Here is a 144,179-nt window from a genome sequence, read left to right as displayed (position 1 = left end):
GTCCAAATCAAGGTATCAGCATCTTGTGAGAGCCTTCTTGTTATGTCATTACATGGTGGAAAGAAAGAAGGCTAGAGAGAACAAGAGGGGGCCAAACTCATTCTTTTATACTGGCACCAACCACACCCATGAGCATGAAGCCCTCATGGCCTAATAACCTCATTAAGGTCCCGCTTCTTAATACTGCTCCAATGGCAATTAAATTTCATTGAGTTCTGGAAGTCCCAAATATTCAAACCTTAGCGCAGTGCAAATAAAACAAAGATTCGGCATAAACACACATTCAAGACACGCAGGATTTTTATTCTTGCTGCTAGGGTTATTGTTGTTTAGCCTTTTTAATAACAATTTCTGATTACAAAAGTCATTATCAGCCAGGCGTGATGGCTCAAGTCTGTAATCCCAGCACTTTGGGAGGCCGAAGCGGGTGGATCACAAGGTCAGGAGTTCAAGACCATGTCTTGAACCATGGTGAAACCTCGAACCTACTAAAAATACAAAACTTATCCAGGCACAGTGTCAGGTGCCTGTAATTCCAGCTACTTGGGAGGCTGAGGCAGGAGAATCACTTGAACCCAGGAGACAGAGTTTGCAGTGAGTAGAGATCGTGCCACTGCACTGTAACCTGGGCGACAGAGCAAAACTCTGTCTCAAAAGAAAAAAAAAATGTGATTATCTGCTGAATGTTAATAATATAGAAAACACAGTAGCACAAGAAAACAAAATTGTTCATATTCTGAAACTCCTTCTGCCATATACTCACTATTTGCATTTTGGTATACTTTTTTCCATACTTTTCATGTATATCTATGTATATATTTTCTCTTTAGAAAAAGTATTATAATAAATATATTGTTTTGTACCAATGTTTATTTCAGGTGTTAAGAATATTTAATTGCATCAATGTTTTTTAAATGCTTAGATCTATCCACAATGTTTCAGGATGCAGAGGTTCTAGGTTCTAGATCTTGCCTCACAATGTATTAGCTGTGTAACTTTGAATGATTCTCTGAAATGTTCTGAAATTCAGTCATTTTGTTTGCAAAATGAAGATAATTATAGCTAGTGTTTATTAAACAGGCACTGTTCAAAGTGTTTTCCACATGTTATTTTATATAATCTGGTTAGAATTATATTCTAGGTTGATGTTACATTTCATAAATCTTTCAGATAAAGAAACTAAGACGCAAAGAGCTTAAGTGTTTAAAAGTTACCTCCTGCAGGCAGTTAAAGAGCTATGTTTCCTGAAGTAGCTAGACAGGAATGGAGTCAATATTCAAACACAGTCTGACTACCCTGCTTTCCCGATAGTCCCTGAATGACGTTTTCCCTTTCTGAAGGCAGTAGACTGGACACATAATTTGCGAACTGTCTTCCTATTCTAGGATCTATGATAAATGGCGTCTGAAATGAATATTTCCCTTATATGATCTTCTTAATTGGAAAAATTCAAAACCACATTTTCTTTAAGAAACTTCTTTCTCTGTTTGCATTTATGTTGGGTAAAATATGAATTCCTGATACCTGCATATGTCACTCCATGATCCTTTGCCTAAGAGCAACTGGCTTCTTTTACATTTTCCAGGCCCTTTTACATGCATTATCACATTGACTATAACAATTTTTTATAGATGCTGAACTGGCATAGACAGTTTATGGCATTCACTATTTGGCAGGCTGCAGTCCAGTGTTCACAGCTAGCAAGTTCTTCTGTCATTCTGTTATGCTTTATATCTGAATCCAGATACAAAACGATTTCTTAGGCTGGGCATGGTGACTCATGCCTGTAATCCCAGCACTTTGGGAGGCTGAAGTGGGTGGATCACTTGAGGTCAGGAGTTCGAGGCCAGCCTGGCCAACATGGCAAAACCTCGTCTCTACAAAAAATACAAAAATTAGCTGGGTGTGGTGGTACAAGCCTATAATCCCAGTTACTTGGGAAAGGCTGAGGCATGAGAATCACTTTAACTCAGGAGGCAGAGGTTGCATGAGCCAAGATTGTGCCACTGCACTCCAGCCTGCGCAACAGAGTGAGACTCTGTCTTAAAAAAAAAAAAAAAAAAAAGGGTTTCTTGTCCATACAGGTCTCTGAAACTAAAAAGTACATACTATTAGGAAGTGCTATGTACTGTTTTATATAAGAAGGTTTAAAAAGACCCCTCTGAGTAAGTAGGAGATATCTGAATTGAACCTTAAATCTTAGGTAGAAGCCAAGAATGTGAATGTCAGAGGAAAAACTTCCTGGTAACAGAACAGCAACTACAAAGTCCTTCAAGCAGACACAACTTTATATGCATGAGAAAAAGAGGAAAAAAATAGTGGAATTATAGCAGAATAAATCAGAGAAAGAATAAAAGAATTTGGGTTGAGAGAACAACTGGGGTTTGGTAACAGACGAACTGGATGGCCATAACAATAAGTTTGGATATTATTCTGATTTCAATGGAAAGTGTCTAAGCAGAGAAGTAGTATTACTTGATTTACACAAAAAGACCACTATGGAAGATTAGTCTACAGGTAGGCAAAAGGGGAAGCAGGAAGGCCACTTGGCCAGGTAGCTCCTAAGATATGCCAATTAAAGATGATGGAGGCATGGTCTAAGGTAGTAGTGGTGAAAATGGCAGAAACTGGTGTTTATCTTACACAGATATGTCCTACTGTGGCTTTTTTCCAGAAAAATCTGTGACATTCTTCCCAACCTGCTCCTACATTGATCCAATTTTCCCACTCTAATTCCATTTATCCCCTTTTGGGTTTGATGTTAGCATTGCCTCCCTCTGATTCTTGACCACCTTCCTCTCCTGACTCTCAAAGAAATGTATGAATGGGATTTAGCTTCTCCTCCCAACTATATCAGGTAATACATGGATTCCAGATGACCTCTCTGATTCTAAGTCCCAACTCTGCCTACCAGCCCAAGCCCTGTTTACCCTATTTATGGACTAGAATAGACAGATCTATAAAGGTGAAGATTCAACCACATGCATGCCTCACATATTTTACAATCACATATAAACATTGCATTAGAGTTTAGACATCTTCCCTTTATCAATGATCTCTTGTCATCACTGCATCTATACTTATTCTGCATTTTTCTTCACAAGAGCTATATCTAAATATAAAAATATAAGCTATATCTAAATATAAAAATGCTCTCTTGAGGATTTCCAATGTCTTCAGTATTCTACATTGCCTTGAATTTAGAAGGTCAAAATAGAATGGCAACATTCTATTTTGACTCTAGTAAGCATTTACTTTGATGACTTGTATATTTTACCATTTCCTCCTTTTGCTTTTCCATGAAATACAGGAGATATTTTGTATGTCAACAGCTTGCTGTTTACTGAAAGGACCCTGACAGCTATGATTAATGAGGTAAAGTCTCCATGATCCAGGGTTGGCAGTAATGGCTTGCATTTTCCAGTTGTGAAAAGTTTCCTCCTGCAGGCAGTTAAAGAAATGTGTTTCCTGAATGTCTTCTCTCACTTTGATCTTTTCCCAACTCTCATCCCAAGACCAAGCAAACGGGTATGCTCCACTCAACTTTCAAAATGTAAGCTTTGCTGGCAGTTCTACGAGTTGACCACTAACAATTTCCACCAGATGCTACTATAGATTAAATTATAAAGAGTGGAAAACCTAGTTAGTGAGTTTGCATTGCTCTGAGTTATATTTTTGCCTACCCTTCAAACATCCATTTTCTCCTGCCCCAGTTCCCTTCTCTCCTGTTCTCTCCTTCTTTTTTCTGTATCCCTCTTTGCCTCCAGACAGTATAGATTTCACTTTTAGAAGCTTAAGAAGTAAAGGTAGAAACTGATTCACATTGTGCCTTTGCAACATATTAGCTGGGGAATTTGGGCAAATTGTCCAACCTTTTAGAACCTCGGTTTCCTCCACATACAGTGGGGAATATGACACATGCATTGCAGGGTTCTTGTAAGGATTTGATAAGCCAATGTATGGAAGGGGCTAAACATAAGACTGAGAAATAATGTCACTATTTTCACACAATCTGGCAACCTATAGTTCACTGAGGATCCTCTTTTAAGAAAGGATGCCTTATATGTTCTTTGGTTGAACAGGTTGTGTTTCAAATAAGCCTTTGGGATTCTATGTATTTTCTGTGAGCCAGTCTTGACCTCCTCTTCCTGGCAGGCTCCTCAGAAGCCAAATATGTGTTTGTTCCCATTCATATATGAGAGGTTCCTATACATACGTTTACACCACAAACACCCCCTCCCTATTTGGGCCAAGAAAATGAATGCTGCAGCAGGAGATAACAGAAAATTTTCTTACCCTTTATTACCAAATGTTAACAGGACCTCTACTTTATGCCTTGCGCATGGGGGTGATGCACACAAAAGTAACTTGGAAATTTCAGGATATAGACAGCAACAGTGAGAGAACTCTTAAAACTTGGCAATAGGCCACATAGTTAGAGAAAATAAGAATATTAATTTCTAGTATTTACTGAGCAATTAACTCTATATTAAAAACTGGGTAGCCTGGAAAATTCTAGTTTTTAGGCCTACAAGACTGAAGGCTACATCCCAAGTGATCTCAGCATGGAAAACCTTAGGGTGACAGCACACACTTCCTTCTATAACCCCAGACTCTAACTGTATGATTTGGTGTCCCTAACTGCCAGGTCAGGAGCTTAGCAGAGCTGGTAGACTGGACTGATTCAAGCCCTGTTGCAGGTCTGGTGTACATGAGTTTCACTGAGAGTACCTGCGTACATTTGCATATAACTTTGATGACTTGCTGAAGTGAGACGGCAATTTGGCAATTCTCCAGCTTGCCTGCTTCCCCCCATGCAACCTCTAACCAGGCTGCAAGAGAAGAGGCCTTGGCTCCATTGAACAAGGACTCAAGATAGGATATGGTGGCCCCTCTCACAGATGCCTAGAAGAAGCTTGAATTTGCACCCTTTTCAATACAAGAGGAGACAATTGACCCAGTGAATATTAATACATGCACATATTTGGCTATAAATATAAAGAATAAATATGCATATTTCTTTTCTAAATTAAAAGCATTTGGGTTACTTGAAGAAAAAACAGAAAAAGAACAATCTTTCACTGGCTCAAACAAAAACTCATTCAGGCTTAGAAACTGGCAAAGGCAATAATGATGAATACTCATCCCATAATCATATTTTTATAGGCCCTCTTATTTCTAAGAGTTTTACCATAAAAACGATAACAGTGAAATATCTGGACTGACAGTTCACAATAATGGTATGATATCAACAGGATGTCAGGTTTTACAGGGCTTTCCCATTTCCTCTGTAAAAGTCTTACCATTACCAAAAGATGCAACTACCACTTTTGCCTCTAAATTATTATTTTTTTTAAAAAAAACTACTTTCCAAAAGGGCTATTTGTTCATTCCTCTGTTCATTCACCACCTATTTATTGAGCAGCTACTAAATATAGTTGTTGCACATAGAGGACAAAACTAGTAATAGCAACAAAACAGATGGTATTACCTACTATATCTATTATTATGTAACACCATTCTGAGCATGCAACATATATTTAACACAGGAAATCCTTGCAACAGCCCTTTACAAGGGTTGCTTATAAACTGTTCTACTATCTATAGAATGTCATCTGATGCCTGTACCAACCATCCTCTGTCAGTCTCCTTCTCCAGCCCTGCCACAAGTCCCTTCTCTGGCTGACAGTCTGTCTTGATCTGGCTCACCCTTCTTTATAGTTGAACCATAATTCTAGAAGGACCAGGGCATCTTCAGACTGGGAGTTGGGAATATGTAAAACGAGTTCTTCCTCAGTTATCCCAGATGCTAAATAAAACAAACTTTGGATGAAACTGAGAAAGAAATAAGAGTTAATTAGTAAGAGAAGACCTTGACTTCAGGCTCAAGTTTGCTGGGATTGAGCCAGCAAACCATAGAACAAAACTCAAATTTCAACATTATGCTAACCTCTGTCAGACTAAAATAGTAAAAAACCATACTTGTAATTATATCCGTAGATATAGTTTTAACCTTGAGAACTACATAGTCTAAGAACATTAGAGTGAGAAATAACCTTAACAAATGGAGAAGCCTAAACAGGTGAAGAAACTGATTCCAGGTCCTATAGACTCGTGGTATTAAGGTCAGGAAGTCACAGAATCACAAAGCCAGCTCATCTTATTTACCTCGTCACCAGCTGCCTGAATCCTCCCTATAATAGAACAGCCTTGACAAGTGATTATACAGGCTGTGCTTGAATTCTTCAAATTATGGGTACTCCTTTCTCTCTGGCTAGGGCCAGGCTGGGGGTGGGGAGGTGAGTACATTTATTTGTGGGGGAGTTCGAACTCATTCAAATTTTTTTACATTTTGAACTAAAACCCTTTTACATTTTAAACTAAAATCTTTCTCCATGTATCTTCTACCATTCAAAAACCCACAGCCCCCAATTATTTATCCCCTTTCCACATCAAATTAATCAAATATCTGGTGGCACCTTTTTCCAGCCTCAATATCCCCAGTTCCTCCTACCCTTCCTTATGTAACATAAACAACAACCCAGATCTCCCAGCTGTGGTTTATTGCTAGGAAGAAAAGGTGTATAGTAGTTAAAAGCATGGGCTTTGCAGAAAGACAAATCCCTAGGCTGAATTTCATTTCTACATTCATATTAATATCCAAGGACAATTTACTTAATTTATATAATAGATCTTGATATATATATAAAGGTATAATATATCTTTATAAATATATCTATATAAAGATGTAATATATCTTGGTGTAAGGAACATGGCTGTGCTTTGGTCAGGAATAGGCCGAAGTAGGATGTTTACATCCTGCATGACTCAGCGAGTTCAGAGTGCAGACATTTAAGTCCACTTGTTATCACAGCCATGTAGCCATAACATGGGAAGGCCATCCCTTGGCCCTAAGTCACTGTTGTCTGTAAAACATATAATTGCCCTGTTGACACTGTGCAGGCGCACTGGTGCCCAGAGAAAGAGAGTCAGAGCTGTCCATCTTTGCAGATGGACAGGAGGGAGCCAGGGCCCTACTAGGCTTGCTCATGCCCAAATACAGAAAGGGTTAAGCTGCTGACCCTGAAGCCAAGGGAGAGCCAACCATGCAGCTGCAGGCGCGGGGGCTGCAGGAGCCACAGAGCCGGAGCAGACAGCTTAATAGTGTAAGAAAGCTGTTGATGAGAGCTGCTGCTGAATAAAATCATCTTTCACCTGCCTGCGGCCCCCTGAGTGTTCTTTCTGCTCATCCACCCACTCCCTTTGGACTTCAACATGACATTTGGTGTAGTTGTGAACCTGATACTTGAATTTCTTTAATTTAAATCAGTAATGATGATACCCACTTTGAAGGGTTCTTGGGGTGAGTAAATGAAATAACATATGTAAAATGCCTAGCACCTTACCTAGCATTTTGTAGAAATTCAATGCGTATATTTGAATGGATAAATAAATGAACCCCTAGTTGGATGCTTTGTTTAAACTTGGCACTCATAAGTGAGTTTTGTAGAATGAAAAGCAAACCTGGAGAAGACCTTGTGTAGGGGAAAGGAGCAGAGGGAGAATGAAGGGGAAATAGCCTTAATGAGAACCCAAAGCTGCTATGGCTGACAAACTTTCTATGTAAGGAAACCTCAGCCCTCTCTGTAACAAGTTCGCCAACCATCTGACAGCAGCGTGCTTCACACTCACCTGTGCTCGGGACGGGGAGAGGAAGGAAGACTCTTAAATTCAAGTCCTTTTCAACTAACTCTGAGCTTTCTCATAAAGGTCTGACCGCTTGTGAATTTTTGAGAGCCCAAACACTAAGTTATTTGGGGAATGGGATAAGTGGTACTTTATATCTTTTTTTCTTCTTCTTCTTCTTAAAAAATAGCTGAACAGACTTTCCTAACTCTTTCCCAAAACTTCATGTTCAGGCTGAGCTCAGCCCTGGAAGGTCTCACACTCAAGAGGAAGGCCTGAGAAAGTCATTAAAGGCAAGTGAAAGCTCTGGAATGGAAATACACAGGGAAGATGGAAATTCAATTGGCTTTTCCTCTCAGGTGATCCATCTTTCAATTACAGGAAGATGAAACCAAAGCAAACTGTCTCAAGGATAACATCTTCTAAATCATTATAAACTTAAAACATAGCTTAAAGCAGGGCCTTTGGGGCACAGCTTGTCATACCTTGAATCATGGCTCCCCTCATTATATGGGCTGTTTATGACAAACAACTGAAACTCGCTGGGCCTCAGTTTCCTCCTCTGTAAAATGGAGATAATGTCCCTTATTTCATAGGACTTTAAGGAGGAACAAATGAGAGAGTCTAGCTTGTATATGGTCTGGTATGTATGTTAAGCTATTTCACTAGATGTAAAGTAATGTATATATAGCAAACAATCTTTGTCCTATTAACATGAAGGGATCAAATAATTAAAATGAGTCCACACTTTTTCCTCTCTCCATTGCCTGTTTGGCCTCTCCTCTTCCTATCTCCCTCCTGGCTCTTGGTAGAAGGGAAAGAAACTGGACAAACACATTATCCACTTCTCTTCCCAACAAAAAGTTTATCCATGAAGAAGAACCACATGCACTAGGGAAAGAGAATGACATGGAAACAAAAGGGTAGAGGGCTGGGATGCTGCTAAGCATCCTGCAGTGCATATAACAACCCTCCATGACAAAGAGTTATCCAGTCCAAAATGTCAACAGTGTCAAGGTGGAGAAACACTGGGCTATAATATATAAAACATAAGGGAGCAGTGGGACAAATGGAGGTGGCAGGAGTATCTTGGATATCAGGCTAAGATTTCTTTCCCAAAGTAATGGGTATATTACAGGATTCAAGGGATGAAGAAAATATAATTTTAGAATAATTTGTTTTGCAAAGTTGTGTCTAATTTATTGGAACTTAGAGACACCAGGGAGTTCCAGGTAGCCTGATAAAAATTCACGTTTTATATTGAATTGTGGTTATGGTGCCCCAACATCTAGTTGAAAAGTGAAAGCATCGACCATCCTGGCCAACACGGTAAAACCCCATATCTACTAAAAATACAAAAATTAGCTGGGCATGGTGGCACACACCTGTAGTCCCAGGTACTTGGGAGGCTGAGGCAGGAGAATCACTTGAACCTGGGAGGCAGAAGTTGCAGTGAACCAAGATCGAGCCACTGCACTCCAGCCTGGTGACAAAGCAAGACTCTATCAAAAAAAAGAAAAAGAGAAAGAAAGAAAAGAAAAGAAAGAAAAGAAAGGAAGGAAGGAAGGAAGACAGAGAAAGAAAGAAAGAAAGAAAGAAAGAAAGAAAGAAAGAAAGAAAGAAAGAAAGAAAGAAAGAAAGAGAGAGAGAGAGAGAGAGAGAGAGGGAGGGAGGGAGGGAGGGAGGGAGGGAGGGAGGGAGGGAAAGCAAGCAGGCAACCAGACACAGACAGATAAACAGATAAATTAACAGATAGATGGATTCGTTTTTCATTCCTCTCATTCCTAAACCTGGTCTCTGTACTGCCTTTTGATTCTGTGAGGCCCTGAAATCCTGCCATTAAGTCTGTTTGCTTAAAGTAGTCAGAGGCGTTTTCATTGCTTGCTACCAAGAAGTTTTCTTGTCTCCTCAAGTAGATTGAAAGCAGTGAAAATGACTTTTCATCATCTCCCCCAGAGCAGTGTCTCATACACGGGTGCTCAATAAAGTATGCATAATTGAACAATTCTGTGTTGTATATTTAGCAACTATAGCAGAGTTGAATTTAATTCAAATGAACTGAGCAGAACTTGCTCCAGCCCATAGCAACTATAATACTAGAATATTTCACCACCATTCAGAAAATTGGGCTCACAAGATTAGATTTTGGAATCTCAACAGTCAAGATTTCAGCAACTCCTTATTTAAACAATTCTTAGGCAAATTATGTATCACACTCTGTTACTAGAAGCTCTGGCAAGTATCTACAAGTGAAATAGTCAAAAGCAACTGCCTATGTTTGTAGGTGGTGTGTCATCAAGAAGTGGCTATAACATGCTGCAGTGTTAGCTCAAGCCTCTGGTTTAACCACAGACCCTGAATCAATAGCATCATTGGTTTGCAGATTCAGATGGAGGAATGCACGCAGAATACGAATTGCAGATAATAGTATGAATTGGGTTTTTTCCTTCTGAAGCTACTTGGTTTCTATAATACCTCCTCTATCCAGCATTAGATCAATTCTATTTGGCAGTTGAGCAGAAGTCTGTTGAATAAAAAAATGAAAGATTGCAGTTGTCTTTTGGGGAAACTCTTCCCCTGTTCAATAAGATGCATTTTCGAAGGGATAAGAATAAACTTTGATTTTTTAAAAATGGTCAGTATTTATGACTCAAAAGTTTAGCAAAACAAGACTATATGCTAACTTTGTCAAGTAAGATTTATACTCGTTCCTAAGAATAAAGCTATCCCTGGGAAGAAACATCACTGGAAACCACTAGTTACTGCTAGCCACAGCAAATCTGGGTTTCATCAATGAGGCCACAGAACTCACTGAACACCACCTCACCCTTCTACTGGGTACACATATACCACCCAGACAATAGCATCTCAGCAGCCTTCTTACTCTTGACCTAGTATGTCCTTCCCCAACCTTGCAGAAGAGCCTCAAGGTAAAGAAAATACATATGATTAATACACATGCAATGAAATATTCAGTTTCAACAGATGTCTGGAAAATACAAATTACAACATGATACTATTTTAGACTTATTTAATTGGCCACAATGGTATGACAATGTTTAACAACACCAAGTGTTGGCGAGAAGGTAGATGAAGGGGATTGAGAGGTAAAGACAAACTTTTCAAGACCAATCCACTGTGGACTGATCTCTGAAAGAAGGATGTGGCCTCCTACAAAGCTCCATGGAAAACAGCTTTGTTAAAAGACTTAAGACATAGTCTGTGACTATGCGAGATAACTGTGACCTACTCTGTAATAGAGTGAACAGAGGAGATTTTCAAGCAATATTCTACTTCTTTTTTTGGATGGTGGGTCTTCAAATGTTTCCGTATTGTTGAAAATAAATAACTGTAAACATATAGACAACAAAAAAAGACTATTCATGAGCCAATGATAAGAGTGTGTAATGACTAGAGTCAATGATTAATCCAATCCTCTACTCCTGAGTCAAAACCAAAAGCAAAATGTCAAAAAATAATTGGGATTTAAGATAAGGTATAGGAAGCACCTAAATTAACGTAAATCCCAATAGTAATTTGTGATGTAGTGTACTGTTTATATACATTTTTAAATTTTCTGTATATTATAATGTTTTGACATCTTAAAAATTTTTTTTTACTGGGGAGAGTTTGCCTCTCCTGGGCTAACCAATTCTTAGATAGCAAAGGGCTCAGCCAGGAGCATGCCTTTTATGTGCAAGCTAATCAATCCAGAGCCTCTAGCCGGCCCATCCTCTATCTGGCCCACACACCCCAGGAGGCAATATTTCCCGCTTTCTTTATCCCAGAGCCAGGGACCAGGCAACTAGGGACCACCCCTACAGTTTAAAGTCTGCTGAACTTATTCAAATTAGCCCATCTTAAACTATATACCCTGCCCTGCCTAGCGTTTCCCATGGAAACCCCAATCAAGGCCATTGCCTTCGCCTCTACACTGCCCCTGCCCTTCCTGCCTCCTGGCCCACGTTGCTCTCTGTGGCATTCCATACCTCCTGTTTTAAGGACCTGTGAGTATTAGAAATTTTGTTTTCCTGTGGCTTCCTTCAGGACACACTAGACTGGCCATCATATAAAAGAACACAGAACATGTAGCTATTATCGTATCTATATTTCACGTAAATCAGCAGGCTTAGAGAAGCTAAGAGAATCACTCAGCACTAAGTATCTAAGAAGAATTAAACATCTTATTTGGACCTAAATCTGTCTGATTATGTACTACCATTAAGCTGAGTTACAGTAACAAATAAGCCCCAAACATTCTGTGGCTTAACAAAATAGATATGTATTTCTTATTCATCTGAAGGTCCAAAGAGCATTATTTGAGTCAGCAGAGTGGCTCTCTTTTATGTGATCATATAAGGACCCAAACTCCTATTTTATGGCTCTGCAGCTGTTCAGATTCTCATCATTGTCTGTAGGAAACAGTATGAAAGAGTACAGTGTGGTGACTTCTACAGGCTAGGTTTGGAATGATACTCATTATTGCTATTCTCTTTTTTTTTTTTTTTTTTTTGAGATAGGTTCTCACTCTGTCACCCAGACTAGAGTGCAGGGGCACAATCACAGCTCACTGAAGCCTTGACCTCTTGGGTCCCCCTACCTTAGCCCCCCCAATTAGCTGGGACCACAGGCATGTGCCACTATGCTCAGCTAATTTTTTCATTTTCATGTAGAGATTGTGGGTCTCATTATATTGCCCAGGCTGGTCCCAAACTCCTGGGCTCCAGTGATCCTCCTGCCTCAGCCTCCCCAAGTGCTGGAATTACAGGCAAGAGCTGCTGCACCTGGCTGCTTTCATGTTATTAAAGTGAACTTAGTCACATACACCAGTGCACTTACCTGGGAGGGTGGCTCACAGAAATGTAGGAAGAGTGAATTTGAATGGACAGCTGATACTTCCACCAGAGGCTCCAAATATTAAGTTCTTTCCAATGTCACAGTATCCTTCTCATGAAGATAAATGGCAAAGGTAAAAAATGACATGGAAATATCACATGATATTGGCAAGCCATGGGTAACAAGTTCTGTGTTGCTGGGGTACATGTGCTCTCTGGACTAATGTGCTGATTTTGCTAGCATATAAAAAAACATACCTCAAGCAAAGTTGTGTGAGGTACTTCCTCATTATGCTGAAATCCATGGATGCCCACTAAACAACTGCCTTATAAAAAGAACTGGTCATCCTACAATTAGTAACTATGAAGGAGAGAAGGGAATGTATTGATTTAGTGAGTATATGTATGCTTTGGAATGAATACAGTGAAATAATGAAATATAAAAAAATCATAACATAGAAAATCAGTGTATTTTGGTTGCTGTTCAATATCACCTTTCCTGGGTCACATTTGATTTTGGCCAGATAGTCACTGTAGTCCAAAATATTGAGGAATAATCAATATGATAGCCACATTCTTCAAAACTAGGATGTATAAAAACACAGGGTTATTCAAACAAAATCAAAAGTTTCTGCATACAGTATGATTAAGTTTTTAAGGGACTGGCAAATATTCCTTACCCAAGCATGTGTCATGTTGACCTAATCAGTTATCTCTTTCAATTTTTAAAAATAATAATAGTAACCCTTTGTAAGTACTTACTGTGTGCTAAGACCTTTATATACATTATATCATTTAACCACAATGATGTTATGAGGAAATTATGATTCTCAGCTTTAGGATAAAGATATTGAACTTAGAGAGCTTAAACTGCCTAAGGTCACTGAGCTAGAAAGTAGCAGAATCAGGATTACAGTCCAGATATCTCCAACTCCAGCACCCTCATTCTTCCCCATCATGATAAGCAGCAAGAACTCTAGCTCAGAGTCAATAATGTTAATTACAATGTGTCAAAAAAGAATGATGTTTCTTTTTTTTGGTTAGAGCATTTCTGCTAGGAAGACTACAGCTGGTACTATAAATGGATGAATATAAGTGACGTTCTTGCATCTCAGGATGGTTCCAATTTCCCACTCAGTTCTGACCCACCAGGGCACACAGTGCCAGATAGCTAGACTAATATTGGAAGAGATTAAGATGTTTTCTTAATTTAGTCTTTGTAGAAACATTGCTTATCCCTACACTCCCATCTGTTTTGGAATTTTAAGAGTGTGCATTTTTAAACCAGGATGGGACCTTTCCAGAGCACTCAAATTACATCATGCAGAGATAAGAATTTCTCTAGTGGCATGGCTTCTTTTGACTGGAAAACCTAGACTTCTCTACACTAAGTAATATGAAACTGAACTAAGACTTTTCCCATCTCCTTAGAATTGACTGTTGCGACCCAATGCTGATGACAAAGAGGTATTAAATACCTCCACATTTTAAAAACAGCAGAAAATAAAGATGGGCCAGAGTCTCCCCAAAGCTTATTTCAAAGCAGTGGAACTGGCTCTTCCAACTCTGATCATGTCTCAGCTACTTAAATCATCTTCCTCTCTCTCCCTCTACAACCTCCAGTCTAAATAAAGAGAAAGTTAGAGAGACAAAGGTGTGTGGGAGGAGGGAATCATTGGTCTAGAGTTAAGTGCTGTACCTCCTTCTCGACCCTTGCTTCCTGTGGAAGAGAGAAAGATGTCACCTATTTTCATCCCAAACCAAGTGAGAATGGCACCCAGAGAACCACTTGAAGAGGCTGAGGGTGCCTGCACCCGTGTGGAATTGTCATCTTACTCACTGGATAGACCTGTGTTTAGGTAGCATGAATGCAAATCTGACTTTTATGTCTTTTAGAAGGGGGCAAAGGATTTGAAAGAGATGGCAATGTGGAAGTGGGAGCACCATAGGTGACGCTTAGCAAAGATGTGCAAAATGTTCAAAGTTAAGTGGCCACTGCAATAGATACTTAAACAGGCAACATCTTTCTGATAACACATCCAAAAGGGCAGGGCACCCAGTGTGATATCAAGAGCATAAAGAGTCCATGGGGTGGACTTCCAGGAGCACAAGATGAAGGGGTTCAAGAAAGTTGAGCCAAGAAGAATCTCATAGTAGAAAACTGGGCAGTAAGAAAACCTTGAAGGACCCCCTTTCCTCTCACAGTGGAGCCAGTATGTAGATGTTTGCCATACAAGGGCATCAGCAGTCAGTCTTAGACATAGACTCAGAGACTGCCAAAGACATGTACAACTGCCATGATCTGCTGAATTAGAGGTGCTTGTCCTATTCTATCTTTTTCAATTCTAGAAAGACCAAGTAAATGAAAAGAAAGAACAGATCTTTGCAGGGGCCCCAGCGCTGGGGCCACGCGAAGTTAGATGCAGAAGGCTGAGACATGAGCAGTAAGTTGAATATGACATCAAAGCTTTCCATTCAACTACACTGGATTGGACTTCTTTGTACCTGAAATTTACTGGAAACCTGTGAGATTGAAGGTGTTTTAGATTACTAGATGTTGGTATTTAGATGTCATTAGATTATTTGGAAACAGTCGTTCCTTTCCCCTTGACCTCCTCCAAAAAGAGGAATTTACTTCCCTGCCCATTTATGTTGGGCTTGGTCATATGTCTTGTTTTGACCTATAGGATATTGACAGATCCCATATAAGCAAGGACTTAAAAAGCACTGTGTGGATTGGCTGGCCCTCTAGCACTCCTGCCTTTTGCCATGAGAAGAACATGCTTCAGGTCATAACTGGTTCAAGGATAATGGGAGGCATGTGGTGCAGACATAAATCCAACTCACACACTGCAGCCAAGCCCACTTAAGAAGAGCTGGAGCCCAGGCAACCCGTGTACTTATGAGAAATATATAAATAGATATGTTAGCTTAGCAGTTTCACCATATTGATAGGCATGAGGTTGTTTACCTTTTCAAGTTTTTTAATTCACAGAGTGCTGTAATAAACATCATTTTGCATATATGATTATACATATCAAAAATTATTTCTATAAACCAGAAAACTAGAAGAGCGACTTCTGGGCCAAAATCCTCACAGATGGTTAATTTTATGTGTCAGCTTACCTAAGCTAAGGGATGTTCAGATGGCTGGTAAAATATTTCTAGGTGTGTCTCCAAGGGTGTTTCTAGAAGAAATTAGCATTTTTGAACCATTAGATGGAATAAAGAAGATCCACCTTCAGGATTGAGGGTGGACATCATCTAGTTTGTTGTGGGTTCAAATAGAACAAAAAAGGCATAAGAAAGGCAGATTCTCTCTTTCTCTCCCCCTCTGTCCCTCTCTCCCTACTTGAGTTGGGGCATCCTTCTTCTGCTGTTCTTGGACATCAGAGTTCCTGGTTCTTGGGCCTTCAGACTCAGACTTACACCAACACCACCCCTCACTCCCTGCCACCCCAGTTCTCAGATCTGCAGCCTCAGACTGGGAGGATATCATTGACTTCACTGGTTCTTAGACCTTCAAAGTTGGACTGAATTACACCACTAGTTTTCCTGCTTCTCCAGATGGCAGATTGCATATTATAGACGTCTCAACTTCCATGATTGTGTGAGCCAATTTCCATAATAAATCTCTCTCTCTCTCTCTCTCCATATATATCTGTATATCTTATTGGCTCTGTTTCTTTGAAGAACCCTGACTAATAAACTGTCTAAGTTCCTTGGAAAAAATATTATAACTTTTTATGTCAACACTATTTACATCCCCATCTACTGGATATAAGAGCACCTGTTTCGCCATGCCCTTCTAAGTCAGGCCTTAACAGTGTTTTAAAATTTTACCAAACTGACAAGTGAAAAATAGAATCTCATTGTTTTAATATCAGCAGTTTAAAATGATGAGGTATTCCTATGTGCATACATGAAAAGGTTTCCACAATAAAAGCAAAATAACAAGCATAAAACTGTATGTATCATGATCTCATTTCTTATTACACACACAAATTTATATGTGCCTTATGTACAAATGTGTGTATGTATGTGTATGTAGGCATACTTTTATGTAAGTCTATATACACATTAAAAATCTGAAAAGACAGTCACCCAATTGTTACTGTAATTATCTCTGATAAGTTAGTTTGGGGACAAAGGATTAAGGACAAAACTTTAACTGTGTACTTTATATACTTCTGTATTGTTTAAAATTTTATAATCATGTAATACTTTGTAACAAAAGGAAGTGACAGAAATAGAAATACTTCTTTAAGTATAAAACAAAGATCTTCATTATCTGGAATTATGTAGCCATCATCTCCATTTAATAATTTCTCTTATTTCCAACCTTATTGAGATAAATAAATAAATTGCTATATTCACATGAGGTATCACAATTCATGTGTACCTGGCATATTTATCAGTAGTGTTATTTAACTTAGTAATATCAAATGTGGCAAGTTATAAATTGAAAAAATTATCAATATTATTTACTGATAAGGCAGCTAATAAGAATTATCTTACGAATTAAAGAGAAATGAAATAAAAAGAAAACGTCATGCTGCATGTATCTGTGACTGAGCTCATGGAAGTAACCAAGCAATGTTAATGTACTATAAAACAAATGAGTTCCAGATTTCCATTTGTATTTCAGAAGGCGTTAAGTCTCAGAGATCTGTGTGCATTGTTTTTTAAAGCCATTAATGGGCCAGCCTTTTAAGTAATTTATTAGGAGAGCAAAACAACTTTTCCACTGAGATGTTTTCATATATTCAGCTTATCTATCTAAAAGCATCTCAAAATTTAAAAATCACTTCCACATTTGCAAATCAAGTACACATGTCTGGATGAAGCATTTTTTAGTGGCTTTTGATATTCAACATGACATATTTTCAAGTAGGAAAAGATAAATAGTATTTTAAGGAATTGAGATTTGGCTAGCCAAATAATGAACCCACAAATTATTGTTTTAAAAATGCTTTATATAGAGTGTGCTAACTTTCTTCTCCCACTGTTCCAATCACACAGTGAGTAGAGTCAGGAGTTGCCGTCTCTGTGCCAACAATGCAATCAGAGCCTGGGCAGCCAATTGAAAAATGATCATGAGAGAAAAAAAAAAAAAAGAACATTATAGAAGCCTTTACAACTAAGAACAAGCTGGAAACCATCATTCTGAGCAAACTATCGCAAGGACAAGAAACCAAACACCGCATGTTCTCTCATAGGTGGGAATTGAACGATGAGAACACTTGGACACAGGGTGGGGAACATCACACACTGGAGCCTGTCATGCAGTGGGGGAAGGGGGGAGGGGTAACATTAGGAGATATACCTAATGTAAATGATGAGTTAATGGGTGCAGCACACCAAAATGGCACATGTATACATATGTAACAAACCTGCACGTTATGCACATGTACCCTAGAACTTAAAGTATAATAAAAAGTATTGTAAATACATCTGGATATGGAAGAAATATGAGACTTAGAATACAGCTTCAAGTAAGCAAAAGACATTAATATACTCTCCCAAACATATACAAGTTTGCCCACAGAATTGCATGCATTGGACCGTGTTGTTGAAGAGATTTCACTGTAGCGTATATTTTCTTCCAGTCACATTCTGAATTCATCTTCTACAGCATATTGTCAAATATTAAATCCATTTGCCCAGTCGTATGTTGAAGTCTTTGATTGAGGTATTCAACAAATGCCCCACAAGTAGAAAAAAGCCTGGAGAGCACTTCACTTGCTGAACAACAAATCAGCCAACAGAATTATCTGTTACTTTATGGAAGTAACTTGATTGCTTACATGCAGAAAAGATTCATATTGGAGATAGAAAAAGATAGCAAGGAAAGTGCCCTTGGGTCTCACTAGGTTTCATAGAACTGCCTCAAAGAATGAGAGACAATGTTTCACCTTCTGGATCACTCGTACCTTCGCTTTGAGACTCAGACAACACTAATTAATTTCAAGGTGAATCTGTAAGATTCAGACCAATGTTACAGTGTTGATTTGGGCACCATTTGATAATCATAAGAAGGCATCAGTTTATGTTATAAATGTTACCTATGTCCTCAAATTCATAGGTAACATTTATTCTGTCCCATTTCCAAAATTTTGAGTTAACCTCAGCCACCATCAGTTTGTTACACATCTTTTTCTTTTTCTTTTTTCTTTCCTTTTTTTTTTTTTTTTTTTTTTTGACAGAGTCTTGCTCTGTCACCCAGGCTGGAGTGGTGCAGTGGCAAGATGCACTGCAACCTCCACCTCCTGGGTTCCAGCAATTCTCCTGCCTCAGCCTCCTGAGTAACTGGGATTACAGGTGTGCACCACCATGCCTGGTTAAATTTTTTTTTTTTTTTTTTTTTTTGTATTTTTAGTAGATACAAGGTTTCGCCATGTTGTCCAGGCTGCTCTCGAATTCCTGACCTCAAGTGATCTGCCCACGTCAGCCTCCCAAAGTGCTGGGATTACAGGCATGAGCCACCGTGCCTGGCCTGTTACACATCTTTCTGAACATAGATATTCTAAACACTAACTTTTGGAGGTCTTAGAATAGGCTGAACTCTACTTTACATCATTATTCATTAATAAAGCTATTTGTTGCAATACATGCTTGACATAACTTTAGTCAACACTACAGAAATTCTCCTGCTTTGTGTTCAACAAGTGCTTGAAGGCATGCATATCTAAAACCAAATCGGCATTGTACATCACTGGGTGTTCTGCAGAGTAGAGTGAAAGTTAAAAATAACTGAGGACAGGGATAGCTCTTGGAAAGAAGTATAAAGAAAAAAACTTTCTGTCTTCTTTTTTGTTTGTTTCTTGGTTTTTTGTTTGTTTGTTTGTTTTGTTTTTGTTTTTTTAAGAGACAGGATCTCATTCTGTTGCCCAGGCTGGTCTTGAACTGCTGGCCTCAAGCTATCCTCTTGCCTCAGCTTCCCAAAATGTTAGGATTACAAGTACATGCCACTGCAAGTCGCTGTCTTTTGAGACTCCTCAACTTTCCCTCCTATACATTTTAATCGAATCCAAGATAGATGTTGCTCCCCTTTTCATGTGCTACTATCCTCTGCATGATTTGATACCTGCCTGTCTCTCCAACTTCATCTCCTCCCATTTGCACCTTCATCACTATGTGCATTCACAGTGGCCTGCCTGTTCCTCAGATGCACCAAGCTGATCCTCGACCCGAACATTTTTCCATTGCCCTTTTCCCTGCATGGAATGTTTTTATTCTCTCTCTAGCCCTGTTGTTCTCTCTACCTGGAATGTTTTTACCTTCTTTCAAAGGCTGACTTCCACATCATTCATGTCTCAGCTTGAGCATTTTCTTCATTTGAAAAAAAAGCTTTATCTGATCAACATAACTAATTTATTTTTATCAAATTTCTGTCCATCCTATTATATCACTAAAATTAACTTATCAATTAATTTCTGTATTCCTTAACAGAATAAAAGCTCCTTAAGAAACATCTTGAGAAATTTATAGTGAACTAGACATGCTCATTGAATAAGTGAGTAAATGAATATTATCAACAATTTAGTCTCTTCACTTTTACGTAATGATGAAGAGATCAGGTTTTAAAGTCAAAGTTCATTTGAATCCCAGCCTCTTTCATTATTAGCTTAGTAAACTTGGGCAAGTTACCTAACTTCTCTAAGCTTTAGTTTCATCATCTGTAAAGTAGAAATGATAGTATCATTGGGTTTTGTGAATATTAAATAAAGTACAGCATAAAACATTGACTGACATGTCTGCCCTGCAATAAATATTCAGTAAACATTGGGACAAAAGAATCCTTCCTTCACTCAAAGGATATTTGTATCTGAAAAGATTTCAAGAAGAGGCTAAATTTTACACAGATTATTCTGTGCCTGGCTACCATAAATGTACTTTGTTTAGGGAGAGAAGAAAGCTCATTAAGAAGAGAACTAGCACTCCTCACATTAAACTTTGAGGATAACATTACTGATGGAGAAGCAAGCAGGAACTATCTGTTCCAAGGTGAGAGATGGTCAGATTTTGCGAAGAGAAGGTCACTTGGCTAGTGAGTAGAAGGTCTTAACCAGTAGCATTTCCTGGATGAATTTACCACAATCAAATATTGGCCATGCAGGTCAAGAAAATATCAGTCTCCCAGAGCTGATAACACTTATTGAGACTGCCTCATAATGTCATATGAACAAAAGGCCATTTGTTGAGTTATAGTAAAAACCCGAACTTTCCAATGTCAAATACTTATACTAGCCTGAGCAGTCCATTCTTTTCTTCTAAGAAAAAAAAAAAAAAAAAAACACTTGAAAATCAGATTTTGTTGTAAAAATGGTTTTGGCAAGGGAAACGATTTGTAGGTCTCAGATGTTACTGGATACGTGCTGTAGAGACTAATACTTCCATCTGTACTGCCAAATCCTTGAGCTAGCACTGGAGCGATGCTATCAGCTTTCTTCCCCTAACTCTTGTTTGTCAATGTTTCTTCACTTTTCAACTAATACATTCCCTAGACATCTTAATATCATTTATCTTCCAATGGCTTGGGTCTTACTGGCTCAGCCAGGTGATAGGATATTCTCTAGGATGGAAGAAACTTTTCAGCCATGCAGTTACATGATAATTTTCTAGATAACTTTCTACATTTTCCACAATTGCGTTTTCAAAACGTCTTATTTTTTTCTTTTTCCTTTTATTTATTTATTTATTTTTTTTTTTTTTTGAGACAGGGTCTCACTCTGTTGCCCAGGCTGGAGTGAAGTGGTGCAATCTTGTCTCACTGCAACCTCCGCCTCCCAGATTCAAGCGCTTCTCCTGCCTCAGCCTCCTGAGTAGTTGGGATTACAGGTGCCCACCACCACGCCTAGCTAATTTTTTGTATTTTTAGTAGAGATGGGGTTTCACCATGTTGGCCAGGCTGGTCTCGAATTCCTGACCTCATGATTCGCCCACCTCGTTTTTAAAGTCTTATTATGCCTTAGTGTATTCCATGTTTACTATCTAAGTTTATGTGTTAACACATTGAAAATTGTGAACAACTGTAAGAATAATAAAGATTTGCAACTATTTTGACTGTTCAAAAATATTCCAGTTTTCTTCCTCCCAAGAGCACAGAAGGATTGCAGTCCCTATCTCCTTGAAGGGATGCATGGCCATTGACTTGCTAGACTAATGAAATGAGTGGAAATGATATGTGGCACTTGCAGGTGGCAGTCTTTAAATTCCAGGCATGATTGGCTGTGCTTGCTTTCTCTCTGCCACAGCATTAGGTGATGGTCCAGGCAGTAGAAGTGACATCGGTTGGATGTTTGTTCCCTCCAAATCTCACGTTAAAATGTGATCCCCAAATGTTGTAGGTGAGCCCTAGCGGGAAGTGCTTGGGTCATGGGAGCAGACCCCAGGGTGTTGGTACCATCCCTGCAGCAATGAGTGAGTTCTCGACCTATTAGTTCACATGAGAGCTGGTTATTTTAAAAAGCCTGGCATTTCCCTTTCTTCCTCTAGCACCATGTGACAAACCCACTCCCCCATCACCTTCTGCCATGAGTAAAAGCTTGCTGAGGCCTTCACCAAAAGTAGGTGCTGGTACTGTGCTTCTTGTAGAGTCTGTAGAACAATGAGTCACAATAGACCTCTTCTTTTTCATAAATTACCCAGCCTTGGGTATTCCTCTATAGCAACACCAAATGGACTAATACAAGAGGCTTCATCAATTTTAATCCCCAAGCTCATGGAGTAGATCCCCCAGGTGACTCATGATGAGCACGTCATGTATGTGAGAAATAACTCTCCTTTGTCTTAAGCCACTAAGATTTTGCAGTTATTTATTTACATACCATGACTTAACTCATTACAACTAATATAAAGATGCAAACTTCTAGGCTGTCCTCTGATTATATCCATTTTTGTTTTAGTTTAGAATTATCTCATGTTCATCACCTATAAAATAAGATTAGTGTGTAAGAAAGTGTGAAAGGGCTTCCAAGTTGCAAATTACTATATACTTCTAAATTTACCAATTATTTCCCTAGGCTCTGACTTTAAGTTGATGTCCATATTGACAAATCTATGTTTTCATTCAACAGCCTGTTCTGATGCATTTTCAATACATTTGTGATCTGATCACAGGACTCTCTTTTTGGGAGATCTTTTTGAGAAAGGACTCCTTTTTGTTGGTATAAAGGAAAACTGTAGACAAAACCTTTGCTAATTTTCCTAGGGATTTGAGCTTATAGAAACAGGAGTCAGCAAAAGTGACTTTTTGTTAGTAATTAGTAGGGTTAAAAAAAAAAAAAGCTATTTGTAGCACTATGAAGCAAAAAATTAAAAAAAAAAAAAAAAAAGAAAGTCTAGCTGCTGAGAAAATATTAAGGAGGGAGAAAATGGCTCATTTAAGGCATGTAACAACACTGAAATACTTTAGGAGAAAGAAAAAGTCCTCGCCAGAGTTAAAACATCTGTTATTATAAATTACTGAGAAAAGAGCAACGCTTATACTGTGTATAAATTACCAACCAATGGAATATATTCACGGGTGACAACTGTTTCAAATATAAATTATCACTCATCATTAAGCTTTATTCAATTACCCAAGCAAATGAGAGAGAAAATGCCACTGAATCTTGTACATGTCTTTATTTCTCATGTGTTCATCTTGAAAACTCAAGACATTCTTCACTGAGGGCAACATATGGAATGACTAAATCTCAAGTATTAATTCAAAGCCATTTTTCTCTCCACTATCCCAGGATACAAAATGCAGCTGAGAACAAAGTCAGAGTATAAAACACAGACTCTCTTCCCCTAGGCTCAGATAACAGACACGCAGCCAAATGGAATTTTACCAAACTTTCTAAAATGAGTAACACTGTGTGAGCACTGTTCCCTTGGGAACTTTATGAAAATGAGATATCTATCAGAAAGGTTTCTCCAAGAAAAAAAATTCCTTCAAAAATGGGCATTTGTCATGACCTAGAAAGAACTGTAGAAAATTGCAAACACCTAAGAATAGTTTAAACTAAAAAAAAAACTTGAATTTTCCCTAAATATGATAATAAAAAAAGAAATTAAAATTTATTGAATGTCTAGTACTCATTCTTTCAACAACATTTATTGGTTGTATATAAGATGCCAAGAACCATGCTAGATGCTTTCACATGAACTGTCTCATTTAGTCAAGAACTCTGTAAAATACATATTAATTTATAGATGAATGGCTTGCCTAAAGTCACACAACTAACAGACTCTTTTATGTGAGAAGTATTTAAGGGACTCTACTACATGCTGGCAATTTTTTTTTTATTATTTGAGATGGAGTTTCACCCTTGTTGCCCAGGCTGAGGTGCAATGGCACCATCTTGGCTCACTGCAACCTCCACTTCCCGGGTTCAAGCAATTCTCCTGCCTCAGCTCCCGAATAGCTGCGATTACAGGCGTGCACCACCACACCTGGATACTTTTGTATTTTTAGTAGAAACAGGGTTTCTCCATGTTGGTCAGGCTGGTCTTGAACTCTCAACCTCAGGTGATCCGCCCACCTCGGCCTCCCAAAGTGCTGGGATTACAGGCATGAGCCACCATCCCTGGCCCCATGCTGGTACTTTCCTGTGCACTAGAGCCCATCACTAACATTTGGGGGACCCAGGATGAGCATACAAATTGAGGTCCCTATATCAGATGTCTACATTTTTAAAATTATAAACGCTGGTGTGCGGGAGCCAGGTACAGGCCATAGGCCTCTCTTCCCAAATTCAAATTTATTAATGTTGTACTGGTAGCTTGAAATCAGCCATGGTGGGAATATTTAGACCATGGTAAAGGGCAGACACTACAAATTGTCTTTTTGTTTGTTGGTTTGTCTTTAGAGAGCCTCTTTTTAAGCATTTACAAGCACAGCACTTCTTACAACAACCTAACCTTTGAATAAAATATGTTATACTCCTTAATTTTTAAAAAGATACCTTCATAGTTACATGGAAGGCCAAGTTTGAATTTAGTCCCAGATTCCTACTTGTTCCACACCAGAATTTGGCAGAGGAGAGTGAGCCATTCCCCAGAACTATGCCCCCTCACCTGCAGGATGAGGCCCTAGCCCTCTCCACTTCTCATCACATCCCAAGTTTCATCACGCACTGGGAAGGAGTTCATGTGAACCCCTGTGGACGCTCCAGCACACACATCAAAGCTTTGTCTATCTGTACACCACACACACATAGAACGAGCTGCCCTAGATCACCTCTCTGGGCCTAGGGGCATATACACCAGGGGTACAGAACAACCTCAGTCGACTGGATGAAGGGAGAGAATACTCACAGATTCTGCAAGCAGACACAAGTCTTTAAAGGTCTGAAATTTCAGCATTATCTAGAAAAGAAGGACGGTGTAGGCTCTGGGTAAGTCCCTTTTTCTTACCAATAAATTACCCCTTAGAGAGTGGTGCAGATGGAAGAGGGCTCAGACAGAGCCTTCTAAAACACAGGGCTCAGGATACAGGCCTCTATTGCCTGATCTAAGAATGCTACTAAATACAGAAGTTTCAAAGCCCTCATGGAACTCCTGTTCCACTAAGGTAAGTTATAAAATCATCAAAGTATTTTAAAGATCTAATTGTTTATACTAACACCCCTTTTTAGCTCAAGTAAAATATTAGTAATTACTATTTATTGGCAGCATACTATTTACTCAGAGCTTACCAAGTTCTTGGAGACTGAATGACTAAAAATTCAGGGCCTAGGTGTTAATTTTAGTAAGCAAAACAATTAGTGATATTTATTTATCACAAAATAATTGTCATTGGAAGGACTCAGAGCAGCTTCTCATTCCATGAAAAAAGTGCTCCTTCTACCTGCCCAGCTGAATCGTTTTGCAAATTGTGGATTAGTTTTGCTCCCCGATCATGGCACATGTCACCATGGGTAATAAGAGCACTTTCATTATTTACCTAAGAATTTAGAAATATACCTTCATAATAACCTGGAAGGCAAAGTGTCAGCAACACTGGCTGTGATACCAATGCTGCCTCTTACATGTTTTGCAACCATCTGTAGTTCATGAAACACTATGGTCTCATTTTCTCCATCTGAAATCTAGAATATTAACATTGTTCACTACTTCTAGGATAGTACATTTAGAGGCTGTATGTGAAGGCAAGCTGAAGCCTGTAAAAAGTTAACATAGAGAAAAGAGAGTCCTCAGAGAAATGCTTTCTTTTTTCTTTTTCTTTTTTTTTTTCAGTCTTAAAGAGGCTTTCACAGCCAGGTGAACCAGCTGCCACCAAGGGACCAAGATGACTGGTGCACTCCCAACAGATCTTCGGAGGGAAGGCACCAAGAGTGGACGGAGGGAAGACACAGAAGCTGGATTGAAGTGGGAGGAAGCTGGGAACCGTGCATGGGGCTATCATGCACCAGGACTCATTCCTGGCCCCCAGAAACCTCGAGGGAATGGGTAAGTTGAACCAGTGAGGAGAAACCCACTCTTGCCATAGGCCTCTGGAATCACAGTGGGCGGAGACCCCTCAAACACCACAGACACTTGAGTTGGCAGGCAGAGCTGCTTAGAGAAGTGATAGGAGCAGCATATCAGTGGAAGCAGGGCCTACAGGGTTTGGCATGGGAGCGTCTGTAGCAGAACACAGCCAGGGAACCCCATCTTCCTAGGCGCAATTTGCTCCCATAGGAGACTTTAGCTCTAGGGGAATTGTCTCGGACCTGAACTCTGCAGCAATGTCTTGCCCATAAGACTGTGTCAGTAAGACCTAAGCACCTATTGGACTGATGGCCTCTCCCAGGGCCAAACCTAGCCATACCTGCTTGCAGGGCAGCTAGAGGTTGCTCTGGGGGCTGCATCATAGCTCCTGCACGGGCTGATGGCGCCGGGCCCTCACTGCCGTGCACCAACCTGCCTGCTCCCTCCCCATGCTGCAGCTTACCCTGGGCCCACAGCAACTCCGATATGACTTTGCTGGCACATATGTACCTGGGCAGGTTTTGCCTTCCTTGTCCCACACGTTTACGTATGCACCCTGCCTGTCACTGATGGGGTGCGAGTGCACTCTGCTTACCCTCCTGGACCATCATTGTAGTAGAGCCTTGGCAGGCACAAAGCCAGCCAGCCCCATCCCCACCATTGCCTAGCCCTGGTGCCAACACTACCAAGGGAGTGAAACTATGCACAGAGAACAGCAGACCCTCCCCAACCCCGAGTGACTACTCCTGCCTGTGGCACACAGAAAACACACAGTCTTGCACCTACAAGCACCCCACCTACATGCTAACCCCATCACCAGTGCCACCACAGGCACAGTTGCCAGGAGCACCACCCACCACCACCACCACCATGAGCCATGCTGCCTTCACGACTGTGGTGAATGCCTGCATGGAGGGAGGCCTGGGCACAACTAAGGAGTATGTACCCACTGTGCTGCTGCCACTGCAAATGAGAATGGATCCTGCTGCTACTGCAGGATGGCTGCTGCCACTTTGGCTGACACCACCCTTTTTGCAGACAAACTCCCCTTTTTGCAGACAAAATAATACTATATCTAGAAAACTTCACAGTCTCAGCCCAAAAGCTCCTTAAGCTGATAAACAACTTCAGCAAAATCTCAGGATAAAAATAATTGGTGTACCAAAATCACTAGCATCAACAATAGTTAAGCTGAGAGTCAAATCAGAAACTCGATTCTATTCACAATTGCCACAAAAAGAAAAAAATACCTATGAATACAGCTAAAAGATACCTGCAAGGAGAACTACAAAACATTGCTCAAAGAAATCAGAGATGAAACAAATGAAAAAAAAAGTTCCATGCTCATGAATAAAAACAATAAATGTCATTAAGATGGCCATAATGTCCAAAGCAATTTATATATTCAATGCTGTGCCTATCAAACTACTAATGACATTCTTCACAGAAGTACAAAAAATATTTTAAAATTCATATGAACCAAAAAAGAGCCCTAATAGCCACGAATATCCTAAGCAAGAAGAATTGAGGAGAAGGAACTCCCTCTTCTCCAAAGCTGGAGGCATCATGCTACCCCCAACTTTAAACTATACTGTGGGGCAGCAGTAACCAAAACAGCATGGTACCAGTACAAAAACAGACTAATAGACTGGTGGAACAGAATAAAAACCCAGAATAAAGTGGCACACCTACAACTAGCTGATCTTCAACAAAGCTGACAAAAATAAGCAATAGGAAAAGGACTCCTTATTCAATAAATGGTGCTGGGATAACTAGCTAGTCATAAGCAGAAGATTGAAAATGGATGCCTTCTTTATACCATATACAAAAATTAACTCACAATTAAAGACAAAAATGTAAAACTCAAGACTATAAAATCCCTGGAAGATAACCTAGGCAATACCATTCCGAACACAGGAATGGGCAAAGATTTCATGATGAAGATGCCAAAAGCAGTTACAGCAAAAGCGAAAATTACAAATGAGATCTAATTAAACTAAAAAGCTTCTGGACAGCAATAGAAACTATTGACAGAGTAAACAGACAACCTATAAAAATGAAAGAAAATATTTGCAAATTATGCATCTGGCAAAGGTCTAATATCCAGCTTTCATACGGAAACTTAAGCAAATTTATAAGAAAAAACAAACTACATTAAAAAGTAGGCAGAGGACATGAACACTTTTCATAAGAAGACATACATGCAGCCAACAAGCATATGAAAAAAAGCTCAACATCACTGATCATTAGAGAAATGCAAATCAAAATCACAAAGAGATACCATTTCAGATCCAGTCAGAATGGCTACAGTTAAAAAGTTTAAAAAAAAAAAAAAAAAAGACGCTGGTGAGGTTACAGAGAAAATGCTTATATACTGTTGATGGGAGTGTAAATTAGTTCAACCATAGTGCAAAACAGTTTGGTGATTCCTTAAAGACCTAAAAGCAGAACTGCCATTCAACCCAGCAATATCACTACTGAGTATATACCCAAAGGAATAATTCTATCATAAAGACAAATGCAAGCATATGTTCATTGCAGCACTATTCACAATAGCAAAGACATGGAATCAACCAAAGTGCCCATCAATGGTAGACTGGATAAAGAAAATGTGATACATATACATCACGGGATACTATGCAGCCATAAAAAAGGATGAGATCATATCCTTTGCAGCGACATGGATGGAGCTGGAGGCCATTATCCTTAGCAAACTAATACAGGAATAGAAAACCAAATATTGCATGTTCTCACTTATAAATGAGGGTTAAAAGATGAGAACACATGGACACATAGAAAAGAATAACAGGCACTGCATCCTATTGCAAGGTAGAGAATGGGAGGAGAGAGGTGATCAGGAAAAATAACTAATGGGTATTAGGTCTAATACCTGAGTAACAGAATAATCTGTAGAACAAACCCCCATGACATGAGTTTACTTATATAACAAAGCTGCATCTGTAACCCTGAACTTAAGGTTAAAAAAATTAATTAAGGTATAGTTGGCAGGTAAAAATTATATATATTTATGGTGTACAACTTGATGTTTTAATGTATTATATACTATGAAATCATGAAATCAAACTAATTAACATGCCCATCACCTCATATACTTATTATTTTATGTTGTAAGGACATTTACTATTTAGTCTCTTAGCCATTTTCAAGTATATAAGATATTATTATTAACTGTAGTACAGTAGATTGCCTGAACTTATTAATCCTATCTGACTAAATTTTTGTACGCTTGGCCATCATCTCGCCACTCCCCTGTCCCCACTCTCACCCCCTGACAACCACCATACTACTCTATGCTTCTATGAGTTTGACTTTTTTAGTTGCCACGTGTGAGTGAAATCATGCAGTGCTCATATTTCTGTGCCTGGCTGAATTCACTTGGTACATGTCCTGCAAGCTCATCCGTGTTGTCACAAATTATAATTCTTTTCCAAGACTGAATAGAATTCCATTACATGCACACACACACACATACAGACGCACACACACAACATATTTTCTTTATCCATTCATCTATTGATGAGCCCAGGTTAATTTCCTTTATTGATTATTGTGAACAATGCTATAATGACATTGGTCTAGGCAATGGTTTTTTGTATATGACCCCAAACACAGGCAAAAAAAGCACAAATAAATGAGGTGGCATTAAAAAAAAAAGCTTTTGCACAAACAAAGCAACAGTCAACAGGGTGAAAAGATAATCTATGGAATGGGAAAAAATATTTGTAAACTATCCATCTGACAAGGAGTATCCAAAATATATAAGAAACACTCAACAGCAAACAACTCAAAAGAAAAAAAAATCTGATAAAAAATAAACAAAGGATCTGAATAGACATTTCTCAAAAGACATGCAAATGTCCAACAGATATATGAAAACAATGCTCAAATCACTACTCATCATGGAAATGTAAATTATTTTTTTTTTTTTTTATTTTTTTATTTTTTTATTTTTTTTATTTTTTATTTTTTTTTTTTTTGGAAATGTAAATTAAAACTCAAACTACAATGAGAAACTACCTTACACTGTTGGAATGGCTTCATCAAAAAGACAACAGATGAGTATTGAAGAGAATGTAGAGAAAAAGGAATCCTTGTACACTAATATGGTTTGACTCTGTGTCCCCACTCAAATCTCATCTTGGATTGTAATCCCCATAATCCCCACATGTCCAGGGAAGGATCTGGTGGGGGGTGATGGATCATGGGAGAGGTTTCCTCCATACTGTTCTTGTCATAGTGAGTGAGTTCTCACAAGATGTGATGGTTTTACAAGGGGCTCTTCTCCCTTCATTCATTTGCTCTCTCTTGCCTGCCACCATGTAAGATATGCCTTTGCTTCTCTCTTGCCTTCTGCCATGATTGTAAGTTTCCTGAGGCCTCCCTAGACATGCAGAACGATGAGTCAGTAAACTTGATAAATTACCCAGTCTCAGGTATGTCTTTATAGCAGTGTGAGAATAGATTAATACATACACTGTTGCTGGAAATGTAAACTGGTACAACCATTATGGAAAACAGTATGGTGGTTCCTCAGAAAATTAAAAATAGAACTATCATATGATTCTGCAATCCCACCTCTGGATACATATCCAGAGGATATAAAATAAGCATGTCCAAGAGATGGCTGCACTCCCATGTTCACTTAAGAAGCTTCTTACAGTGGAAAGCAGCGTTTTGATTATTTGCCTATTTGTGAGAATTGATTCTTTATGTGCAAGTCTGTAAACTTTATTAACAGATTTACTTGTTGGTTTATTTGTTGTTTGTTTTATTTAATCATTCCATTAGAAAACACATATATTCGGCACATTCTTGTCAGCAACTTTCTTAAAGCTGAAACAGAATTTACCTAATTTATTCCAGTAATTGTTACTAAAGTACAAAGTGTAAAGGAAAAATTAATTGTGTGTATTTCTGTGATGTCATGAATTATTAAAATATAATTATCTGCTTTTGGCAAACCTATAACTTCAGTTACTGTGGGTTTAAGATGCTGGTCACATTTATGACGGCACCCGACATATACACACCCTCCCCTCATACATGGAAAACAAAACCTGCTGTTGTTTTCACTGGATAGTGTGTGTCAATAATTTGACCTGGAGACTGGGGGGAAGAAAGGAGGAAAGTGGAAAAGAGGTTCCTTTCTTCAGATTCAGGGAAACAGTTTAAATTTTATTGTTAAAAGATCTGACAAAGCATCATTTAGGGAGGGGATTCTGCCATTCTGGAAGGGGAGATTTCCCATAAAGGAGGCCACCAGAGAGTTGGGCTGCATTTTCTTTCTCTGTGGTTACCTCTTATTCTTTTTTCATTGAGTCTCACTCACAGCCCTGTAAATCCTTCGGGCAAGAAGCAACAAGTTGCAGGCTTCTTCTACATCTGCCTAGGAAGCGGGTGTTAGGTGGGAGGAGGGCAGAGGACTCATGCATCTCTCACCTGGACCTTAATTTCCACCTGCAGACTTTCTTTTAATGTAATCTAGACTCTGTTAGGACCTAGCACCTGAGACCAGTCCAACAATTGCTCCCCCTGCACTGGGCACTCTCCAAGAGTATGCCTGGCAGTCAGGCTCTGAATCCTGGCATGCTGCCTATTCTGGCCTTTCCCTTTTGTTGCCCTAAGGGCTGTGTGTTGTGAATCAAATCACTGGGCAACGAAGTACCTTCAAAAGAACCCCAAGCTCTCTGGCAATTACTGTGTATTCCAGCCAAAACTGCAGAGAAAGGAGGGCATCAAGCTTAGGGGGCCAATCCCCGTCTTTCTACCAGTCCCTTATAACAACTCAAGCTCCCTTTAAAGAGGCTCATATTGGAATACTCTGTTGACAAGTAGATACCACTTCACCTCTGCTAGGGTGAGTGCTGGTAGCTCCTCCCTGTTAAATGCACATCTCAATGCCTCTGCCCTAAGTGAGTTGTGCAATAAATGAGCTGTCACACTGAACAGGTGGGAAAGAAGTGAACTGCTTGTTCACTTGCTGCCATTGCCACTGCTGGTCCAGAAATAGAAGATAAGACAGGTGAGAACTGCTTTTCCTTCTATCAAGAAAGATTCGAAACTGAGGCAATACTTTGCATTGAGTTCTGGGGTTTTGTGGTTTTGGGAACCAGCAGTAGTCAAAGTATTTTCTCTTGGTAACTCCTTAGGCCATAAAGGCTCTTTTCTTTTTTAAATAAAACAAAACAGCACAAAAAAACAAAGACAAAAATACCTTCAAGCTCCCTTCAGTAGTTGCTACACCTTCAGATTGAGACATCCTTCCTTATTTGCAAACCTCAGCTGTGTCCAGGGGCAGGGCCACAGTGAAACTGCCAGGAGCAAAAAGGCTTCCAAGAAAAAGTACCACATCAGACTGGAAACTGGGGACAGATCAATCCTGGGATATGACGGGCATCAGAAGGCTCCCTCTCCAAAGGACTTAAGAACCAAAGCTGACAGTTTCTTTACTTGGTAAGTTTTGTGTGGTTTGCTGTGTAAAGCATATCTGAGAACAGGTATTATTCAGCTCAACTTCCTTTACTCCTTATTGGGAGGGTTTGTGAATTCAAGTCTGTGGACTGAGGTGGTGGGGAGCCTCCAATTAGAACTCTAGTCACATGTAGCTCACAGCCATGTGGGCTGTGCTGGGGATGGTCGATCAAGCATTTGGAATAGACTTGGTTTTTGGAATGCAGTGGATCTGATTGCTTCTTGGCAGCTTCTCTTTCCCAATTACGTTTGGCTTAGTCTGATAGTCAAATTACTTTGCAATCCCTAAGCTGATCCAGAAAGTATACAGAGGAGACAGAGAGAACGCTGTCTAAAAAGAGACTGGGGATGGGGGAAGGAGGATTCTGGTTGGATTTTCACAATGTTCCCTGAATAATCCACAACCCATCCCAAAGAATGGTGACTACATGTGATACCCTGGCTCTTTGTTAACATGCCTCTTTAAAATGTTGGCCAATTAAAGCCATTGTGCACATTTTCAATTGTTTTGTTCCCTTAATGAAACTCAAGAATGTATATTACAGGTATGGATTTGATTAAAAATGTAAGGTTTCTCATAGTGAATGTATGTTCTGGTTCAAATAATTTAGGAGTTTCCTAAAATCTAAACCCAGTACTTTCCATTACATCAGAAAACAAAACCTTGATAATTTGAGTTCCAATCCAAACATGGTGATTCCACTGAAGTGAAGCTAATGTTTTCCTTTGTATAATTTACAAATGAATTGTTTGCATGAAATTTAATGCAAGCAGAATTGTGAACCTATTTTAGAGAATGGACTGGTTTTTCTAATGGCGTTATTTTTGTTGTTATAGTTGCTGAGATAGGGTCTTGGTCTGTCATCCAGGCTGGAATGTAATGATGCAATCACAGCTAACTGTAACCTCAAACTCTTGGGTTCAAGCGATCCTCCTGTCTTAACCTCCCAAGTAACTCAGAGTACAGATATGCATCACCATGCCTGCCTAATTTTTTTTTTTTTTTTTTTTTTGGTAGATGTGGGGGAGTCTCATCATGTTGTCCAGGCCGGTCTCAAATTCCTGTTCTCAAACAATCCTTCTGCTCCAGCCTCCCTAAGTGCTGGGATTATAGGCCACTGCACCTGGCCTCTAATCGCTTTATAGAATTCATTATTCACATGAGAATATATTCACAAATTGTTAAGTATCTCAGCCACCTATTAAACCAAGTTTAAAAATAATTATAACAACCATTTTACAATTTTAAAAAGACTTCAAGTTGAAGAGCCTTAGATAGCAGGTATCTTGAGTAGAGTATGTATGTATTTAAATGATGTTAAAGAGAGGCACTACAAATATTGTCTGGTCAAATTCCATCTTACCAAGTAAAAATTAATTGATTTTATTATTTAAAGGTTGAAAAATAGAATAATAACAATATAGTTAAACCTCCATGGTGTAATGTCTAGAAAACTTCTTGCCCTCTCTCTCCAAAGCTGAAATGTCAAATGGTGAGGTTAATTAACACACAACAATCTTGAAGGTTAGCTACTAATTTTTTTAAAATTATACTTTAAGAGCTGGGGTACCTGTGCGGAATGTGCATGTTTGTTACATAGGTATACACATGCCGTGGTGGTTTGCTGCACCTATCAACCCGTCATCTACATTAGGCATTTCTCCTAATGCTATCCCTCCGTGCTCCCCCTACTCCATGACAGGCCCCGGTGTGTTATGTTCCCCTCTTTGTGCCCATGTGTTCTCATTGTTCAACTCCCATTTATGAGTGAGAGCATGTGGTATTTGGTTTTCTGTTCTTGTGATAGTTTGCTGAGAATGATGGTTTCCAGTGTCATCCATGTCCCTGCAAAGGACATGAATTCATCCTTTTTTATGGCTGCATAGTATTCCATAGGGTATATGTGCCACATTTTCTTTATCCAGTCTATCACTGATGAGCATTTGGGTCGGTTCCAAGTCTTTGCTGTTGTGAACAGTGCTGCAATAAACATACGTGTGCATCTGTCTTTATAGTAGATTGATTTACAATCCTTTGGGTATATACCCAGTAATGGGATGGCTTGGTCAAATGATATTTCTGGTTCTAGATCCTAGAGGAATTGCCACACTGTCTTCCACAATGCTTGAACTCATTTACACTCCCACCAACAGTGTAAAAGTGTTCCTATTTCTCCACATCCTCTCCAGCATCTATTGTTTCTTGAGTTTTTAATGATCACCATTCCTGGCATGAGATGGTATATCATTGTGGTTTTGATTTGCATTTCTCTAACGACCAGTGATGATGAGCTTTTTTTCATATATATGTTGGCTGCATAAACGTCTTCTTTTGAAAAGTGTCTGTTCATATCCTTTGCCCACTTTTTGATGGCATTGTTTATTTCTTGTAAATTTGTTGAAGTTCTTTGTAGATTCTGGATATTAGCCCTTTGTCAGATGGATAGATGGCAAAAATTTTCTCCCATTCTGTAGGCTGCCTGTTCACTCTAATTATAGTTTCTTTTGCTGTGCAGAAGCTCTTTAGTTTAATTAGATCCCATTTGTCAATTTTGACTTTTGTTGCCATTGCTTTTGGCGTTTTAGTCATGAAGTCTTGGTCCATGCCTATGTCCTGAATGATATTGCCTAGGTTTACTTCTAGGGTTTTTATGGTTTTAGGTCTTGCATTTAAGTCTTTAATCCATCTTTAGTTAATTTTTGGATAAGGTGTAAGGAATGGATCCAGTTTCAGCTTTCTGCATATGGCTGCATATGGAATATGTGCCACAATAGCAAAGACTTGGAACCAAATGTCCATCAATGACAGGCTGGATTAAGAAAATGTGGCACATGTACACCATACACTATGCAGCCATAAAAAAGGATGAGTTCATGTCCTCTGTAGGGATACTGATGCAGCTATAAACTATCATTCTCAGCAAACTATCACAAGAACAGAAAATCAAACACCACATGTTCTCACTCATAGGTGGGAATTGAACGAAGAGAACAACTGGACACAGGAAGGGGAACATCACACACTGGGGCCTGTCGTGGGGTGGGGGTACGGGGGAGGGATAGCACTAGGAGATACACCTAATGTAAATGATGAGTTAATGGGTGCAGCACACCAACATGGCACATGTATACATATGTAACAAACCTGCATGTACATGTATCCTAGAACTTAAAGTATAATAAATAAATAAATAAATAAATAAATAAGAAAAATAAGTATAAAATAAGAAAATTTGTTTTACAGGTGTTATTTAGTTTGCCAAAGAAATCTCACTGATAAAAATTCATCCTGTATAGCTAGGAGCATCTACATTTTTCTTTACTTCAGAGAAACACAGTAGCTTATCATCTAACTAAATTGCCATGGTGCTTCAACTGAGCTCAATTCTAACAAGCCAAGATGGTTAAATTACAAAAACAGATTTCAACAAATCATGTTAACATACAAGCTATAATTTTCAGAAAGTATTTGCTTTTAAATACTGATGATCTGTGATTTTTTTTATTTTTTTTAATTTTCATCACATTTGTCCCAGTAGGCCTTTAAATAATCCAGAGAAAGTTAAAGTGGAAACTTATTTTCCCATTTTGCCCTGCTTTTGTTTTGATGACCTTTCACATTTATCATAAATTTAAGAAACGGATTGTGAAGAGAAGGAATGATCCACCAAGTTTCTACAGAGATACCTAAGTAATTTAACATGAGCAACACCGAAGTCTTTCTAGTTCTTCCACATTCTCCCATGTGCCTTGGGCACCCTCCAATCAGACACTAACCTGACATCACCTCTCTTGGAACACCTTTCTCAGGACATCCATTTGGCAAAATGGGTTGGAGATAATGTTCTCAGGTTCCCCTAATGATTGGAAATGTGCTTCTTCCTCTCTCATTCAAACCTAGTAGAAGAAAAAAATAAAAGATGGAAAGCTCAAAAGAGCAGTCTGAAATGTAATTGATGTTTCTTGGCACAGATGTCTATAGGAGTGGTCAGTCACTTCAATAGGTGGTGTGACATGGGCACAACACCATCTTTAAGCAGAGGAACAATGTTCCTCATGGTAGAAAATGAATCCCTGGACTGAGTATTCATTAAGTATTAGTGTTTCACATTTCAAGTTATATCAAAATACTTTCAGCCAAAAAATTTTCAAACACATGAATGAATATATTTTTTTAAATGCATTGAGTTTAATATATATATAAGCACACAAATAACTTCATAAAAATAAATAAGAATAATTTTTAAATGGTCTTACTCCTACAAGAACTTAAGATAAATCATCTGTGTGCTGGTATTTCCTAGCCTCTTTCTACTTCTGTTTTTTGGGTAATTACAGTAGATTTTTTTTCTTTGGCTTGAAATGAGGATTCAATGAGTTATTATATAAAAGAACTCCAAACACTGAGTAGCATAAAGAAAGCATTCAAAAAATGTAAACTATCATTACTTTTTACTACTACTGCTACCTCTACTACTATTACTACTCTTGTAATCTTACTGTCAATACAATTAAAACTAATAATCTTTTTTCACTTTATGTTGTTATTTTTCCTGTTTTATAGAGGTAAATTGACAAATAAAAGTTGTAAACATAATGGTCAATGTGATGCTTATGTATATATTGTGAAATAATTCCCACAATCAAACTAATTAATATATTCATAACTTTACATAGTTATCGTTGTATGTTGGGGGGCAAGAATGCTTGAGATTACCCTTTCAGCAAATTTCGAGTACACAAGACAGTATTATTAACTATAGTCACTATGTTGTACATTGGATCTCCAGAACTTATTTATCCTGAATAAGTAGTATGCTTTGACCAACATATCCCCATTTCTCCCATCTCCCAGCCCCTGGCACCCACTGTTCTGCTCATGACTTCTATGAGTTTGGCAATTTTAGATTCCTGTATAAGTGAGATCATATTGCACTTGTCTTTCTGTGCCTGACTTATTTCACTTAGCATAATGCCCTTCGAGTTGATCTGTGTTACCAAAAATGACAGAATTTTCCTTCCCTTTTAGGGCTGAATAATATTCAGCAGTGTGTGTGTGTATGTGTGTGGTGTGTGTGTGTGTGTGTGTGTGTGTGTGTGCGTGTAGACAGATGATAGATAGATAGATAGATAGATAGATAGATAGATAGATAGATATGGGTTTAGATATATACCACATTTTTAATCCACTCATCTATCAATGGACATTTAGTTGTTTCCATATTTTGGCTGTTCTGAATAATGCTGCTATGAACATGAGAATGCAAATATCTCATTGACATACTAATTTCATTTCCTTTGCCTATATGGCCAGTAATGATACTGCTGGAATGGTAATTCTATATGTTATTTGGGGGGAAACCTCCATACTGTTTTCTTTTTTTTCACTTTGAAAAATATATATTTACAGGAACAATTCCCCATTCTCTGGGACTCTTTAGGGGAAAAAAAGGTCCACTTTGGGGAAGTAAAACAAACAGTAGAGATGAGTGTAGCACCGTCCCCCAAATCACCAACTCCCAGGTCCGGAGGCCTGGGCTGGGCCAGCGCTAACAGGTGAGCCCAGGAGTCTTTTGAACCCACTCTCTCTTGCCTAGAATAGAGACAGGACAGGCTTTATGTCCCCCATTCCTCCCTCCCAACTCCAGGGACATTGAAAGGGTCTTTTGTACCCTCCCGTAGGAAATTGGGGGGCTGGGAGGGAGGGAACTGAAAATACACGTTTGGTATCAAAAATAAACACTTGGAGGAGGGAGGCGGCAGGAAGATTCCCCCCCAAATCCCTTCCTTCCCACCCACCCCACCAAATATAGGAAGAGATGACTCCCTCTCCCCTATTGAAAAGCCCCATTTAAAAATAGATTATACTATCAAAATGGCAGCGGGGGAGAGACAGGGAGACCTGGAGTACTGGGTGAAGGGGCCCCCCAGATGGGGACCACCCCCCAAAAAAACCCTCCATTGGGAGGAAACAGGCAGGACCCCAGGGAGGTTGGCAGACAAAGGAATGGCTTTTCAGGGGAAAGAAGAACAAAAGTGACATTCCTCCCTGGCCAAAGTTGGTTGAAAAAGGATAAGCTGTCTGAGAGAAAGGCTGGGGAGGTGGAAATTTCTATTCCAAGGGTGTGATTCTTCCTTGGCCAAGACTCCCAACCCATTAAACGGTACAAATTCTTCCTGGACCCCTGAGTATGGCCAGGAATAATAAAACAAACTAACTCTTCTACTCACATCTGAAAATGGAGACAAGGCTCCCTCATCTCCCCAAGGGCAGGCTGAGAAATAAAGAAAGAAACCTCGTTCTCAAGCCAGACCCCGATTGTCTTGTCTTGGGGAAAAAAAGTGGGGAGGTGGGGGAGACGTCCTAACCACCCTAAAAGGTTAGGTCAGGCTCCTCCCAGTGGCCTTCAAAAAATAAATAAATAAACTGTCCCTACCATTGATGTAGGAGACGTGTAAGGGCGACCACTCGGGGACTGACAGAAAACAGAGAAGTTGTGGAAGCTGTGTGTTTTCTGTGGAGGAGATAATGAGAATTACTCCTGAGAGTAATTCTTCTCAAGGATCCCCACCCCACCACAATCACAGAATGAGTCTTTCAGTTGAACTATGTTTCTCCTTGAGATGGCTGGCTGGAGAAAGCATGGATGGAGTGACCCCAGAAGGCGGGGGGGTGGTAGTCATGGCTTCTGGGGCCCTGGGGAGAGCACCACAGGGGTCGAGAGGCCGTCCACGCTGATGGAAAGGATATGTACCTGGGCGCTGCCACTGGTAGGAAACTGGAAGGAGAGCTTGGCCGGGCTACGGGGCGCAATGGGACTCAGGGTGCTCCAGAAGTGAATGCTGGGAGGCAGCGAGCTGGGTGTTAGCAGCACTGGGGTCAATGTATGCATAGGAAGTAGGGACGGAGTTAGCGCCGGCCCAGGCACCTGGAGGCCGGAGCCAGTTCCCGATCCTGGGGTCCGTTCGAGTCCTGGCCCACCTAGCAGGCTCGGGCTGAGTGGAAGCTCTAGGTCCTGGGGCTTCCGGCCCTTCTGCGGCTTGGAGATCTCAGGGCTGGAAGCCGCGGGGCCGCCCGCCTGCTTTGCGGTGTCCATAACGACCGCCGGCAGCCGGGCTGGCACGCCCTCCTGTGGAGGGACTTCTGGCTCGGCCTTAGTAGTTTCCGGCACAAACCCTCTCTCCCCGGCAACTTCCAACTCTTCCTTGGGCCCTTCCACTTTCACTTCCGGGGGCAAAGCCCGGCCCAAACCTGGCTCCACATTCAGCTCTTCCGATTTCAGGTTTGGGGCCTCGGGCGGGGTCAGGATGATCTGCAGAGGCAAGCCGGCCTCCTCAGCCTCCAGGCGGGCCTCCAAGGGGCTTGGACTGGTGCTCCTGCTCCCCGAGGGGGGCGCTGCTGCTCCTGCAGGAGCTGCGTTAGGGAGGATCACAGCCGGCCGAGGATGAGGGGGTGACTGTGGCTGCAGAGACTGGATGGTGAAGGTGGAATAGAGGCCCGAGCCCAAGTACTCGTTCCGGCGGCTATGTGCCAAACCGCTCGGGCCTGCCCTTCCTACATCCTTGGGTGTGCCTGGCTTTCCAGAGGCAGTGTCCCCTGGGGCGGCATGTACAGCAGCAAGGGCCGCATTTGGCATGACGGAGGTAACAGACACCTCTGACTGGGGCGCGCAGTCCTCAGTGGAGCACCCTGCGACCTCAGGATGGGACACAAACTTGTAGACGGACTTCTGGCCGCTCACTTTGCGGATAATGTTCTTGTCATAGTAGTACCGCAAGGCCCGGCTGAGCTTGTCGTAATTCATGTTGGTCTTGTTCTTGCGTAGCCCCCACAGCCGGGCCACCTCCTCTGCATCCACCAGCTTGAATTCACCACCATCCCGTGAAGTCCAGGAGATGATGTGGCCATTGCCTTGCTGTCTGAGCAGCTGCAGCAAAAACTGCCACAGAGTCACAGATGGGTCCATCACTGGGGGAGTGCTCACGCCATCCCAGGGGTACCTGTGTGTAGCGTGGCGGTGGCGTTGGCAATGTTGGCAGCTCCGGGGGGCTGGGGCTCCATACGCGGCCCCACCGCCCCCCAGGCCTGGGTTCCGAGGAGGCAGTGGCGGTGGTGGTGGTGGTGGCGGTGGCGGCGGCGCAGACCTAGAAGTCCCATACTGTTTTCTATAATGGCTAAAATAATTTACATTCCCATTAACGGTGTACAGGGGTTTTCTTTTCTCCATATTCTCACCAAGACGTATCTTTTGTCTTTTTGATAACAGTCATTGTAACAGGTGTGAGATGATATCTCATGAGGTGGTTTTGGTTTGCATTTACCTGATGATAATTGATAGCATTTTTATATACTTGCTGGCCATTTATATGTCTTCTTTAGATAAATATCTATTCCTTTACCTATTTTTAAAATTTTTATTTTATTGTTTTAGAGGTAGAGGCTTTCTGTGTTGGCCAGGTTGGCCTCAAACTCCTAATTTCAAGCAGTCCTCCTACCTCAACCCCTCAAGTAGCTGGGATTACAGGCATGTACCACTGCACCCAGCTGCCCATTTTTTAATTGAGTAGTTTGTTTTCTTGCTATTGAGTTGTTTGAATTCCTCATATATTTTGGAGATTAACCCCTTATCAGATGTATGGGCCCTGCTGTGGCTTACAGAAGAGTCAGCATGGTTCCATTTGAAAGTGACTTTAGCTTATTGAATGATATAGGATGATTGCTTAACTTACTTGATTAAAATAAGTAAAAACATAGGTGGTCCTCAGATGTATGCTTTACAAATATTTTTTTCTCATTTTTTAGGCTGTCTCCTTACTCACTTTATTATTTCCTTTGCTGTGCAGGGATTTAATTCAATACCATCTTATTTGTTTATTTTTGCTTTTGCTGCCTGTTCATTTGGGTTCCTATCCAAAAAAATCCATGCCCAGACAAATGTCATGGAGTTTTCCCATATGTTTTCTTCTAATAGTTTTAAAGTTTCATATTTTATGTTTAAGTCTGTAATCCATTTTGAGTTGATTTTTATGTATGATGTGAGATGAGGGTCCAGTTTTATACTTCTTCATCTGAATATTTAGTAACACTCCACCATTTGTTGAAGAGACTATCTTTTCCCCATTTAGTGTTCTTGGGATCTTTGTGACAGATTAATTGACCTTAAATGCACAAATTTGTTTCTAGGCTATTACTTTCTATTGATTTATATGTATTTTTTATTCCAATACCATGCTGTTTTGATTATTATAGTTTTGTAGGCTATTTTGGGATCTGATAATGTGATAGTTCCAACTCTGTTTTTCCTTCTCAAGACTGCTTTGGCCACTCAGATTTTTTGTGGTTCTATACATATTTTAGAGTGCTTTTAAAAATTTATTTGATAAATGTCATTGGAGTTTTGATAGTAATTGCACTGAATCTGTAGATGACTTTGGTAGTATGGATATTTTACTGATATTAATAATTCAAATCCAAGAACACAGAGTATTGTTCCACTTACCTGTGTCTCATTTAATTTTTTTTTGTCATTGTCTTATAGTTTTCAGTGTATGGATCTTTTACTCCTTGGCTAAATGTAATCCTAAGTATTTTTAGTGATCCTAGAAATTGAATTGTTTTATTGATACCTTTTTCAGAATGTTAGTTGTTATTATACCTAAACCCTATGAATATTTGTATGTTGATTTTGTATCCTGCAACTTTACTAAATTTATTAGTTCTAAAAAATTTTTTCTGTAGTCTTTAGGGTTTTCTGTGTATAAGATCATGTCATCAGAAAACAAGGACAATTTTACTTCTACCTTTCAGATTTGGATGCCTTTCATTTCTTCTTCTTGCCTAATTGTTCTGGCTAGGACTTCCAGTACTATAATATTAGAAGTGGTTAGAGTGGGCATTCTTGTCTTGTTCCCAAACTTAGAGGAAAAGTTTTCAACTTTTCATCAGTGAATATGATGTTAGCTGTGGGCTTGGCACAGATGGCATTTATTATGTTGAGATACATTCCCTCTATACATCGTTGTTGATAATTATTATCATAAAAGGATGTTGAATTTTATCAAATGCTGCTTCTGCATCTATTGAAATGACCACCTAATTTTTATCCTGAATTCTGCTAATTGTTGTGTCATATTTACTGATTTGTGTGTGTCGAACCATCTTTGCATCCCAGAGATAAATCCCACTTGATTATACTGTATTTTCCTTTTAATGTGTATTGAATTCTTTTTGCTAGTATTTTGTTAAAGATTTTGCATCTATGTTCACCAGGAATATTGGTCTGTAATATTCTGTTCTTTCAGTGTTCCAGTCTGCCTTTGGTTTGAGGGTATTGCTGGCCTCATAAAATGAGTTTGGAAGTATTACCTCTCTGTCAATTTTTGGGGAAAGTTTAAGTAGAATTTATGTTCATTCTTCTTTAATGTTTGGTGGAATTCACTGGTGAAGCCATCAGGTCCTGGAGTTTCCATGGTTGGAAAGTTTTTGATTACTGACTTAATCTTCATACTTATTGTTCTGTTCAGATTTTCTATTCATGATTCAGTCCTGGTAGGTTGTACATTTCTAAGAATGAATTCATTTCTTCTAGATTATTCAATCATTGGCATATAACTGTTCATAGTAGTCTCTTACAAGCTTTTGTATTTCTGTGGCATCAGCTGTAATGTCTCCTCTTTCATTTCTGATTTTGAGTCTTCTCTCTTTGTTTCTTAGGTTAGTTAATGGTTTGTCAATTCTACCTTTCAAAAAAGTTTTAATTTTTTCTTATCTCTATTTCATTTATTTCTCCTCTAATCTTTTTTATTTCCTTCCTTCTGATAACTTAGGGATTAGTGTGTTCTTCTTTTATCTAGTTCCTTGAAGTGTAAAGCTAGATTGCTTATTTAAGATCTTTTTTTATATTTTATGAAGGCATTTATCACTATTAACTTCCCTCTTCAAACTACTTTTACTGCATCTCAAAAGTGTTACGATGTGTGCTATTTTTGTTTGTCTCAAAATATTTTTAATTTCTCTTTTGATTTTTTCCTTGACCCATTGGTTGTTCAGGAGTTTGTTGTTTTGTGAAAACTGAAAATTCACAGTTTTTCAGTTTTTCCCCGGTATTAATTTGAAGACAAAGTCATTATCTTTCATAAAATGATATTTCATATAATAGCCAAGAGAATAATAAAACTTTTTGTGAGAACATAAACTGCAGGCAATTTAAAGTATATCTTTGGAACATAGTTTACATGTATCCTCCCATATATGTTTTTACTCCCAAGTTCTCATTTCTTCTAGACTAAATTTTTATGACAGCTCCATACGATGTATCTGATTTTAGCCCTTTAACCTCTTTCAATATACCATACACACTGTCATCAACTTCATTGTCAAGTCTGCTATCTGAAGAAAATATATAAAAATTCCCTTTCATAATAGAATGAAACCCAAACTCCTTATCTTGCTATGCATGGTGCTTCATGATCTGGCATCAACATGCCTTTTAATCTCTCTCAACCACCATTTCCCCTTAGAGCCTTTTGTCCCAGCCAAACAACATGTTTTCTACTGCTCAAACACTGTACTTTCATATCGTTGTTGTTGGCTCAGCCTGCACCTTAAATGTGGAATGACCTTTCACAAATCTTTCTTAAATCCAACTTATCTGTACCCAGATGAGCTAGCAAATAAAGGTTTAAATAAGTAAGGAATTTAATTTTTATCATGTAAAAAAGAGGTCCAGACATGACCATCTATTGCTGGTAAAGTGTTTTCACAGAACCCTGGGGAACTCTGACTTCTTTTAGATTTTATACTTATGCTTCTTGCCTCATGGTTCCAAAATTACTGCTTCACCTCCAATACTACATTCACATTCCAGAGAGGAAGTGGAAAAAATAAATAGGGAAAACAGCATATCACAGCAAGTCTTATCACCTTTTTAAAAATTTCCCTACACAGTAACTTCCAAATATATTTCATTGGGCATAATTATATCATAACTAATCTTAGCTATAAAGAAACCTGACAAAATATTTACTAGTCACAAAATGTTGTACTAGTGAGGAAGGAAAATAAGGCGAAACCAATATGCATTCAGCAATGTTGGCCTTATTATTTGTTTATTTTCGTAATTATCTTTTCCTGGTTGTCTGGAACTTCAAAGTCATCTTTGTACCTTCTACTGCAGCATGCACTAAAAAGATACTTATTATATATTTGAGTAAGTTTAACTTTATAAATGACAAGGGAAAGAAAACCATTTTCTGCATTTAAGCATGATTGTATTCCATTGTAATGAAAGCATAAACTTAGATAACTTGATCAAGAATAAGCAAACTACTGCCTGGGGGCAAAATGTGGCCTACATTGTTTTTGTGCACACCATGAACTAAGAATAGCTAATACATTCTTATAGTGTTTTAAAAAATAAAAACAGGAATATGCAGCAGGGACTGTATACAAACTGCAAAGCCTAAAAGATGTGGCATCTGGCATTTTACAGAACATATTTGCCATCCCTTGATATAGGTTAACATGTACTATATTTCTTTTTTTTTTTAGTGTTAAGGATTTAATTGTATTATTCCAGGGTCATTGAAGCCATCTTTGTCTTTTGAAACAATGTATGTGAGAAAACTTGCCAGCCAACCCTTTCTCTTGTCAGGAAACTCAAATGTCCTATACCCATTCCACAGAGAAACTGATGTTAGGACTTCTGTAATGATCCTCACTCAGACTTATGAGCTAAATTTTCAGGTTTGAAAGTACATCATAATTTTTGATGATTTTTAAGTAATAATGTTCTCCTATGACTATGCAAATTTTAAGAAAAAAATTATGGTTCTGAAGCAGAAATAAGCATGAGAACCAATTAATTGTATTTCACCCATGCAATTGTTGAAGAACTCTATATGTGAGGCTAAAGCAATCTTTTTCCTATTGACTCTGCTCCATACCTTGACTAAATTATCCAAGCCAATGATTTGAGGAAGCGTATGTGAAACTACCTTGAAGTATTTTACTTTCATGTTGTGCAAAGTATATTTTAAGTTATCTTACTGTTGCATAAAGTCTTCCTGTAATCTCAAGAAGCAGAGGGAGCAATTTTATCTTACTTGTCACTAAATCCCCCAGTGCCTATTGCAGTGCCTGGCAGGGAATTATAAGCTCTGTGTGTTTGTGCGTGCACACGTGTGCAAGCATTGCTACCTCCCCTTCATCTCAAGGCAATGAAGTCTTGTTTCCATTATCACATGTCACCTTCTGTTAACGATGAACAAGTCATTACATGGAAGAAGTTAAGGAGTTCTACTTCTCGCATATAAATTCTACCTTTCCTATGTAAGTTCTACTTCATCCTTGTAAGTTTAGAGTACTGGAAAATAATATATGAAGAAAGTAAAATGTAGAACATTGGCATGGCTTCTGAAGGTCAAATATACAGTCACTAATGGAATCAGGATCAACACAGATGCTCAAGCATAATACCATGGTGTCTCTGTTTCACTAAATTTCCTCTCCTGTAAATAGTCCATGTCCTTAAATTTGCTGGATTTTTTAATAAAAAGTCATGTAATCCCATGTAATATGAAGGTATACACAAGTACTCCAAAAAGTTTCAGAATAAAGTAACTAAAGTAAAAAGGCACACTCTATTGATATGTATTAAAACAAAAAATCTCCAGAAACCAAACGAGTTTCTTGCAGAACCTAAGGACTTCTGTATTTCATTAAGAAAATGTATTCTAAAGGTAAAAAAGCAAATGATAGAACAGAAACAGCACAATATTCTGAATTATAGTGGCCTTTAAGTAAATAATAAGCATCAATATTCTCTTCATAAAAGCAAGTTTACTAATTTAGTATCATAAAAACATTTTTTTCAAAAGCCATGTCCAAGGGGGCACCAGTTAAAATAGGACAGGGATGATTGTAACACTTTCAAATTGTGGAACATTTTTCTTCCTTAAACATTCCAGAGCTTTTATGCAAACATAATTATTAAAGTGCATATGTCATTGGTTCTGAACTTATTATCTGAATTTTCTGTGAGAAAAACAAGGAATTCTTTTCATTTGGATCCTGACTCAGCACTTACGTCTCATTTACTTTTAGTCACTGTGTTTCTGCTTACAGTATGTGAAATACTCTCACCAGAACAAAGGTCCCAGCGTCAATAAGTCAAATCCCAGACTCTGACAGCTGAGTGAATAGCAGAGGCCAGAGTCCACTTGAAGTGTTCATACTTCCAGAGACCAAGTTTAGATCTTATCTGCCTGAGAATCCTTTTAACACTGATTTGTCATAGCAGGTAGCTGACAGAATTTAATCCTGAAGACCGGAAACATGGCTTGTACCATCCAAAAGGCGGAAGCACTTGACGGGACTCGTCTGATGCAGATCCTCTGGCATGATGAGGAAGAGTCTCTCTACCCAGCTGTATGGTTGCGAGACAACTGCCCGTGCTCTGATTGCTACCTGGATTCTGCAAAAGCACGGAAACTTCTAGTCGAAGCTCTTGATGTGAACATTGGAATTAAAGGCTTGACATTTGACAGAAAAAAGGTAATTATCTCTAAATTATGTCTCCCTTCTTTCTCACGTTCAATAATGGGGCTAGTCAACAATAATTTAGATAACTCTTTTTTATTTGGTCACACATATATAACCACATATGGACCCAGGTTTGTATAGTACTTGGTGCAAATTAAGTATACTCAGTAAATGGAAGCTTCAGCTATTATGATTACTATTATCATTACTACTACTATTTTTAATAAAATTTGCAGTGCTACTTGTCACTCTTTCAGTGAGTGGCAACCTTGAAAACACAAACTGTCTACAATAAAAGCAATGCTTCTAAGCCTCAGTTTGTTCATTTGCAAAAAGGAATACTAAAAGAACTTGCGCATAGAAATGTGAGGCATCACTGGGATAATATGGATAAAAATGTTTAACACTGCCTGGCATACAGTAAGCACTAAAAAAAAAAAAAAAAAAAAAGACATTAGCTAATGTCTTTTAGTCAAATTAGTATGTAGAGATACAAGACTTGTTCTTGGATTCCCAAAAGCACAGCTCTCAAAACTACAAACCAGTGGCAGCCACCATTCCATGTTTCTCTCTTCCAAATTTACTAGGATTCTTATTACGCTTCTGTCCACATCCCGACTTGAAGACTTTACTCCCAGATTTCACTGCTTGCTAGCTAGATAGAAATGTTGTTTACTCTTGCATTTCTCACCTGAAAAAAATGCGAACAATAGTAGTATCTTCCCCCTAGAGTTGTAAAGATTAAATGTGTTATGTCTATAGTACTTGTTGTAAACACTCAAAATAGTGTTATTTTTATTATTGCTGTCATCCTCCTTATCATCACTACTATTACTTTTTTGTTTCCTTTTTGAGATGGAATCTTGTTCTGTTGCCCAGGCCGGAATGCAGTGTGGCGATCTCGGCTCACTGCAACCTCCGCCTCCTGGGTTCAAGCAATTCTCCTGGCTTAGCCTCCCAAGTAGCCGGGATTACAGGCACGGGCCACCATGCCCAGCTAATTTTTGTATTTTTAGTAGAGATGGGGTTTCACCATGTTGGCCAGGCTGGTCTCAAACTCCTTACCTTGTGATCTGCCCACCTCGGCCTCCCAAAGTGGTGGGATTATAGGCGTGAGCCACCACACCCAGTCACATCATTACTATTTCTAATACTCTTGGCAGGAATCTTAATTGATAACTAGCTTCAGTTATCACAGAAAGTTTGGGGATCCCAGGTTTAGAGGATGTAGGTCAAGAACTGTAGATCTATCCATGCTCTATTTCTTGAGTGCTATTTAAGGGCTTCAGACCTCAGATGTATTACTTTGGCTTCCTTGTTTTCCAAAAGCTTATGCTTAATCTCTATCTTAAAAATTAAACTGGCCAGGCATGGTGGCTCACGCCTGTAATCCCAGCACTTTGGGAGACTGAGGCAGGTAGATCACGAGGTCAGGAGATCGACACTGTCTTAGCCAACATGGTGAAACCCTTTACTAAAATACAAAAAATTAGCCGGGCGTGGTTTTGCTTGCCTGTAATCCCAGCTACTTGGGAGGCTGAGGCAGGGGAATCGCTTGAACCTGGGAGACAGGTGCTGCAGTGAGCTGAGATTGCACCAGTGCACTCCCGCCTGGCAATGGAGCAAGACTCCTTCTAAAAAAAAAAAAAAATTAAGCAAAGCATAATTGGATTCCCTGATTATCTTAAACAGCATTCAAAAACAGAGCAATAGTGGAGAACGGAAATAAAATCCATAGAGGTGAAATTTGCTTTTTGTGTTATAAGGTGTACATCACATGGCCCGATGAGCATTACAGTGAATTCCAGGCTGATTGGCTGAAGAAAAGATGCTTTTCCAAGCAGGCCAGAGCAAAGCTCCAAAGAGAATTGTTTTTTCCAGGTAACTTTGCCAAAGTCTTCAATGTCTTTTTAAATCCTTACAGTAAAGGATTTTTATTAAGAAATTTGCTCACAGAAAATTCAAACTTTTGTGCTTTGATTAAAATACGTGATGTGTAAATTATGTGACGTGTTTAAAGTTTTACCAACAAAGATCATTTGGGTAGAGATGAAAAAGAGTACAGAGTAATTCTAGACATTCTATAGAGAAAGGAACAAAATAAGCCCAGCAAACTTGTGTCTTTGTCATCTAAAGCAAAACCTGGCACAGCACACCACAGACACTCCGTAAGTGCTCACTACAAAGAAGCAGGATGAACTAGAGGCAGAATGGCCCTTTATAAAAATGTTGTCTAAGACCAGAAAATACAAATCAACAAAGCAAGAATTCTTAACCTGGTCTTCACAGATGGAATTATGGGATTTACCAACCCATGAAATGGTATGCATAGCACTGCATATGCCTGTGAATGTGGGACAATTTGTCTGTGTGTGTGCATGTACACACATGTGCATGCAAAGCCACATTTGTCTAGGAAGAATTTATATGGGTTTTAAGGGGATCCGTGAACAGAACAATGTTCAGAAAAACTTCGAGCGTGGATTCAGTGGATAAAGAGGGCTCCATTGCTGAGCAAAGAAGCAAAATAAATACTTAAAACAGGTGGAAATATTTTTTTAAATACAAATTTTTGGAGATATACAGTAATAGAACTCAAGCAGAGGAACTGGTAAGGGGTGAGGGGTGTTTACAATTCGTTCCCTGACTATTTTGAAGATTTATTACATGAAACTATGTGCATCAAAGATAAACTGAAAAACAGTTTTTGCAAGATCTAGTCATTTAAACGTGCGTAGCACTCCCCTCTCTCTCTTGCTCCTGCTTTCCTCATGTGACCTGCCTGCTCTGCCTTCACCTTCCATCACGATTTTAAGTTCCTGAAGCCTCTCCAGTAGTTGAGCAGATGTCAGTGCCATGCTTCCTGTATAGCCTGCAAAGCCATGAGCCAATTTAACTTCTTTTCTTTACAAATTACCCAGTCTCAGGTATTTCCTTATAGTGATGCAAGAACAAACTAATACAAAAAATTGGTCCTGAGAAGTGGGGCATTACTATAAAGATAATTAAAATTTAGAAGCAGCTTTGGAACTGAGTAACAGGCAAATGTTGGAAGGGTTTGGAGAGCTCAGAAGAAGACGGGGTAAGTTTGGAACTTTGTAGAGACAGGTTAGATGGTTGTGACCAAAATACCGATGGTGATATGGACAGTGAATGCCTGGCTGATGAGGTATCAGATGGAAATGAGGATCTTATTGGGAACTGAAGCAAAGGTCACATATGTTATGCCTTAGCAAAAGAACCTGGCTGGATTGTGTCCATGCTCTAGGGATATGTGGAGGTTTGAAATAGAGAGTGATGACCTAGGGTATCTGACAAAATAAATTTCTAAGCAGCAAAGTAAGTGTTTAAGAAGTAACATGACTGCTTCTGACAGCCTGTGATCAGATATGGGAGCAAACAAATAAGTTGGAACTTTCATATTTAAAAGGAAAGCAGAGTGTCAAAGTTTGAAAAATTTGTAACCTATTCATGTCTAGGCAGAGAAAGAAAAAGCTTTTACAGGAGAGGAAGTCAAGCAGGCTGTGGATCAACTACTTATTAGAGATATTTGTATAACTAAGAAGAAGCCAAGTGCTCATAGCCAAGACAACAAGAAAAAGGCTTCGAAGGCATTTCATAGATCTGCACAGCAGCTTCTCCCATCACAGACCCAGAGGCCTAGGAAGGAAGAATGGTTTCCTGGGCCAAGGGCTCCACTGCCCTGTTTGTAGCCTTGGGACGCAGCTCCCACATCCCAGCTGCTCCGGCAACAGCCTCTGCTCCAAGGGGCCAGGTACAGCTTGGGCCATAGTTCCAGAGGGCATAAGCTACTGTAAACCTTGGTGGCTTCCATGTGGCTTTAAGCCTGTGGCTGCACAGAGTGCAAGAGTGAATGAGGCTTGATGTTCTCTGCCTAGATTTCAAAGGATGTATTATGTTGGTGCAAAAGTAATTGTGGTTTTTGCCATTAAAAGTAACAGCAAATATAAGAAAGCCTGGGTGCCCAAGCAGAAGCCTGCTGCAGGGGCAGAGCCCTCTCAAAGAACCTCCACTAGGGCAGTGCAGAGGGAAAATGGGTTGGAGGCCCCACTTAGAGTACCCACTGGGGCACTGCCTAATGGTGCTGTGGGATGAAGGCCACCATCCTGCAGACCCCATAATGGTAGATCCACCGTCAGCATGCATACTCGGCATAGAAAAGCCACAGGCACTCAACCACCTGTGACAGCAACCTCTGGAGCCAAATTTGCAAAGCCATAGAGGCAGAGCTGCCCAAGGCACTGGGAGCCCACCCCTTGTACCATTGTGTCCCGGAGGCAAGATATGGAGTCAAAGAAGATGATGTTGGAGCCTTAAGATTTAATGACTGTCCTGCTGGGCTTTGGACTTGCATGGGGCCTGTACTCCCCTTTCTTTTGGCTGATTTCTCCCTTTTGTAATGAGAATGATTACCCAATGCCTATAACCCCATTATATCTTAGAAGTACATAAATTGTCTTTAATTTTACAGGCTTATAGGTGGCAGAGACTTGCCTTGTCTTAGATGAAACTTTGGACTTTGGACTTTTGAGTTAATGCTAGAATGAGTTAAGACTTTCAGAAAGTATTGGGAAGGCACGATTGTATTTTGCAATATGAGAAGTACATGAGATTTGGGGGGCCAGGGGCAAAATGATATGGTTTGCATGTTCCACCCAAATCTCATATTGAACTGTAATCTCCAGTGTTGGAGGTGGGGCCTGGTGGGTGGTAATTGGATCACAAGGGTTGATTTCTCGTAAATGGTTTAGCACCATCTGGTTAGTACTATCCTCACAATAGCAAATGAGTTCTTTGAAGATCTGGTTGTTTTAAGGTGTGTAGCAACACCTCCCTCTATGTTTCTCCTGCTTTTGCCATGTGACCTGCCTGCTCCCCCTTTCAGCTTCCATCATGATTTTAAGTCTCCTGAAGCCTCCCCAAAAGCCAAGCAGATGTCAGCACCATGCTTCCTATAAATCCTGTAGAACAGTGAGCCAACTAAACCTCTTTTCTTTATGAATTACTCAGTCTCAGGTTTTTATTTATAGCAATGCAAGAACAGACTAATATACCAGCCTTGCTGAGTTTTGTAATACCTTTCCTGGAAATTCTTAGCCACATACCAAGAGAGAGATTTTTTTACCTTAACTCTTTTCAAATCTGAAATTCTTAAACATGTGTAGTAACTCTCTGTGGCTTTAAATGAGACTTATGACACTTTACTATGTATGAAGATGTTGCTAATCAACTTGAACCAAATAGTTTCACCATTTCTTCTGGTTATCAATAATAGGGTATGATATTGTCCCCTTCCTCTTTAAGCATAGACCAGCCATGTCAAGAATTTGGTTGCTCCATTTCCTTAGTCTCACCATTCTGATGACTGACAAGGTTTTGTTCTAATGCTTTCTCTCTAAACTACCAGTTCATTTTTCCCTTTATCTAGCTGGTTAAATCCAGATGGATATTCAGGGAAAGATGTTTTTCTTGCCTTCCTCCAATGAGTGCACTGCTAGATTCTTCAAGGAGTCTCCAATTACATAATTGAGTACCAATTGTCTGGGTCACATCGCAGTATCAAAACTATATTTTTTTATTTATTTTAGATTTCTTCTGGTACTCAAAATATTTTTCCTTAACTCTGTTCTAATTTTGTAATCCTATTGGATTTTACTTTCATTTCCTTCAAGTTCTTCTTTTGATTTTTTCAGGAAATACATGCCAACTTTTTATTATTACAGCTTAAGCTTTTAAGCATTGTGAAAGGATATGGACATCCTCCTCCATTAATATTTCTTGATGAGTACAGTTTTATAGCTTACATTTTTCAGTACTATTGGGCAGTAGCAAAATGGAAATGATACTACACTCAATTAAGTAGTGGAAAAAACTGGTCACAATGACAGGCTGCAATCATGAATAATATAAGAACTGGCTGCTATTTAGACACTGGAAAATATTTTAGTAGTTTAAAACAAGATCAGATTTTTAAAATATATTCTCAAGCTGTGCAGTTGGTGGGTAAAAAAAGAAATTAATGAGCCATTTTTGGAATATTGGTTCTATGGCTTTTTGCCTGTAGAACTTGATCCCTTATTTCATTGCCATTGCAGATTTTCAAACATTTATATTCCAGAGCATGCAAACAAACTCAGTTACATTTGTGAAAGGATTTTGTTTTTTAGTCCCAGTGGTAATGTTTTCTCTTCTGCAAGCACAACCATCGGAGTGAGGGTTACAGAGCTTTTAAAATCTGGAATCAAGATGCAGACAGTTTTTCCTTGATCTTCCCCTGGCACTTGCTGTTGAACTAAAAAATGACAAGACAAATGATCATCATCCAAAAAAACTTTTGTCATGGGACACAGTCCTAGCTGAAAGGAAGACATGGATAGTGATCACTCCCTCATAAATTTCTATTCAGTTGTGCATATATTGGGTATCTATTTTGTGCCCGGACCTCTGCAAGGAAATATCAAGATTTTTTAAAAAGACATAGATTCTCTCCTTGAGGACTTATCAAGTCTGAAAGGGAACAATAGCCACGAGAAAATAAGTATAAGACATTACTTGAAGTACATTAAAACCACACATAGAAAGTTAATGATGACACATAGGAAGGAACTTGAAGGGATGAAAGAATGATCCTCAGAAATGAGGTAATACTTGAGCTGCATTTTGGAGAATCAATCAGTTTGTCAGCCTAAGATAGATAGAAAGTAAGGAAATTCTCAACGAAGAAAAAGGCAGGTAGAAAATCATCAAAGGGTAAAATGGTTGGATAGGTTTAGAAAACTGCAATTAGTTTAATATTGGTGAAGTTAAAATTGTTAGGCAACAGGGAAGAAGGAAGGGGCCGAACCATGAAGTGACTTATATGCCCTGCTTGGTCCTAAACCTGTAGGCAATTAAGAGTTTTCCCAACAAGGCCTCCGATACACCATACCATTAGCTTCTCCAGACTGATGTTCTTCTTTTAAAGCCAGAGAAATGAGTTTAAGATCTGCATAAGTTTAAGAAGATGATTGCTTTCATTTTTTCATCTGTATTTTACATTTTCCGAGTTATGTATTTCTAGTTTTAGTCAAATGAACATATTTTCTCAAATGCCTACAAGTTTGTACATGTCTCCTACGACCTTTTTTTTTTTTTTTTTTTTTTTTTGAGACAGAGTCTTTATCTCTCGTCCAGCCGGAGTGCTGCAGTGGGACGATCTCAGCTCACTGCAACCCCTGCCCCCGGATTCAAGTGATTCTCCCGCCTCAGCCTCCCAAGTAGCTACAGGTGCTGCAGGGACTACAGGCATGTGCCACCACGCTCAGCTAATTTTTGTATTTTTAGTAGAGATGGGGTTTCACCATGTTGGCCAGGATGGTCTTGATCTCTTGACCTCGTGATCTGCCCGCCTTGGCCTCCCAAACTGCTGGGATTGCAGGCATGAGCCACTGTGCCCAGTGGGCTTCCTTTTTTCTGCTTGCATTCTCCCCTCCTCCACAGTGCACCTGCCTGGCTCTTGTCTTATATTTACCCCACAAAAGAGAGTGAAGTAATCAGATCTGTGTTGTAGAAGGGCCTTGATCATGGCTCTGAGTTTGGGTGGACCAGCATAGGGAGTGCCTGGGGTCAGGGTAACCATAACACGACCTAGAAATAGTCCTGTAAAAGACAACGAAATTTTGAGAGGCAGGGAGGATGGAGGAGAGTGTAGAATCTGTATTCAAACAGAACATACACGACCTGTAGGACAGAAAGTTGCTGGCTATATTCTCCAGTCTCTATCAACTGAAATCCGAACACTCCAAGCCTAGCAGGTACATGTTTCCAAACATATGGGTGAAAATGAAAGACTTTAAATTATACTAGAGACAAGATTTTTATGTACTAATTATAATTTAGCTCTCGTGTGAAATTTTGACATAATTATACTCTCATTTTTGTCACTAACTTTGATATGCAACATTCCCAACATATAACTGGCAGGACCAAAATGGAGAAAAAAAAATCACTGTATAGTTTGATATACATATGAACCTAAATATTTGTTCTTTTTATTAATCCTCAATATCAGAATGATAAATGCTTGCTTTATCTCTTTGAATTGGTACTGAAGTATTTTTATATTAATCTCTGACTTTAATAATATTTCTTATAGAAAACTGAGATTTAAAAAGCTATAACTTGAAGAAAATATTTTATTTCCGTGGAGACAGGCTGCTCAGTTTTCTCAGTAATCCAGGGATGGAGTACGTTGCACAGCCAAAAAAAGAAAAAAAAAAAGAATATTGCCCCACAATTTTTTATGCTTCTCTCATGGCAGTCTTTACCACCTACTTAATCAGATTACAGCCCTTCGGTCTAAAGCTATACCGCACTTTTTTGTTTCAAAGGAAACATTCCACAAGAGGAAGTGAAAACTCACAAGTAACTGTTGAGACCCTCTAAAATCTCTTCATCTTGTACATGGCAAGACAAAGTAGAGAGTTCTTCCTTTCTTGCAGAGAGCCATATATTTACTTGAAGATGGAGATTTTATGATGGTGCAAAAAACAGATTTGGTTTGGTGCAGAGGCCATTTTTACAAAGCCTTGTCATAAAGCAAAAATTGTGTGTGTTCTTCTTAATTCAAGTAATGTGCAAAATAAATATGCCTCACCCATGTGACATTTTGCCCCCGTTCTAAGCCTTGCTACATCCATTCTTGAATCCTCAGAGGTGGGAGCCTGCGATGCAAATCAGAGATGGGGTGAGTGTAGTTGTTTCACTATTTCTTGGTAATTATAAAAAGAACTAGCAAGATTTGGTGAGTTGTTTTTTTTCAAGCTGTGTTAGGATGTCCCAACAGTATCAGGGCTGCCAGGTCAGAATGGCTTCCAAACAGCCCTGTCAAAACAGCTGCTTTAGAGCAATTAAGCCACCACCACATCATCTTCCGAAATGCATTCTATTCCCAAGAGAGACTAAGTTTCCTTCCCTAAGGTCACCCAAATTCGTAACTCATATACACAGGTGGGAGAAGAGCTCACAGGATTTATATGTTTAAGAAGCATGTCTTTGTTCTGTTTTGCCTGTCATATGCAAAATGGACCTATTGACTTGCAGAGAAATAGCTCTGGGGTTTTTGTGAAATGAATATAGCTATCTCAAATGCATGTGACTTTACTGTAAATGCCTGAGGGGTTCTTCCTGCCTGCTGCTCAAAGAAAGACTATGGTATTACAGTAAAAAAAGGAGTTTAATAGACATGAGGCCAGCCATGCCACGGGGGAGACTGAGTTAGTACTCAAATCAATCTACCCAATGCTCATAGGTTAGGAGTTTTTCAAAGTCATTTTGGGGAAAGGAGTGCCAGTGGCTAGGCTTGCTGCTGATTGGTTGGGGCAGAGATGAAATTTTAGGGGGTCAAAGCTGTCCTCCTGTGGGCTAAATTGTTTCTGGGTGGGGGTGGGGCCACAGGGACAGGATTGGAGGGTCCAGGTAGAGCCATGGGGTCCAGTGGAGCCATAGGTGTCAGACATGAAAAAGAAAAACCAAAAAACTGAAAAAAAAATCTCAAAGGCCAATATACAATAGTGGTGTTACCTGCAGGAATGGCTGACAATCTGTTCCTGTGCCTTAGCAGAATCAGGCTCCTCTCTTTCCCATAACCTGATGGTCTTTCATTCGTTTGGCAAAGGCCATTGAGTTCTTGGGGAAGGCCCAAGATATTTAATTTAAGACTATAAATTAAATATCTCTCAAAGACAGCTTAGCCTAAGCCCAGGAATGATTAGGGGAAAGGCAAGATGGGGGAGGTGGATTAGATCAGTTATCTTTCATTGCCGTAATTTTCTCACTGGTATAATTTTTGCAAAGGGACCTATTGACTTTCAGAGAAATATCTTTGGGGTTTTGATTAAGTGAATACAGTTATCTCAAATGCATGTCAATTTATGAATGTGTACCTTGCTTCATTTTTCCTCTGTGCCATATTGATGTCTTTCAATGTGTCCTATTCTTTCCTGAATTATATAATAATAGATTATTCTCAATTTCTGCACTGCGCTTGGTAAAATCAGGCATAACATCTAAAGAGTCTAATGTACCTATGCAAGATGAGGCTACCCTTGCTCTCACTGTAAACCCACCAGGGGAGACTTAGAACCTGGGAAGCACACTGCAGTGCCCTGTGCTTTTCGTAGGTGCCACTAATCTGCAGGTTGCTCCCACAAAATCTGTCTAGTTTGGGTTTCATATGTCAACTCCAGATAAACTTATCTTCCTCATTCCTTTTCTAAACTCCACCCATACTTCCAGCTAGAAAACACATACCACATGTTCAGATATAAATGTTAAAAATAAGTTTATTTTACTAGATGTATTAAATAAATTTTTTAAAAGCCTGTATACTACTACACCTATTACTTTTTTAAATGCTTGAGTAAGAGGTATATTAATTATATTCTTCTTCAAAAATTATTTTCTCATTACTTAACAACTTCATAAAACAATGTTAGTGCTAGACAGGACCTTGAAAAACTGGTATTTTAAAATATTTAAAAAGCCATGGTAAAGTTTGAGGGTATTTTTGAGAACCTAAAGTAAATACATTTCCAGAAGGAATTATTACAGTCCCTTCCCTTTTTATACCTTTTTAGTGTAGTTGCCACATTGAAAATTAAGGAAAATATTCTAACTTTTTTGCTCTTGGAAAAATAATTTTTTGTAGTTATACTAAAGTAAATGTATTGCTTTTTAAACACAGAAAACAAAATAGAATGGGTTTTCCTTAGTGAATGATGAGCTTCCATTTCTTACAAGCTAGGTTTTTTTGTGTTTTTGTATGTGTGGTTTTTTGTTTTTTTGTTTTGTTTTGTTTTGTTTTTTGTAGCCCAGGAATAAGTTTTATAACATTGGCAGTTGGGCTACAAGTTTAGAATTTATACATTACTTTCTACACTGGCTTCACATTTACCAAATGTACACATAAGGGATAAATTTAGCCTGCCAATTTTGTTAGTGCCTATATATCAGCAGATTCACCAGATAATAAAAAAGAGGACAATTGATTCACAAACCATTACCTCTCATTTCTGGTTCCACTTTGCTTCGAGATGGCAAAACATAGAACTACACAGCGTTAGGTTTGGAGTTGCAGTTATCTTCAGCACACTTAAATTTCTTTTGTGTTTAAATAATCTTTATTTATAAAATACTATACTAAGAACTATAATTCCATTAAACTTCAATTTGAGAAAAGTGTAATCACTTAACTAACAGCAGTCTAAATTACTGACATCAGTCTAAATTACTTTTGAATAGAGCAAAAATATTGTCAGGTTTCTTGCTGTGGTTCTGGATGTTCAGTAGCAGGCTCCATTGAAGGCAGAATCAACCCTGAAGGGAACTCGCTTCTACCTTCAGAATGTGAGGGTGAGGTAAAAATCCAGGTCTTGGGTGAAGGTAAGGAGGAAAACCCCTCGGTGGATAGATGTTTCTCACTGCAAATGGAGCATGTGGTGGACCTGGGAAATCCGTTGGTGGATAGTAACCTCCAGAAGCTCCAAACATGGTTCCTGGAGGAGGTGGGGGGAAAGGAGGTCCTCTTCTCATGAACGGGCCCCTTGTATTCACTGGAAACAATGGACCTCTGATTGCAGCTAGAGGTGGAGGCACAAAGCCGGTGCCAGTTGCTTCATTTTCAGCAGGGAGAGATGAATCAGGCACATTTAAATCACCAAGATCATCTTTGGCATCATTTCTACTGGATTCCGTTTCTGAAGGCATTGACCCATCCATTTTATCCAAAGAAGGCATATTAAAACTTCTGAGTTCTGCTGGCCCAGACAGTCTATCAGAATTAGAATAAAATCTGTCTTCCCTTTGTGGAGGAAGACCTGAATCAGGATATGATTGTCCTGGTGGAGGAAACATCATCCTTCGTTCCTGATCCCACGGAGATGACAGGGGCCCAGTATCAGAAGGAGCCCTGTGAGGATCAGTTAATGTATCACAGCTTGGTTCTCCTCTTACATTGGTAATCTGATGGTCCAGAGGATTCCCTGGGCCTCTTGGGCCTCTTCTTCCTCTCCCCGGAAGCACAGGTGAGAGTCTGAGTGGACCCTCCAACAAAGTTTGAGGAGAGAGAAACGCTCTCGTTTCAGATGAAGGCCGACCCAATGGTGAGGGACCATATGGGGAATGCTCTCTGTCAAATGCTGTATTTGAAACATCAGGTGCAGAAGGATCTTTTTCTAAAAGTGCAAATTTAAACCCTGTTTCAGTTAATTTTTGTCTGTTGTTAGCATTTTCTTTCCTTAAATCACTGAGGTTTCTTTCAGCAGTCCGAGCTGCCAGCCAATTAACATGTCCTTTTCTCTCATAGGAAATAACCTGCCTTTGATAAAAATTAATAGTTCTCTCCAATTCTTCTTCACGATCTTCGGCTAGCTTTCTATAGGTCTCCAGCCCTTCAATGGTATGGCTGATCTTTTTTTCCACTTTAGAAAGTTTCTCTTCTTCCTGTATCTGGTAATTTTCCTCTACTGTCAATTTCTTGTGGAGTTTCATTTCATTTTCTTGATATAATTCAGTCATTATTTTAAGTTTCCATTGAAGTTTCTGATTCTCACTTTCAAAACACATGTTTTCTGACTGCAAAGATGCTTGTTGAGTCTGAAGATTTTTAATATGCTCTGTAAGCTCGTCCTTTGTTTTGTCAACTTCAGATAACTGAATAATAATGTGGTTTCTTTCTCCTTCTAAGGCTTTTAAAGAAACATTTAACTTAGCAGCATGAATCAGTTTCTTCAAAGCTCCTTTTGGAGGATCATCTAAGTAAGCACCATTTTCCGGTTCACCGTTCACTTCTAATTCCAAGTTATCATCATCCGTTATGTCCTCTCCAAGCACAGCAGCCCAATCTTTCATCTTCAGCAAGCAACCAGTCAGAGTCTTGATGTGATTTTCTTTATCATTTAGAACTTGTTCTGCGTGTACTTTGGAGTCTTCGAATGTTACTTTCTGTTTATTAAGCTCACTCACTTGTTCCTTCCATACTTCAGCTTCTTGCAAAAGCTGCTTCTGGCTTTCCTGAAGTTGAGAATTTTCACTCAAAGCATCTTTTATTGCTATCTCCCATCGTTCTTCATTCATTTGAAAAATCTTGAAAATGATTTTGGCTTCAGCTATTTGTGATTTGAGAGATTTTGACTCATCTTGTACAGACTGTATCGTTTTTGAAATATCCGCCATCAATTCATCTTGTTGAGAATGTTTAGATTTCTCTTCTTTGAACTCTTTTTCTAGACAGAGGATTTCATCCTCAAGTTCAGAATTGAACCTGTTCAGCTTTTCACAGGTTGCCTCCAAACTTCGTGCTTCTGCTGCCGCCTTCTCAAAGCTGACATCCTCTAAAGATGACTCTACTTCATAGTCTTCGTATTCTTTTTGAATAAGGCTAAATTTTTCAAGTAGTTTACATTTTTCTTCAATTAGTCCAGAAAGCGTTGCAGCAAGTATTTTTTCTCTTTCCACATAAAGCCGACTCCTAACCGATCTAAAACTTCTCCACAGAAAAAGGAGAACAGCAAAAAATCCAACAACAGCTGCACATACCACCAATTCCCATGGAAAATCATAAGGATCCGAATCTGGTCTCCTACTTTCAGGTAGTGCTGCCACAACCCTGCCTAGCTCCTCCAGGACCAATCCCAAATAGGGCTGAGGGGTAGCGCTGGGCTCCTCCATAGCGCCAAACTGCTCTGGGATCACCGCAGTAACACCGGCCACAACAAACGCTGGAGAACACGCAGCCTTGGGTCTGGAATCCGAATCCGCAGGCGGCAACCAACCGGAGTGGACCACTGCGGAGCCGGCTGCGGGGGCCGCTGGGGAACGCGGGCACCCCATAGGCCTCACAGACCCATGCTGCGGCCCCCCATTCCCCCCATCCCCGGGCCACCTTGTTACACTTTACATCCTGAGGCAGCGCAGGTCCGAGCCCGACCCGCCTTAGTTCTGGCAATTTTCACATCACATATTTTGAAGCTCTGTTGTTTGGTGAATACACTTTTAAAATTGCTGTCTTCTTCACAGATTAAACCTTTGATCATTACATAATCTCTCTGTTTCTGGTAATTTTCTTTGCTTTATCTGATATACATACAAGCACTCTTGCTTTCCTTGCATTAATGTTTGTGTAATATATCTTTTTTCATCCTTTTAATTTGGCCTGCCCTGGATTGGTAAATTTCAAGTGAGTTTCTTGTACACAGCATACAAGAAACATATACGAAAGGGTCATACTTTTAAATACACTCTTCTATTATCTGTCTCTTGATAGACCATTCATAATTAAACTAATTGTGGATAATTTAGTGCATAAGCCTGACATTTTTTTCTATATCAATTTTTGTTTCTCTGCTTGTTTTTCTTTTTTTTTTTTTTTTTTTAATTATACTGTAAGTTCTAGGGTACATGTGCACAACATGCAGGTTTGTTACATATGTATTCATGTGCCATGTTGATATGCTGCACCCATTAACTCGTCATTTACATTAGGTATATCTCCTAATGCTATTCCTCCCCCTCCCGACTCCCCACAATAGGCCCCGATGTGTGATGTTCCCCTTCCTGTGTCCAAGTGATCTCATTGTTCAATTCCCACCTATGAGTGAGAACATGCAGTGTTGGTTTTTTTTTTGTTCTTGCAATAGTTTGCTGAAATTGATGGTTTCCAGCTACATCCATGTCCCTACAAAGGACAAAAACTCATCCTTTTTTATGGCTGCATAGTATTCCATGGTGTATATGTGTCACATTTTCTTAATCCAGTCTATCATTGATGGGCATTTGGGTTGGTTCCAAGTCTTTACTATTGTGAATAGTGCCGCAATAAACATATGTGTGCATGTGTCTTTATAGCAGTATGATTTATAATCCTTTGGGTATATACCCAGTAATGGGATGGCTGGGTCAAATGGTATTTCTAGTTCTAGATCCTTGAGGTATCGCCACACTGTTTTCCACAATGGTTAAACTAGTTTACAATCACCATTGTAACTGGCGTGAGATGGTATCTCATTGTGGTTTTGATTTGCATTTCTTTGATGGCGAGTGATGATGAGCATTTTTTCATGTGTCTGTTGGCTATATAAATGTCTTCTTTTGAGAGGTGTCTGTTCATATCCTTTGCCCACTTTTTGATGGGGTTGTTTGTTTTTTTCTTGTAAATTTGTTTGAGTTCTTTGTAGGTTCTGGATATTAGCCCTTTGTCAGATGAGAAGATTGCAAAAATTTTCTCCCATTCTGTAGGTTGCCTGTTCACTCTGATGGTAGCTTCTTTTGCTGTGCAGAAGCTCTTTAGTTTAATTAGATTCCATTTGTCAATTTTGGCTTTTGTTGCCGTTGCTTTTGGTGCTTTAGACATGAAGTCCTTGCCCATGCCTATGTCCTGAATGGTATTAGCTAAGTTTTCTTCTAGGGTTTTTCTGGTTTTAGGTCTAACATTTAAGTCTCTAATCCATCTTGAATTAATTTTTGTATCAGGAGTAAGAAAAGGACCCAGTTTCAGCTTTCTACTTATGGCTAGTCTGATGGGCTTCCCTTTGTGGGTAACCCGACCTTCCTCTCTGGCTGCCCTTAACATTTTTTCCTTCATTTCAACTTTGGTGAATCTGACAATTATGTGTCTTGGAGTTGCTCTTCTTGAAGAGTGTCTTTGCAGTGTTCTCTGTATTTCCTGAATTTTAATGTTGGCCTACCTTGCTAGGTTGAGGAAGTTCTCCTGGATGATATCCTGCAGAGTGTTTTCCAACTTGGTTCCATTCTCCCCATCACTTTCAGGCACACCAATCAGACGTAAATTTGGTCTTTTCACATAATCCAATATTTCTTGGAGGCTTTGTTCATTTCTTTTTGCTCTTTTTTCCCTAAACTTCTCTTCTCACTTCATCTATTTGATCTTCAATCACTGATACTCTTTCTTCCAGTTGATCAAGTCAGTTACTGAGGCTTGTGCATTTTTCATGTAGTTCTCGTGTCATGGTTTTCATCTCTCTCAGTTCATTTATGGACTTCTCTGCATTGATTATTCTAGTTACCCATTCTTCCATTCTTTTTTCAAGGTTTTTAGTTTCTTTGCACTGGGTACGTAGTTCCTCCTTTAGCTCTGAGACGTTTGATCGACTGAAGTCTTCTTCTCTCAAGCACAGTATTAGGGTGGGAGTTACCCAATTTTCCAGGTATTGTGTGTCTCAGTTTCCCTTGGCTAGGAAAGGGAATTCCCTTCCCCATTGCACTTCCCAGGTGAGGCAATGCCTGGGACTACTTCAGCTCTCACTGGTTGGGCTGCACCCACTGACCAGCACAGACTGTCCAACACTCCCCAGTGAGATGAACCTGGTACCTCAGTTGAAAATGCAGAAATCACCCGTCTTCTGTGTCACTCACACTGGGAGCTGGAAGCTGGAGCTGTTCCTATTCCTAAATTTCTTCTTTTAGGTTTTAGAACCAAACTTCCAAATGTGCCCATCCGTGGAATAGCTGTGGGCTATCCCTGTAGGGGAAAAAAAAAAAAAAGATTTTAAGAATTTGTTGATGTTTACATTCATACATAGTATTGATTTGCCTAATTTCTGGCTTAGCAAATTAAATAAAAATGTTTGAGTTCTACTCTATCCAATAAATCCTCTCATTTTTCTTTCTTTTTTTCTTAAAATTTTATATTTTTCTCAATCAGTAACTTTGTTATTAATCAATAAGAAAGTAGGGTACTGAAATTAAGAGTGATTTTGGCCCTAGGCCTTGCTAAGTCTGTGATTTTGAGCAACTTACTTAACCTTTCTGTGCTTCGATATCCTTATCTGCACAACATACATAATAATAGTATATACTTAACTTCTCAATCAGTGCAATATTGGGTGAAGGGTAGTGTTGCACAATGCGTATCAACTCATTATTTTTTTCAAAACATTTCCTTGAAAGTGGTTGTAAATAACTATAAACAGCAACTCTGAGAGTTTTCTTTTTTGTTTTAAAATAGGTTTATTTCTTTTTTTTAATTTTATTTCAATAGTTTTTGGATAGTAAGTGGTTTTTTATTATGTAAATGAATAGCATAGTGGGGAAGTCTGAGGTTTTAGTTCACCTGTCACCCAAGCAGTGTATGTTGTAACAAATATGTCATTTTTTATTTCTTACCTCTTCTCACGCTCCCACTTCTGAGTCTCCAAAGTCCATTATACCACTCTGTTTGCCTTTGCACATAGTTGAGCTCCAGGCCAGGTGCAGTGGCTCACATCTGTAATCCCAGGACTTGGGGAGGCTAAGGCGAGTGGATCACCTGAGGTCAGGAGTTTGAGCCTGACCAATATGGTGAAACCCCATCTCTACTAAAAATACAGAAATTAGCCAGGCGTGGTGGCACACGACTGTAGTCCCAGGTACTCAGGAGACTGAGAAAAGAGAATTGCTTGAACCCAGGAGGCAGAAGTTGCAGTGAGCCAAGATTGAGCCACTGCACTCCAGCCTGGATGACAGAGCAAAACTCCGTCTCAAAAATAAAATAAAATAAAATTTTTAAAAAACATAGTTGAGCTCCCACTTATGAGGACATACAATATTTGGTTTTCCATTTCTGAGTTACTTCATTTAGAATAAAGGCCTCCAGCTTCATTCAAGTTGCTGCAAAATACATTATTTTATTCATTTTATGGTTGAGTAGTATTCCATGGTGTATATATACCACATTTTCTTTATCCACTCATTAGTCGATGGGCACTTAGATTGGTCCCATAACTTTGCAATTGCAAATTGTGCTGTAATAAGCATACATCTTCAGGTGTCTTTTTTACATAATGACTTCTTTCCTTTTAGGTAGATACCCAGTAATGGGATTCCTGAATTGAAAAGTGGTTCTACTTTTAGTTCTTTAAGAAATCTCCACACTGTTTTCTGTAAAGGTTGGCCTAATTTACATTCCTACCCACAGTGAATGCTTCCCTTTTCACCACATCCATGCCAACATCTGTTGTTTTTTTATTTTTTAATAATAGCCATTCTGGTGAGGGTAAAATGGTATCTCACTGTGGTTTTAATTTCCATTTCACTGATGACTAGTGATGCTGAGTATTTTTTCGTGTTTGTACATCTTCTTTTGAGAAATGTCCATTCATGTCATCTGCCAATGGGCTTGTTTTTTTCTTGCTGATTTGTTTGAGTTCCTTGTAGATTTTGGATATTAGCCCTTTGGGATGGATAGCTTGCAAATGTTTTCTCCCATTCTGTGGGTTGTTTAGCTCTGGTAATTATTTGTTTTTCTATACAGAGCTTTTTGGTTTAATTAGACCCCATTTATTTTTGTATTTTTGTTTGTTACATTTGCTTTTGGGGTGTTAGTCATAAATTCTTTGCATAGGCCAATGTCCAGAAGAGTTTTTCCTAGGTTATCCTCTAGAATTTGTATTATTTCAGATCTTCAATGTAAGTCTTTAATCCCCCTTGAGTTAATTTTTTTATAAGGTATAAGATAGGGACCCAGTTTCATTCTTCTATATATTGCTATTCAGTTTTTCCAGCATCATTTATTAAATAAGGTGTCTTTTCCCCAATTTATAGTTTCATATGTTTTGTCAAAGATCCATTAGCTACAGATATTTAGCTTTATTTCTGGGTTCTCTATTCTGTTCCATTGTTCTATGTGTTTAATTTTGTACAGTACCATGCTGTTTTGGTAACTATAGCATTATAGTATAATTTGAAATCAGGTCAGATGATGCATTCAGATTTGTTTTTTTGTTTAGGATTGCTTTGGCTATTTGGGCTCTTTTTTTTTTTTTTTTTTTTTTTTGGTTCCATATAATTTTTGGGTTTTTTTTTTTTTTTTTTTTTTTACTAATTCTGGGAAGAATAGTATTGATATTTTGATAGGCATTGCCTTGAATCTGTAGATTTCTTTGGATAATGTGGTCATTCTTAAAATATTGAGTATTCTAATTCATGAGCATGGGATGAGTTTCCATTTGTTTGTGTCATCTATGATTTCTTTTGGCAGTGTTTTGTAGTTCTCCTTATAGAGATCTTTCATCTCCCTGGTTAAAAATATTCCTAGATTTTGTTTTGCAGCTATTGTAAAAAGGACTGAGTTCATGGTTTGATTCTCGGTTTGGTTATTGTTGGTGTATAGTACTGCTACTGATTTGTGTATGTTAATTTTGTAACCTGAGACTTCACTGAATTTGCTTATGAAATCTAGAAGTCTTTTGGAGGAATCTTTAGAGTTTTCTAGGTGTACAATTGTATCATCAGTGAACAGTAATAATTTGACTTCCTCTTTTCCAAGTTGGTTGCCCTTTATTTTCTTTCTCTTGTCTAATTACTCAAGCTAGGACATTCATTCTAGAAAATGGATGCCCATTTTCTGGTGAAAGTGAGCATCCTTGTCTTGTTCCAGCTCTCAGGAACTGGAACTTTTAACTTTAACCTTTTAACTTTTGCTTTTAACTTTTAACTTATACTTTTAACTTTTCTCCATTCAGTATGATGTTGGCTGATGGTTTGTTATATATGGCCTTTATTCACCTCCTGGCATTTTGAGGTATGTTCCTTCAATGCCTAGTTTGTTATTGGGGGTTACCTAAAGAGATGCTGAATTTTATCAAATACTTTTGCTGCATCTATTGAACTGATTATATGGCTTTTGTTTTTAATTCTGTTTATGTGATGTATAGTAGTCAACATCTGTATCACAGAGATTTTCATAACTTGTGTCAATATTGTCATTTATTTCAAAGAATTTTTTAATTTCCATCTTGATTTCATTGTTAACCCCAAAATCATTCAGGAGAAGATTGTTTAATTTCCATGTGTTTGTATTGATTTCAGGGTTCCTTTCGGAGTTAATTTCCAGTTTTATTGCACTGTGTTCTGAGAAGGTACTTGATGTAATTTTGATTTTCTTAAATGTATTGAGACATGTTTTGTGACCTATCATATGGTCTATCTTGAAAAATATTCCATGTGTTAATAAGAATGTGTGTTTTGCAGTTATTGGGTAGAATGTTCTATAAATATCAGGTCCATTTGTTATAGTTTAAATCCATTGTTGCTTTATTGACTTCCTGTCTCAGTGATCTGTTTAGTGCTATCAGTGGGGTATTGAAGTCCCCACTGACAGCAACACACTATTGAAGTCCCCAATAACAACACACTATTATTGTGTTGCTCTCTGTCTTACTTCTTGGGTCTAATGGTAATTGTTTTATAAATTTGGGAGCTCCAGAGTTAGGGACATATATATTTAGGATTGTAATATCCTCTTGTTGGATTGATTCTTTCATCATTGTATAATGACCTTCTTTCTTTTTTGTTTTTAATATTGTTGCTTTAAAGTCTGTTTAATCTGATATAAAAATAGCTACTTCTGCTCACTTTTGATTTCTATTTGCATGGAGTATCTTTTCCCACTCCTTTACCTTGAATTTATATGAATCCATATGTGTTAGGTGAATCTCTTGAAGACAGAAGATACTTGGTTTGTGATTTTTTTTTCCATTCTGCCAATCTGTATCTTAAGTGGAGCATTTAGGCTGTTTACATTCAATGTTCATGTCGAGATGTGAGATACTTTCTCAGTCATCATGTTAATTGTTACCTACTTTATTTTCTTCATTGTATTATTGTTTTATAGGCCTGTGCATTTTATGCTTTCAAGAAGTTCTATTCTGGTGCATGTCAACCTTTTGTTTCAAGATTTAGAACTCCTAGCATTCCTTGTAGGGTTTGTCTAGTAGTAACAAATTGCCTCAGCATTTGCTTGTCTGAAAATGACTTTATTTCTCCTTCATTTATGGAACTTAGTTTTGCAGGTTACAAAATTCTTGCCTGACAATTATTCTCTTTAAAGAGGCTAAAAAGGCTGGGTGCGGTGGCTCACGCCTGTAATCCCAGCACTTTAGGAGGCCAAGGTGGGCGGATCACAAGGTCAGGAGATAGAGACCATCCTGGCTAATACAGTGAAGCCCCATCTCTACATATATATATATATATGAAAAATTAGCCAGACATGGTGGTGGGTGCCTATAGTCCCAGCTACTAGGGAGGCTGAGACAGGAGAATGGCGTGAACCTGGGAGTCAGAGCTTGCAGTGAGCTGAGATTGTGCCCCTGCACTTTAGCCTGGGCAACAGAGTGAGACTCCACCTCCAAAAATAAAATGGCTAAAGATAGGATCCCAATCCCTTTGGGCTTGTAAGGCAACATGGTTTGGCTCTGTGTCCCCACCAAAACCTCATGTCAAATTGTAATCCACACATGTGAGAGGAGAGGGCTGGTGGGAGGTGATTGAATCGTGGTGGCTGACTTCCCCCTTGCTGTTCTTATGACAGTGAATGAGTTCTGATGAGATCTGATGGTTTAAAAGTGTGTGGCACTTCCTCCATTGCTCTTTGTCTCCTGACACCATGTGAGAAAGATGCTTGCTTTCCCTTCACCTTCCACCATGATTGTAAGTTTCCTGAGGCCTCCCAGTCATGCTTCCTGTAAGCCTGTGGAAATGTGAATCAATTAAACCTCTTTCCTTCATAAATCACCCAGTCTCAGGTAGTTCTTTATAGCACTGTGGGAATGGACAAATACAGAAAATTGGTACTGGGAGTGGGGTACTATTATAAAGATACCTAAAAATGTGGAAGTGATTTTGGAAATTAGCAGAGGTTGGAACAGTTTGGAGAGCTCAGAAGAAGACAGGAAGATGTGGGATAGTTTGGAACTTCTTAGAGGTTTGTTGAATGGCTTTGACCAAAATGCTGATAGTGGTATGGACAATGAAGTCCAGGCTGAGGTACTCTCAAATGGAGATGAGAAATGTATTAGGAACTGGAGTAAAGGTCAGTTTTTAGCAAGAAGAAAGATGGCCTTTTACCCCTGCCCTAGAGATCTGTGGAACTTTGAAATTGAGAAAGGTGATTTAGGGTATCTGGGAGAAGAAAGTTCTAAGCAGCAAAGCATTCAAGATGTGACCTGGCTGTTTATAAAAGTCTATTCTCATATGTGTGAACAAAGAGATTAGCCAAAACTGAAAGTTATGTTTAAAAGGGAAGAAGAGCATAAAAGTTTGAAAACTTTACAGTCATTATATCTTAGCACTTTAAAATGATCTCCTTTCACGCCATATCTCATATTCAGGCCACAAGAGGTGGACTCTCAAGGCCTTGGGCAGCTCTGCCTCTGTGGGTCTGCAGGTTATATAGCCCCTGTGGCTGCTTTCTCAGGCTTGCATTGAGTGTCTGTGGCTTTTCTAGGTATGTGGTGCAAGCTGTCAGTGGATCTACCATTCTGGGGTCTGGAGGACAGTGGCTAATGTGATACCTTGGGGATGTTATAGAACCCTGTTTTTTCATACTTGCCAGGATTATTTTTCTGGTTCCTTCTAATTTGGATAGACTATTTCTTTTCGTTATTGTTGACTTCTTTTTATTTGACTGTTTTATGTCTTTTTTCCCCTGAAGGATGTGACTTTAATATTTATAGTTTATTGCAGCCTTATTTAGCTCTTGGTGCTTTCAGGGGTGAAGACACTGTAAGAATTTCTTGTTATGGTCTTTGTATGATGGCTTTCTCAGATGCTGGCTGTAGTAATGATGTGCTTGGTGTGTGACTAAGTTCACTATCTCTTATTAGGTTGGAATAGCAGAGGTCTCTTGAAGCTTATCTCATTCCCCCATGGGGTGCACATTTTTGTTTATTTTTCCCCAGTAGGAGAGGTGTCCCTGTGTAGAAACCAGTTGTGGCTGAAGCAGGTGGGTAAATGCAACACCCAATAGTCGGCAGAAGTCCCAGTCTTGACAGAGGTGGCCAGGGGAGCTCTCAGTGAGCACTGAGATCTTACCAGGGGGAAGAATGGCCTCTCCCTTGACAGGCCAGCAGGAAAGCAGTCCATCTCCCAGTCACACTCCTGATCTAGTGCTACAGCTATTCAAATCAGACAGGCATCTCTTTTCATCTACAGGAATGAAATTCCAAGTAGAGTTGAATACTTGATATTCCAAATAGAGATGAATTGTGACACTACCCCTCATGCAAGCCTGAACCCAGAGGGCACTCCTCCTGTGGGGATTCAGTCACCCTGAAGTGTTCCAGAAAGGCTGCCTATAGGTGGACTCATGCTGAACTCCTATGGGAGAAGCCCTAGCTGTGTCTTCAGTGATTGACAAGAGGGGAAAAGAATTCTTCTTCTCCAAGACCGTTTGTGAGCACAAGGGCTGCCTCACAGTTGGGGCAGAGCTTCAGACTTTCCCCACTGAGCCCAGCACTGTATCTGTGCCTCTGCTGAAAGAAACTTCCCACCAGCAGAAAGTTCTGGGATTCAAGGCCTGCCATCCAGACTCATTTATCTCTCAAGGTGTTCTCTTAATGTGGTACCTTCGCTGTCCGCCTAGGAGTAGGAGTTGCTGAGAGCCAGACTACTGTGAAGGCGGCTGCTCCTCTGGGTCTAGCCACCTAGTGGGGCTGCCACACTCCAGGCTGGTGCTGGGAAATGTCTGCAAGGGAACCAGTGATGTGATCTGTCCTCAAGTCTCCCAGCTCTGATGGAGATGGCAGGGGAGTGACGTAAACTCTGTAAAGTTCCTTGGTTATAAATAACTTTAGTATGTTGGCTTTCTCAAATGCTGGTAGAAAAAGTAATGAATTGGTCACACGGGCAAACTCAAGACCTCCTGGTTAGCCATGGTACCGCAAGCAATGGTGATAACTGAGGTAACGCACACATGTTCTTCTTCCTGAGCACTGTGTTATTCTACCCGCAGATGTTGTAATGGACTGTGTCAGTTGACCTCCAGCCAGGGGGTGGCACTTGCAAAAGAGCACAAACTGTGTTAGTAGCAGTGGGATTTGTGCTTGCTTTGTTACCTAGGGGAGGTATTCTGTATTCTCGGACAATGAGTGGGGCCATAAAGCTCCCAAAAGTTTCTGTCCATTGTGTTAAGTTACCAGGGTGGGTGGAGGGGCAAAGCCAGGTAGCATCTGGGTCAGACAGGGCCACACTCTGACTCTCCACATGCAGGACAAGCAGCAGTTTTTGTGAAATTGGAGGGCAGTTCTCTTGCCACTGGGGTAGTGTTCCAGAGAGAAGCACAGCGGTCTCTGCTGCACAGAAGAGTTTGTGCAGGAAGTGAGGAATAGCAGGTGGCAATAAACCCCACCCAGCTCCCGTTCACTTGGCAAGGCAGGTCTCACACTTGCAGTGCTCTCCACTAGCAGCAGCTAGCTAAGTCCTAAGCAGTCTATGCTCAGAACTCCCCCAGAAGATGCTACCATGGCTTTCAGACCTCACCCCTTCCAGTCCACCCAGAAAGCCAGAACACCCGGCTCCTGCACCTGTGGCAGCAGCACATTTCCCACCCACCCTTAAGTTCTGGCCAACGGTGTTTGTCCGCACTTGAGATTATATCCTGAATTTCAGTTGGGAGCCTCTCTCAACCTGTGACTGCTACCTGCATTAGCTGACAGACTTCTGTAAGACCAAAAATGGCTTCCCTCCATCCATGCTGGAGACTGGGAATGCACAGAACTCTTCCCGCTGCTGCTCCTACTTTTATGTTCCCTACCACTCCCTAAATCAGCTCCAGTGCTGGGTAGGATTAAGGCCTTCCCCCATGGGCTGTATTGCCAGGTTCCCCAGTGGGAGGGTATGTCCTGGAGGCAGTTTATCTGCCCTCGCACTCTGGGGACTTATAGTTTTCCACCTGGCTTACAGTGAAGACTGCAGCCTGCCACTTATTTCAAAGGGCCTGTGGTTTCTTTCAGTTTTCCTGTTAAGTTCCTGTGTTGCTTCTTGGAAAAAAAGTTCACAGTGTGAATCTCTACACACTATTTTGTCTTTCCAAAAGCGGGAGGCATACTAACAATGTCTCCAATCCACCATAAAACAAACAAACAAAAAACAGTTTTCTTGACCCTCTTGAGCAGAATACTTGTTTTTGAAAAATGTAGAATATTATTATTAAAATTGCTTTCTCGTCTCCTATTGGCTTTCGATTATATTACGTATTTGCTGTTTGCATAGAGATGATTGATATTTAAGTTAGGCTTATGGAGGGAAAGATTATATAGATTGTCTTTCTTGCCAACAGCTTAGTTGGAGCCTTTTATCATCCCATGTCTGTATGACTGACATAACATGGCCTCTCTGTTCATACCCAGCTTGCACAATTCTAAAGGCAATCCCCCTGAGGCTCACAATCATCTCTTATCCCCCTTGCTCATGTGTCTCATTGCCTAAAGAATAAAAGTATTCACTGGGGCTTTCCAATCATCCCACAATGTGGTACGCCCTCCACGAGCATGTGGACTCCCTTTTTTGTCCAAGTTCTGCTTGCCTCCTGCATGGCTTATTCTTCTCTTTCTGACTGGTCAAGCTTTACCTACCCATTCTACAAGGTTTACTCACATCCTAATGAAGACCTTCATCAATTATTCCACCCTACATTTATATTGATCCCTAAACCAAGCCACAAATATCAATAGGAAAGAAAGTAAGCCCAGGAGGCCGGGCGCGGTGGCTCAAGCCTGTAATCCCAGCACTTTGGGAGGCTGAGATGGGCGGATCACGAGGTCAGGAGATCAAGACCATCCTGGCTAACACAGTGAAACCCCGTCTCTACTAAAAAATACAAAATATTAGCCGGGCGTGGTGGCGGGCGCCTGTAGTCCCAGCTACCCGGGAGGCTGAGGGAGGAGAATGGNAAAAAAAAAAAAAAAAAAAAAAAAAAAAAAAAAGAAAGTAAGCCCAGGAAACAGCCATCATTTCACTGGTAACATTCAAACAGCAAGGCTTTCATATACAAATGGAAACATACACATTTTTCTTTTCTTTTTTTTAATTATACTTTCAGTTCTGGGGTACATGTGCAGAACGTGTAGGTTTGTTACATAGGTATACATGTGCCATGGTGGTTTGCTGCACCCATCAACCCATCACCTACATTAGGTATTTCTCCTAATGCTATCCCTCCATTAGTCCCCCACCATGGAATACTATGCAGCCATAAAAAAGGATGAGTTCATGTCCTTTGCAGGGACATGAATGAAGCTGGAAACCATCATTCTCAGGAAACTATCACGAGAACAGAAAATCAAAGACTGCATGTTCTCAATCATAAGTGGGAGTTGAACAAGGAGAGCACATGGACACAGGGAGGGGAACATCACACACATACACATTTTTAAAAAAGAATTTTATTAGAATTTCTAGAAAAGAAGGTGAAAGAGTCCAGTATATCAAGAAAGTTCTTCACTCATGAAATAACATGGTGTTAACAGAAGGAGCACACACTTTGGAGTCAGAAGAGCTAGTTTTGACTTTTTTCTGTGAACTTGACTTAGTTTCATAAATGGCCTGAGCCTCACTTTTTCCATATTTAAAAGAAGTGATGCCTATTAGCCTTGGGAGATGAAGAATAAGTGATAAACTGTAAGTACTTAGCACAGTGTCTGGCACACTGTGGATGCTCAAAACCTGTTAGATCCTTCCTGTCTCCCCTTTTCCTTCCAGTTAAAGCACCATAAACGTAAGAGCAAAGGCACATTAAAGAACATTTGGGAAAAAGACAGGAGAGTAGAAGAGTGCCTTATAATATCTAATGTTTGAGCTCCCCTTACATGAAGAACAATCATGTTCTATTCCTGATTAAACACATGAGAGTATCTCAAAGGTGGACAATTGCCATTTAGTCACACATTGGTTTGATTCCTAGCAAAAGTTTACCTACCTGGTAGATAGTTTCATTTAAATAGAATTAAAGAAGGCAGTGAAAGGACTGGTCAATTATGAACCTAGTTCCAGTCAAGAGCATAGAAATGTTTGGTGAAGCTGGAATGACCAGCACACTTGGAAGAAAGTGATCCTGTGTTATCTATTACTTAGTCAAGAATAGTTACAGATGAAAATAACAGCAATCATCAGCTACATTATATGTCACATATGTGCTAGATACTTGAAAAAGAAAAATTCCAAACCAAAAATCAGTACAATCTCATCACCAAAGAAAAGCAGATCTCAATAGGGAATATAAAAGAAAAATATCTAAAGAAAACAATGTGCCCGTATAATGAGGAACCACAGTCTTTAAGCTCGAACTTCAGTAAGGTGTAATAGGAGTTCCTAGCCCAGAATAAATTGACCAATCAAGATACATGATGGGAAACCATAGAGGGGATTAATGAAGTTATTTACTTGGAACAATAAGAAACACATTGAGGAAAACCAGAGGGAAAAATGAACCTGCTGCTGGGAGCAGGTGGTCTAAGATTAATTCTGCTCCACATACAGCATTTTCCATCTCAGCTGATGGTGGCAACTCCATCTCTCCAGTAGCAGGCTTATCCTTGACTACTGTTTATCTCTCATGATACCCATTCAACTTATTTAAAAGTTCTATTAGCTCTATCATCAAAATAATTCAGAATCCAACCATATCTTGCTGCGTCCACTGTTAACCTTCTGTCCACACTACCAACATCATATGCCATTCTTCTTCCTCCTATAGCTTATTTCCTATTCCCGTCCTGCTCTTTCTTTTTAAAAAATGCTTTAAAATCATTTTCCATGTTAGAGTCACTGAGCTCAGCACTTAATATTTATTGCCCTGTTTAATCTTAGCAATAACTCCCAGGCAGCATTATTATTGTAACCATTTTATACACAAGAAAAATTGGGCTGATAGAAATAAATAACTAGTTTGTAATCAAAGAGAGATGAAGTGAAAGAGCCAAGGTTTGATTTAAGAGCATCTGCACTATTAAATACCTTCTATTTTCTTCCTCGTCTATGTACTCACAGCAATTTGTATGGATCCTCTGTCTGTCACTACAATTACTACACCGAATGGTCATTATCTATAATATTTGACTCTCCTTCACAATAGACAGTTGAAATATAGAGAAATAACTAATATTAGTAACATATATCATTACTGAGCACTTTCCATGGATTGTGCATTTATTCATTCATCACACTTAATGAATATCTGCTATGTACCAGGCACTGTTCCAGGTAGTAGGGAATCAGTGGTGAACAAAATAAGAAAAAAATCCTGCCCCTTAGCAGTTCACATTTTGGTAGAGAAATAGACAAATAAATGTACAAATATACCTATAATATGTCAAGTAATGATAAGGACACAGACTCAGGCAGGTTGATGGGTATGGTGGTAGCAATGTATGGAAATTATCTTGTGAGTTCTTCTGTCTTTTCACTGAAGTAAGAATCAAAGTCACCAGATGAGCATAAATATGAGGAGGAAGTGTGGAAGGTTTGAGGATAGAAAACATACGAAACAGTCAGATAGGACTATGTAAGGTATAGTTAACTAGAGATTTCAATAAAATCAGTCATCCTCGTGTGTTTTCCTCCAGCCACACTCAGCTGCTTTGGTTCAAGTGAAGATTTAACCGGACAGCAGGCACACCATGTTAAATTCTTGATAGATATTATCTCATTCAAATTTTACAACTCTGTAGGTTGTTCTCATCCTGTACTTTCCAGATAAGGAAACTGAACTTAGAGAATTTCTCACTTTCCAAATGTCATGCAGATGGGAAGTGTTGAAATTAGGATTTCAACCCAGATTTTTCACCTTCAAACCTTGAGTTGTTAAATTTGACAAATGACCATATCAGATGTAGTCTTTATTCTCATCTCTGTATGTGCTTAGTAAGTTATTTTTCAATGAACTAGCTTCAGAAATAAAGTACATGAATCCAGGAGACAAATACTTGGCTAACAGGCAATTCTTACATGTTCTGGTGGACTGAAAAGTTAATATGAGTCATCAGAGTTGGGACTGCCAAAAAACACTAATTAGATAAGGGCTGCATTAGTAAAAAATATAGGAATGAGCCCACCCTGCAGGCATAGACCAGACTATACCTGCAGTATTATGTCCGATTCAAGATGCCAGTGCTGTCATGGGGCATCAGTAAATTTAAACATGTCATCCGAAGAAAAGCAGAAAGGTTAGTGGAGTGCATGGTACCCAGAAAGCATGAAGAAATACTGGGGAGGAAAGAGACCACTTACCCTTATAAAGAAATACTTAATGCAGTAGTTGTCTTTATGCACATCTTCAAGACTGCCTGTGTTAGGCTGTTCTTGCACTGCTCTAAAGAAATACCTGATATTGGGTAACTTATTTTAAAAAGAGGTTTAACTGTCTCAAGGTTCTGTAGGCTTTACAGGAAGCATGATGCTGGCATCTGCTCAGCTTCAAAAAGGCCTCAGGAAGCTTACAATCATGGCAGAAGGTGAAGAAGGAATAGATACATCACACATACAAGCAGGAGCAAGAGAAAGAGAGAGGTGACACAGACTTTTTTATTATATTATTATACTTTAAGTTCTGAGGTACATGTGCAGAACGTGTCATTTTGTTTCATAGGTATGCATGTGGCATGGTGATTTGCTGCACCCATCAACCTTTCACCTACATTACGTATTTCTCCTAATGTTATCCCTCCGCTAGCTCCCCACCATCTGACAGGCCCCAGTGTGTGATGTTCCCCTCCCTGTGTCCATGTGTTCTCATTGCTCAACTCTCACTTATGAATGAGAACATGCAGTGTTTGGTTTTCTGTTCTTGTGATAGTTTGCTGAGAATTATGGTTTTCAGCTTCATCCATGTCCCTGCAAAGGATATGAACTCATCCTTTTTTATTGCTGCATAGTATTCTATAGTGTATATGTGCCACATTTTCTTTATCCAGTCTATTATTGATGGTCATTTGGGTTGGCTTCAAGTCTTTGCTATTGTGAATAGTGTCACAATAAACATACGTGTGCATGTGTCTTTATAGTAGAATGATTTATAATCCTTTGGGTATATACCCAGTAATGGGATTGCTGGGTCAAATGGTATTTCTGGTTCTAGATCCTTGAGAAATCACCACACTGTCTTCCACAATGGTTGAACTAATTTACACTCCCACCAACAGTGTAAAAGTGTTCCTATTTCTCCACATCCTCTCTAGCATCTGTTGTTTCCAGACTTTTTAATGATCACCATTCTAACTGGCATGAGATAGTATTTCATTGTGGTTTTGGTTTGCATTTCTCTAATGACCAGTGGTGATGAGCATTTTTTCATATGTCTGTTGGATGCATAAATGTCTTCTTTTAAGAAGTGTCTGTTCATATCCTTTGCCCACTTTTTGATGGGGTTGTTTGTTTTTGTCTTGTACATTTGTTTAAGTTATTTGTAGATCCTGGATATTAGCCCTTTGTCAGATTGATAGATTGCAAAAATTTTCTCCCATTCTGTAGGTTGTCTGTTCACTCTGATGATAGTTTCTTTTGCTGGGTGCCACAGACTTTTAAATGGCCAGATTTCTCAATAACTCACTCACTATTGTGAGGACAGCACCAAGTAGATGGTGCTAAATCATTCATGAGAAATTCACCCCCATGATCCAATCACCTCCCAGCAGGCCATACCTCCAATACTGAGGATTACAATTCAACATGAGATTTGGGTAGGGACAAATATCCAAACTATATCACTATTCTGCAATTCTGGAGCACAGAATTAGGGTTTAAAAGGTCTATTGTGCCTCAGCAGAATAAAGAAGCTGTGACAATTGGAGCTGTTTGAAACCCGCTGTCCCACAGGGAGGTGTGTGGCATGTCATTGAAAGGGATGAAGAGGGCCTTCTGTGACCTTTTTATGGATGTCATAGAGGAGAATCACAAAGACAGAGAATAAAACTGAATTATCTGTCTTCCCTGCCAACTCTAAGGAAGTCTGGGATAATAATCCTTCCTTTTGACATCCTTTGGTGCATGTTTTCCTTCACCATACAACTCTTTTCCCATTGTCTTCAGTCAAATTGTGTGGGAATCCCAAATCTGACACATATTGTCTGATGCTCAACAAATTTTCTAAGCTCCTTGTGCCTGTCTCCTCATCAATAAAATAAGAACAGTGATAGAGCATCTCTTATGGGATTGTTGTGAGATTTATATAAATTAATCCATGTAAAGTCCTTAGAAGGGTGCTTGAAAATATAAGTGTTCAATAAATGTTAGGGTCCATTGTTTTTTAAATTATTTATCATACACTGCCATTTACGATTTCTTTATTATTTTATGTGTAATTCTTGTTTTCTTCAGCTAGATGATCTTTCTGGTCATAGGACTGAGCATACAGAATATGTCAGGTTACTAACAGTCCAACATGAAAATGTGTGTCTCTCCTTTCAAGCAGGTTAGACTTGTTTAGAAGCCCCATTTGTAGATTCTCAGCAATACTTTCAGAGTTTTATGGGGTTACCACCTAAATATTTTATGAATTTCTTCGTCTTTTAAAATATAAAAGTGTACTCAGTCTCAATCTCATTTTTTAGGGGTTGCTGTAGCCATCATTAGGAAATAAGCAAAGATTTGTTTTGGATATGGACCATAACAGTTTTCGGAAAACCTTCAGTGTTGGACTATACAAGTTGGGGAGGAAGGAAAGGAGCATTATTGGTGAAAACACAGTTAAGTGACATGATCCTCATAGGTCTTGAGGAACTTATAATCTAGCGGAAGAGACTGAGTCTTGCCTGACCCAGCCCTTTCCTGCTTTTCTACCTCATCTGGTACATGCCCTCTTGCCCCAGTTCTCGCCTTGATGACTGAGTTTTTCAAACAAGATGATTCCCATCTTCCCACTGTCCCTCCTACCTGACACTCTTTCCCCTGCCCTTTGCATGACTGTCTTCTCTCACCCTTCAGGATTTGGCATAAATAGTTTCTCTTTAGCTTGGTGTTCCTTAATCACCATGTCTAAATAAATTCCCTATTCCAATCCCAACATTCATTTGTTATTGTTATACACCCCTTTTGTTACCCTCATAGCACTTGCCAAAATTTTTGTTTTTATGTATTAATATTTATGTGTTTGCTTCCTTGTTTTTGCACCCTTTATCCCCAACAAGAGAAGTGATCATATCTGTCTTTATTCACAAATGCGATCTCTTTTCCATAGCAAGGATTTCAACAGATGTGTTGTGTGAGTGAAAGATGTCAACATAACATCATGAGCACTGGGACTGACGTGCTGGGGGGCCAGAGAAGTCAGGCATCCAGAGCACCATTAGCAGTTGCAGGAGATTTCCAGAAGGGCATTGCAGAGGCTGCCAGTGCCCTGCCATAGCCCCTTAGCACTTGTCACATACATGCCAGCACATGTTGCAAGACTGCCAATCTCCCCTCTCTGCCTGAGAAAGCACGCTTGGCCAGCACACAAGAAAGGCCAAAAAGACCCAGGAGTGGATGCCCAGAGGAGCAGCTCTCAACCAAAGAGGGGTAGGCATGGGTATCCTGAGCACCTGAGTGTCCTTTCCCCAAGTGTGAAACCTCTAAGGTATGCCCTACAGTGTCCCTATGAAGTCTAGTGGTGCTGAGCCCGTTGCCAAAGCAGTAACCTGTTCATTACAACACGTTCCAGAGGTTTTCTTTCCTGTGTTAATTCCCTATCTTCTATGAGTGTTTCCAGATAGACTGCCTCAATAAATTTCTTGCATTTAAATCTTCATCACAGGGTCAGCTTCTGGAAAAATCTCAACATAAAAGAAGTGATCAGAATCTTGAAAGACATGTAGAATTCACTAGACAAGAAGTTAAAAAAAAGAAAATCTGAAGAGGGCAGGATCCCCATAGTGCAGGAGAAGAAAATCAAAGCTCTATTTTCCACTCAGCTGCCTTTCCTCTAGGAGGGATCAGACTTTGTTTTTGTCAGGGTCCCTAGAAGGTATTTACAGGAAAAGACAGTAAGAGATTGGCTGATCTCCTGCATATTCGATAAGCTATTTCAGAGCCAACAGCTCAGTTCAGTGCAGGTGGACAGAAGGTCTTGAACTCTTGAAATAACACATTGCAACCTAGCATACTGTGTTCATGAATCTTTAACTAAGGAGCTTCTTTGTGTCTTTTCCTTTTTTGAAATACAGCTCAGGATCCAGGAATGTGATACTTAACCCTGAAAAGGAAACCTTGTACAAATGGTTCCTTGAAAACCAGCATGTAGCCTGTTCATAAATTTTATGATGTGTGAAGCACATGTTCAAGGAAGTATTTATTAGTAAGACCATAGGTTAAATTAGGAAGGGTGGTTCATACCTTAAATATTCCATCACTTTCTGTACTGTTTATGTACCCAGACCCAAGTGTGAAACTTAAATTTGTTTTTAATGTATTCTCCTGACAAATGATTTACTCTAGTCAAATGTATTTTCTTTTGGTTCCCTGGATAGTTAAGTTTTACAGTTGGGGGAAGATAAGAAAATGCTTTTAAATTACTCTTTCAACACACGCAAAGTTAAAATTTCTGTGCTGATATCATAGAATAATTTTCCTGCGGGATTTAATAAAATGTAGTGTGATTTCAGGTATATTAGTACAGGCATACCTTGTTTTATTGCACTTCACTTTACTGAGCTTCACAAATATGCGATTTTCACAAATTGAAGGCTTGTAGCAACACTCAAGCAAGTCTATCGGCGCTATGTTTCCAACAGCATGTGCTCGCTTTTTGCCTCCGTGTCACATTTTGGCAATTACCTTAGTATCTTAAACTGTTTAATTACTTTCATATCTGTTATGGTGATCTGTGATCAGTGATCTTTGAGCTTACTACGGTAATTTTTCTGGGGTACCAAAACCAGCACTCATATATGACAGATAATTTAATAAATGTATGTGTTGTGACTACTTTACCATCCCACCTTTCCTCCCTCCCTCCCTCTCTCTCTGTCTCTCTCTCTCTCTCTCTCTCTCTCTCTCTCTTTCTCCTCTCTTTGGGCCTCCCTGTTCTCTGAGAGACAACAATATTTAAGTAAGGCAAATTAATAACAGCACAATTACTTCTAAGTGTTTTAGTGAAAGGAAGAGTTGCATGTCTCTCACTTTAAATCAAAAGCTAGAAATTATTACGTTTAGTGAGAAAGGCATGTCGAAAGTTGAGGGAGGTCAAAAGCTAGGCCTCTTGCACCAGACCGTCAGCCAAGTTGTGAAGAATGCAAAGGAAAAGTTGCAGAAGGAAATTGAAAGTGCTACTCCAGTAAACACATAAATGATAAGAAAGCAAAACAGCCTTACTCCTGATGTGGAGGAAGTTTGAGGGGTCTGAATAGAAGATCAAACCAGCCACATTTCCTTAAGCCAAAACCTAATTCAGAGCAAGGCCCTAACTCTATTTAATTCTGTGAAGGCTGAGTGAGGTAAAGAAGCTATAGAAGAAAAGTCTAGCGCTAGCAGAGGATGGTTCATGGGGTTTAAGGAAAGAAGTTTTCTCTATAACATAAAAGTGCAAGGTGAAGTGACAAGCGTAATGGAGAAGCTGCAGCAAGTGATCTGGAAGATCTAGTTAAGATCATTGGTGAAGGTGGCTACACTAAGTAGCAGATTTTCCATGTAGACAAAATGCCTAATATTGGAAAAGATGCCATCTAGGATTTTCACAGCTAAAGAAGAGAGGTCAATGCCTAGCTTCAACACTCAAAAACACAGACTGATTCTTTTGTTAGGGACTAATACAGCTATTGACTTGAAGTTGAAATCAATGATCATTTACTATTCTGAAAATTCTAGGGTCATTAAGAATTATGCTGAATCTGTTCTGACTATGCTCTATCAGTGGAAAAACAAAACCTGGATGACCATACATCTATTTACAGCATGGCTTGCTGAATATTTGTTCAACATCTGTTGAGACCTACTGCTCAGAAAGAAAAGATACTTTTCAAAATACTACTTTTCACTGACAATGTAGTCATCCAAGAGCTCTTATGAAGATGTCCAAGGAGATTAATGCTGTTTTTATGCCTGCTAACACAGCATTCATTCTGCAGCCCAGGGAGCTGGGCTTCTTATCATTTAAGAAACACACACATTTTGTGTCTTTTCCTTCTTTGAAATACAGCTCAGGATCCAGAATGTGATGCTTAACCCTGAAAAGGAAACCTTGTACAAATGGTTTATCATTTTTCTTATCATTTAAGAAACACACATTTTATAAGGTTATGGCTGCCATAGACAGTGTTTCCTCTGATGACTGTGGGCAAAATAAATTGGAAACCTTTTGGAAAGGATTCACCATTCCAGATGCTATTATTAACATTTTTCATTCATGGGAGGAGGTAAAAAAATATCAACATCAACAGGAGTTTGGAAGAAGTTGATTTCAGCCCTCATGGATGACTTGGAGGGGTTCAAAACTTCAGCAGAGGAAGTAACTGTAGATGTGGTGAAAATAGCAAGAGAACTAGAATTACAAGTAGAGCCTGAAGATGTAACTAAATTGCTACAATCTCATAATAAAACTTGAATGAATGAGGAGTTGATTGTTATGAATGGGCAAAGAAAGTGGTTTATTGAGATGGAATCTATTCCACTCCTGATAAAGATGATGTGAACATTGTTGAAATGAAAACAAAGGATTTGGAATACTACACAAATACTGTTGATAAAGTGGTGGCAGAGTTTGAGAAGATTTACCCAAATTTTGAAAGAAGTTCTACTGTGGAAAAATGCTATCAAACAGCATCACATACTACAAAGAAATACTTTGTGAAAGAAAGAATTAATCAATGGAGCAGACTTCACTGTTGTCTTATTTTAAGAAACTGCCACAGTCACCCCAGCCCTCACCAACATCCACTCTGATCAGTCAGCAACCATCAACATTGAGGCAAGACCCTCCATCAGCAAAAAGATTATGACTCACGGAAGACTAAGATGATCATTAGCAATTTTTAGCAATAAAATATTTTTTAATTAAGGTATACATATTTTTCAGATGTAGTGCTATTTCATACTTACAGACTACAGTATAATGTAAACATAACTTTTGTATGCATTGGGAAACCAAAAAGTCTACATGACTCACTTTATTTAGCTATTTGCTTTGTTGTGGCAGTCTGGAACCCAACCCACAGTAACTCCAAGGGTACGTCTGTATCCCTGAAAATTAGAGCATTTCACATTCAGGCCACTATGATGAATTTGAAAACTGGTTAGTCACAGCAGCGTCTGTGAAAGTCATATTTAGCGTAACCAAATTTAGGAGAGGCTCACATTGGGACACAGGTTCTAATGGGCTATGGCCCTTAGTCTCTGATTTCAGCAAAACTCCTAACTAGAGCACTTCAAAATGAGAGCTGTGGTTGAAAAAGTATAAACTTTGAAGAACTGAAAAACCATTGTACCACATTGTGATGGTAAACTCCTGTAAAATCAGAATTATTTATAATACAGGCCATGCTGCCTATTGTATTGATAGCTGTGCATTATCCTGGAGTCTCTTTGTATGAATATGGTTAACTTTACACATTTAAAGGATAACATATTTTTTAAAAGAATATAAATCTTTCTGTATTTTTAAAACAAAGAATATTATGTGAGAGTGTGTGTGGGTGCTATTTTATAATGGGGGAAAAAAAAAAAAAAAGCTCATATAGAAACAAAAATTCATTGAAACATGCTATGGAAGTATGTAGTGTGTGCCCTAACCAGATGCTTCTTGAATCAACAAAGTAGTCAAAATATAAACTCAACGTTTAAAGAAAATTCATCTTGTGAAAATGATTTTTCAATCACTGTGTATTATATTTCCCTGCCACATGGTCACACTGAAACTCTCTGGAAAGTAATAGTGACCTTAAGTAAAACCAAAAAGGTATGGATCACTGAAATATAGTGATGTATACTAAAGAAGAGAAGCTAGCTGATTTTTCAGTGTGCAAAGCCTTGGTTCATTTCACCAAAGGTGAATAGCAATGTTGTTTCAATGTTGTGCAATGAAACCTGCTCATAGTGTTTTTCCTGCTTTTAAAATTCTGAATAGAAGCCAAGGTTTATCTTTAAACACCCATGCTTGAACAAGTTCAGACAAAATGTTCCTAATTGTAGCTTGCTCTGCTTTCATTTTTATCTAGTAGATTTACTTTATGAGGGACAGACTAAGCTATGAACATTCAGATACAGGACATAAAAATACCTATGATTATAGTATTTCAAGGCATCAAATGTTTATTTTATATGCAGTTGTTAAAATTACAGATTTTTTAATCAGTCACCTGGATTTGACTAAGTAGTCCTGTAAATCATTAGCTGCATGATTTAGAACTCTGTTCCCTTCTCTATAACACAGCAACACTGCAAGCATCTATTATATACATTTGCTGTGGAAATTAAAAGAAATAAGGTACAGAAGCATCTAGCACTCGTAGAAAGTATTCAGCAAATATTAGCTATTATTATTGATACTATGGATCTTCTAAATGCCAGGTACTGTACCAAACTCCTTTCATAATATCATTACATGGTCACAAAAGATCTGCAGAATAAGTATAACTGTCTCTATTTTATAAAAGACTGAGACACAGAGAAGAAGCCAAGAAATGACAGCATCTGGTAAGTGGCTAGACAATGATTCAAACCCAAGCCTCTTGCCTCCATGCTCTTTTCTTCATGAATGACCTATCTAATACAGTACCAGTCACATATGGCTATTTATTTAAATTAATTAAAATTAAATAAAGTAAAAACTTTAGTGCCTCTGTTTCACCAGCCAGATGTCAAATCTCAATAACCATGTGTTTCTAGTAGCTATGATATTGGACAGCACAGATATGGAATATTTCCATTATTGCAGAAAGCCCTATTGGACGGTACTATAGTCTGTACCACTATCATCTCTCTAGGCTGGTTTACTCTCAATAGGAAACAATACATTTTTCTTAAAATCTTAATAAATGCTCATCAATAAATTACTTAAACAGCTGCAGTAAAGGCAACACATTTACTATAGATAATCACGTAGACCATACCTAATTCCATACAACAGTCTACATAGGAATAGAAAATACATTTTTGGACCAATTACCACAGTGCCAGAAAACTAGAATTTTCATCTGCAATTTAGGCAAATGTTTTGTTCAGCGATAAGAACAAACAGTGATGGGAAATCTAAAAACCAATACGAAATGCTAAGTGAGTCTTTAACATCCCATCCACTTCTAATACTCCATGAGCCCCTGATTTCTAACAAGCTTAAAGCTGTTTTCAATAAATCTTTTAATGTTCTGGACATGGTCCACCTAGCTGTGAGCTTTGGAAAGAGGAAATGGTGATTTGTTATTTATGCCCTTAACACTGATGTTTTGGCCAGTAAATTTTTCTTCTCACTAAAACCCAAATGACCTTTCTAGTTAGGCAGTCAGTAGGTAATTTGTGTAACATTTATCATCCTCTTCCTGCAAACCTTTTTAATTGTTGTCAGATGTTACAATCAGAGGACTATAAACACAATGAGCAAATGGGAGTGGCAAAGCAAACAATCACATAATCCAATATTCAAAACAAAACCACATCTATTGCCTCTCTGAGAAGAGGCTCTTACCATATGAAATCAATCCCGTTTTCTTTTGGAAATAGTTGAAGTCTGAGGGACTGCCCTGGGGAACTTCATGAACGTGAAAGGGTAGCTGGGCATCAAGAAAGAGCATTAGACAAGGGATCAGAAAATTTGATATCTATTGGGAGAACCCACCCCCAATATTTCAATTTAGAGTCTTTCTATTTTCCATAAGTGTCAGCTGGCTGAGAAATAAAGAGAAACACTACAAAGAGAAGAATTTTACAGCTGGGCCTCCAGGAGTGACATCACATATCAGTAGGACTGTGATGCCCACCTGAGTCTCAGACCAGCAAGTTTTTATTAAGGGTTTCAAAAGGGGAGGGGGTGTAAGAACAGGGAGTAGGTACAAAGATCACATGCTTCAAAAGGTGAAAAGCAGAACTACTAGTAAGGGTCTAACAAAGATCACATGCTTCTGAGGAAACAGGACAAAAGGCAAAAGCAGAACTCCTGGTAAGGGTTTAACAAAGATCACAAGTCAAAGGGCAAAAGCAGAACTACTGATAAGGGTCTATGTTCAGCGGTGCATGTATTTTCTTGACAAACATCTTAAACAACAGAAAACAGAGTTCGAGAGCAGAGAACCGGTCTGACCACAAATTTACCAGGGTGGAGTTTTTCCCCACCCTAGTAAGCCTGAGGGTTCTGCAGGAGACCAGGGCGTGTCTCAGTCCTTATCTCAACTGCATAAGACAGACATTCCCAGAGCGGCCATTTATAGACCTCCCCCCAGGAATGCATTCCTTTCCCAGGGTATTAATATTAATATTCCTTGCTAGCAAAAGAATTTAGTGATATCTTCCCTACTTGCATGTCCATTCATAGGCTCTCTGCAAGAAGGAAAATATGGCTCTTTTTGCCCAACCCTGCTGGCAGACCTTATGGTTGTCTTCCCTTGTTCCCTAAAAATCGCTGTTATTCTGTTCTTTTTCAAGGTGCTCTGATTTCATATTGTTCAAACACACATGTTTTACAATCAGTTTGTACAGTTAACACAATTATCACAGTGGTCCTGAGGTGATGTATATCCTCAGCTTATGAAGATAACAGGATTAAGAGATTAAAGTAAAGACAGGCATAAGAAATTATAAAAGTATTATTTGGGAACTGATAAATGTCCATGAAATCTTCACAACTTATGTTCCTCTGCCGTGGCTCCAGCCAGTGCCTCCATTTGGGGTCCATGACTTCCCACAACAGATACCTTCTTAGTATCCCAAACATATCTCAACTATAGCAATGACTGTATTTTGTTTTAATTGCCACTTTCCATGTCAAATTCTCCTGTAGACTGTGAACTCTTCAAAATCTACTGCCTATCACCATGCCTTGTGACATGATAAAATATTAGCCTTATTAAAAATATAAACCAACAAATGACTATTGATTAGGTAGCTCATATAATCAAGAAATACCAAGAAACTGTATCAAACCATCCTTCCTCCCGCCCCCAAAATGTAAAACCATCCTGAAACCTTCACACCTCATTGTCTGTTATTGATCTAACCAACTTGCTGTGGTCTAATAAAACATAGCCCATGTGCTGACCTGTTTCTCTTTGCCAAAGTGACTTGGTTAATATTAAATTGTAAAGTTTTCTCAAATATCAGAAGCACTTGAAAAGCAATGCTTAAGGATCTGGAAAGACTGTGGTTCTTTCAGTTCTGGTTACCCCTCACAGAGAGAAAAGAGTTAAAATTAGGAATTCAGAACCAGTGGCTGGATATCAGCTCAACTTTCAGAGACAATACAGTAGTCACTGGGGCCTGTGGAATGTGTTCAGTACTAACGAATATTAGCATAGTAAAAAATAATTAATGCACCTCTAGGGAGGCCTAATTTACAGTTTGCAATTTTGGTCTGGAAATTCTGGCTCATCATACAAACTGCTATGCTTAATAACCCAGAAACTTTGGCAATATGTGCATTTATAGCCTAATTAGGCTTTCATACATACACACACCTACTAACCTCTGCCAATGTCCTTATGCAACTAGCTGGTGGAAGAGCAAGAAGTGGCTCCCTGCACCTGCATGTATCTTTTTACTACTAAAGCCACTGACTCCTACAAAAACTCCTATTTCTGCAGAAACAGCTATGCTGACATCAAAGAAGCAATGATTTCCAGTCCACAACTACTACAAGAGGCACTGACCCATTCTTCATTCTTAAACGGGGGCTTTATTTTGTTTCTATAAAATGACACATTCCCCAGCTAGAAAAGTAAAGCATTGCTCACGGTGATATTGAGATCAGAAGTTCTCATTCTGTCACTTTTTAGGAAGGCTTCCCTTCCTAGGGCAATTTTCTTACCAAGGAAGGAAGAAATCAAATGGATTAGCTAGAGTCAGGCTTTTCCTGAATTCAGTTGGTGATATCTGTGTTATTTTCGTTGGCAAATTTGCATTTCCTCTGTGTTCCACTTCCTTTGGGAGAGCCCGGTTTGCAAGCCAATTATTTTTTACATTTTTCTTTCTGTTTTCTCAGTTAAGCGTTTTTATGAGCATTTAATCATGAAGAATGAGAGAGCTAATGGAAAGCATTTGACCTTATCTGTGTGGCACTCCCACCAAAAGGTCTATGTATTCCAGGAATATACCTTCATCTTTTTTTGCTGACCCCAAAGGATGATCTGATCCCAGAGGTTGCTTCTTATCAGGTGAAATAAGAGGAAAGAAGAGCTGTACCTACCATGTCAAAGCTCTCCTCAGCCCCCAGCCCCCAGCCCCCAAGAATAGACATATTCTGTTCTAATCTACCATTTTGATTTTATCATCTATTTGGAGTTGAGCAATATAACTTGGCCATTAACACATACAGTATCTCAGAGTTATTTCTAAGCAGTGTCCATGCAGAGAAGCCCTTAGAACATACAGATCATGAGCCATTCATCAGCTAAACAATATTCCCTTAACAAATGGGACATATTGAATACCTGCTATGGGCCAGACACAGTTGTAAGCACGAGGCATATAACAGACTGGTATGGCACCAAGGAAGAAAGGCCTAGTGACTTGAGCATTTCTAATATGAATAACATTTCATAAACTCCATTATAAATCAACAATCAACTTTAATGAACTAGCCCTTTCTCTGAGGTTATCATCCTATATAAAAAGAATGTAATCCCATCTGGTTTCTTCATTTTCTTAATTCACAGAATGTCAATACTGGGGCTCAGAGCTCCAGCTACCCACTTTGGATTTTGAAGATGTTTTAAGATATGACGAACATGCATACAAGTGGCTTTCCACCCTCAAGAAAGTAGGCATAGTACGACTCACCGGAGCATCTGACAAACCAGGAGAAGTTTCAAAACTTGGGAAAAGAATCGGTTTCCTCTATCTCACATTTTATGGGTGAGTCACCAAATGGTTTGTATTCTGCCATCACAGATAAAGTTTGAAATACTTCGCGACTGAGGAAGACTCCCTTGATTGAAGGTACAGAAATTTTCATAATGTCTTGAGCAGGAAGCCAGATAAAAAGAAGAATCTAAAAGTAGTATTTTGCTGAGAATGATAATTTTTTAAGAGCCTAAAAGCCCAAAGACACCAGGCACCAAAGACATCAGGCTGGTTATATGTGGTATATGTAGTCTGCTTGGGCTGCCATAACAAAATATCACAGATCAGAAAACTTAAACAGCAGAAATTTATTTTTTTTATAGTTCTGGAAACTAGAAGTCTAAGATCAAGGTACTGGCAGGGTTGGTTTCTGGTGAGGCTTACATTTTCTGGCTTGCAGATGACTGCCTTCTCACTGTGTCCTTGCATGACCTTTCTTCAGTGCATAGCACACTCCTGCTGTCTGTTCTTCTAATATGGACACCAGTCTTGTTAGCTTAGGGCCCAAGGCTCTATCTCCAAACATTGGGGGTTAGGCCTTCATCATATGAATCTGGGGGGACATAATTTATTCCACAACAGATGTGATGAAAGACTGTGTTTCTCCAAGACTTTACAACATATTAAACTTTATGTTAAAGTTTCTTAAACTTTTACCTCCCAAGAGTTGGCTGAAAATTAAAGTTGGGCCCTGAGAAATTAAAGTCAGTCACAGATATGTTAAAAAGATAAAACTAACATTCATAAAATTAGTCCTATGTGCTTTAGTTAGTAATAGGGAGATATAATTGATTTTAACTTTGGAACAAGAGGCTGTTTGCATAAGAATTTCCTTGGAGGTAACATTAATTATGGATAGTGAAACACAACAACAGGAAACACTTATGTAGACATGGGAGTATAACTATATTTCTTTAGAGTGAGCCCCTCATGTGACATTAATACAATTATTCTTGGGCTCATAGAGTAGAGAGCATTGAAAGTGAAAGGGACCTTCCAACTCCAAAGGTTGCAACTGGAAGCACACGGGCTGTATTCAGATATTTGGTTTGGCCCACATGATGTTGAAAGAAAACGGAATTAGTTGTCAACACTTAAAAACTGGGAGATTTTACATTACATGTGGACCTGACTTTTCTTGAAAAATCATCTCTAGCAACAACAGAGCCTAAATCCTTGCATGCAAACAATCTGCTGGATACAAATAGAGGCTGCCTTTGAAGAGAGCATAGACTCACTCTCCAGTTTGCCAAAATCCTCCACCCTCTCCAGACCTGCAAGTGTCCTGCTACTCTTTAGGTTTGCCACTCCTAAACTAGAGTAAGACTTGGTCTGTAGATAAACAGGAGACTGAAAATATTCAATCACTGAAAGACTGCCATCTCTGCCATGTTTAGACTTAGACAACCCAGTACCTACTCTGACTCCGAAACTTCCATTTACCGTTAGTGGATTTGTGTTGTATAAAATTTGTATCTCCCTTACACCTGCAAGAATTTGAGCTGCCCTAGAGATTACAGCAACAACAGACAAAGGAAAGAGGGGGAAAAGTCTCAAAATTATTAAGAGCCTCAACTGTATTATGTTTTGTTCATTTAATTCTCACAACAACTTTCCGAAATGAATATTATCCTTCAGTTCACTGATAAGGAAACTGAAGCCCAGAGAATTAATTTGTAACCCAAGTGCCCACAGATAGTAATAAAGGAACCAGAGTCTGTCCTATCTATGGACTTTCTACTCTACCTTGCTGCCAATAATATGAAGAAAGCACACGGAAAAGAAGAGCTTTTAGCCACTGGTGTTAAATAGAACACTTCGAAACGAATCTCTTCTAAGTCGTTTCACTTAGTTTTTATTTGCTGACAACAAACTTTTTGTATCTATTCCAAGGTATTTCACAATTTAATAACAGTGGCCAAATTTTGGGCTCTTTGTTGGAGTTCTCTAAACTACCCCCCAAACCCATCACACTAGGGGTCAAATCTAAGCTTGATTTATTATGTGTGTCTTGTTTTGTTTTTGCAGGTTCTATAAAAGGGCTTAATAATTTGGCCACTGATCTAATATTGTGAAATTACTGGAATAAATACTAAAGGTCTGTTGTCAAAACAAATCAGACCTCCTACTACCATTCCATGTCCTTTATGGACCTTGCCATATAACCAGATAAGTTAACCTACCACATCCCACCTTCCTTAGATGATCACATTTCTTACCTGAATCTCTCAAATTATACACATGCCAGAAAACGCCTTTCTTACCACCTTACCCCTTACTTCCACCACTAGTTATCAAGATCTGTCCATATATTTTTTGACAATTTTTAATTCTCTACCTCAAGAACTGACAGAACAGTTTTGTTGTTTTTGTTATTGTTGTTTTATTTGCTTTTTTGTTTTTGTTGATGTTGTTCAGAGAATATGAAAAATAAATATTTTCTCTAATATTGTCCCCTTTTTCCATTTCTCTGCATAGTAATGTGCAGAAGTGGTACTGAAGTCTGATATTTAAAAGAAGAAGGAATACTTAGAACAGTGATTTTCAGCCTAAGCTGCTTATTGGAATAGCCCATTTTAAAAATACTGACATCTGCATCCCATCTCCACAGTGTGTTTTCCTTTTGTTATTTTTTTTTTAACAGTACTGGTATTTGGCCTGAGTATCAGAACTTTTCAAAACTCTGCAGGTGATTCTCATGTACAGCCAAGGTTGAGAACCTCTGGCTGAAAGGAAGGGAGACTTCAATAGAAGGCAGGTTTCCATTGGGATAGAACCGGGGTGCTTTACATCGTCTGAACTCTCACAGTGATGTGCACTAAATGGCATTTACCACGTTATTCTTTCTACCTTGGTTGTGCCTGGACATGACATCTTCAGAACAGACTCAGTAGCTGCCTTAAACAATGTCCCTCTCTTTCATATCTTTGTTTCTCCACTGGAAAAGTATCTTACTCTTGTTTGAAAAATAATTAGTTGGTGAGTGAGTGAATGGAATGAATAAATGCACACAATAAATAATGGAGAAAAGAGATTAAACAACAGAAGAGGGATAGAGAAAGGAAAGTGGAACAGATTAAAAGTAAACTTTGCTCTCCATGCAGATTTTTCAAGGAAGCTTATGACTGCTCTTGGTTAGATGCCTAAAACAATAATAGCTTGCTGATGGTGCCACGTTAGACATGCCTTCCTTGGGAAACTAATACCCACCTCGCACTTTTCCATTCAAGTAGGGTTATTAGTTTCAAAACTGTTAAATGCATGAGTCTAAAATGAAAATGAGAATGCGAATAGCTATTTTTGGTTCTTGGCTGTCATCTCAATTGTTAAGTGGTTGGTTGGATGAACAAAAAAACAGTAGATTACAGCATTTCATGTTGTCTTCATATACAGCAGGCAAGGAATAAATGTTTAATGAATAAATCATGCCTAAATCTTTGTAAAGGACTATAAACCAGCAGATGAGTGCAATAATTATTAGAATCTTTCACCATTATAAACTTACATTCAACTAAATCAAAATGGCAATAACTTTCAGGACAAAAGTGCATGTCATTTTCCACATCTGTATTTTCTCAGATGCTTGTCATTATTTTGTCAGCACATCATCTAGACAATATTTTTTATGCAACCATGTGAAATGCTCAGTAACTTTACTGACTTGATAATGATGAATACTTTCCTGGTACAAAAGAATAAGAGTAGGTAAAGAAACTCTCATTGTCAATTTTGTCAAATACATGTAAACATGGAGCAGTATGTAAAAAGACAATCTTTTGAGAATTTAAACTTTTGATTTAGGACAATGCTTTTACAGACCAACGCCAAAATGCCTCATCTCATGTCCTTTCTCCCCCACCAAAAAAAAGAAAATCAATGAAAATAATTTTCTGGAGCCCTTTTGGGAAAAGTGATATTATTGAAGAAATGAATTTTATGACATGACTTAATCCATTGGGAAATAGTTATTGTAAACTACATTCTACCATACACTGTCATTTTCAAGGATTATACCAAGTTATGATGTTTTTTCAGAATGTATCCTACAAAGTAAATCCCAAAGAAAGCACAATTTCTATCCAAACAGAGTATCTTTCTTGAATGCTGATACGTGCATGGCACTTTACTAGGCATTTTGTTGGGTTTAGATTTGGGTTTCTACTTTATGAAAAAATATCTTTTGTAATTGCTGTATGTGGGTAAATGTAAATATTTGAATTGGCTTCCTTCAAGTAATCTAAGCCAATAAGAAATTCTGTAAAACCAAGGAACAGACTGAAAAGTAACCCCGGACTTTTGGCATTCCAACTGAGGGAACATGACAGTCAATATATGCCAACAGCAGTTCAAAGAGGTTAGATAACAGGAAGGTGATCCCCAGGATGATGCAAATCATGGTCAAGATGGGGAAATATTCATCTACCAATATGATCTTCAGACAAAATGAATCCACTTCTCAAAATTTACACAGGATACCGTTGTGTAAAAAGGTGTGGTAAGATAATATAAATTTAATTAAGATTATGCAATGCTCTGCAGCCCTTCCTCCCCATCCTTAAGCTAATTCAACTCAGACACATGCCATTTCTATGACATGCCATTCTTCCCCATTCCTGGCCATCCCCTCAATCAGTCCCTTTCTCACTTGTTTGTTCAGGACTGCTTCTTTCTCTTCCTGCTTAACCTTTTGTTTGCTGCATGTATCTCTCTTGCTTTTATATCTCCTGGACCTTTATTCTGCCTACAGACAACCTGTGCCAAGTCTTCATGTCTTTTTGTCTGCTTTTTGGCCTTTCCTGCCCTTCTCAGTTGACTTACTAATATTTTTCCTCTTCCCTTCCAACCACCACACCTGCTACATCCTCCCATTGACCTGGCATCCTCTGCATCGCTCCAGTAGAAATTCTCTCCCAGCCTCTGTTCTGTGAAACCACTATCAGTACCTCATCCCCAAGCCCTGGCATTATAATAAAGCAAAATAATTATATGCTCCTCACTCAAATGAACCAGTTTCGCACTCTTGATGGCCCACCAGGAAAGAGAAGTGGAAATTTCCTCCCACAAATTCATAACACAAAGTAAGGCAATTTCTATTTTTTGTTGCAGATTCTATTTTTAGTAGTAATACATGCACTATATTAATAAAAGAAAATGAACAGCACTCATGTAAGATGTCACTACTGTGTTTTTGTTTTGTTTTGTTTTGGCTGGACTGTACCAATGCATGGTCTTTTCATACTATAATTCTGGTAAGATAATATTGAGAAGTTCAGACAATCTTCTCTAAAATGGCAAAACTCAAACCCTGAAAATTACTTTTTTAATGAGTTGGACAACTCAATAAACTGGAGAGGCCAGGGAATTATTATTTCCATAAGCTCATCTGTGAGTATGTGTGTGTACATGACAGAGAGAGAGAAAGAAAGACTTGGTGGGAAGAGTACAGTGTCATTTTTAAAAATATTTGTCAACTATATTTTATATTATTAATTAACTATCCTGCTTGTGACTCTACCAGTCAAAAACAACCTTTGAAAACTAAGAAGGCATATATCATTGCCATTGCCACTGTCATGTTGAGCTCCTTATAGGCATAAATGGTGGCATAATCAGGGTTGTATCTTTACTGTTAACTCAGCACCTGACACACAATTATCTCTCAGGAAATTTTAATGAAAGGAAATATGTGCCAAGTAAGATATTGTGGATGTCCATCTGAACAAGACAACAAAAACTCTTTGACAACATTGTCAAAATTTGTCAGTCTATAATTTAAAAATTAACCTCATGGGCAGCTCAGAGTGACTCTTCTTCCTCAAAAAGTCAAGCAGAAGAGAATAACAATTCTAACCTTAGCTAGCAAGACATCCTTCTTTTTAGAACTAAGCCCAGAAGTTCAGATTTTTTTTTTTCTAAGAATGTTTTATTTGGTGGCACCAGCAAATTGCATTAATACATGTAATAAGGGTTACACTGGTAAGAATAATGGGATAAAACTGGAAACAAAAATCTGAGATATAAACTTCAAGGAATGAAATAAAGAAGGCAAGAGGCAATAGGAAAAGGAGATAAATGTGGATCTTGGTGGTAGTCAAATTTTATCTTGTATAGCATTGTATGGAAGCTATATAACTGCTGAATAAAACTTATAAGGCCACAAGTTTATAGTAGAAAATATAAGTAATACTTTGGAAACTTTGTGCCCAAAAAGTTTAGGAAGAATTGGGGACCCAGTGCCCCAGAGCATCTGTACTGGATTACTTCCTCTAGAGTTGCTCATAGGATCAACAGGGAAGCAGTCTAATCATGGCTTCACCATGAGCTATTTGTAAGTGAGAAGTCAATCTGAGCTTTTCATGTAATTTCCCAGATCTCTCTGATTCTCCTCTACTGAGGACTTGCCTCACTCTTTCTGCAGGGGTGTTTTAATACTTGCTATGTCCTTTGAGGTCGCTGGGTGAAAGTTTGTTGGAAACATGTAGAATGCTACTACTACTGCCCAGTGTTATATCTTCATGAGTTCCTTGCATGCAAGCTTCATTGGATAAACAAAATAAGGTCAAATAGAAATGTGTCTAGTGAGCTGTTTATCTAATTCACCACCCATACCAGTTAAGGATTTGCAATATTGAAATGGCCTCTGGGAAGTACAACCATAATATATAGCTTTCCAGCATCCACTAGACTTCTGCTCGCATTTCTGAAAGATGTCTTCTAAGCCAACCCAGCAGCATTTCACACATTAGATTGTATTCGAGGAGGTACAAGTGAAAAATATTACTATTTCTTGGCATCTCGCCCCTAAGAAATTGCTCCTACCATAAGTACTGCCTCCAAATCTGACTTTGAAACAGTTACTTGTTTGAAATACTTATTACCAGAAAACATTTGTGAAGTGTGGGGATCGGAGAAAGAAAAAACAAGTTTACCCATTTGTTGATGTTTCTAATTAGGAAATTGCTTGAGAAAACCACACAGCCCTTTTTGAATAAAAATGCCTTCTGGGTTATGAAAAATCAACCTAGAAATAATTCAAACTTGAGAAGAAGACAAAAAAAATTGCCAGAGTTCTAAATTTAATTGTAATCCCATTCTACTTTTTAAAAATTTACACTGGGGCCAGGCGCAGTGGTTCAAGCCTGTAATCCCAGCACTTTGGGAGGCCGAGACGGGCGGATCACGAGGTCAGGATATCGAGACCATCTTGGCTAACAAGGTGAATCCCCGTCTCTACTAAAAAACACACACAAAAAACTAGCCGGGCGAGGTGGCAGGCGTCTGTAGTCCCAGCTACTCAGGAGGCTGAGGCAGGAGAATGGCGTAAACTCGGCAGGCGGAGCTTGCAGTGAGCTGAGATCCGGTCACTGCACTCCAGCCTGGGCAACGTAGCGAGACTCCGTCTCAAAAAAAAAAAAAAAAAAATTTACACTGGGACTCCTTAATAACTTAATGTGCTAATTATAATGCTTTGGTAGAGGGACAAAAAAACTCTTTAAAATGTGTATTCTAGTAAGTATTAGGGTTTCTTAAGCAGAGTAACAAGCTATGTTCTTTGAGCCATTGTGAATCTCAGCTTATGTTATCAGCCAAGAGCCAGTCTCCAGGGTTCCCTTTGTAATATTAAGTTTCATAGTAATTAATACTGCTGCCAACAAAACCCCTTGAGTATGAAGTCATCTCATGAATGAAAGGAAAAATAATTTCTGTGTCTCATGCTCTTTTAGAAATCACTTGAGGAAATGCATGAGATAACCAATTAAAGCAATTGCTTTTCAACGGGTCCTCTGATACCCCACCCCACACCCAACACACACACATACAACCTTCCTTCCCTGCTTGTACTCTGTGCAGCCAGGACAGGTGGCTGTTATTGAGATGATAGAAATATTTTTTTAGTAAGCCCCTTTTATGTACTAAGTATTGAGCTCAGCGGTTTACTGCTCAGCACCAAACTTATGTCAATGTAGCTATTCATTTTGGTTGTCTGAGGTCCATTCTTAGTAACAGAATAGATTCTTTTGAATCTTCACAATTCTGAGAAGAATCATTAACCCATCATCCCCAAAAAAAATGAGGCGGAAGAATCAGGCTACAAACCCAGGTTTACCTGACTCAATAGCCTGCAGTCTTTCCTTTATACCATGCTACTGTGGTGGTTCATTGTTATCTAACATTTACCTCCTAATTTCCAATGCCATAATAACTGTTGATTGCTCAGATGCAAGGAGATAATCAGACAGCATTACATAGAAATTTATCAAATTAAGTCAGAATGACAGCACCAGAATATTCATTGCTTTCTCCTAAGTTAAAATTAGCACCAACCATTTACATAAAGGGAAAATGGCAATTGATACAGAATCAAAAAACATTTTATTCAATCTTTCCCATTAAAAAATCAAAACTAAAACCCAATTCTTGTTGTAATAAAATGTATTAAGTAAAATTTGACCGCCTCCAACTCAAAAAGAACCCTACTAAATGTATTTAATGTGGAATTCTCATTAATTTTTTCACTTTTTTGCAATGCACTACATTATTTGTTTTTTTATAATGAAGCCTTTGGGGCTTCCTTTGGAGCAAATTGCTATAACTTTTTCTTTATGTTTTTACAGGTGGTTGTCATCCTTCTATCACTACCTGACTTCATTTTTATTAATGGCAGTATTATTAACCTTTAAAAATAAGTGTACAACAAAGATTTCTTTTTTCAATTTTATTTATTTTATTTTTAAATTATTTTTGCAGCTTTATTGAGGTATGAGAGACAAAAATTGTATATATTTACAGTGTACAACATGACATTTTGATTGCCACGATCAAACTGATTAACATATCCATTCTTTCACATCGTTATCTTTATATTTTGTGGCAAAAAGACCTGACATCTACTTTGTTAGGAAATTTCAAGTATACGATACATTATTATCAACTATTGTCACCATGCTATTCTTTAGGTCTCCAGTACTTATTCATATAATAACCAAAGATTTCCACCCTTTTGACAAATATCTCCCCTTTTCTTCTACTCCCATCCCTTGTAACCACTGTGCTATTCTGTTACTAAGAATGGACTTCAGACAACCAAAATGAATAGATACATTGACATAAGTTTGGTGCTGAGCAGTAAATTTATGTTTACATGAATTAAATTGTAGGGGAGGAAAAAAAAGATATTGAACAGCTAAAAAATAGAAAAAGCAAACTACAGTGCTAAGGATGCATGTGGTTGATGATACTCTAAACCAGGAAAGAAAGGAAGTGAACACCATAAAATTTAGGAAAGCTGTTACATTTGGGGAGAAAAGTGAGGTTTGTGTTTGGCAAAATAGGTTTCTCATGGTAAAATATAATACAGATATAGAAAATCACATAAAATAAATGTATAGCTTAATGAACTATCATAAGGCAAACACCCTTAAACATCAGCCAGGTCAAAAAATGGAACATTGCCAGCCACCCCAAAACCCATTGACACAACCCAACCAAGCATAAACCTTGCCTTTTTCCCAAATGTAACGACTTTCCTAAGTTTTATGGTGCTCACTTCCTTTCTTTCCTGGTTTAGAGTATTATCATCAACATGCATCTTTACCACTGCAGTTTGATTTTTCTACTTTTTAGTTTTTCAGTATCTCTTTTCCCTCCCCTACAATTTAATTCACGTAAACATAAATTTACTGCTCAGCACCAAACTTATGTCAACCTATCTATTCATTTTGGTTTTCTGAAGTCCATTCTCTCCTAAATTCCTAAGGAAGACCTCACAGGGACAGTATTCTCTAAATTTGTGCATATTGACAGCAGTTTTAAGGCCTTTATACTTGAAAATTGGCTTGGCTAAATATAAATTCTTGGCTCACAGCATCTTTAATATGTCACTTATGGTTTTATTGGTAATATGATTTTCTTTTCCTTAAAAGTAATTTAATGGCCAGGCACCGTGGCTCACACCTGTAATCCCAGCACTTTGGGAGGCTAAGGCAGGCGGATCACTAGGTCAGGAACTTGAGACCAGCCTGGCCAACATAGTGAAACCCTGTCTCTACTAAAAATACGAAAAAATAGCTGGGCGTGGTGGTGGGTGCCTGTAATCCCAGCTACTTGGGAGGTTGAGGCAGGAGAATTGCTTGAACCCGGGAGGCAGAGGTTGCAGTGATCATGCCACTGCAGTCCAGCCCAGGCAACAGTGTGAGACTCCGTCTCAACAACAATAAAATAGTAATTTGACATTTTTACCTGGATTTTGAATTTTTGTTGTTGTTTAAATGTCCAGTAATTTTATAGACTATGTCTTGATATTGATTGTTCTGGGACAGCTTTTTCTGGGAGGATATGATTTGTTTTAGGGCAGCTTTAATTACTTTTTTCCAGAAAATGTTTCTTGAATCACATTTTTTAGTATCCGTTCTGTTCCTTTGCTTTGGGCTTCTTCTTTTGAGGACTCTTATGCATATCTTAAGGCTTCTTTGCATGTCCTTTTGTTACTTTCTCTCAAATCATTTCTATTGATTTCTTTTAAATTGTTCTCCCACTTATCTCCTAGTTACCTAAAGGCTTGTTACACTTATTTGATCTTGCATTCCTTCTAATTTAGTCGTTGTTTAAGGACTTTTTAAAGATTTTTCCTTTCCTAATACATCAGTCCATTTTCAAGTTTCTAATTCTGATGTTGGTTATTCTTTTACGTATTGGACCATTTTGGTAAAGACTTTTGGATTCATTAGAAGTGGTTATTTAAAAAAACAGAAGTTAGAAAAAAATAATATTTTATCTTTTTTATTGGGGGTGGCCTGTCCTTCTGACATGTACTGCCTATCTATAGGTATGCTATTTTGCTACTAATCCTGGGTTTTTCTCTTAAAATAATTTTGAGTTTAAACCTTGATTTTTGTTGTTGTTGTTGCTAATTTTATGTGAAACTTGTTTCCCTAACTGTTAAAAGGAGATATGATTCAGAAACCTTATTTAATTTATGGTTTTAAGCTATATTTCAAAACTGGCTGACAGCTTTCTAAGACCTTCTAGTTCCTCTCCTTTACTTTTATGAGGACCTTGTTTTTTTCTTTGTCTATATTGTTCCTGTACCACTCAATATGCACCCTTCTCAGAAGGAAGGTCATGGAAGGGAGATTTATCTGGTTAGTTCCTAGAATTCATGAATTCCAGACTATTCAGATCCCTTACCATGGACCTTAGGTACTCAGCTATACTGGAATGTAGAAATCCCCTCCCAAGTTTAACTGCCATTCTCACATTGCCCCACTGCACTGTCCAGTAAACACCTGTTAGCGATTTGGGAATGTTTTAGATCCATGATGTACCCAGTTGCTTCTCTCTGCTTTCTCCTGCACAGTTGCCAATATCATATAGGTCTTGTGGTTTTGAAAGGTTTGTCTCTATCCCCTCCTATTTCCTGGTTCGTGGGAATATCTTGTCACTTAATTTTTGTTTAGATGTTGTCATTGAATTCTTGAATTTTCACTCTAGATGTTCTATAGGGATAATTCAGAGAGATTCTTTTAAATTATGTCACCACTATCATTTAAGAAACCTCTCTCTTTACTTTATATCTTTAGGTCTTGTGGAGATTTTCGTATTAGTTTAATGGATTCAGTAAGAGCTATTCTAGAGATCAGAAAGGTTATCTTTGTTTCCCTAGTTTGTGTTTGGGGATACTAATTCTCACCTTAAAAAATAGCATGAATCATGCAATACCCATGTATTATACTCACATAACAAACCTACCCTTATACCCCCAGATCTAAAATAAAAGTTGAAATTATTTTTAAAAAGGCATAAACTCTTTCTTTTTCAGGGATGGATTAAATGTCAATTAATGTCTATAATGAAAGAAGAACTCAAAAGATAGTTACTTTTTAAAACACAACTCTTGAAATTTTGCCAAACATTGTTTACAAATAACTGTAAGCACTTCTCCCTAGAAGTAAGGAATAAAAACTGTTAATGGCCAAAGTATTCATTATTAGAATGTACTTAAAATATACAGTGTAAACCAAAATTAAAGTTTATAGTCAATCAGGAAATAGCACAATTTATTATTCTAGAATCCACGTCTTTACTCAACAAACATTTTTGGCACTGGGTTAAATGCTATGAGACAAAGAATATGTTAGGGCTGGGCACGGTGGCTCACATCCCAGCACTTTGGGAGGCCGAGGCAGGCTGATCACGAGGTTAGGAAATCGAGACCATCCTGGCTAACATAATGAAACTCCGTTTCTACTAAAAATACAAAAAAATTACCCGGGCTTGGTGGCCGGCACCTGTAGTCCCAGCTACTCGGGAGACTGAGGCAGGAGAACGGCATGAACCCGGGAGGCGGAGCTTGCAGTGAGCCAAGAACAGGCCACTGCACCCCAGCCTGGGTGGCAGAGCGAGACTCCATCTCAAAAAAAAAAAAAAAAAAAAGAATATGTTTGAACTCAGTTTCTCAAGGAATGAGATTTTTTTGAGACTTTACAGGACAGCAGTGGAAGCAGAATTTGAACAGAAGCTAAGGATAGCCATAGAGCAAACCCTCCCCACTCTGGCCCACATTCAACTTCGAGTTCCTCTCGTAGGTGATGTTCTTTCCCTCCACTGGGCCTTCCCACATGCTGTTTCTCCTTCCTGCAATGACCTTTACTCTTCTCTTTGCCTAGGTAAATCCTGCTTAATCTTCAGGTCTCAATTTAGTCTTTATTTCCTACTCTCATAACATGGTGTACTTTAGCTTTGTAAGATAAATCATACTAATTCATCCTCCCTGTAGACTGTAAATTCCATGCGGTACAAGTACCACGTCTATTCCATTCACTTCTGGATCCCCAGTTTCTGGACCATTGTAGGTGTCTAATAAATGATAATGGAAAAATAAATATATGGAGCTCTGGTGAGGGACTGCATCTAGGAATTCATACGTGGAAGTGCTGTAACTAGAGTAAGCAATATAGTATTCCTTTGATTAATTAACTACAAAATGTATTTTTTGCTTTTTAGCTAGGAGATCATATTTGATATTGAAATTTTACAATATAAACAATATATGGGCATTGTATTTTGGATCCAATGGGATGAGTAATAATGTTCAAAAGAAGGCATTCTTACATAATCTGATGAAGAGAGCTTGCAGCAAGTGGATCAGAGGTTACAACTGTTGGTAAAAATAAATCCAGGTTTGCACTCATAAAACATCCTTTCGTATAAAAATTACTTTTAAAAAGGAAAAGTTTACAAATTAATCCAGCATGATTTTCTAAGTGTGAACCATTAATCAAAAGAGTGTTGGCTAGGTCATGGGATTCACACCTGTAATCCCAGTGCTTTGGGATGCTGAGGCAGGAGGATGGCTTGAGGCCATGAGTTCAAGACCAGGCAGGACACCAGAACAAGACACTGTCCCAACAAAAATAAAAATAAAAGTGTATTAGCCCAGGCATGGTAGCACATGTCTGCTAATCAGGAGGCTGAGACAGAAGGATTACATGAGACCAGGAGTTTGAGGTTTCAGTGAGCTATGATCACACCATGGCACACTCCAACCTGGGTGACAGAGCAAGACCCTGACTCAAAAAAGAAGTGTAAAACTTATCACCAAAGGTATAAGGAACAAATCCCATGACACTGCATTTTTAAAAAATAAGACATCACCAAGATATAAAGAACAAATCCAGCAAAAACAATATTCAAGTATTCCACAAGCACTGAAGGAACCGAATTTGTCACAAAACATTATTAATATCTTGATTATCTATGAGCAGTCATCTATGTTTGGGCAAATTTAGTAAATTAGCATTCAACTCAATCTCATGAAATAGTCTCTAAAAGTTATTTAAAGTACAGGAGCTTTTGACAAAAAATATTGAATAGACAATAAAATGTAACGGAGAGTTTAGTGAAATGTTGAGAATGACACAAATGGCTCAGTGGAAACACTTAGGTTTGTTTAAAACAGCATCTTTGATAAAAGCAGGATAATTTGCAGAGTTTCAGTCACTCACCCCAGCACAATAGTAAACAAGTCTATGCCACTGGATTAAGATATTATGTTGAGCTTGCCTCTTCAGTTTTAAAAGAATCTGGTCCCATACCTCTACTTCAGTCACGTCCATTCTTATCTGCTTGAGTTGTTGCCTTACTTGGAATAGCATTAGAATCTGTCTCGAATGAGAAGGGCATGTAAATACACCTTCACCTCACCAAGGCCTCACCATTAGGTTTTTTAAAAAGTTCCTTCATGACCAATGAATCACATTTGCACCTGTTTCTCCCATCCAAGTACTAACCAGGCCCAATCCTGCTTAGCTTCAAGATCAGGCAAGTTCAGGGTTATATGGTGCAAATATGTTTGCGTTTGATTTCTGCTGTGTTTTCTTGGAGATGTGGATTTGGGATGCATAAGAAAGAACTTAGTGTCCTCAACTATCAGTAGCAGACTTCTTGGCATGATTCATTTCTATGACAAGGTAGAAAGGTAAAACAGATGACATTTCTAGGATTTTCCAGACTTGTGCTATGACTATTAAGAGAATGTTTATGATTGGAATTGGTGAGCTCCTTTCATGGGATTTATCATAAGATGTGAGCATAGACTTTTAGGCTACACATCTTATACCGCGCCTAAGACACTCTAGGTCTAATAAATGTTTTATCATTCCCTACCAGTTAGCTCAGAGGGTCAGAGAACTGCTCTGGTGAAGCCAAGTCACAGACCCCCATCCCTGTAGAGGCCAATTAATGTCAAAGAAAACATCTGTTCTCTGGCTAATGCTTACACCTTGAATATCAACCAGGTTTTGGCTGCAGTAAAATTCTGTCAGTTTACCCTTGATCATAGAAGGAACCAGGAAAAAGTATGTAGGTGAATCAATGCAAAACCATCACCACTCTTGAAAAAGAATCCAAGTGGTCATTTCCTGTTGATCATGTCAACAGCAGCATTTTCTTAGTCAGAAGATATGCATTCTGCACCTTGATGAAATTACCTTTTTGACCTCCTTAAATCTCTTCTCACATGTTGACTATTTTTCAAATGCCAGTGTTGACAGCCATCTGGATCTGTATTTTGTATGGTCTATGGAGTGACATGAACTTCATAGAGAACAAGTATTTCTTGGCGACTCTCACTGCAATATAATGGATTGTCTGACTCATGTTTGAAATGAGTTGCAGCAGACTGTAATACTCCTCATCTTTTTTCACTCAGCCTGTTTCCAGTTCATGGCCACATATGGATGGCTGCTTGACCCTTAGTGAAAGATCTATCAGGTGTTCTACCCTAATTTTAAATGAGAAACATAGAGCAAAATAGTCAATTTTATCTTCAATCCCAGGGAACAGGTAAGGAACTATTTTTCCCATTAAGAAAAGTATCTCCACATGTGAGAAGAGATTATAGATTGTATTCCCACTCTCCTCCTGCCACTACCACCCTATTAATACCCTTTACTATATACCATATGAAAATGAAAGCTCATAAAAGTCACCCCCTCCCTGCTTACACTCATTCAGTCAAAATGTATTGGTTCCCTGCTTTAGAATTGGCACTGGTTTAGTTAATGGTAGGAGATCAAAAGTATTTGTTGTACACTAAAAGAGTTTACAGTCCAGAAGAGGAAGCAGAATTATGTATTTCTATATTTAAATGAGCTTAGACTCTTTAAAAATTATAACCATCTTCATAAAACACATAGATCTGAATAAATGAGATGAATAATTCAGATCTAATAAATGAGATGAATAAAACATGCTTATGAGAGTTCTGAGTGTAGGAGTAAATACTGGGTAATTAGGAGAATGAGAGGAAGGAAAAGTCCTATGGGGCATCTCCTGTGTGTCAGACATAGACTTTCTTATTTGTTACAAGTTTTTGAAATACATTATTGTTCTATTTTCCAAATACATAAATTGAGGCTCAGAAATAATAGATGGATTGTCCAAGATTATATAGTCGTGAATTAGAAACCAAGGCTTTGAAGCCACTGCAGTTTGAACCTAAAGACCAAGAGTTTTTCTAGAATTGAGATTATGAAATAGTTGGAACTTGAGCTAGATTTTCATTAATGATTACAGAGATGGGGAAAACAACAGAAAAAAAGGGCAGAAAAAGAAACCAGAAAAAAAGGCAGGAAAGTGTGTAGTGCCAAAATCAACATGATTAGAACAGATGACTTAAATATGGCAATAGTTGGCAAGGTTAGAAAATTGCATTGGGTTCTTGAATTCTGGATCAGCAGCACTGAATTCTATCCTTCTGGGACTCAAGAATCAGTAAGAGCTTCTGACAGAGAAATGGCAAAGTGAGCATGAAGCACTAGGAAGGTTTGCCTGCTTGTAGTATGTATTGTATAGGGTTGTAGTATGTATTGTGTGGGGGAATACCAGAGGCAGAGTAGAATACCAGCCTAGAGTGACTTTCTGGGAAGCTAAAACATCCAGACCAAAGGTCATCTTTTGTGTGCTCATTTGTCCATATGTGAATGGAGACTTTTTAAAGCACTTATTTAAAAGTTTTTTAAATTAGGTGAAGCAAACTTCCTCCTCAACCAGATAATAAATTGTTATATAGTGAATCTCAATAAATAGGACCTCCCTCACCTGGTTTCTAAAGCTGAAAACCTTGGCATCATTCTGGACTCCATTTCTCTCATATCCTACATCCAATTTGTCAGAGAATCCTGGTAACTCTACCTTTCAAGATCAAATGCAATCATTCTCTCCTATGCATGTAGCCATGGTTAGGAGAGAATCATCATGATTCCCATGTTTAGGAGAGAACTGGTTGCCATCATCTCTCCCTCCTCCCACCTTTTTCCCAGTACCATCTACCCCTTACTCAGAGGCTAGAGCAATTCTTTGAAACGACAATTCCAATGTATAATTTACGTAATGGAAAACTACAATGGCTTCCCATCACATGTAAACCAAAATCTCAAGTCCTCATCCTAGACTCCAAAGCCCTTTGGAAACTGGCTTCTCTCTGTGCATCTGGTACATTTCCCACTCTTGATTCCCTGGTGACTGTGTCTCAACCATGCTGCCCTTGTTCTGCCCTTGTTCTTCCACAAATACGCTAGACATACTCCAAACTCAAAACCTCTTCACTTTGGGTTCCTCTGCCTAAAATACATCTCCCAGAAATTCACATTTCTCCTTCCCTTATTTTGCTTGGGTTTCTGTGGGGAAAATGTCACCTATTCATAGAACACTTCTCACAGCATCATCTCTGTAAAAATACTTCTCTGGCCCCATTCGTTATCTCTTTACCTTGCCTCATTTTCTTTGTAGAACCTATCTGTATTAAATTTAACAATTACTTTTCTGTCTTTTTGTTCCCTGCTGTATCTCTGATGCTAAATCAATGACTGAAATAAAAAAGGTGTTCAATGTTTATTTATTCAAAGATAATTTGATGCATATGAATATATATTAATAGACATTATAACAGCAATCAAATGGCATGTATATATAGTGGACATTTTTCAAGCCATATTTGGTTTATTTTTAAACATGGCCTCCTTTCAATTACACATTGTCTGGATCTTCCAAGGCTAATAGCTTACAAAGTCTGAATAATGGTTTATTTTCTTGCTACAGAGTTGCAAGTAACCTTAGTTCTTTTTTTAACTCATCTTTTCTTTAGCTTTTAAGCTAAGGTATTTTTTAATTTGGGTAAAATTTATCATGACAATAAAATTAATCATTTTGTGGTACATAGACACCATGGAATACTACACAGCCATATAAAAGAACAAAATCACAGCCTTTGCAGCAACATGGATGCAGCTGGAGGCCATTATTGTAAGCAAATTAATAACTGAACAGAAAACCAAATACTACGTGTTCTCACTTAGAAGTGGGAGCTAAACATTGGGTACTCATGGACATAAAGATGGCAACAATAGACACTAGGAACTACTAGAGGCAGGAGAGAGGGAAAGGGAAAGAGCTGAAAAATTACCCATTGGGTACTATGCTCAGTATCTGGGTGATGGGATCAATCTTACCCCAAACCTCAGGATCATGCAATATACCCATCTAACAAGTCTGCACATGCACATGTACACCCTGAAACTAAAAGCTGAAATTATTTAAATAGCCATTTTAAAGTGTAATTAGCTTTATTTAGTATATTATGCTGTGTGTCATTTAATACATTCACAATTTTGTGCAAATATCACCTCTATCTAGTTTAATATATTTTCATACATCATATTTTTTAAACTATTCAATTTGGAATTATAGGAAACAAATTTTTTATATTACAAATGGTAAAGAAAGAGAAAGAATCAAATATTTATTTCATCATCCCTCTGTAAGCTGTTATACTGAGTAACCAAATAGTGGATGAGGGAAAGTGGCTCCCTTTAAAAGTATTCTGAGTGATAAATCTTTTTAAAAAAGAGTATCAGTTTGATATTTCATTGTTTGAAACCCTTGATGAATTAACGAATATAGCCATTGAACATGAACAGTACAAACATCAAAAAAGAAACACAGCCAGGCATTATGTGTCTTGCAATACAAGAACATACTGCCATCTGTGGCTTTGCCAAAGAATAGAGACTGTCGAAGACTCTGCATTTTGCTGCCAGTTTCCCAGAAACTGCACCATGAGTACGTACTCAGTGAAGTCCAGACTGTGGGAAACTCTATAGGTCAAATTCCCTAAGTTCTTCAACAATTGTAAGGAGCACAGTTTGAAGGAAAAACTTGTAGATTAATAGACTTAAAACATATAACAATTATTATTAATGAGCAAGTTCATAGTGTCCTTGGATGAACATTTGGGTGATAAAATTGTAAAGAAAAGCAAGGAAATGATAACTATAGAAGTCACAGTCATAGTTACTTTGGAGAAGACAGAAGTGTCTGCGACTGCGATGGGGCATACATAGGTACCTAAAGTTTTATTTATTGACCTGAGCAAAAGTTTCGAGAGTGTAATTTGAAAATTGAGTTTCTCAGATAAATACACAAATGGAACAGAATAGAGATCCCAGAAATAATGCTACACACCTACAACCCTCTGATTTTCAACAAAGTGGACAAAAACAAGAAATGTGGAAAGGACTTCTTATTCAATAAATGGTGCTGAGATAACTGGATAGCCATAAGCAGAAGATTAAAATGGGATCCCTTCCTTAAACCACATACAAAATTCAACTCAAGATGAATTAAAGACTTAAATGTAAAACCTAAAACTATAAAAACTCTGGAAGATAACCTGGGAAATACCATTCTAGACATAGGACCTGGCAAAGATTTCATGATGAATATGACAATCACAACTGCAACAAAAACAAAAATTGATAAATAGGACCTAATTCAACTAAAGAGCTTCTACACAGCCAAAGAAACTAACAACAAAGTGAACAGACAACATATAGAATGGAATAAAATATTTGGAAAGTATGCGTCTGACAAAGGTCTAATATCCAGAATCTATAAGGAACTCAAACAAATTTACAAGCAAAAAACAAACAACCCCATTAATAAGTGGGCAAAAAACATGAACAGACACTTTTCAAAAGATGTACGCACAGCCAACAAGCATATGAAAAAGTGCTTAACACCACTAATCATTAGAGAAATGCAAATCAAAACCACAATGAAATACCATCTCATACCAGTCAGAATGGCTATTATAAAAAGTTAAAAAAATAACAGATGCTGGTGAGGTTGTGGAGAAAAGGAACACTTATTCACTGCTGGCGGGAAAGTAAATCAGTTCAGCCATTGTGGAAAGCAGTTTGGCAATTTCTCAAAGACCTTAAAAACATTACCATTTGACCCAGAAATCCCACTATTGAGTGTATACCCAAAGGAATATAAATTGTTCTACTATAAAGAACACGTACGCATGCATACATTCATTGCAACTCTATTCTCAATAGCAAAGACATAGAATCAACCTAAATGTCCATCAGTGATATATTGAATAAAAAAAATATGGTACATATACACCATGGAATACTATACAGCTACATAAAAGAACAAGATTATGTCTTTAGAGCACCATGGATGGAGCCAGAGGCCATTATCCTAAGCAAACTAACACAGGAACAGAAAACCCAATACAGCATGTTTTCACTTAGAAGTGAGAGTTCAACACTGTGTACACGTGGGCACAAAGAAGGGAACACTAGACACCTGGGCCTTTGTGAAGGTGGAGATGGGGAAGAGGATGAGGATCAAGAAAACCACCTACCAGCTACAATATATGTTACCTGAGTGACAAAAATACTCTGCACACAAAACCCCTGTGACATGCAATTTACCTGTATAACAAACTTGCACATGTACTCCTGAATCTAAAAGTTAAATAAAAAACAAAAACAAAAACAAGTTTCTCCCTAAGAGCAGAAACAAGACGAAAATGCTAGCTTTCACCACTGAGATTCAACATTGCACCAACATTTCCAGCCAGAGCGATTAGACAGTAGAAATAAAGGCATCTAAATGAGAAAGGAAAAAGTAAATCTATCTCTATTCACAGATGGTATGAACTTACCTATAATAAATCCCATAAAATCCACCCACAAAAAAAGCTACTAAAGCTAATGAATGAATTTAGCAAGTTTCAGGGTACAAAATCAAAACACAAAAATCAGTTGTCTTTATATACAGTAGCAATGAACAATCTGAAAAGGAAATCAACAGATCCATTTACAACATCATCCAGAAGAATAAATAGGAATAAATTTAATCGCATAGGTGAAAGACTAGTACAATGAATACTATCAAACATTGCTAAAAGAAATTAAAGAAAATCTAAAGAAATGGAATAGCATCCTGTATTCATGGATTGGAAGGCATAAAATTGTTAAGATGTCGATACTCCCCAAAGCAGTCTGCAATCCCTACCAAAATTTCAGTATCATTTTCTTATTTTAGAAATGGAAAAGCCAGTATCAAATTTATATGAAATTGTGAGGGCCTCCAAGTGGGCAAAACAATATTTAAAAAGAAGACTGAAATTAAAAGACTCACACTTCCTGATTTTGAAACTTAACTACGAATCTACACTAATCTAAATAGCATGATATTGGCATAAAGGCAGACAAATAGATCAATGGAATAGAATTTTGAGAGTCCAGAAATAAACCCACACATCTACGGCCAATCGATTTTCAGCAAACATGCCAATATCATTCAATAGAGAAAGAACAATCTCTTTAACAAATTGTGCTGATGCAACTGAATACCCACATGCAAAGAATTAAATTGGACCCACAACTCATATCATATGCAAAAATTAATTCAAAATGAACAAATTATCTAAATATAAGAGTTAAAGTCATAAAACTCTTAGAAGAAAACATAGAGGTAAATCTTCATGGTTTTGGATTGGGCAGTGGATTCTTAGATATAACATTAAAAGCATGAGCTTACTATATAATTCCATTTATGGTAAATATCTAAAATAGGTAAATCTACAGAGACAGAAAGCAAGTTAGTGATTACCAATGTCTTGGGGAAGGGTAGAATGTAAAGAAACTGCTTTCTAAAATAAGAGGTTTTGATTTGGAGTAATAGAAACGTTTTGAAACTAGATAGGTAGAGGTGGTGGTTGCCGACATTGTGAATTTACTAAATGCCACTGAATTGTTCGCTTTAAAGTGATTCATTTTCTGTTACGTGAACTTCACCTCAATAAATCACTTTTTAAAATGCATTAAGCCAGTAAAACGATAACCTACAATTCCATATATACTTCTTTGCAAACTGTAAAATAGACTGATGTATAAAAGTACTCTCGTTGAGAGGAGAGGAAAAATGAGGAGATGTTAATTCTGAAATAGTGACTTTAGACAGAGAAAAGTCAGGTTCCTTTTCTCGCTCATAGTCATTATGGTAATTATTTCAACAAATGAAAAGTTTCCATTTCTCCCCACATATCAAATTCATTCTAACACATTTCCTCTGGCTTAGTGACAACCTGTTTAAACATGTGTTTCTTGCATTTTACAGACACACTTGGCAAGTGCAAGACAAAATCGATGCAAACAATGTGGCTTACACAACCGGGAAGCTAAGCTTTCACACTGATTATCCAGCCCTCCATCATCCACCTGGGGTAAGATGAGCTTCAGCATATTTTCCACAAAGCAGGCCAATGACCGATATCTTTTTGTATTTTGAGTCTAGAAGATTACATATTTCACCAGGTAGTTTGTCTTACATAAATTTTCTTTCTCCAAACACAATCCAAGCTCACAAAATCTCGGTACCTAAATCCTAAATATCTTCACCTTCCTAAAGGAGAGAATTTCATACATTTAAAACAACAATAACAACAACAACATTTCTTTGTTCTTCCTAGAAATTACTATTAGCGTTTTTTTGCTTTGCCAAGACAGATTTTAAGGTAGTAGTAAATCTTGAAGTCTTTCTGCACATATATTTCTAAGAAAGTTAAGAGAGAAAATGGAATCAGTAAACAAAATGTAGGGTTTCCCTCCAAGTCACATGGGCATCATTCATATCCATTAACTCCTGCTGCATTAAAACTCATTCTACTATAAAGACACATACACATGTATGTTTATTGCAGTACTGTTCACAATAGCAAAGATTTGGAAGCAACCCTAATGCCCATCAATGATAGACTGGATAAAGAAAATGTGGCACATAAATGCCATAGAATACTATGCAGCCATAAGAAAGGATGAGTTCAAGTCTTTTGCAGGGACATGGATGAGGCTGGAAACCATCATTCTCAGCAAACCAACACAGAAACAGAAAACCAAACACCACATGTTCTTGCTCATAAGTAGGAGGTGAACAATGAGAACACATGGACACAGGGAGGGGAACATCACACACTGGGGCCTGTCAGGGGGTTGCAGGGATAGGGGAGGGATAGCATTAAAAGAAATACCTAATGTAGATCACAGTTTGATAGGTGCAGAAACCACCATGGCACCTGTATATGTATGTAACAAACCTGCACATTCTGCACATGTATCCCAGAACTTAAAGTGTAACACAAAAAAATAATAACTCACTCCCTAACTTGATGGCTTAAGAAAACAGCCCTTTACTTAGCCCTTGTCTTTTCAATTTGGGCTGTATTCAGCTAGGCAGCTCCTGTCTTCAGTCACATACCTGCAATCAGTTTCTAAGTTGACTTGGGTCCGACTGACTTTCACTGAGATGGCTGGTTTCTGCTCCACTTGGTCTATTGACCACCAGTAGGCTAGCCCAGGTTTAATGCATATGGCAACTGGAAGAATTTTCAGACAGCTGCACAGCTTCTCAAGGCCTAGGTTAGTCACCTCTGCAATGTTATATTGGTCTAAGGAAGTAATAAATCTAGCCCACATTCAGGAGGTGAGGAAATAGACCCCTTATGGAGGAAGCTGCAAAAATGCATTACAAACTGTGTGACTACAAGGAACAGAATAGCAGTGGCTATTTTTGGAAACCATCCAACATCCCATCTATCAGATTCCTTGTCAACGAGGGAAATGCTCAGTGTGAAGCCACAAATCCCCAGGAGAATCTCTGGGTGGACATTCTTTCTCTACATTTTTACAAAAGTTTCATTTTACTAAATGAGCTACATTTTTACAAAACCTTCATTTTATTACACCAAAAATAAGTGGTTAGGAAACTACCTTCCTAAAGATATGCCATCCCTATTTTTAGAGCTAAATTCGACTATGTGAAATAACCACATAGAAATCTGTATCTTTAAAGGTAAATGAAAATTTGGGCAATTCTTAAGTTAACAAAGGAGAAATGGGCCAAAATCACAATTCGCCCATTTTTTTCATTATCTTCACTGAACATGTTTTATCTGCACCCTTGTTGTTACCGATTGTTCTCGCCAGTATTGGCTACACTAGTCTAGTATTTGACTTTACATGTTTTAAATTATTTTGTTGATTGTAAAACACCACATGATTTCTTTGAACTAAGTGGCAGTAAAATGACCCCCGTAGACACCTTTTGGGGTAAGGGTTGGGGGCAGGAGACACACCACGTGATTTTATTCTAAATGTGGCTCAGATTTTTCTAAAACCCTAGGGTTAAGAGCCAAATTAATCAGCTCAGCTCATCTTCCAAAGATAGATTAAGGGAGTTGGATGGAATAAGGACTAAAGAATGAGACTAGAAAACTAAAAGTTTTGTTTGAATTTTTAAGTTATCTTCTGTCTTTTAAGAATTTAAGTTTTGTTTCTGGGTTAAAATTCAAAGCCTAAGGAAAAGTGATCAAATGGCTACATAAATGTTCCTGAAGAACAATAGAATGCGTGACTTTTTCATAGCACATTATGCTATTTCAAAGCAATTTTACTTTCATTATTTTATCTGACTCTTCTTGATATTCCTTTAAGGTAGAAACACAAGATTCAACACTTTTTTTTTTTTTTTTTTTTTGAGACTGAGTCTCGCTCTGTCACCCAGGCTGCAGTGCAGTGGCGCCATCTCGGCTCACTGCAGGCTCTGCCTCCCGGGTTCACGCCATTCTCCTGCCTCAGTCTCCCCAGTAGCTGGGACTACAGGCACCTGCCATCTCGCCCAGCTAATTTTTTGTATATTTAGTAGAGACGGGGTTTCACCGTGTTAACCAGGATGGTCTCCATCTCCTGATCTCGTGATCCGCCCACCTCGGCCTCCCAAAGTGCTGGGATTACAGGCGTGAGCCGCCACCCCCGGCAAGATTCAATACTTTTATAGGGTAGCATTTGATTAAGGAGGAACTTGGACTTGAACCCAGGCCTCTATATAGTTTTCTGTCACACCACACAGATCCTGAGCTGGAATTTCCACTTATTATAATTTATGTAGTAAAATAGAATATTTATAGATTTTATCATACTTTACAAACTTCTTAAAGACAAGAATTGACTCACAGTTCTTCGTATCTCAATACTTTGTATCTCAATACTTACATGCACGTTGCATGTAATAGAGATGTCGTAGATATGCTATAAAGAGGCAAAGAAGTGCAACAAACTTGTACTTGTGTCCAGTAAATAAAACATTCAAACTAAGTGACTTGATAGGAGATTTTTAAATAATAGATGATTCCTAAAATGTCTAGATTCTACTAGAATAATAAAATATAGGCAACCTGTTTGTACTATTGTTCAAATTTCCATTTTGAATTATTCCAGGGGAGTTGTGCCAAGGTTTGATATTTTCAATAACAAATAGAACAAACCAATATATTTTTCTGTGCAGATGAAATAATCTGGAAAATGAGTTACCTGTTGAGAGTTCAGTTTGATCTATTTGGATTATGTGGGGCAGAGATAAGTCACCATATCTTTAATGAAACAGAGATGTTGCTTCACTCACTGTCTTTGCAGAAGTCACATGCTGCATTAAGTAACATTTAGAAGGAAAATATTTTGGGTTCTGAATGACTCACATGAAGTAAAATTGGGTTTTATACATTGACAGGCATATATTTGCCTTTTAACCTAGCAATAAAAGTTTTATCAGGCTCCATCATCTTTTTTCTATTGGAAGATTGTATTAAAAGTGTAACTGTACAAAAGAAAGTATTAACAGGCTTTGAGATATGTAAATAACATCAGCTAATCTTTTTAAAAATTAGCATTTGAAATATTCTGTCAGTTCATGATGGCAAAATCTAAAAGGATTTAAAGAACACTGTGATCCTCCAAAAACAAAGTTATGCTATTGTTTTGCTACTCTGACCAGTTCCTTCCTCAAAAAAAAAAAAAAAAATCATAATCCTATATAACACCACTGGCCTAATACTTTGCAGCTCAGTTCCGACTACATTACTTTCGTATTCAAAAGGCTTCAGTGAATTCCCTCTATGCACAAGTACAAAAGCCCTTCATCTGATATTTAAGACTCTCCATCATGAGGCCTCAAATGGCCCTTCCAACCTGATTCACTCTTTCTATTTATGGCCCTCTGCTGTAGCCAGACTTTTTATTACCCAGTGAACTGTGCATTTTTGCACATCATTATTTCTGTCACCTGATTTGCTTTCTCGTTCTATTCTGCATAACCCAAATCTCATCTATTCTCCTTTGTCTAACTTACCCGCCTCTTCCCCTGGAAATCCTTCCCTGCCTACTCTAACATCAAGTGCTCCATCTCTGCAGCTCTTACAAGCTGTGCTTTTTGTTTGCTAATGAGCATTATCATGCCTGCATCTATGTCTTCAACTGTAACATGTTTGAACTATACAGTATTGATTATAAGCAACGTTTTTCTTCCCAACTGTTTTCCAATAACATAAGAGAGACAAAAACAAAAAAAGGTTTGTTGGCTTTGGTTTATTCATAGCCTTTTGAATCTTTAACACAGTATCAAAAAATGGTGCATGCGTATTATTTTATTTTATTGAAGATTATTTAATTCTAATAATTAACATTTAATTTAATATTTATTTAATAATGCATATTTTCTTTTTGTAGGTTCAGCTTCTTCACTGCATAAAGCAAACAGTCACAGGGGGTGATTCAGAAATTGTAGATGGGTTTAATGTGTGCCAAAAGCTAAAACAAAATAATCCTCAGGCATTTCAGATTTTATCCTCTACCTTCGTGGACTTTACAGACATTGGAGTGGATTACTGTGATTTTTCTGTACAATCAAAACACAAAATTATAGAGTAAGTACTACTTATAAATTTCCCATAGCAATAAAACAATTGACAGCAAAACTACATTAATCTAAAGTTTAAACAGAACAAAATTTCAGTGAACTTCAGAGCTTTATTTTTATTAACATTTAACCCAATTTTAGAGTGATAGTATTTTCACTATAATATTTTTTATCAAATTACATAAAATTTATTCCTAACTAATATTAGAGGAAAAGTAACTAAGATTTCACATATACTTCATTTTTTGAATATAAGTTCTACATAGCTATAATCAATGTGATTATACTAGTCAGAAAGCTTTTGGCCAGAAGTGAAATAATATAACTCAAAATAGGTTGATCCAAGAGTTAAACAATGTCACCTGATATTGGTCCCTTTTTTCTTCTCAGCTTTGCAATCTTCTATGTTGGCTTTATTTTCAAAGATGATCAGCAGAAGCTCCAAGTTTTCATTGTCCTTAGAGCTAGTAATCACACCACAAAGAACGCTTTTATTTCCCAATACCTACAATAAAGCTAGATGACCCACTCCCTAATTTCTGTCCAAGTCTATCCCTGAACCAATCATCATGGTCAATGGGTTAGAGAATCCTGATTGTCCATGCCTGGATCACATGTTCAACTGTGGAGCAGGGTCAGCCTCATTTGAACCACACCGACTGAGAATGAAACAGGGAGACTCCCCAAAGAGATGCTAAGCCAACAAAGATCATATATTACCTACACAGAACATTTTGTGTTCTCCCTTTCTTTTTATTAAATATTATTTTATCATGATTTTTCCAAGTACCTACAAAGGCCACAAATTTATCCTTTTATTTGCAAATTATCTTACATTTTGTTTCGACAACAGTTTATTTAATAATACCTCAATTAATTTTGGTAGGGGGGTATAATTTTAGAATTGAGTTTAAATTTTTCCATTAAGAGAAACAGCCAAATGGTATGAAAATAAACTCATTTAGAAAATAATTAAATCCCCAGAACATTAATTTATTCATTCAACAAATATTTATTGAGACCAGCCACTTTTCTTGGTGCTTGGAATACATCAGTGGACAAAACAACGATTTCTCCCCTCATACAGCTTATACTCTAATGGGGGAGGGAAATTTTAAAGATTTTTAAACAGATGAGCATATTATAATAAATGTTAAAAACTGTTAAGTGCTTAACAAAAAAAGGAAAAGCATAGCAAGATAAGGGGAATCTGTAGGGCTTAGCAAGGATGGAACTTGCATTATTAAACAGTGTGGTGAGGGAAAGCTTTACTGAGATTTGAGCAAACACTTAAAGGAGTGAGGGAGTTTTCAAAAGAGAAGCAGTTTCCCAAAACTGCTAGAACAAAAGTTCTAAGAGGGTCCTAAGAACATGTCTGCGGTGTTCAAGGAACAGCAAGCAGACCAGTGTGACTGGAACAGAGTGAAGGAGGCAAGTATTAGGGGAGGAAGTCGGATGGGGACAAGTTCCTGTAGAGTCTTGTTAGCAAATTATAACGGTAATATTTACTCTGAGTGAAACAAGAAGCTGCTGCAAGATCCTGATCAAAGGAAAAACTTTTATATTTTAAATGGGTCACCCTGACTGCTAGAAAGAGCAAGGATAGTAGCAGGAAGACCAGCTAGGAAGCTAGTGCATGACTCCAGACTAGCAATGGTGGTGCCTTCAACGTGAGTGGCTGGAGTGACAGCAGTGGTGGTTTAGAGAAGGGTCAGTTTTTGGTTACAATTTGCATGTATAAACAGATCGTTTTCCTGAAAGATTGGAGGAAGCGTCTGAGAAAAAGATAGACGCCAAGAATGAAATTCTAGTTCAGAATAAACCTGAGACATTTTCTGAGAGTTCACTCATCAAGGTGAAAAGGAAATAACTGGAGACTCTTAGTTATAACGTGACAGGTTTTTATGTTTTTTGGTTTTTTTTTTTTTTTTTTTTTTTTGTATTTTTTTTGAGACGGAGTCTCGCTCTGTCGCCCAGGCTGGAATGCAGTGGCGCGATCTCCGCTCACTGCAAGCTCCGCCTCCCGGGTTAACGCCATTCTCCTGCCTCAGCCTCCCGAGTAGCTGGGACTACAGGCGCCCGCCAGCACACCCCACGAATTTTTTTTTTTTAATTTTTATTTTTATTTTTAGTAGAGACAGGATTTCACCGTGTTCGCCAGGATGGTCTCCATCTCCTGACCTCGTGATCCGCCCACCTCGGCATCCCAAAGTGCTGGGATTACAGGCGTGAGCCACCATGCCTGGCCAACGTGACAGTTTTAACTAGTCAAATATTACCTTAAAATTCATGACAAATCAAAATTTTGTTGAGACACAATATGATTACAGATTCTGCAAGGTTAGTGAACAGAGGTAAGAAACATAGCTATAGATTAGATTAACTGAATGACCACCGTGTGGCTCATGACTTGGCTTTGATATTTTCTGAAGTAAAATTTCAAAATTCGGCCATCTGTGAGGTCTCAGGAACAACCCCCTGGAGAATAAATATCAAGTGGTTAACATTAATTCACTTAAAAGTATATTTTCAACAACAGGAAATGAAACAAAGTGTTCTCAGTTAACAGAGGGCCTCCATCTCCTAAGTGTTTGGGTTAATTTAATTTACTTTGCAATTAAATTTTTAAATTTGTATGTCCTAGTACAAAAATGTCTTTTATGTTGCTGACTGAATTAGTTATAATTCAGTACAAAGAAAAATAAACCAATAAAGAAACGAGCAAAAATAATGACAGTGAGACTCAACTATCCTATCAATTACAAATTCAATCACGTAAATTCAAGTCTTTTACCTGCCAGCTGTGTAATCTCTTATGTGATTATTTACCCGTGCTGATCCACAGTATATTTTCCAGTTAAAAAAAAAAGAAAACAAAATATACTACCACACATGATTGAAGTAGGAATTGCAGAGTTAATATATGGAAGCCCCTACTATTGCGCCTAGTTTAGAAAATGCAAAATAAATTTTAGCTAGCTATAATATGCATGAAGTCCAACACACTCACTGGGGAGAGATTCCTATTTCAGGTCTGAGTTTCTAGAAACCAAAGCAAACAGAATATAATCAGTTACAAGGCAAGATGCTTTTGAAGTCTGAAATAAATTTTTCCTGCAGATTCTCATAAATTACGACATGGTAGACAACACTGTAGTGGCATTCCCATAACAAATGCAAGTTCCATAAAACATTGTATCTATCATTGAGGCAGAATGCTGCCACTAGTGAGGAGTACTCACAACACAAACTGTAGAAGATCATTTTAAAGTCCTTTCTTTGGTTGTTTTTTGTTGGCATCATTGATAATGTTTTGCTTTTGCTGGTTCGCAGCCACTATGTTGTTGGTTTAAGTTTACTTAATTTGTCCTTTATGTATAGCTAATATATAGCCAGTTACTCCCATCTTTTGTGGCTTTTTACCTTTCCTCAGCATGCAAACTTACATTAGACCCTGTTGTTCTGTTATTAGGCATCAAATTTCTTGCTAACATTCAATTTTGCATTGTAGGTTGGTCTTCAAGATAGCAGCTACCCATCTCCTCTAACATTCTTCAATCCTCAGAATAATGTCCCCTCTATATCTTATAACAAAATTTGCTTTCCATTCCTCTATTATTGCTGAGAATGCTAAATAATAAAATTGTGTCTTGTTTTCTCAGGTAAACAGTAGGTAAAAGAAAGCAGGGACTGTGTTACACCATAAACACAAAAACAGTTGATTACTTTTCTATATAGGTAAACTCTTAAAAATGAAAACCTAATCTAGTATACCATGAGGCATCCAATTCTGACTGTCATTACATTTATTAATCACAAAATTCCTTTCACTGATACATGAGGATATACCCAAGGACTCTAGAATAGTTAGCTCAAAATTAGCATAACTATTCAAATCAAGGAGCTATGGTAATAGTGGGAAAAAAATAAAGCAGATCTTGAGGGTGACTGAAACAGATGACCCCCCAGAAGTTCCAAAGTCATGACATCCTTTGGTGGATGACACAGACGATAATATTATATGTACAGAACACATAACAAGAACCAAAAAAAAAAAAGAGGAAAAGTGGGTCAGAAGCCGTAAGGCTAGAATCTTGAAGGTAATATCAACAGGCAAATGGCCTCAGATACCGTGACAGAGGTCTTAAACCAGCAGCATGAACTCTAAGAGGGTAATTGAAAGGTCGTGTACTCTCTGTTCCACTAAATCCTAGAGGTCTTTTCTGCTGACTTACCTTCTATCTGATTCTTTGTACATAAAGCTGTATCCAAAAGGCTCAGAATTCTTGATTTATGTGAAAGTATGTGGAAGCGGGTAGGGTACTGCATTACCTAGTGAGTCACATTTGTATTGTTATTAATACATGTAAACTTACATTTTAGGAGTCTAAGAGCCTTTTTGAAAGCCTGTTCCTTCCTTTTACTTTCTTTCCCAGTATGGATTCAATAGGTAGTTTTCAGGCCTTACCCAGTAAGCAAAAAATTGGTGCTAATCACCAACTGTTGAGTTTACCATTACAATTGCCATTTGGCCCAGAGCCACCATGCACAAGGGGCCCTGATAGTCACAATTTGTACTTCACTGTCAATGGCATCTTTCCCCATTTGCTGATAATATTCACTAAATGTAACCCAGACCCCAAACCAAGGTCACCAAACCCAGGTATATATGATAATGTGTTTGGTCTGACTGACCAAGCCTGGGCCCTGGTCAGTTGTTGGTTCTCATTACCACTTCCTGTGCTTGTCCTTCTAGGATGCTGCTCCCAGGAGTAATCCTAGGCACTTTGCCACCATCCTTGACCACCTTCAGTTTGCATGCCTTCATCCTGTTTCTACCTAAAGAAAAGATAAAGTTGATCGACACTTTAAAACTGTCTGAAGGTCCACCTTCCCAATAAGCTATAAAACAGTTTCCTCTTTTTGCCTCTGTATCTGGGTGATGTTCATGTCTTGCTAATTATAACCACCAAAGCTCAAATCTAAGAAATAATGTTCTTTCCTTATTTATTTATTTATGTATTTATTTATTTTTGAGACAGAGTCATACTCTGTTGCCAAGGCTGGAGTGTGGTGGTGCAATCTTGGCTCACTGTAACCTCTGGCACCTAGGTACAAGCAGGTGCCTGCCACCACGCCCAAGTAGGTGGGATTACAGGCATGTGCCACCATGCCCAGCTTTTTTTTCTGTGTTTTTAGTAGAGACAGGGTTTTGCCATGTTGACCAGGCTGGCCTCGAACTCCTGACCTCAACTGCCTTGCCCACCTTGGCCTCCCAAAGTGCAGGGATCGCAGGTGTGAGCCACCGTGCCCGACCTTCTTTCCTTTTATTAAAAGCTGTATTACCTTACATTGGCATGGCGATAATCCATATTTTAAGAAAGAGAATAGAGATCACAACATTAAGAGCTCTCAAATTACTTAAAAACAAAACAAAACAAAAACCTTAGTGCCCTCCCAAGGTACTAAAAAATATAGAGAGTGACATGTGCAACAAATATTTATTAACTGCCTGTTATGTCCAGGCTCTATGTTGAATGCTAGGAATACAACATTAAATGAGATATAGCACTGTCTTCTGGAAGCCTCAATACTAAGATAGGTAGGATGAGTAAATAGATGGAAAGAATATACCTCAGGCTAGTCCCTTCTTTTCTCATGCTTCAGTTTTCCCACCTGTAAACTAAGGATTGAATTAGAATCATGCATTTCAAACCATTTTAAAAATAGAATTTTCTTCCCATCATACCCCCCAAATAAAACCATCACACTTAGAACCTTAATAAATGAAACACATAGAACAATTGACCTATAAATTTGTGACATGAAAGGATTTTAATACCTGTTTCAAATAACAAAGAGTGAATGACTTTAACCAAGCATGACAAAATTTTTAACTTGAATCTCTCAGTAATACTTATTTTAATTTAAGTTGAATTCTCCTGGCACTGAAGTAGTAAGATTTAGAAAAAAATCTAAATGAATGAATGAAAAAACAAGGAATACACTGTACCACAGGTAGCCTTAAGATCTTCTGTACATGTATTTGGATTTTTTAATATGGTGTTTCAAAAATATCTTTGAAGAGGAATTGACCCTTATCAATGTAAATAGATATTTCATGAATTATATATTAACTTTTTCTCTTAATAAAACAGGTTAGATGATAAAGGCCAAGTGGTTCGCATCAACTTCAATAATGCAACTAGGGACACAGTATTTGATGTGCCTGTTGAAAGAGTTCAACCTTTTTATGCTGCTCTGAAGGAGTTTATTGACCTCACGAACAGCAAAGAATCCAAGTTTACCTTCAAGATGAATCCAGGTCAGTGAATACATTTTCTCAAACAACCAAAAGCATGGATTTTCTTCAACCTTTACCATCTAGAATTATATCCAGAGCAGTTTTTCTCAGGTATCACATAGAACACCGACAACAGAATCTTGGTGAGCAACTGACTTGCTTAAGTAGTGGACTCCTGGCCCTCATTGAGGCTTATGCTTAATTATTCTATCATGATAAACAAATAAAAATATCCTCATGACTCTTATTCTTAACACACACAAGTAATGCTTACTCATTGGGCTTACTAATGGAGACAGTACTACCTGAAATAAAGTAGTACCTAAAGTATTCCAGTTACTTGAAATTAAAAAAGCAGAAAGCATTATATTTTTTCTGGACCATCTCTACTCAGTAAAGTGCCATCAAACCTGAGGCTTTTGGCATCTACAGTAAAAGGCGTAATTTCTCTCTGCTGTTGATTTGGCCAAATGGAAGATTCTTTTCCTTTGTATATACTTTTAATTGATCTTTGGTGTAATAAGTTAATATGAATCTCCATAAATCCATTGCCATGCAGTCATAGCAGGTTAATTTTAAAAATGGCAACATATAAAATGAAAACATTATGGGGGGGAAAAATACAAAAAAATACAAGTTAGAATCCAAGCTTCAACTATTTAATGGCAGTGTAGTTTTGGGTAAATTCCTCAATTTTTAAAAGCTTCGGTTTCTTCATGTGTGAAAAGATGAGAGAATACTTTCTTTTCAGGATTATTATAAGGCTTCGAAATAATATTACATAAAATACTAGGCACACAGAAGACAAACCAAGAATGTCACTATCCTTTTTATTTTCTGAAGCTGTTAAACTGAGAAGAAACATTTCTTTTTCTTTTCTTCTTTTTTGGGTTTTTTTTTTCTTTTTTTTGGTTGTTTTTTTGTTGTTGTTTTTTTTTTTTTTGAGACTGAGTCTCTTTCTGTCACCCAGGCTGGAGTGCAGTGGCCTGATCTCAGCTCACTGCAAGCTCTGCCTCCCGGGTTCACGTCTCAGCCTCCCCAGTAGCTGGGACTACAGGCACCTGCCACCACACCCAGCTAATTTTTTTCATATTTTTAGTAGAGACAGGGTTTCACCGTGTTAGCCAGGACAGTCTCGATCTCCTGACCTCATGATCTGCCCACTTCAGACTCCCAAAGTGCTGGGATTACAGGCATAAGCCACCGCGCCGGCTGAAGAAATATTTCTAATCAGGTATGGATCAGTCAAAAAGATACAGATGTTTTACACAGAGATAATATTTTAAGTAAGAATGATTAAAGTACCTTCAGGAGACTATCAGGCTAGGTAGTTGAATTGTCATTAGGCCTAAAGCAGTTTGCATCCAGTGGCCTGATTTGTGTGGAAAAGCAAATGTGCAATTTCATGTAAAGAAATAAGCGATAATTCTTGATGTGAACCAAGTAGCAGCTGTGTTTTGCATGTTACATTTTCTAGCTCTGTAAGTCATTGAAACGCACAATTATTCATACTGAAAAAAATCTTTTCTTTAGGTGACGTGATTACTTTTGATAACTGGCGCTTACTTCATGGCCGACGTAGCTATGAAGCAGGAACTGAGATATCCCGCCATCTAGAAGGAGCTTATGCTGACTGGGATGTGGTCCTGTCAAGGCTTCGTATCTTAAGGCAGAGGGTCGAGAATGGAAACTGAAGTCTCCTGTAGATAATTTTAGTAAGATTCCAATAAGTATATTTTGTAAGATATGACACATTATTCACAGACCATGATTTTGTCATTTACATATAATTTCCTTAACAATGAACATGTAACTTCTCTCACAAGAGTACTCTTTACTTTGTAATCATATACAATGTCAACTTTTTAGATGTTTCACCACTCTTTTGCAAATAAAGCATCTTTTCTGCTCTGTTGCATGCCTAGTCTAATTTCTTTTGCCCATATATGAGTATCTCCAGAATGTCTACAAATAGTTTTTGTAGCAAATGAAGCATTCCTTCAAATAAGCCTTTCGTTTCAAATAAAACTTGTCTCAAAACATGCTTTTACCCTGTTGCCTGTAGGATCTCAATTTGCAAGACTGCACATGACCATGTTTAGCATGCTTGGAAAAAGGGTTTATATTTCCAAAGATCTGTTGTATGCACTTTTATTATAGAATTCTATTATCCAAATTTCCAGACCTCACCAATTTAGTGATTCCAACATTTTCTTTTACTACCTAAATTATGACATCGAAACATGACGAATAAAGAGAAAATCTAGTCTCACTAATTTTTTTTTTTTTTTTTTTGAGACAGAGTTTCCCTCTTGTTGCCCAGGCTGGAGTGCAATGGTGCGATCTCAGCTCACTGCAACCTCCACCTCCCGGGTTCAAGCAACTCTCCTGCCTCAGCCTCCCAAGTAGCTGGGATTACAGGCGCTTGACACCACACCCAGCTAATTTTTTTGTGTTTTTAGTAGAGACAGGATTTCACTGTGTTGGTCAGGCTGATCTCAAACTCTTGACCTCAGGTGATCCGCCGGCCTCAACCTCTCAAAATGCAAGGCTTACAGACGTGAGCCACTGCGCTCAGCCTAGTCTAATTTTCTCTTGTCCCGAATAAGTACTCCCAACCACTGTCAGTATTGTTTCCATGTGTCTATGAATCAGATCTCCTCATTTCTTGTTTTTGACTAACAACTGGAAAAGGAAAAACTAAGAGATATGTACTACTTATGAATAACATGATGTCTGCAAATCTCTGGACAGCTTTACCTGTTGGTCCCAGCTTCCTCCATAGTCACTGCCTTGCCCTAGTGATGGAACACAGGTGTCATTGCCAGCAATGGAAGTCCTACTCTTATTGAATCCAGTCTCTCTCTACCCCTGCCAAGAAGACTTAGCATTACCATTTGCTGAAATCCTGGTAGTTCATAAATTTTTGGACCTAATCAAGCTTCCTGTTCAAAAAGTCTTAATTATTGCCACCATTGCAGAGCTCTCTACCTGTTGCCTCAAGACCAAGTGAAAACATTACTTCCATTGTCGTTTTGACTTTTGCTCCACATCCACTTCAATTTCCACAAAGTGTGCCCATTGCATGGGAAGTCTAGATGAAAACCACCTTTAGCCCATGTGGGCACACCACTCTGACACTTTGAATTCTGGCATGAAGTCCACATCTCCAGTCAAGACTCCTCCTTCCCTTATAACACTGCCCCTTTCTGGGGTCCTCATTGTCCTTTTCTATCATCTGGTCTTGATTTGGTCTACTGTAGTATATCACGCATTTGATTCCTTTGAACTACAAAGGGAATGAGTTGGGTTCTCAATCCTATACCTCCTAAAATGCTCCTAGAATAAAAACAAGTAAATTCAAGAGGCATGGCCTGGTTCTAAAACACAACATTCAATACCTAAAAACAAGTAATTTTCTGGAGTGACCCTAGATTCATCCATTCATAGCATCTAAACCCAAGGCACTTGCCCAGCTAAAGTGACTTCTTATACTTCTACTTATTTGACAGATACTTATCACATATCTGATATATGTCAGGCATCTGCTAAAAGAAGAATACCAAAGGACTTGAAATGTACCTTCTTAGAGTCTGGTAGGGGAACAGATGAGGATATAGATTATAATGTGCCATGTTAACAGAATGACCTCCAGGAAGGCAACCAAACCAGACTGGGAATGCTAAGAAAATCTTCAGTCTGATTTGAATTATAAAGGTTCATAGTAGTTCTCCAGGCAAAGATGGTGAAATGACTCCAAGTTAAAGGGCAGAAGAGGCACAGAGAATTGAGAGTGGAAACATGGCACATGTTGACTTACAAGTGAAAGAAATAGATTACGATGTAATGTGAATTCTGGGGTTGTATGCCTAGGTTCAAACCATAATAATGAATATTTGGACAAATAACTGTTACTGTTCCCCTTAAGCCTCATTATTTCTATCTATAAATGAAACTAATAACAGTTCTTATCCCATTACATTTTTATGAGGATTAAATGAAAGTTCATGTAAAGTAGTGTTTTCTCAAATTTCTCGGCTGATAACTCATACCCATGGTGCTTTTGTAAAAAATACATCTTCCCAGATCATTCCCTGAGGATTATGATTCAATGGGTCTGGAATGAGGACCAGGAATTATATTTTTAGCAAGGATCCCAGGTGATATGCATCATCAGTGAAGTTTGGAAAATACTGATATAAAACATTTAGCATAGTTCCAGGATGAGGGTTAGTACTCAATAGACATTAACTATAAATTAGTTATAAAAGCAGAGTTTGCAGAGGAAGAGGGTGATTTAGGATGAAAAGGGATATATGAAGGTAGAAACAGAAACAATGATCAAGTCATGAAATGTCTAAATGCATGTTGCTTTAAGGAGTTAGTATTTCATCTTGAAAGCAATTAGGAGCCATTTAAAGGTTTTTAAGCAGCGAAGTGCCTTGATTAGATATTCATTTCTTAAAGATTCATCTAGCTTCATGGTGAAGGGAATTGTAAATGGGCAAGAGAAAAGGCCATAAATCTATTTATGAGGTTACTACAGGAAGCCAGATGCAAAATTAAGGAGCACTGAATTAGAATACTAGAAGAAGGAGTAGAGAGATACTTAGAAGGAAAAATCTAGAGGACTTGACCCACTGCATGTAAAGAATGAGGGAGATGTCTAACTTGTTGTCCTATCAGTTTATAGTTAGGAGAAATGGGTTGTGCACAATAGTACGACCAAGTTTGTTCAGCAATAAAATCAATTTTGAACAAACTGAGCTTGAGTTGCCACTGAGCTATTCCATCTGACAGTTGAATATATGTGCACATAGACTACAGAACAGAAATCTGAATTAGACATCTACACTTGCAAAGTATATAGATGGTAGTTGAAATCATCATTTGTTTTCATGGAGACATTTAGTGATGTGACCAAAGTCACCTTCCTAATGGTTTGATGATAAGCTAATGATATTGGCCTAGCCTATAGAATCAGTTAAACTCAGAATCAGAGAAGGCTTATATTCAAAATCAGATAAATCTCTTACATATTATATTTTGTCTCTAAAAAAAAAACAGCATTCCATTACACTACCCCATGGCCTGGCTGTTTCCTTCTGTATCGCAAATATTATTTCTGTCCTGGAAAAGAGAGACAGAAGGTTTGGATGCAGTTAAACAATTTCTGAAGTGTTATATAGGACATGACATATTATGGGCTACAGCACCTGGTGCTAACTGAAGATGATTAGGTTTCCTGGATATAATTGTCTAAAGATTTGACTTCTCTCCAAACTCATAATAGACCTGATGTAAGTTGGATTAGAATTTACCCCTATTTGGCAGTATGGATTCTTACTCACTGTTCCATTTCTCTGATTTGACTTGGAGAATGTTAGCTACTTGGCTAGTTCATCAAAATAACTCCACAGGTTACCAGAATTACATGTCACAAAGTATTTTCACTGGTCTCTACTTCTCTCCCCAGTCAACCATTAAAGAGCCAGCAAACGAATATTGGTATAAAGCATTTAAACAAAAAAAAAAAAAAAAAAGAAAGAAATTCTATAGAAAAACAGGGTGATGCTGAGGGTAATTGCTCTTCAGGAATTTAAACTGTGAAACAAGAGGTATTTTATAAACAAAAATATTCCTTTATGTTAAATAACATTTTGAGGAGGGATGTGAACCAAAATTTCTTGCAATGAAAATGTAATTTGGTTGGACTTTATGGTTTGGAGCATACCTCTGAGTCTCTGCACATTTTTTCCAGCTGTCTGGAATACCCTGCTCTACCACCCTTTATGCCTGGAAAACTCCCCTTCTTCCTTCAAAGTTCAGCCTAAGATTGGTCAGCAAGATAATAAAGCAGGAGGTTTCCCACTCATATCCCTCCACAGCAACTATAATTTGGCAGCCATCAACAGACAAAAGTGCCTTTGTAGAAGCTTTGGGAACCAGGTAGGAGGTTTGAAATCCAGTGAAGCTCAAGACCAAAGAGGGCTGTTTTGAGAAGGCAAGTCTACACCCAGGTGTAGGGCTCACTGACCATGGTACTAGCTAAAGACCCCAAAACAGTCCCCATCTTCCTACAGACTTAGATACACACCTGTTTCGCATTGGTCTTGCCAGCAGTACCATCTGCCAAGGGACCCAGGAGAAGTCACACCCCCCACTCCATCCCTTAGATAACAGGCCTGCTGACCACAGTCGGCTAAGGACACCAAAGCAGCCTGTGACCCAGCTCCAGTCTTGTGACCCACCAGGACCCATGCCCCTGGAGGCAGACTTGCCCACCTCAATCTCATAGCAGATCTTAAAACAACCCTGCAACTTGACTCCAGCCCCTCTCAGTTGCAGACCAAGAATGGTCCCCATCTGCAGGGACCTGCCAAAAAACATACCCATTCATGTCCCAAGAAGCAGGTCTACCAACTTCAATCAGACTGCAGATCCTGAAGCAGCCCTAGAAAATGGCTCCCCTGAGCCCAGCAAGTGGCATACATATCCATACATCTGGAGACAGACATACAGGCTACACTCTCAGATACAGACTCTGAAGCAGTACTATAACTTGATTCCAAGCCACCCTGTCCAGGAACCCACCCAGAAACTTACCCAGTAAACTGGTAAAAACCATCCAAGGGGCCTGGCAGGAGCCTCAACTGTCTGTCTGTAAACCAGATAGCATGCCAGCTGCCACGAACCTAACTGTTGCAGACCCTGAAGTAAGTCCTGTCCCAGCTGCAATCTTACTGGCCGAGGTCCTGGAGGCAGTCCAGTCTACCCAGGGACCAGACAGGATTCATATCTGACCAACCTCTGGTAATAGGCCTACCAATCACTGAATCCACGATAGACCCATCAGCAGCCATGCAAATTGACCCCAATCCCACACAACTGTGATCCTACAGGCAATCCCATCAGGGCAAGGACCTAACACGAAAAGGTCTTTACCTGCCAAACAGTCTGTAAGGTAACCTTACAAACCAGTCTATAAAAATTGGAAAAGGCATTTGCTCCTTCAAATGCACAGACACCAATACAAGGCTAGATGAACCACAGTGAATGGAGGCAAATATGTTATCACTAAAGGAAATTAAAGTTTTAGTACTCAACCCCAGAGAAATGAAGATCTATCAATTTTCTGATAAATAACACAAAGTAATCATCTAAAAGAAGCTCGACAAGATGCAAGAAGACAGGATAGAAGACTAAACAAAATCAGGAATAAAATACATGTACAAAATTAGATGTCTAATAAAGAAATGGAAACCACAAAAAAGACTTAAAAAGAAATCCTGAACTAAAGAACACAATGACAGAGTTGCAAAAGCAACAGATAACTTCACCAGCTAACTCAATAGTGCCAAAGAATCAGGAAACTTGAAGACAAGTCATCTGAAAATAGCCAATGAGAGGAACAACAACAACAGAAAAAAAAAGAATGAAAAAGAAGGAAGGGAGCATATGGGACTTAAAGGACAACATCAAGCAAACAAACATATGCATTATGAGAGTCCAAGAAGGAGAAGAATAAGAGCAGTAGAAAGCTTATTTAAACAAATAATGTCTGAAAACTTCCCAAATCTTGGCAGAGATATGGCTATCCATATTGATGAGGTTCAAGCAGCATTAGCTCAAAGAGGATTACACCAATACACATTATAATCAAATTGTCAAAAATCAAAGACAAAGAGAGAATCTTGAAATCAGCAAGATAACAGCAACTACAGCCTACAAGGGAACTTCCATAAAGCTATCAGCACACTCCTAGCAGAAATCTTACAGGCCAGGAGAAAGTGAGATGATATATTCAAAGTGTTGGGGCTGCCAGGGGTGTGGGGGAGATATCAATCATGAATATCATACCCATCAAAGCTGTCCTTCAGAAATGAAGAAGAGATAAAGTGAATAGAGGCAAACATGACATTCCTAGACAAACAAAAGCTGAGAAAATTCATCACCACTAGACCAGACTACAAAACATGCTAAAGGGAGATCTTCAAGGTGAAATTAAAGGATGCTAAGTAACAACATAAAAACAGAAGAAAGTACAAAATTCACTGGTAAAGGCAACTATATTGTCAAATTTGGAATATTTGAATACTATAAATAGTGGTGCATAAGTCATTTTTAAATCCAGTGTAAAAGTTAAAAGATAAAAGTATTAAAAATGCTTATAGCCATAATAATTTATTAATAGATGCAGAATATTTTTTAAAAAACATATCAATAACATGAAATGTAAGGGGTAAAGTAAAACTGTAGAATTTTAATATATAATTGAAGTTGTTATCAGTTTAAAATAAACTGTTATACCTGTAAAATACTTAATGCAAGCCTCATGGTACCCACAAAGAAAGCCTCTAGAATTTAAGCATGCACCTATAGATAATCAATACGTCACAAAGGAAGACAGAAAAAGAGGAAAAAATAACTACAAATAGAAAACAATTTTTTAAATGTCAGTCATTTTTTACCTATAAATAATTACTTTAAGTGTAAATTGATTAAATACTCCAAAATACATAGAGTTACTGAATCAATTAAATAACAGGACCCAACTATATGTTACCTAAAAGAGACTCAATTTACCTTCAAGGACATATACAGGCTTTAAGTGAAGAGATGACAATAATATTACAGGCAAATGGTAACCAAAAGAGAACAAGGTTGGCTACACTTAGACAAGATGAAAAAAAGTTAAATTGTTTCCTTGTGTAAATGAGATGATCTTATACATAGAAAACCCTAAAGACTTCACATAAAAATTGTTACAACTAATAAACAAATTTAGTAAATTTGCAGGATACAAAATCAGCATACAAAAAATTAGTCACATTTCTGTACACTAATAATGAACTATCTGAAAAATAAATTAAGAAGATAGTCCTATTTACAACAGCACTAAAAATAATAAAATACTTAAGAATGAATTTAACCAAAGAGGTAAGAGATCTGTATACTTAAAACTGTAAGACATTGATGAAAGAAATAAATATTAAAGAAGACACAAACACTAAAAACAATCCTAAAATTCATAGGTAGCAACAAAAGGCCCTAAATAGCCAACGCAATCTTGAATAAGAAAAACAAAGCTGGAGATATCACACTTCCTGATTTCACACTCTATTACAAAATTATGTAATCAAAACAGTATGGTACTGGCATAAAAACAGACACATTGATAACAGAACATAACACAAAGTCCAGAAATACACCCAGACACATAAGGTCAACAAATCTTTGACAAGGACCCCAAGAACATACATGGGGAAAGGATAGTCTCTTCAATAAGAGGTGAGTCATCTACGGCAGAAATGTTGGAACTATTAGACCGGGAGTTCTTTTATGATTAATATGCCCTTGTAATAGAAAAAAAGTAGGCAGCATGCAAGCACAGATGGATAATGTAAAGAGAGAGATGGAAATTCACAGAATCAAAAAGAAATACTGGAGATGAAAACAACTATAACAGAAATGTATAACACCTCTGATGGGTTCATTAGTAAACTGGACATGACTGAGGAAAAAATCTCTGGGTTAGAGGACATAACAATAGAAACTTCTCAAACTGAAAAATAAAGAGAAAAGACTTATTTAAAAAAATAAACAGAACAGAATATCCAGGAACTGTGGGACAACTACAAAAGGCGTAATGTGTAACAGGAATATGAGAAGGAGGAGAAAGACGGAAAGGAACAGAAGCAGTATTTGAAGCAATAATGACTAATTTCTCCAAATTAATATCAGTTGCTAAACCAGAAATCCAAGAAGTTCAGAAAACAAGCCGCATAAATCCCAATAGCAACAAAAACTATACCTAGGCATATTATATTCAAAGTTTGAAAATCAAAAATAAAGGAAGAAACCTTGTTAGAAGTCAGAGGGAAGAAAACTACCTACAGAAAAGCAAGGATAAGAATTACATTTTACTTATCTTCAGAAATCATGCACACAAACAAGCAAGAAGACGGAGAAGTGAAATATTTAAGTGTGAGAGAAAGAAAAACATCAACCTAGAATTCTGAACCCAGAGAAACAATCCTTTAACAACGAAAAAGAAATAGAGACTTTCTAAAACAAAAATTGAGGGAATTTGTGGCCAGTAGACCTGCCTTACAAGAAATGTTAAAAGAAATTCTTCAGTGATAAAGAAAAAGATGTAGGCCAGAAACTCTAATCTACATAAAAAATGAAGAGCACCAGAGAATAAGTAAGTGAAAGTAAAATAAAACATCACTATACCTTGAGCGGTAAGTAGGTTCTCAAGTGTTTGGTTACATGAATCCATCAGTCAATGTCTCTGATGAGAATCAGCTTTTGCCAGCTTTAGTTAGAACATGAACTAACTTGATCAAGTCACAGGACTTCTTTCTTCCATCTAATGTCAGTAGATAGTACTGTTTTCCATGTTTATAATGTTAATATCAGGCTACAGTATTACCATGTTGGTATCAGACTGTAATCATTGTAATAAAACCAGAGGATCTTGCTCTCTCTTGGGATTCTAGGCTCAGGCATTTGACTTTAGAAAGTTCATCAACACCTTGAAATTATATGTACTATGTGTTGATGCATTGATATGTATCACACATGTTTTTCTGAGTCAAAGGATTATTATTTCATCAGATTTTTATAGGTAACTGAGATCCCCTGAAAAAACAAACAAACAAGCAAACAAAAAACTATTTTTATACAGTTCTTGTTGAGCCCTTGGATTAAAAAAAAAAATCACGGCCGGGCGCGGTGGCTCAAGCCTGTAATCCCAGCACTTTGGGAGGCCGAGACGGGCGGATCACGTGGTCAGGAAATCGAGACCATCCTGGCTAACATGGTGAAACCCCGTCTCTACTAAAAAATATACAAAAAACTAGCTGGGCAAGGTGGTGGGCGCCTGTAGTCCCAGCTACTCGGGAGGCTGAGGCGGGAGAAGAGCGTGAACCCGGGAGGCGGAGCTTGCAGTGAGCTGAGATCCGGCCACTGCACTCCAGCCTGGGCGACAGAGCCAGACTCTGTCTCAAAAAAATAAAAAAAATCAGTTGGGTTTTTGCCTTTTACAGCTTTTCAAAAACACATCCAACCCATTCATTTGCTTATGTTTATAACACGTCTCTGAAATAGGCAAGGTTGTTCTGCCCTTTTTCCAGTAGATGAGACAGTCTTTTCATTTTGTCTGGTAGAACACTACATCAAAATGAGATGAGTTTGTGTTCATCTTTACTTCAATACTGCTAGTGGACAAGATTAGTCAGTCTCACAGAAAAAAAAGGATAATCGAAACTAGCTATTACTCTTTACAATATTAGTGTTTGCAATAGCTAGTTTCGATTATCCTTTTTTTCCTACTGAATTAACCAATTATTTTGTTAACATGTATTCAACCATAATAAATGCCTTTAGTGATGATCGCTGTGGCAAGTCTTATGGAAGCTGCCCCTTCCCATCATTAAGATAAGCAGTGTGAACGGGTCAGTATAAAACCCAACAGTACAATCTGAAATTATTAGGAAGTATCCCTTTAGAAGGAACCACCCTCAGATTCATTACTGCAAACACCTACCTCCCAACTTTCCCCATCCTCACTACCCAGTAACCTAAAGAAAGCACAATGAGTATACTGTGAACAGACTTGGAATTTTATTTCTGCTAAAACTAAATTTTTTTCTAATTCCAATTTAGTTTTAAAGATTTGAAAATAGAAACAGATGGGGTTAGCAGATGTTATTAAGAAAAATATTTCCTGCTTAAATGCTACATACCCAATGTAAGCATTTAATTAAATATTTGAGCTGTATTTAAAAGCCATTTTTAGAGGAAGAGGAAAAGTCATTATTTTTCTACAACTTTTATTATGAAATTTTTGTCTGATAATCACCCAGCGTCGATTTTTCAGAAATTTCTTCATAAACTTGGATTCCCCTTCCCTCTAGAAATAATGAAATAACCTTTTGCATTACACTCCAATAAATACTTAGATCTATAAAACATAAAATCATCTTAAATGTCATTAAATTCACTATTCCCTAAAGTATGATAACAATATCATTAGCAATAGATAAAGTTATTTTAAAATTTCAGAATTAAACTTTTTTTAAATGTTTAATTGTTATATATTTCACTGTTAAAATTTTCTAATTATGGTAAGTGATGTTGATTTTCCACTTATGATAATGACATAAAGCTCCTTTTAAAATTAAACTTAAGTAACTATTAAAAAAATACTGCTAACACTGCAGGTGGTACTATTTTGAAGATAGTACCGAACTGACTGAAGATTGGAAAATGCTGATCATTTTATGAACAAGCAAACAGAATCATAGAAGAGAAATTACTTTCCATGGCTATACATAGTGAATGACAGAGCCAGAATTCAAACATAAGTTTTGGATTCCACATTATTTCTCATTCCACTGTTTCACACTGTGAGGATTTCAATTTCATGTGGAATTAGCTTGGCTCCATGCTGCTTCCAAATGTCTGACCAATGGCTTTACTTTGCATTTCCTTTGAAGCAATCCCAGAACTGATTCAGGAACAAACATCAAGGGGCAAAGAGGTCGTTTGAGGGTCTAATATTTATGAGAATCTAAATCAGTGCAAAAGCTCTAAAATTGCAGAACACATTAGAATCACCTGGGAAGCTTATTTAAAATGCTGACCCCTAGGCCACCCCCATTCAGATTCTGCTGACCTAGGTCTAAGAATCTGGATATTAAACCAGCATCCAAAGGATTTGGGTGTAGGTGGTCCATGAACCATACTATAAGAAATAGCATTCATATTACCTGGTCCAAGAGAAACATTTCATTCTGACTGAAAAGTCCTGAGGGATTTTAATGTCCATGCATTGTCTGTACTTGTCTCACTTTCCTCAGGCAAAGATTTCCCTTAGTTTCCTTTGGTATGTCAGTAGCAAAGGGAGGCATCAAGACAGGGTATGCTTACCGTATTCGATGGCATTAGGGATTGATAACTAGATCCTATTTTCAGCCATAATAAGTCATATTTCTTCCTCAGCCTCTCACCACATGCTCTCCTTATAACCTAAACTTTTCCTTGGAAGCATTTACCACAGCTGTAAGCAAAAGGTTTTCTGCATAATTAATGATCCAGATTTTTTTTTCCTCCCTAGACAAATATGATGGCATTGGCACAGTTATATTAACAACACATGGCATACCTGGAACCCAGCAGACATTCAATAAACAGTTGCTGAATAAATAAGTAAAGTATCACTTTTGAGTGCAGAATTTTTTTTTGGAAATAATCCGAAACTCACATTTGATAGGTGGAAGAGAAGACATTTTCCCTTCCTTTTGTTTTTAGAGAAAGTTGCATTTATAATTATGATTCCATTATGTGGCTGGGAAGATGTTGATTATAACTGCTCTCAAATTACTGAAATCAATATAATAATAAAACATTTATACTGAGCTCAAAATGAATACTTTTGTTAATTTGTATATGATGTAAGTAGAAGCCCTGACCTAAGCATGACAATCTCTGCAAGCCATATGGAAAATATCATTGTCACTGATGCTTCATGAGTCCAAATATTGCTATGATTTCTCTCCAAGAAATATCAGTATGCTGACCCAGATGCTTAGTTTTCATTATACATATAAAGATATAAATCACAAGGTTTCCCTTTTAATACACTCATGTAAAATTGCAGAATTTGTCACCTGACTGTTCTGGGTTAAGTCATATACAGAGAGACCAATTATTCGGCTGGCGGTAGGGCAGCAGGGTGCAGAAGATGCAGTGAATATAGATATGCTGCTTCACTTTAAGACATAAATCATAACATTTCCTTTTTTAATATACCTATGCGAAACTCAGTTCTTACCACCCTAGTTGTTTGAGTTAAGTCCTCATTCTCAGACCAATGGTGGGACAAAGGCAGATGAAGAAAAAGGATGCAATGAATATAAATATGCAAGGGGAAAGAAAACTTATTTATAAGATTTTATTTTTCCCTGCATAATTTGCTTTCAAATTTTAGCCAGGGTCCTTGAAATATTGGATTCAACCAGAATTCAAATGAAACTCTCATGAAAGCTAGCATTTAATGATCTCTGGAATGTCCTATACATTTTCTTGAAAACAGCTGAAAGTTCTAGTCATGATGAATAATGGACTTTCTCAGCAATCAAAGGGAGACCCAGTCTCAAGCTTGAAAAAGCTCACATCTGAAGCCATCACTAAGTTGTTTGCCACTGGGATTATTGGGTAAAAAATGGAATCAGGGTCCCCCTGAAAATCTTTTAAGTTAAGACAATCTAGGATGCCACTTAACTTTCCTTTAGCAGCAACGCAGACCCTAGAGTCACTGTCTCTCCATGCATACCTATTCTCCCAGTTCCAACTTTATGGTTGGTTCAGTTTGTATCACCATCTCAATCACTGGAGCCACAACCACTGTGGGCTGGCTATCCTGTGCCCTGGACCCTGTGGCCACTGTCATTCTACAAGTGTCTATGCTCCTAACCCCAGCTCCATGGCTGTTCTGTGTGCACTTGCATGTCATACGTGAAGCTATCACCACTGTGGGCTAGCAACTAAAACAATGGGCTGTCTAGCACAATACCATCTATGAGCTGGACCTGGCACCAAGAGGAATCCCATCAGCCATGAAATCCCCCATGAGAAGCAAACAACAGCAAAAAGAGACCAGGAAGTCCTTAGCAGCCTTCCACCAATTACACCAACAGCTCTTGCTGCTACTGAAGATACCCAGAGCCTTGGCCATTGAGGACTCCTAAAATCTTCAATGATGCTGGTCAGAGATGACAGAGATGCACAGATACTATATCACTGGGCCTTTCCCAGAACTGTAACTGCCACACTCCACCCAGCTGGCACCTTCTTATCTATCCAAAGATAAAGGTCCTTCCCCACCAAAACTAGTCCATAAAATCTGGAAGAGGTAATTGGATCCATCAAATGTACAGACATTAACACAAGACTATAACAAAAAATTATTTTAAATCAAGAAAGATGACAACACCAAAAAGACACAATAACTTTGTAGTAACAAACCCCAAAGATGAACATCTAAAATTTCCTGGACAAATAATTCAAAATAATTGTTTTAAGGAAGATCTGTGAGCTCTAAAGGAAGATAAGCTGATAACTCAATGAAATCGGAAAAATAATAATGAAAGAATATACAAACAAAATGAGAAGTTCAACAGACAGAAATCATTAAAAAGAACCAAACAGAAATTCTGAAGCTGAAAAATATAGTGAATGAAATGAGAATTGCAATAGAGAGCATCCACAACAGACTTGATCAAGCAGAAAAATTTTTGAGCTTGAAGACAAGTCATTAGAAACTATCCATTCAGAAGTGAAAAAGAAAAAAAAAGGAAAAGCAATGGAGAAACATATGTGAATTACGGGACTCCACCAAGGTAAACAATATTCAAATTATGAGAGTTCCAGAAGGTATAGAAAAGGAAAAAAAAAACAACAAAAAAACAGAAAGCTTATTTTAAAAAACATGACTAAAATTTTTCCAAATCTTGGAGAATTATGGACATCCAGGTTCCTGAAACTCGTATGTCCCCATACAGGGTCAATTCAAAAAGAACTTCATAAGGCACATTATAATAAGAAAATTGTCAAAAATCAAAGGCAAAGATAGAATTTTGAAAGCAGCAAGAAAAAAAAAAAGTCATCTCACACAAGGAAACTTCCATAAGGCTATTAGCAAGTGTCTCAGAAAAAACTTTGCAGGCTAAGAAAGTGTGGGATGATATCTTTAATTATTAAAATGAAATAATTGTCATCCAAGAATAATTTACACACACAAAAATGCTGCCCTTTAGAAACAAAGGTGAGATAAAGACTTTCCCAGACAAACAAAAGCTGAGGAAGTTAATTACCAGTAAACCTGCCTTACAAGGAATGCTAAAGAGAGTTCTTCAAGTTAACCTAAAAGGATGCTAACTAACCACATGAAAACATATGAGAATATAAAAGTCCCTATAAAGGTAACCATATAGTCAAATTCAGAATACTCTAATATGGTAATGTTGGTGCTTAAGTCACTATTAACTCTAATATAAAAAATATAAAAAAGTTAAAAGACAAAAGTATTAAAAATAACTATAGCTATTATTAGCTACAATAATTTGTTAATGGGTATACAATATTTAAAAGTATAAATTATGGCATCAATAACATAAATGTGGAGGAAGAGGTAAAAGTGTAGTTTTTGTTAAGTGTACAGTGTCTAGATGAAGTTATATATTATCAGCATAAAATACTGGTATAATTATAAGATACTTTATGTAAGCCTCCTGGAAACCACTAAGAAAAAACCCGTAGTACCTTCAACTAAAAAGAGAATTAAATTGAAGCATAACACTATTTAAAAATTCATCAAATCACAAAGGATAACAGCAAGGGAGAAAGTAAGAAACAAAGAATGTATAAAACATTCAGGTCCGGGCATGGTGGCTCACACCTGAAATCACGGCACTTTGGGAGGCCTAGGTGGGCAGATCACCTGAGGTCAGGAGTTTGAGACCAGCCTGGCCAACACATTGAAACCCGTCTCTACTAAAAATACAAAAATTAGCCGGGCATGGAGGCAGGAGCCTGTAATCCCAGCGCCTTGGGAGGCTGAAGCAGGAGAATCACTTGACCCCAGGAAGCAGAGGCTGCAGTGAGCTGATGGCACCATTGCACTCCCGCCTGGGCAACAGACCAAAAACTCCATCTCAAAAGAAAAGAAAAGAAAAGAAAAGTGGCCAGGCATGGTGGCTCACGCCTGTAATCCCAGCACTTTGGAAGGCCGAAGCAGATGGATGTCCTGAGGTCAGGAGTTCAAGACCAGCCTGACCAACATGGAGAAACCCTATCTCTACTAAAAATAAAAAATTAGCCTGGCGTGGTGGTGCGTGCCTGTAGTCCCAGCTGTCAGGAGGCTCAGGCAGGAGAATTGCTTGAACCCAGAAGGCGGAAGTTGCGGTGAGCTGAGATTGTGCTACTGCACTCCAGCCTGGGCAATAAGAGTGAAACTCCGTCTCAGAAAAAAAAAAAAAAGAGAGAAAATATGGTGGAGAAAGAAGCCCTGATTGTGGTCTCTACAGAGTGAGCAAGACAGGAAAATTTTGATGAGACTTCAAAACTTGGGCAAAGAAATTGGAATGGAAGGGGTTTTAAATTTTTGTTCCTTTGGCCTAAGGACAAATTGCAATGATAACATTATGTAGGCAGATTAATTCCCTGAAAGAAAGCCTTCCACCAGGCAGGGACTGAACAATTGAGCCTGGAGAATTCAGTCACCAGAAAATGAAGAGGCAGTCTTAGAGGGTAGAAATCTAAAGAAGTGGGCTCCAAATGATGGGCAAGAATTCTGAAACAGGCTGGGCGTGGTGGCTCATACCTGTAATCCTAGCACTTTGGGAGGCTGAGGCAGGCGGATCACCTGAGATCAGGAGTTCGAGGCCAGTCTGGCCAACATGGTGAAACCCCGTCTCTACAAAAACACAAAAATTAGCCAAGCATGATGGCGGGTTCCTGTAATCCCAGCTACCTAAGAGGCTGAGGTGAGAGAATTGCTTGAACCCAGGAGATGGCCAGGATTGAGCCATTGTACTCCAGCCTGGGAGACAGAGTGAGACTTGGTATCAAAACAAAACAAAACAAACAAACAAAACAGAATTCTGAAACATATGTGCTGGATATACTCAATAAACAACCCCTCTAAAACTAAACTAATCTGAGCTCTAAACCTCCACTGCAAGTGAGACAGACTTTCACTTTCTAATCTGAGTTTAATCAAGTTAAGTGCCTAGTAATACAAAAACATCAACATTCTTCAGATGATGAAAACATACGTAGTGTCCTGACACATAAATTCACAACATTCAGGAGACAATCCCAAATTACCCAAATTATAACAAGCTAGGAAAGTATGAGCCATTCTTCTCGTGAAGAAACACAAACATTAGATGTCAACCCAAAATGACCCAGATTTGGAGATGATCAGACAATGACTTTAAAGAAGCTGTTAAAACTATGCTCACAAGTTGAAGAAAAACATATTTAAATGAAACAAAAGAGTAGAAATCTTGGCAGAGAAATAGAAAATTAAAAGTAAATTGGAATTTTAGAACTAAAATGTACAAAATCTGAAATAAAATTAGCTGAATGGGTTTAAAAACACAAATGAACATAATGGAGGAAATATTCAATAAATCAATACAAATTATTCGGTCTGAAAAAGAGAGAGAGAAGATTGAAAAATAATACACAGAAACTCAGGAGCCTGTGGGGAGATCTCAAAACATATAGAATATGTGTAGTTTTTGTCCAAAAGAAGAAAAGAGAGAACAGAGAAAGACTATTTGAAGAAAGAATAGCTGAAAAATCCCAAATATGGTAAAGGACATGTATACTGATTCACACATTCGAGAACTTCAGCAAACACTAAGCAGGATAAGCAGTAGTAAAATCACATCTAGGCATATCATAGTTAAACTGCTGAACCCAAACACAAAATGAAAAAAAAATGAAAACAACCAGAAATAAGCATATTGCAGAAAGGGAACGAGGATTCAAATAACCATGAACTTTTCAGAAATTGTGAGATCCAGAAAACAGTGTGATTTACTTTAAATTGCTGAAAGAAAACTGTCAGCCTAGAATTCTATATCCCTTACAAATAAAGGTTTAAAAAAGTCACTTTCATATAAAATTAACTAAGAGAATTTATTGCCAGAAGATCCACACTAAAAGGCATGCTAAAAGCAAATTCTTCAGACTAAATGAATTTGACAGAGTTACACATAGATCTTTTTAAGAACGAACAAAAAGCATCCAAAATAGTAAAAATTTGGTTAATAGAAGAACCAATATTTTTTGAGACAGGGTCTCACTCTGTCATCTTGGCTGGTGTGTGGGGGTGCAACCATAGCTCATTGAAACCTAGAAATCCTAGGCTCAAGTAATCCTCCCATCTCAGCCTCCTGAGTAGTTAGGACTACAGGCACATTCCACATGCCAGGAGAATTTTGTCTATTTTTTGTAGAGATGGGATCTCACTATGTTGCCCAGGCTGGTCTTAAACTTCTGACCTCAACCAATTCTCCCACTTCAGCCTCCCAAAGTGCTAGGATTACAAGAATGAACTACCATGTCCAGCAATTTTTTCTTTCTTAATGTCTTTAAAATAGATACAAATACTTAAAGCAAAAGTCATATTATATTTACCATGTGATCCAGCCATTCAACTCATGGATATATGTACCCAAGAGAAATGAAAACATGTCCACAAATGTTTACAGCAGCATTATTCACAATAGCCAATGTCCAAAAACTGGATACATATAAATGCTTACCAAAAAGTGACTAGATAAATAAAATGTGATATATTTATACAACTAACTACTACTCTGCAAATAAAAAGGAACAAATTTCTGATGCATGAGCCATGCATGAGTATTAAAAAAATTAAAGAATACACAGTGTGTGTGACTCCATTTATAAAAAAAATTCTAGAAAATGTAAAATAATCCACAATGACAAAAACAGATCAGTGAGTTTCTTAGGCTGGGGCAGAGGGATGTTTGGACTGCAAAAGAGCACAAGGAAACTTTTGAAGTGATGGGAATGTTCTGTAACTTGATTTTGACTGTGGTTTTCCTGATGTCAAAATTCATCTGTGTACCATATACCTCCAATGGTTGCAGTTTATTGTATCTAAAATATTATTCAATTAAATTGATCAAAAAACTTCAAAGTAAAAAGATAGTAGGAAGAAATGACTTAAGAAACCAAGCACAAGAGAGGGTGGTAAAAATGAAAAGTGTTTAAGTGTTTGTAAGAAATAAAATGTGGTGGCTTACATAGGTCAACAAATGAGACTAAAGTGCATTTGAGGAAGGCTTCCTCTTTCCCAAAAGATAATTTTAAATTGACTGCCACACACTTACAGGTTGATGTGTTCCTTTTCCCCTACCTCTGATCCATAGTCATCAAATAGCTATTGTCTCAGGATAAAATTTCCTGTTTAAGAATATCCCAGTCATTGTAGAAAACCAGTATTTTGGAAGTTGAAAGATTCTGAAACACTTAATCAAAATTGCATATATTTGCAAATTTATAAAAAGACATGGAACCAACCCAAATGCCCATCAAGGATAGAAGGGATAAAGGAAATGTGGTGCATATACACCCTGTGCAGCCATAAAAAGGAATGAGCTCACGTCCTTTGCAGGATATGGATGAAGCTGGAAGCCATCATCCTCAGCAAACTAATACAGGAACAGAAAACCAAACACCACATGTTCTCACCCATAAGTGAACCACATGTTCTCACCCATGAGAACACATGGACACAGAGAGGGGAACATCACACACCAGGGCCTGTCAGGGCGTGGGGGGCAAGGGGAGGGAGAGCATTAGGATAAATACCTAATGCATGCGGGGTTTAAAACCTAGATGATGGGTTGATAGGTGCAGCAAACCACCATGGCACATATATACCTATATACCAAACCTGCACATTCTACACATGTATCCAGAACTTAAAGTAAAATCAGAAAGGAAAGAAAATACTTTATAATTATGTTTAAATATTTGATATAATTGTATTTAAATATAATTTAAATACTAAATAATTTGAATATTAAATACAATTATATTTAACATCTATTCCATTAAATTATTTTGGATGAGTTAATTTGCCTCGAGTTATTGCCTCATTGATTGAAGAGCACTAAGTATTTCTTAGATTTTTAGAAAGTAAACTAACACATGATTCAGCAATTGCATTCCTTGGTATTTACTCTGATGAACTGGAAACTTACGTCCACACAAAACCCTGCACAAGGATATTTATGACAGCCTTATCCATAACTGCCGAAACCTGGACACAATCAAGATGTCCCTTGTAAGTGAATGGATAAATAAACTATGGTACATCAGACAATGGAATACTACTCAGCACTAAAAGGAAATGAGCTATCAAACCAGGAAAAGACATGAAAGAAACTTAAATACGTATTACTAAGTGAAAGAAGCCAACCTTCAAAAGCTACCTACCATATAATTCCAACTATATGACATTCTGGAAAAGGGATAACTATAGAAACAGTAAAAAAAAAAAAAAAAAGAAAGAAAGAAAGAAAAGAAAAAGATCAGTAGTTGCCAGGTTTTGTAGGGATGAAGGAAAAATTGGTGGAACACAGAGGATATTTAGGAAACTGTATGATACTATAGTAGTAGATACATGCCAGTAGACGTTTGTCAAAACCTATAGAATGTACTATACCAAGGGAGAACCCTAATGTAAACTTTAGGTGATGATGTGGCAACACAGGTTCATTGATTATAACAAATGTACCATTGTGGTGTGGGATGTGGATAGCGGAGTAGATTGTATGTGTGTGGGGACATGGGCTTTACGGGAACTCTCTGCACTTTCGGCTCAATTTTGCTAAAACTAAAACTTCTATAAAGATAAAGCTTCTTGATTAAAAAATAGTAATAAAACTGTCTCTACAAGCACACTTACTAAAATGACATTGGCTTTAGATCTAATGGAAAGACAAAAACAGCAAGCTCTAGTATTGTTAAAATTACCAGAAGGATTTTGTTTTTAATGTTTCATTCTACTCCCCGAAGAGCTCCTAAATTTGAGCCAACCACTTAAATAAAAAAGAATTTGGACTGAATCAGAATCAAAATTTTATTGGAAAAGTTTTGAACAGTTTTCATAATTTGATTTTTTAAAAATAAATGTATTACTTAACCTCTCTTCTATTTTCTATTTTGGGAATAATAGGCAGAGAAATGTGTTTAGGCTACTGTATGATAATCAGTTCTTACTAATATGGGAAGAAGGAAGAGAAGGATGAGGAAGAAAAGGAAAAAGATGACAAAATGTGGAAGGAAGAGAGGAGAAGAGGAAGAACAAGCTCTCTTTTTATAATTTTGTCCTGTACTTCTTATCCGTATTGTCCTGTCAGAAAATCTCTCTTTGTAGAATCATAGTAAATGGAACCAGCATGTGTTGTGTTTTATGTGGTTTATATGATTTATTTTGAAGGGACAAAAATTTTTAAAAAATAACTCAATAGAATCAGAATGGAAAGGTTTTATTGTGATTTTATGTGATCTTAAATGCTACATAGAAAATCTGGACCTAAAATAGAAGAGAAATAGATTATACTAGAAGGTTCCAAATTTAATAAAATAGACTCCACATACAGAAATTCTGGCAGGCTAGCAGAAAGTGACTTAGAAAACAGTTATGTCCCCATCACAATATGCAACCCTCCAAGATTCCTGAGCTTGGCTTGAATAAAACAGGCCATTTCTGTATAAAGGGACTTCTCTTTCCTGGGATACCTAAGGCATTTACTAAGTGTATTAGTCAGTTCTTGCACCGCTATAAAGAAATACCTGAGACTGGATAATTTATAAAGAAAATAGGTTTAATTGTCTCATGGCTTCTACAGGC

General features: G+C 38.2%; 3 protein-coding genes across 4 annotated transcripts; 1 reads left to right on the top strand and 2 right to left on the bottom strand.

Moving 5' to 3' along the window:
* The first annotated feature begins 31,722 nt into the window (after positions 1-31,722).
* BBOX1 (gamma-butyrobetaine hydroxylase 1) lies at positions 31,723-123,752 on the top strand. Its single transcript, XM_025358175.1, has 9 exons — positions 31,723-32,025; positions 32,193-32,456; positions 46,772-47,028; positions 48,783-48,897; positions 88,611-88,809; positions 110,773-110,878; positions 115,212-115,408; positions 121,560-121,726; positions 123,239-123,752. Exons 3-9 carry the CDS (start codon positions 46,810-46,812, stop codon positions 123,397-123,399), a joined length of 1,164 nt encoding a protein of 387 aa, XP_025213960.1. The 5' UTR covers positions 31,723-32,025; positions 32,193-32,456; positions 46,772-46,809; the 3' UTR covers positions 123,400-123,752.
* On the bottom strand, positions 39,155-40,619 carry LOC112607111 (ETS domain-containing protein Elk-1-like). 2 transcript variants are annotated; one of them, XM_025358177.1, is made up of 2 exons: positions 40,172-40,619; positions 39,259-39,293 (listed from the first exon to the last, which is right to left on the bottom strand). In XM_025358177.1, exons 1-2 carry the CDS (start codon positions 40,439-40,441, stop codon positions 39,276-39,278), a joined length of 288 nt encoding a protein of 95 aa, XP_025213962.1. In that variant the 5' UTR covers positions 40,442-40,619; the 3' UTR covers positions 39,259-39,275. The 2 variants fall into 2 exon arrangements, with proteins under 2 accessions (XP_025213961.1, XP_025213962.1); XM_025358176.1 differs by having other exon boundaries at positions 39,155-40,593.
* On the bottom strand, positions 58,331-60,744 carry LOC112607109 (endoplasmic reticulum export factor CTAGE5-like). The gene is given in 2 exon segments (XM_025358174.1): positions 58,331-58,431; positions 58,434-60,744. Coding segments are annotated over 2 exon segments (2,412 nt in total).
* Positions 123,753-144,179: the final 20,427 nt, after the last annotated feature.

This window comes from Theropithecus gelada, chromosome 14 (genome assembly GCF_003255815.1).
Source record: "Theropithecus gelada isolate Dixy chromosome 14, Tgel_1.0, whole genome shotgun sequence".
Classification (NCBI taxonomy): domain Eukaryota; kingdom Metazoa; phylum Chordata; class Mammalia; order Primates; family Cercopithecidae; genus Theropithecus; species Theropithecus gelada.
This window is presented reverse-complemented; position numbering and strand designations above follow the sequence as displayed.

What these genes read in the sequence shown, in the direction of transcription:
- LOC112607111 (XM_025358176.1), bottom strand. Translation starts at nt 40,441, where the DNA reads ATGGACCCATCTGTGACTCTGTGGCAGTTTTTGCTGCAGCTGCTCAGA.
- BBOX1 (XM_025358175.1), top strand. Translation starts at nt 46,810, where the DNA reads ATGGCTTGTACCATCCAAAAGGCGGAAGCACTTGACGGGACTCGTCTG. An exon ending in TGACATTTGACAGAAAAAAG is followed by an intron (nt 47,029 to 48,782) that starts GTAATTATCTCT and finishes TTGTGTTATAAG; the next exon opens with GTGTACATCACATGGCCCGA. An exon ending in CCCTCCATCATCCACCTGGG is followed by an intron (nt 110,879 to 115,211) that starts GTAAGATGAGCT and finishes TTCTTTTTGTAG; the next exon opens with GTTCAGCTTCTTCACTGCAT.